This window comes from Pangasianodon hypophthalmus, chromosome 22 (genome assembly GCF_027358585.1).
Source record: "Pangasianodon hypophthalmus isolate fPanHyp1 chromosome 22, fPanHyp1.pri, whole genome shotgun sequence".
In the NCBI taxonomy this organism is placed as follows: Eukaryota; Metazoa; Chordata; class Actinopteri; order Siluriformes; family Pangasiidae; genus Pangasianodon; species Pangasianodon hypophthalmus.
In genome coordinates, this window is record NC_069731.1 from 14,014,241 (window position 1) to 14,158,419 (window position 144,179).

The 144,179-nt window shown below is 37.3% G+C and overlaps 3 protein-coding genes across 3 annotated transcripts; all 3 read right to left on the minus strand.

Moving 5' to 3' along the window:
* Positions 1 to 278: 278 nt before the first annotated feature.
* Positions 279 to 5,327, minus strand: timm21 (translocase of inner mitochondrial membrane 21). The gene is made up of 6 exons (XM_026937955.3): positions 4,752 to 5,327; positions 4,611 to 4,673; positions 4,423 to 4,520; positions 3,215 to 3,288; positions 1,823 to 1,928; positions 279 to 1,627 (listed from the first exon to the last, which is right to left on the minus strand). The coding sequence occupies exons 1-6, from the start codon at positions 5,047 to 5,049 to the stop codon at positions 1,535 to 1,537; spliced, it is 732 nt and encodes a 243-aa protein (XP_026793756.1). The 5' UTR covers positions 5,050 to 5,327; the 3' UTR covers positions 279 to 1,534.
* Positions 5,328 to 8,630: 3,303 nt separating this feature from the next.
* LOC113541105 (TOG array regulator of axonemal microtubules protein 1-like) lies at positions 8,631 to 10,562 on the minus strand. The gene is made up of 4 exons (XM_053228139.1): positions 10,147 to 10,562; positions 9,903 to 10,008; positions 9,309 to 9,544; positions 8,631 to 9,181 (listed from the first exon to the last, which is right to left on the minus strand). The coding sequence occupies exons 1-4, from the start codon at positions 10,488 to 10,490 to the stop codon at positions 8,962 to 8,964; spliced, it is 906 nt and encodes a 301-aa protein (XP_053084114.1). The 5' UTR covers positions 10,491 to 10,562; the 3' UTR covers positions 8,631 to 8,961.
* A 5,805-nt stretch (positions 10,563 to 16,367) lies between these two features.
* neto1l (neuropilin (NRP) and tolloid (TLL)-like 1, like) lies at positions 16,368 to 118,004 on the minus strand. The gene is made up of 11 exons (XM_026937887.3): positions 117,084 to 118,004; positions 116,561 to 116,614; positions 115,016 to 115,150; positions 113,855 to 114,103; positions 49,650 to 49,691; positions 49,420 to 49,547; positions 43,662 to 43,890; positions 33,371 to 33,484; positions 27,471 to 27,936; positions 26,528 to 26,602; positions 16,368 to 17,152 (listed from the first exon to the last, which is right to left on the minus strand). The coding sequence occupies exons 1-10, from the start codon at positions 117,109 to 117,111 to the stop codon at positions 26,542 to 26,544; spliced, it is 1,506 nt and encodes a 501-aa protein (XP_026793688.1). The 5' UTR covers positions 117,112 to 118,004; the 3' UTR covers positions 16,368 to 17,152; positions 26,528 to 26,541.
* Between the last annotated feature and the right edge of the window lie 26,175 nt (positions 118,005 to 144,179).

The window sequence follows — 144,179 nt, forward strand, 5'->3', positions numbered from 1 at the left end:
TTCAAAAACTCAAGCAGATATTGTGATGTACCAAAACCTATTAGACTGTACAGTTATCATACCAGGGATTTGTCATTTAGGAATCCTAGCTCCAAAATATCTGCTTTTCCCCCCACAGGAGTTTAAACATCTATTTGCAGACAGAAGATAAATCTACAAGAAGATGGAGATTTAAAAATATAGAAAATGTGTTAAACACATCTGGTAGAATGTGTAGAATTTAGATTTATTAAATGATATAAAAGATTTAAACAGACTTCACTGATACAACTCCAAAATGAATGTATCGATTTATAGCTTTATTGTTCATAACAGAGAAATCCAAAACATGTCCAGCCAAACTCCAGAACAAAACCGAAGACAGACCAAATCAAATTATTAAAACACACACACACACACACACACACAAATATCTAAAATGCTGGACAGAAGCAACAGCTCAACAAAGTAAATTCCAATGTTACCTGTCCCTAAACAGAGAATATAAACTGGCAGAATACCTGAGCACGGTGTCCGACCCCAAACTAAGAAAAGTCCTGACCATGTCCAGACTCAGTGATCACAACCTCGCCATAGAGACGGGCAGACACAGACAGACCTGGCTACCAAAAGAAGACAGGCTGTGCCCCCACTGCACACAAAATGAAGTGCACTTCATAGTGCACTGCACTTTTTAACAACATGCCCTAATTATTCACAAATTAAGGAAACATGTTTTCTCCACTTCACAACCCATGAAAAAGCCTTCAGTCTGATGCCAGACAAGAACAAACTCCCACACCTGCTAGGAGAAACCTCAGCGAGCTCAAACCTGGCTGCCAGCTTTGTGAAACCCAGTCACGACAAAAGTGTAAGCAGTGGAACAGGAGCATCAACCACACAATAACACCAACACTGTGAACATGCACAACATGCTCAGTTTGACATGTAACATTTGGGTAATAAAACAAATCATTGTCTATATTTTTTTCCCTTCTTATTGCTCTTACTTTATTGAACTTCTGTAAATGTGTATGACTGTAATTTAAGGTTACCAGTGCTTTGGCAGCATAAAGCCTTTTACCAGCCCAATAAAGCTACTTGAATCTTTGAATATTGAAATGATTGTGCAATACTGCCCCCTGCTGGATCACAGTTCCTGATTTTCAGAGGTTTAAGAAATATTTCCTATCAAAGTTCTGTTAACAGCAAGTCAGACTTCATAAAGACATATGCACACATTATTTTATTTCCAAAATGTCATAAGTGCTATACATTACCTTTTTTTGTTATCCAAAAGTGTGTTCTATATGTTTCCCAAAATTTCAGCTTCTTCCTTACATTTAATTGAATTGAATGAGCAATTGAATCAGCAAACCTCAAATCATCTGATCATGATCAGATCACTGAAGCACCATAAAGCTAAACCAGCTGAATTCTGCAATCTGAATGACAAACTATATGATTCTTTTAGCATTATTTAAAAAAACAAAATCTTTTAGCTGCTTTGGCAATGCTGCAAGTGAAGCACTTTCACAAATCCTGCAGAAAATTCTCATCTGTTGTCCTCGATGACGATGGTCCTCCTGGGATACGTGTCCACGTCCACAAATATGTAACGGAATTCGTATTTTCCGCTTTCAGGATTCTGGGAAATGAAGAAACACAGTACACAGTCTCAGAACAGCAGGGACAAAGACACGAGAGTGTGCTAGGTGCTGGTACTGTTTACCTACAAAGTGCCCTGATAAATGGCAAATGAGTGCTGCTTATCATCAGAAACTGAGTGTGTATACACAATGTGTGCGTGTGTGTGTGTGTGAGTGGTTAGAACATGTTGCACCTCTCGTGATTCTGAGTGCACGGTGCCACGCAGTCCAGGCTCTGAACCCTCAATGTAGAATTTCAGCCTCATGTGCTTTTGTCCGTCCTTCATATACTCAACATGACTAGAGAAAGATCACAGGCTTACATAACATTCATTTCTTCCATGTTACTGACTGGTTAGCTTTTTACTATTTTGTTATTAGCACAGCACTGTTGCATTCACAAATCTGAGGTGTTGATTAATTTCCTATACGGCAGCTCTGACAGTCGTTCCGGCTGTAATTCTAATCCACGGCGACTTGTAAGATGTACGCGTCATGTAAACTGATTAAAAATGTGTAATTGATATGATTTTAATGGTTTTAAATGTGTAATTGTTGATATGGTATTTTCTGTGAGGAGATATTTATTTAGCATTTTTGGAAGGAGTCTTCAGTGGCAGTGCTTTGTAATAGTCAGAACTTGTTTACTGGACGTTCCACAACATCAAATGTATCTATAAATGAATAAAAAGTACAGTGTGGTATTTTTAATTAATATAAAAACTCATCTTTGGCAAAGTGCTGTGTTATAAGAGGAATAAGACACTTTGGGACATGCTATTATTGGAAAATAATCATCTTTGTGTTGGGCTGCATCACCCTGCTATTGATTATGTAAGGAATAACACACAACAGACCGTATTGTTATATGAAAATAATGCATGCCTGGGGAGTGTAATGCAGCGTGATGTGCAAGCTGAGTGCATTATTTTCATATAAAAGGACGGTCTGTTGTGTGTTATTCTGCTTATACCACAGTGATTTGACAACGACTGCAATGTTTAATTTATTAATGAACGACACATCACACATTTTAACAGTTTATAGATAGATTTAATGTTGTGGAACATCCAAGAGACAAGTTGGTTCCTGTTCTCATTTATGTTATAGCTGTGGTAAAGTCCTATCTCTCTGTCTCTCTTTCTCTCTCTCATCTCTCACACACACACGCAAAGCACAGCCTGTCATTTTACCAAGAAGATGGAGAAAGCGGAAAGCATAACTGAGATGTTTTTTGTTTTGTTATTATATCCATGTATATGAGTTGTTACTGTAGAAACAATATTGTATTAAAACGAGTACATTAATATTAACCTATCGTTAATATTAACGAATATTGCCTAATCAGATTTGAGCATTCAGCTGTGCTGTGGTATAAGTTCCTTTAACAGCATGCTGTCAAGTGTTTTATTCTTTACATATGACATAGGTCAAGCTTTGTTTCTCTTTAAAAAGTTTTTTTTTTTTTTTTAATCCGGAAAATATTGATTACTTGAAAGAACTGAAATATTGGGGCTAGAAAATTAATCTTATACACATTTACACACAAATCATCAGACCTAACTATGAATACTAAGGACTTATACCTAACTTGCTGTCTCCGTCCGCGGCGTGTGGTCTCTCCGTAGCCTTTAATGGGCTCACCAAAGGCTCCAATTACCTGTAACCCACAGAGAGTGAAGGCTAAAATCATATTCCTGTGTCCTTTCACATATAATAAATATGCTGCTTCATTTTATGAGTCACTCTTATTCCATTTTTTTTCTTTCATATTCAACAACTGCCCTTTTTTTTTTTTGCACAATATTGCATTACTATCCAGACCAATGACTTTTTCATGGAACTCCTCATAAGAGGATCAAAAACAGTCATAAGTAAAAGAGCACTTCTTTTATCCATTATCCATTAGTATAGTATCCATTGCATTTTTATTCACAGTACCAAAAGTTCCAGCAAGATACCTGCTTAATATCAGCACCAACAGGATCACTACTTACACACCATACACACAAACAACACAATAAAATAAATACATACACTACATGGTACGGCTGCACAATATATTGAAATTATGGAAATATCGCAAATGTAAATATTGCAATATCGCAAGGGCTTGTGACAACGTAATGATTTTAATACTTCGAAAACTTACGAAAAGTTTTAGGGTGACGCAGATAGCAGAGAATGTTTCTATTCCTCAAAAGAATGTGAAACATATATGTTGGTTATGTCATTTTCAGTTTTTAAATATATGAATATAATTTAAATTGATTTTACACACTTATTATTATTAAATCATTATTGAACCGCATATCGCAATATTTTTCTTCAATATCGTGCAGCCCTACTATATGGCCAAAAGTATGTGGACACCTGACCATCACACCCATATGTGTGTCTTTCTCAAATTGTTGCCACAAAGTTAGAAGCACACAATTGTATAGGATGTCTTTGTATGCTGTAGCTTTGCAATGTCCCTGCAGTGGAACTAAGGGGCCCCTGTGCACAAAGCACAGTCCATGATGGTCCAAGGTTTGAGTGAAAGAACTCGAGTGTCCTGCACAGAGCCCTGACCTCAACCCCACTGAACACCTTTGGGATGAACGGGAACATCGACTGCACCCCAGACCTCCTGAAATAAAATCCAAAATCTAGTGGAATCTAGTGGAAAGCCTTCCCAGAAGAGTGGAGATTATTATAACAACTGACTAAATCTAGACTGGGATGTTCAACAAGCACATGTGAGTGTGATCTCAGGTGTCCACGTCCTTTCATCCACAGTGTACATGCCTACCTCTGGGTGGGACTTGCATTTGTTAAAAGCCTTGCCGTAGATTTTGCTTGGACTTGATGATGAAAACAGCTCTTGGAAGATGACATACAGGAGTCCTCCTGTGACAAACCAAAAAATTGGGGATTTATAAAACGCAAGCATTAAATAACCAGAAACTGAGGATGATTTTCATTGGCCATTAACTTCACCTGTAACTCCAAGTCCAACAAGCACCACGATCAGATATGTGAAGTCTCTGCCAGCCTGCTTCACTGTTACAAATTCCACCATTTTTCATTAAGGAGCTTGTTCAGTAATTATTGCAGTTTAGTATGTGGGAATTTTGGTACCTTTCTGTGCAGCAGAGATGCCTGAAGAAGGCTGACTGGTGGAGGCTGACAGCTCCTTCTCTCTGTGTTGATCCTGAGCTTTATTTCTGCACTCAGCTCCAGTATGAACATTTCTCATTTGACTTAAAACTCTATAATAGTGCACACAAGCCCCCTGAGCCCTGGCACATTTCTTTACCCGAGTCAAACCAGGGCTATGCAGATGCAAAGCTGACAGAGGACACGGGGCATTGACACGGTTTAATATCTGTGCACAGTATGAAGCTTTGCCAAATCGGAATAGGAGTGAATAAAGCATTATAACCGCTATTAATATCTAACGTTACACGGCAATTCTAGCTAGCTAAGTCCTTCAGCACAGCAGCTAAGTCCTCGGCTAATTAGTTAGCGTCGCTAGCCTGAAACTTTTGCTAAGCTGCAATTTTTTTTTGGCAAAAAGTAGAATAGAAAAAACACTTTTATTTCAGAATTCTGTTGATAGAGAAACTCTACATTCTCATTAAAACGCAAAATCTCGTCATATTAGTGTGAAAACACCGACAACGCCATTGGCACGACAGTTAGCTTTCAAAATAGCAGCATATTAAAATATGAAAACTGAGCTAAACTATGTAATAGTAGCATATTAAAATATGAAAACTGAGCTCTCTCTCTCTCTCTCTCTCTCTCTACATATATATATATATATATATTTTTTTTTTTTTTTTTTTTTTTTTTTTGCGTATTTTTATTTTGAAAAATATGCTCGGGACATTAGTGACCATTTTATTATTTTTATTGTTCTGTAATAATAATAATAATAATAATAATAATAATAATAATAATAAAAGTATTGAACTTTTTTTTAGTAACTAGAAAGCGTTTCCTGTGTCTCGCGGCTTCACAGCGCAGTGATTCGCAAGTGTTCATGGGAGTCGTAGTTTCTTTTTCTTCACGTTTTCTTCGGTTGTAAATGAACCTTGATATTACAAGGTTATTCATTGAATTACATCTATTACATCTAATTATGAACTTCATTTACATTTGTAGAGTTAGAAGAGTCCTTCTTCAAAATCTAAACTCTGTAATTAAGTTGATATTGCTGTATAATCTGCTGTATAAAGACACAAAATTAGCACCACTGCTAATCACATGGGGTTGTTTAACGCTTCCACCATTTAAGCAGATATTTCTGTCTCAGAGTTCATTCAGTATACGTGAAAAGGACAAAAATACATCAATAATCAATATATTTTTCTGTTTTTTTTTCTGTTAACTGGTTAAAGGTTTTGAAATGACGCTGGCGATTAAGTCACTGAAGAGTCGTTTATCTTAAGAACTGAACACAAATCCTCTGTTTCTCATTTTCATTGATTGTTCATTTTTACAGCGCATTTCATTATTCTGTGTTTTTCACTTTCTCACATTCTCACTCTTTCCTGTGTGTGGATAAAGATCATCTGAGGAGCCACCTAATTTCATATGTTAGCTCGTTGTCTCTGAATTTACAGGAGGTGATCTGGAGAGAGGCATCAGGCTGAAGGTCAGGGAGTATGGCTGATAAGATGAACATTCTCTCAGCTAAGCTCAATGTCAGGATCAGAGAACATTGAGGAATCCGTCAGTGCCAAACAAATCCTTAATAAAGCCACTCAGGTTGTGTGTGGTTATCCTAGTGAAGAGGTTACCTCTACACATTTCCACTGGTTTATACAGTGTGACAGATTTGGGTGCCAGGACAGCACAATCACCCACTTTGTCAATAGAGCTGGGTCGATTTGCTGCTAAAATCTTATACACAGTGATCAGTGGCTTGTTCTTGAAACAGATTGGAAGCTCAGGTCAGTGAAGCGCAGTTAAATGATGCTGATGCATGCTCAGCTCCCAACTCAAAGAGCTTTTCAGATGATTTTCCAAAGCACCAAAGGATTTTTGGACTTGGAGAGAAAAAGCAGGGTGCTGGTGCAGCAGCAGCAGCAGCAGTTGATGTTGATCAACCTCAAGAATAACTGAAGGGAGAAACCCCCCAGAACAAACAACAACAGAAAGAAGCTGCAGAACAAGCCTGGAAGAGAATCACAAAAGAAGAATGCAACAGTTTGGTGATGTTATTGCAAGCAAGGGATATGCAACCAATTATTAAGTGTTATTTTCTGTTATTATCTGTTCCTATACTTTTGCTCACCTAAAAATTGAGTGGTCTGCCGTCAAAGGTGTTCTAAGTTGTTTAACACATCTAGATGTAAATATGAAATGAATGCTGAAATTCTGATCTATCATCTCATGTTCATCTTTGATCTTCATGTCTTAGTGCCTGTGTATGAGCTGCTACTATAGAAACAACATATTAGCATGAGCGAATTAATATAAACTTATCATTCACATTACAGCCAGAACTAATGTCTGAGCTGTGCTGTTATACAAAAATAATGCACACCTTCTGACCAATCAGAATCGAAAATTCAACCGTTCTCTGGTATAAGATAAGATAAGACAAGATATCTACTAGAAATAAAATAAAAATAGAAATTTTCTTTAAAACTGTACATGTGTAAAATGTAGATCTAATAAAACAGATGTAAGTGTATAAATATAAGTGCAATATAAAAAGGAAAAGGGAAATATTCTTTTTAAAAACTGTACATGTATGAAATACTGACTGACTTAACAGTGAGCAGCTTTCAGGTTTTAGAGAAGCCTTCTGTGGAGGAAGGGGAGGAGATGTACAGTCAGGTGCCACTGAGAGAAAACCCCTAACAGCCTGATGGATGGATTTATAACTCGTAGAATTCTGTCTTCCTGTGCAGACTCTGCAGGTTTGCTTTCATTTGTTCCTAAAAATTAAACTTTTTGCTGTAATAAAAATGCTGTTTGGGGCCTTTTGGAGGATGTCAAATCAAATTCAATCTTATTTGTCACATGCATAAACATACACAGTACAACTTGCAGTGAAATGCTTTATACAACTGTTCTGACATAAAATAAGAAAATATAGAAAAATATTAAATATAAAGAAAAATATATACATAAAAAATATATGAAGGGATTTTTTAAAAAAGTGTATAAGACTATATAGATGGATATACGAATGGCAGCAGCAGTCTGACAGTACAGATATAAAGTGCGGATATGTGCAGTTTTGTGCAATATGTGCCGTTTGTGCGATGTAATGTGCAATAATGTGCAATGTGCAATAAATGCAATAATAAATTCTAAATTGCAATACTAAAATAAATTAGTAATGTTATGTAATGTAGATGTAAATGGAGGTTGGGTGTTTGAAGGAGATGTATGGATGGAGATGAATGATTCTTAGTCCTTGGTGTTGTACTGGTTGAAGGCCCGAATGGCCTGCGGGAAGAAGCTCCTCCTCAACCTCTCTATATTAGCCTTTAGGGAGCAGAAGCACTTCCCTGACCGCAACAGAGAGAAGAGTCCATTGTTCGGATGGTAAAGTAAAACGCCTCAGCTCCAGTCCTGGATGTCCTGAGTTTAATCGTTTCACACATTTATTTTCATGCCCTTATGAATGAAATCAGTTGTGTGAGATGAGGAACATCAGCAAACAGTGAGCAGTCAGTGCAGTGAGACACATCTGATTTCGCCCTGTCCTAAACGCTACAACTCATACACAATTAGCTATTTTATAAAACGTCCTGAATTTAATATAACATTTCAAGATCATGTAGTGTCATTACTGGTCACCAAATGACTATGTATGTTACCCAGAATGCATTGTGGGCACATGCCTGGGAAATGTCTGTCACATGTTTCTTGTTGTGTAACAAAATAAAACAGAACTCATAACTCAAATAATCTGTAACATATCACTACTTTACACGCATACTGTAATGTGGAATATTAATCACATCACACAGATTCACTCTGCTTTGTTAAGAAGCTCTTTTATTTCAGAATTATAAAATATTTTGCAAACTGCCTTTAACATATTTGATATTCCAAACTAGAGGGATCTGTTCCTATGTTTTTTTTTAATGTATATCAAAAAGAAGAGAAACAAACATAAGCTGACCTAATAATTCATACATATTGTTAGTGTCTTCAGTGAGGAATTTTTTACTTGCCCTTGCTGATGATTTCTTTGACTGTCCTTCTGTCTTTTTCCGGCACAAACTTGTCTACCATCTTAATCAAATGTTTGTCTGTGGCCAAAAACTGAAGTGTGTTCTAGGCAACTGACCTGCGAAGAAGATTTAAAAATGGCTGGATTTTAAAAAAGTGTGCTAAACAGCAAACCATATGGGAAGAGGCAGAAGAATTCAGCCACGTACCTCACTTCCTGTGCAGCGTCTAGAGCTAATTTGCTGATGTCAGACACGAAGCGCCCTGTGGCGTTCTTCTTGCCAGTCAGCAGGCATGAAGCACCAGCAACCTGAGTGAGTTCATCCAGATGCAGCACCATGTGCTTTCTCACGAGAGGGTCCGGATGGCTGAAGTGCAAACACAGAACCAAGAGCTGTTGAGTTGTTTCGTCATTTATATAAAACAAATAAATCTAATTATATTTTATAAACAATATTTTCTCATAACTCAAGGCTGAAAGAACAATTTCTTTACCTGAGTCCTCCCTTAAGTAAAGCGTTCATGACATGGACAGGTGAGCAGCTGTACACCATGGCACTGAGCGCCATGTCCACTTTCTCTCTGATAAACCCAATGGCCTCACTCACTCTGTACAGCAAGACAGTGGCCGTGCGCTCACACTCCTTGTCCATCTCTTTGCGAAGGTGGGCAAATAGGTGGGTCATCGTAATAATGGCAGCATGCGTCAATGTGGTGCGCCGGTTTTCCACCTGAAGTGGTGGACAGAAGAGCGAGAGAGCAGAGTCAGTGTTTGTCTTTACTCTGAGGAACAGCACAGAGGTTCTTTAATGATCACCAAATATTAGAGTTGCATTTTTCTGGACCTTTTTGTGGTTCTCAAAATCAGAACCTTTTTATGGACTAAGTAAATGCTACCACATTGAAGAGGTTCTTTAACAATTACAAAATATTACAAAATATAATTACAAATGTTAGCTTTACCTTTAACATTGTACCTCAAGAGTTTTTATGGAAATAAAGCTAAGTTAGTATGGACTCTCTTGTCTAGTGTGTGTGTGTGTGTGTGTGTGTGTGTGTGTGTGTGTGTGTGTATGATGTGTGTGCTACCTCTTTGAGCACAGCCAGGCAGACGTCATGTAAACTGGGCAGCAGAATGTCAGGGTGATGCTCAGCCAGAGCACGTACCACTTTCAGCCCCTCCATTTTTTTCTGCCTGCAATGAGTGATGCATTAGACTGAGATGAATCTGTCTGGGAGGCTGTTATTACAGTAAGACATGATAAATATTAGCACAGTCAAAAAGGTGAAGCCTTTATAAGAATAATATGAAAAATGTTGACTAAATACATACAAGTCCTGGAGCTTCAGCAGCTGAAACAACTCATCAAGTGCTTCTACAGGTCTGGCTAGGGGCTTCTCACTAATCAGGCCTAGGTCTTGGAGTTTGTCTGGCCTTGAAGCAGCCATGTTGTCTACAGGCTCGTAGCTGACTTCCTCTTCTTTTTTGTGGCTAACTACAGCCGGCTTTCTAGCAGCCACATTACTTGCAGGCTCGAGATGAAATGGTGGCATGATCTTGCAAGCTACAGGCTCCATTTTGGTAGCCATGTTGCCTAAAGCTGGGAGCTTCTTTTGCCTTGTTAGTTCTGTCATGCTAGCTCTCTTGTTTGTCTCCATCCTGTTAACTGAATACATAGAAAGACAGTCTTGCCACTGTTAGTTCATTTCCTTATTCAGCTTCTGCTTCATTCTTACACACTGAAGTAGCTGCTGATGTTAGGCATCTCTTTGGCCTGATTAGAGGTTAGTTTAGTTGTTTCTGCTAATAATGAGTGAAATTGGGGTTTGGGTAGAGGGAGGTGGTCCTGCACCATTTTTTCTGCACCATATATCCATAATTTGTGTTTTGATTCATCTTACATATTGGTTTATTTTTTCTATCCATGTTTAAGAAAACTAGTTGTGATCTATTTATGGTGCTTTAAGTATTTTAAGAGTCATTTACTTTTCACTCCTGCAGCTTACCTCTTGCAGTGTAGTTCCTAGAGGCACAATTGTTGTTATTGTAGTTTTCCTCGTCCCTCCTGTCCCGGCACCCATTTGGTCCACACAGCCAAAAGCTGCTGGATGGAAGAGGGGATTCGAGATCTTCCTTGATCTCAGACCAGCCACAGATGCGCCTCTTAATGGCCTCCTGGGTTTGTTCGTATGCAGTGGCCTTTTTTCTCAAGCTCTGGCAGCGGGATGCTAGGTGTTCCTGCCGCTCTCGCTCCATCTGCTCCAGCCGGGCATCATCAGAGACGATGGGTTTTGGAACACGGCTCTCCCACCAGTGATACTGGATGACACAAGAATGCTTTTATTTGTCAGTTTTCTATTCCTCTTTTTGGTAAGAAGGATTTACAGGCTAAGAATGAACTTTCTCTTGGAATACACTAATAGTTTCAAAGAACTTTAAAACAGAGTCGGACTTTAACTAACAGCAGTATATATTCAGTACAAAAATTAAATATTTGCTTTCCACAATTTTTCAAATACTTCACAGTTTTAAAAAAATCAAACATTTTAAATGTATTCTAAATACATTACTCTTATGTATGTATTTGAACAGAATATATTGCTGAATACATCTAGAAAGGTGAATTCAGCATTTTGCCATCAAGCCTTTTTCAGTTCTTCTTTTCTTCATATTTATTGTTCCACAAAACCATTAAACATTAACAAAACATTCATTCTTAAATATTTATCCCTCATTACAAATAAATGTCATGTATCTTAATAAATGAAACACCAGTGTGTTTTTGCGTTTCCTCGCACTCATCATCTCTCTTCTTGTGTCTGCAGCTTCCTCGTGCCAATATCCAAAATCCATTTAGTGTTTTAGAAAAAAATAAACACTTAACTCGTGTGGGATAAGCTTGTGTGATCTGTGTGAGAGGATATGTGTGTCTATGGAGCTAAACTATACATTAAGCATTATGACCTTACAGTAGAATGTTGATGATGTCATAATGTGCTGGGAGTTTTCATGCAGTTTATATCTGTATTCAATAGCTATATATATATATATATATATATATATATATATATATATATATATATATACAGTATATATATATATACACACACACACACATATATATATATATATATATATATATATATATATATATATATATATTATATATATATGTATATATATGTGTGTGTGTGTGTGTGTGTATATATATATATGTATATCAACATTCTACTATATATATATATATATATATATACAGTACTGTGCTAAAGTCTTAGGCACATGCAAAGAAATGCTGTAGAGCAAATATGCCTTCAAAAATAATGAAATGAAATGTTTCTATATTAAAAAAAATACTATAAAGAGCAGTAAACAGTAAAAGATGAAACAAAGTCAATATCTGGTGTGATGATCCTTCACTTTAAAAAAAAACAGTAGTCTCAGGTACAATTTGTGCAGTTTTATAAGGAAAAGTGCTACTGAGCATCTTGCAGAAGCAGCCACAGCTCTTCTGGAGACTTTGACTGTCACACTTGCTTCTTATTTTTGCAGCGAAACCCAGCAGCCTTCATTATGTTTTTTTGTGACTCTTATGTAATATGCTGCTTTCTTTACTGACATATAAACATTTTTCTGTAACATTTAATTTTTGCTGTAAAACTAATGTTTGGAAATCTAAAGTGTTCTTGTACTGAATCAATAATGTAGAAGTCACAAAATAAAAATTTATAACAAAGTTTGTACTAAAAAAATAAGACTTTTGCACAGTACATATATACATATACATATATATATTCAGCACAGTAGAGAGGTTGGGAAGGAACTTGTGGTAGTAGTTCACAAGCCCCAGATATGAGCAGAGTTGAAACACATCTGTGGCTGTGGTGCATTTAACACAGCTTTAGTTTTATCCTGTGACTTGTGGAGACCATCTTTGTCTATCACATGACCACAGTAAAAGATCTGGGTCTTGAAGAACCCACATTTTTCTTTATTGGCTCTCAGTCCATTTTCACGCAGTCGAGTCAGCACCTGTTGTAAGTTATGTAGGTGGTCTGTTTCATCCTTCCCTGTCACAATGATATCATCCAGGTAACACTGCACTCCAGGAATGTTCTGCAGCACTGGGTCCATTGCTCTCTGCCACAAGCCAGGGGCTGAGGCAATTCCAAAGACCAAATAGTTGTACTGGTAGAGCCCTTTATATGTGTTAATGGTCAAGAATTTCTTGGAGTGATCCTCCATCTCCATTTGGAGGTAGGCTTGAGCTAGATCAATTTTTGTGAAGCGTTCTCCACCGGATATATCCTCAATACGTGACAGAGGATACTGTACTGTATGGAGTACCGGATTGATGGTTACTTTAAAGTCCCCACAAATACACACATTTCCTGCCTTGCCTTTTTTCATCACTGGGACTATGTGCGTCACCCACTCACTCCACTCTGCCTTAGTTAAGATTCCTGTTTTGTCCAAATTATCCAACTCTGCCTCCACCTTGGGATGAATTGCATAAGGCACTGGGTGAGCCCTAAGGAAGCGTTTTCTAGAATTTGAGTTAGAGTCTTTGTGTGGCTTTGTTTGTGACTTGAGTGGGCACATTCAGGCTTTTTATGGCTTGCCAGTTCACAGTCCAATGGTATTTACCTCAGCCATTCATGTCCAAATAACGCAGGGCCTCCATTCTCCAGTGCGTACAGGTCCAACTGCTGCTGGTTCTCTTTGTAGTTTACAGTTACTGCCAGTTTACCTTTTGGAGACATTTTTTCCACCAGTATATGTCTTTAATATCACTCTTTTGCAGTGATATGTTTGAGAACAATCACTTGTAATCAGCTGTGGAGACAACTGATAAAGCAGATCCAGTGTCTAACTCCATTTTGAGAATCAAGTGACTCTACAAACTACCTCATTAATGCTGTACAGTTCGAGACAGGAGAGGTAGTCAGTATCTGTATCTGTATCTGTATCTGTACTTGTATTTCTTTCATTTTCAGTCACCTTATGCACATTGGTGGCTTTACGTTTCACTTTAGGGGTTCTGTCCTTGTGTGTCTTCCGCGTTTATGTTTTGCACACTCTCTCAATGTGCCCTTTGTTATGACACCTCCTGCACTCCTTGTCCTTGAACCAGCAGTCATTTCCATGATGAGACATTTTTCCTCAACGGTATCATTTCTGCCTTTTCTCTGGGTTCAGTGTCATTTTATTTGCTGCACATTCCATTGATTTTTGCTGCAATTCTAATGCATCTTTTGCTGCTGTCTCCATGGATACTGCAATGTTCTAGCGTCAATGCACATTCTAGTGTCAAGTCTTTTTCTCTCAGCAGTCTTTTTTGTGTGGTCTCGTTATGCATTCCACGTACAAGTCTATCTCTTATCTCTATCTCCAGTTCCAAACTGACAATGATCTGACAATCTGTGTAGCTCTGCTATGTATTTGGAAATACTTTCTCCTTTAGCTTGATTCTGTTTATGGAATCTGAACCTTTCTGCAATTACCAAGGGTTTGGGGTTCAAATGTGCATGTAAAATGTCCACATTTTGCTTGAACGTTTTATCTGCTGGTTTTTCAGGGTTTTACAGACTAAGAAGCAATCCGTATGTCTTTGTGCCCATCACACTCAGCATGACAGCCAATTTCTTACCATCTGCGATAGCATTAGCCTCACAGTACAGTTCCACTCTTTCGACATAAGTTCCCCAATTCTCAGCATTACTGTCAAATGCAGTGATAGTTCCAATTATCAAAATCTTTGTTCATTTCCAAGTCCATTTTTACAAATACAGAAAATGATACTTACAAAATGTTTCAAAAAATTAAAAATAAAAATTAGCATGAGTTTCATGAAAAAAAAATCCAAAAACATGCTGTTCCATATTTTGATGTCACTACTGCCAAAACACGGATTTTTAGTTCATAGAAACATAGAGCTTTATTTTAGCCACACCCCTCTATTTCGGACCAGGAAGTGAGACTACCTCTCTATCCTTCAAGGTCACATGGTGAAAAGTTAGCTCCCAATAACTTGAAGCAAGGAGAAAGAAATAAGAAATAAAGGAAGAAGAAAAGCTCAGAAAATGAAAGAAAAGGTCAGAAAATCATGTAGAAAAAGACAAAAACACAGGATATCGATGAAAAGGCAAATAGAGAGATAGACATTTGACAAATCTTCCACACCTCCTAGCATTTCTATTGAGGTTGATCAGACACCAAAGTGTAGACCTTCAGGACAAAGAAGAATGAGAAGCGCAAAAAGAAAGTTACAAAAATTAGAGCAGAAGGTCCAAGAAATGAAGGCTCTGGGTGTGAAGAGATTCCCCGTGCAGTTGATGATGCCACTGAAGACCTTGTTGGAAAGTGGTGTATTGTAACATATGACAATGAGCCATATCCTGGAATCATTGAAGATGTGGAAGAAGGTGATATGTACATCTTTTATTTCTCTCATACTTCACATATTTCTAATGCAAACATTCCATTTATTTAAACTGCATTAGATACTGTATACTATATATACACAGATTATTAGATTATTCCATTTTGATCAAATGTTTGTGTCTTTTATGTAAGGTTTCAATACCCATAATACCTGCCATGTCTCAGTCTCAGTTCTTTAATTTTACTCCTCATCATGTCTACAGGTGCCCTGGAGGTCATGCACTACACTGGGAAAAAATGCTTTTTTGGCCACGGATGGAGGACTAGATTTGGTTCACAGTGGACAAGGTCATGACCTTAATCTGTCCACCTGAAAAAGTCACACAGCGGCATGTCCAGCTCAGTCCAAAAGTGTTCATAGCAGTGTGTGGACAGCTAAACTGGACATAATGGACATAATCAGTTTCATTTTAATTAGTTTGTTTGTATACTGGTTGTGTTTTGTACAGGACTGGTGCTGTTCTGTAATGACCTGTTTTACCATTTCTGATCTGTTCATTCATATGTCTTATATGAAACACTTCTCTTGGTATTGGCACAAGAAGAGCTGAATTGTATTATATTTGTTATAATATAAATATACAGTATATGTATATTATATAATAAAATATATTATTTTGCATATGTCATGGTTTTTAAAGAAATTAAAACCTCCATTCTTATTTCTGTTGTATGAGTTTCTTTTTCATTAACGTGTGCGAGTTAAATAGGGTATAGGGTATGGCAATGCTTTTTCTTCATACAGTACATCTCTGGCAATCACAGCTTCCAGTATTTTATTGTGAAATACACAGAAAGTTATATTTAATGTACTCCATATTTAACGATAATACTAAAAGCAAACACAAGGGTTGGCTGTTAATTTTACAGCAAAAATCAGACCTTCAATTTATGATAGTTTTGAAGTTTTTTTATATTGTATGTTACTCTAAATAAACAACAGTAGCTAAATATTAAATATTAAATATTATATTATTAAAATATTATATTACAATAATAATGCACAACTTCTGACTAATTCGATTCAAAAATTCAATATAATATAATATAATATAATATAATATAATATAATATAATATAATATAATAACCAAGAGCAAAGCAGTGATCTGACAGTATTAATAACACTTTATTAAATATGATCTGTTCAAGATCTAATGTTTAAACAAGTTGAGACCCTTTAGCAAATTAACAGACTTCCCAGTGATGATTAATGAAGAAAACAATCCAATGTATGTGTCTTTGCCTCCATTTTATTGGTAGAAAAACAAAACATCGGATAGCGTTTTTTTTTCTATTGACATATGCATAGACAAGACTTGCTAATCTAATTTTTATAGATTGTTAATATTTTAGGGGCTTCACATTCTTCCTTCAGTTTTTGTTCATAAAGAGGTATTTAATGTTAAATGGTAAATTACTGGGCAGCTGTAACAAGATTAGAAAACCTATCACAGGAAAGTAGTCCACTTTAATTTGGGGAAAAAGGTCAAATTTTGCATCAACATTCAGCATAGTTTATATTCAAAAGTCGTTTTAGCGTTACAAGAGTTTCTTAAAGGTCAACTGAGAGAGGAAAAAAACAGCTTGTCAGATTATTCCACACATAGGAAACAATTGAGAATAGAATGACAAATCCTAACCAAAACCCCAGCAACACACCCACATTACAGTTTATCGTTTATGGTTGTAGAAATTCTGTCCTTAGTGTTCAGTCGGCATAGGAACAAAATCCACTGCACAAGCAACCCAACAAATGTTTAATCCGCCAGAGAAAATGCAGGTGTAACTGCTGTTAAGTTTGTCACTGAGCGCAACAGTGTTGTAGCAGGGTTTACAAGTTTCCTCCTTCAAGTTGTCACACCTGGGAAGATGCAGGGATGTGATGCATCTGCCTGGAGAAAAATGAAAATACTATTAAGATGAAAAAAAAATTGTACAAAATTCCAGCTGTAAATATACACTCACTGTTGCCTTTACTGGGAACCGCTGCTCATTCATGTGACTATCCAATCAGCCAATCATGTGGCCGCAGCAGCACAATGCATAAAATTTCATAGCACCTTCAGCTAATGTTCACTTCAAAACAAAAAAGTGATCTCAATGCCGCAGCCTGTGGCGTGGTTGTTGGTGCCAGACAGGCTGGTTTGAGTATTTCAGAAACTGCTGATCTCCCTGGCTTTTTAATCTTACACACAACAGTCTTTACAGTTTTGATCTCCCGGGCTTTTTAATCTTACACACAGCAGTCTTTACAGTTTACATAGAATGGTGCGAAAAACAAAAAACATCCAGTGAGCCACAGTTCTGCCTCGGAAGCCTTTTTGAAGACAGAGAGCTCAGACTAGAATGGTCAGATTGGTTTGAGCTGACAGGAAGGCTACAGTTACTCAAATAAGCACTCTTTATATACATGGTGAACAGAAAAGAATCTCAGAACACGCAATACATCGAACCCTGAGGTGGATGGACTAGAGCAGCAGAAGACCACATCAGGTTCCACTCCTGGGAGCCAAGAACAGGAATATGAGACTACAAAACTGGACAGTGGAAGATTGGAAAAATGCTGTCTGGTCTTTTTCCAGCCTTCACCTGCCACATGATTGGCTGGTTGGATAATTACTGGAATGAGCAAGTGCACAGGTACTAAACGGTGAGTGTATGTCAGATTGTCTTGTTGTCAGGAACCAATATTGTGCATTATGTTCACTGGATATCTAATCAGGTCCATCTACCAAACAACTGAACATTGTAGGTGTACAGATACAAGCTACCAGCTACAAGCTACACTGGCTATTAACTTCCACATTGACTACAATGTCCTGCTCGTGAAATTTAATGCTCTGAATGGTTTATTTCCAGTGTATTTTGTGAATCTCCTTAAACAGTATAGCCCACCCCGAACACGTTGCTCAATTGAGGCAGGCCTACTGTTAGATCCAAGAATCCCTCACAGAAAAGGTTTATTTCTTACATTGTCTCTAAACTCCAGAATAATGTTCCAGGGTACATTAGGAATGCTAGTTTAATAAGTGCTTTGAATCCAGATTAAAAATCTAAAGACCTGTTTTTGTAAATTTTATTTTGTTAAATTGACTTTTTATGATTAGCAGTTTCTTATAGATTGGTAGTCAACTCATTAATGATTGTACATTAATGTGCCTTACCATCTATTGTTCTTCTTCTTATTTGTAATGTTAAGTGTTTTTATCAGGTATATTTTTGCATGGTCCTCCCTCTCAAAATAAACATAATGTAAATAAATTCACAAACAATCCAGATAAGAGGAACATGTCATGGTGTGTTTTAAAGTGTACTGGTGAAAAATATCACGTTCAAGTTAAACTAGTGGCATTAGTTTTCATATGTATTGTTGAGTATTACTATTATGAACTTTTTTGCTAAGTTAGCTAGACAATTTTCTCTGCAAATATTGCCTAATTGTATTAGCTTGCTAAATGATTCTACTCATTATTAATCTGATACAGTATACTTATTATTAATAATAAATGGATAATAAAATATTGATTAAAATGTTACACAGTATAATCAACTCAATATGCATAAAACATAATGTACTGCTACGTAATATAACACATATACATATAAAACACAATATTTTGCTTAGTAATATTACATATTGGTTATAAACATTACGTACTGATTATAAATCACATTCGCAACTATGTCTATATGTGTTTGCAGTTTGTATTACTGTTACAACTACTACACAGTTGTTTTGTTTTTTTTCCCCCACAAGTATAATATATCTATAATTTTTTAACTGATATGATGCTGCTAATGCATTTCTCCACTTGTATGAAAATATTTTACTGTTGCAAATACTTTGGGGCAAATGGAACAACACACATGGACAGTTTTTCAAGGTTTATTAATTTTGTTGAAACATACAAATATTGATAATAAATTTCTTAGACAATTCAGCTACAAAGATTTGCACCCAAATGTTAATGTAGCAGGTTATTTTCATCAAAGCATCACTATATTAAAGATTTATCCTGCAAAATTATCCAGGTCTAATGAAATACTCTCAATGAATTAGGTTAGCTAGAGATATTTCTAAATTTTTATTAGATAGATAAGTTTTATGCAGTTTCCTTCCTGTCCAAAAGGTACACAATTTGCCTAAAATGTGGTGTATCCAAATTTTTAATGTCTGAACTTTGTCTCTTTAGTTTTGCACTTGTACTACAAGGCTATTATGGAATGCACATAGCCATTAGGTTTGCAAGCTGCATGTCTAAATCACCACACACTCACCTCAGACTGCTTTGCTGAGTCGTGGTTTCTGACACACTGCATGACATAGTGTTATATATAAAAATTCGACAGAAGAACTTAGCACAGCTAAAAACATCAAAGAATAAAAGCAGCGGCCATCTTGAAGCTGAATCACTTTCCACCTCAGCACCTACTAATCCTCTGCCTTCTGCTAAGATACAGAATTGCACTTTAAAATGATTAAGATAACATGGTTCCAGTGTGAGTTGATTATATAATTTTTCAAATAAAGACTATTATTTTTTTAAACTGATGTATATATTTTATAGTTTTGTATAAAATTCCTGCTTGAGGCTCTGGATCCATTTCACCCAATGACTGTATATATGAGTGGACAACATGGCACCATTTACTCCCGTTGTGGGGTTTTGAAGCCTTTTTTATTTCCATTTTGTGAAAATTGGAGCCAGAGTCTGCACAGTAGGGACCGTGGAGCCAGAGCCTCTCGTCTGCCCTTACTGGTGATGAACGCTACACTTGTTCATGCTGGTAGCACGCACTCAATATGATACATTGTAAAATGGTAAATTGTAGTTGTAAAATTTTTGCAAGTATATTGATTTTACCGTTGTCAGGAAAAGATTTTAGAGTTTGCTAGCTGACATTATCCATCATTTTAAACAAAGTAATGCAAATATAAGTAGCTAATGAAAATATAAGGTACTGAAGATATACTGCTAAACTGCAGTCAACACTTACACTCAGCACGACATTTTTTAAGGAAAAAAAATCACTGCTCTCAGAATTTTCACCCAGCTCTGACACCAGCAGAAAGTTATCCCAGGGGCGTAACCTGGCCTGGGCATTCAGGGCTGCAGCCCCGAAGAGTTTTTCTTTAGCCCCAAATAATTCTCCACTTGGAGCGGTTTGTCACTATATAACTGAACGTCAACGGACGTAAATGAAGTTGGCAGTGTTATAATTTTGTATCTCCAGTGAACGCAGTGTTGTATTTTATCTTCAGTGAACAGGTAAGACCAAGGCAAGACCAATCAGACAGGAAAAATACGTGGAAATACTCGTGTCTTATTGGCTGACAGGTCTCAATTCTGCCAAACGCTAGCTCACACAGTCAGTTAGTGTGAGGGAAAAATGGATATATGAAGATTTTTTTACCAGTAAAGGGGTTGAAACTGAAACATTAACATCCTCTCATGCTGAGCCAGGAAAACAAGATGTGTAAATGTCTGTGAGTTCCAAGTTACGTGAACATGATATGAGCAGAGCATAAGGATACAAACGAAGCTAAACCAATACAGTGATAGCTTAGTTGTGCCTCCCCTTGGCTAGCGACACCAAACTAGCCTAGTCTCGTGTTAGATAGGTAAAACGTTGTATATTTTATCGATCTGGTACTAGGTGTCTGATATGATGCTGGTTTGAGACATTCAAATGGTTGGATTGTTCATGTGCAGATTGTTCATGTGCCTCCCCTTGGCTAGCGACACCACAATAGCCTAGTCTCGTGTTAGATAGGTAAAAAGTTGTATATTTTATCGAGCTGGTACTAGGTGTCTGATATGATGCTGGTTTGAGACATTCGAATGGTTGGATTATTCATGTGGAGATTATATGATAAATCCAAACCCTTCCTTCCTTCTCCAATTTTCATATTTTTTTAAGCAATTAGCCCTCATATGCAAGAAAAAAATGCCTGGAAACAGTCTATTTAGAAGTACGTTTTTAAAAGTTTTTTGATGGAGAAGAATTTGGGCTCAGCCTCGGATGATTAACAGTCCAGCTAACGCCCCTGAGTTATCTATCTGAATAGTGAAGTGCGCACGTATGCTTCGCTCATTCTGTTGGTGGAATTCGTTTAAAAGGAGTGACTGGCTAACCTTACCGAGCTACTTCGAGTGTTAGCAAAAGTCTTACAGTCAATAAATTGCTATGAAATTTAGCTAGTGTTAGCTGCCTCGGTTTATGCCATCACTTCATTCTCTAATGTTCGATTGCTAGTTCTAATATCAATACAATGAGCTAGCTTAGACATCAAAAAGAGCAATATCCCAGAAAAACTGCCTGCTGAACTCTGTGCTGAGGGTCTGTTAGAACAGTTAACTGAAGAACAAGACAAGGCTTTGCTACAGAGCTGGCAAAGCTGTAAACACTGTAGAGAAACAAAGTTTTATAGATGTTAAATGAAGTTTGTTGGGATGTAATCTCAGTAAGAGCTTTAGGTCCATGTTGGAAAGTGTGTGCATGTTCATGAGGCCCAACAGTCACTTCTAGTCGGCCCTAAACTGTCAATCAACTCAACCATGCCCTTTTATTTATCATCAAATAACTCCTATAAAACCTGTTTATTGTAAAAATATATATATATAGATAGATATTGGGGGAGATATCAAGGTCATCTGAACTGTGAAATGACAGAACACCCTTCCTGACAATAGTTTGTTGAGAAGTAACTTAAAATGTAAGTTTAGGTCTTTTCACGTTCACTTACATAGGAATGGATGGGGTCAAAACTTATACTGCAGCCAGCCACTAGAGGGCCTCAGAGACATTTTGGCTCCACTTGTGAATCCCTCTTATGTCATCCACCCATATAAACAGTCAATGATCTCAACCCTGACCAGGATAAAGCGGTTACTGAAGAAGAAGTATGTATAAACTGTATTTCTGCACCACAATGCTGTCTTTTGACATGAGTGTGATGATTTTGGCATGCAGCTTGCATGATGCTGAATTCCAGGCTATAACCTCCTCTTACTTGTTGAACCTTGTAGCTCTAGTACAAAACTAAAGAACCAAATTTCGTACACTAAATGTCTAAGTTGATCAGATACATCTGTGTTTTGTGTACACTTAATTTTTGGCTGAACTGTTTCTTTAAAATTTTAGAATGCACATGTTAGCATAGAAATTAGTATCTGGATTATCAGCTATTAAATATAAAAATATATAACAAAAAACATTTTTAAAAGCATGCAACAGCATGAGAAAAGTTATTTTAACCAGAAGTTATCTATAACTGTGTTTTATGAATAGAAATGGAGATTGCATGTGTTGTAATTACTGCTCGTTTGCTTATAGATCAAAAAGTTGTCATTTCAATAGGGATACTTTTTTAAATTAATTGTGTGTTCTAAAAATCTGTAACAACGTTTTATTTTACAACTAAGTACTGTTAAAGAGTTTGCAGAGTGCAAACTGTGCTCTTTTGAAAATATCAAGAGGAGAAACTACAGTGTCTTCTTACAATACAATACAGGTAACTGATTAAGCATAAAATCCAGCATGTCTGCAGACAATGTTAGGTGAGGAAGGTAAGTATGGTTAATTCTGTTTCTCTATTGTAAAAAAAAGAAAAAAAAAAACATTGGTTTTGTGGCAAAATAATAAAGGAATACATTTGAATTATAACAGCGAAGTATCGCTCATGTTCATAATTTCATATTTTGCATGAACTAACATTTAAATTTCAAGGTTAATTAAAGAGATTTTTAAAAAAAATCATCTATAATAAAAGGAAAAGTTAATGAAGTCCTTCGTGCTTCATCGAGAGGCAGTTGCTTCTGTGTTTTGATGAACTTACAGTACGCTGCTGTAATACTCCACTCCTCATATTTTACTGAAGTACCGATCCAGGATCACACAATATATATATATATTTTGAAATGTATAACATAATGTGGGGTCTCTGCAACATAATATAGAACATGACCAAACACACACTCACACACATATTACAGCAAACAATTCATTGCATTATGCATAAGACATTAAATAATAGTGTACTAGCACAAACGCAAGATGAGAATTGATATGCCATTCATCAAGACTGATAAAAAAGAAATTAAATCAACTTATATCAAAGTGGCTTGAAGTATGCCCAAACACAGGGTTTTTTTAAACACTTAACGCTTCCACACAACCCACTTCACCAAAGGCGCATGTCTGTAGTGGACTAAAATTATTTTCAACTGTTCATTTCCTTGTATATTTTTATATGCATACTTTTGCACATATAAAATCTAAAACAAGACATATATTAGGATTTCTACAAAATTTGAATCGGCTTGAAGCAGAATCACATGCATCTTTTTCAGAGAAGGCAAAGCCTTCATTCATGAGACTCATTCATGATGAGACTTTCATGAAATTTTGAAAATTACAGCAGACAAAACTGTTGCTCTGACTACCTCAGTTTACTAAGGGCATTTGCAGGACGAATTCTAATTTGAGATTGGTTAAAATACCCTTCCACTCTTTCAAAAATGTGGTGTTTGAATAGTTAACTTTGCTTAAAATGGGTATTGTGACTATCCAGATGTTGAAATCTGGATCAGATGTGTTTCCACGTAACAAAAGTCCCATTTCTCTGTTTTAAACACAGACCTTTGCAGTAGTTCTGTAAAAATATAGCTGTACAAACGCATTATGTACAAATGTAGTTTGTCAGAAAATGGGTTGAATGGATTTGAAAACCATGTATCCTGTGATCAGAGTATCCAATCAAATACCAGAAAGCAATACTTCATCAAATACAGAAAGTAACAAAACAAAAACAAAGCAGTTGAACACTTGGCTAATTTACTGAGCTATCTTTAGCTACTTGTTAGACTTGGACAGCTAATTTCCTCCCTGCATGCATGCAAGTGGAGATTCCCTAGAGGTGAAATAGGATGACTATATAAACTGTTCATTCAGATTCCGCAATCAAATGAGTTGATTCAGACTAATATATCTGCATGTAAACAAAGCCAGTGTTGAGCTCTGCTTAAATCTGTGCTTGCCTCACTTATAAAGAAATTTGGATAAAATCATATGCCATATAAATAAATGAATAAATGAAAAATACAAATGGGAAGCCACTACACTTTACACTACACAAATTAGATTACTTCAATTCAAAGACTTTTGTGGGTTGTGATGGAAGAAAAATGTTAATAAACCCTGTGCTATAACATGCATATGTAAATCTACATAGAACAGTTCAGTGTAGGTGAACTCATATTATAACACACACTCATATTGAAAACCACACAAATTATCCACCGCAGTGAACATTCAAGGGAAATCTGACTTGAGCGTGTGATAGATTCAACCACATTCACTTCTTCAGCACAATTTGTCATGGAGCATTTTGGGAAATGAAGTTGTGATAAATAAGTGTGTGCTGATAATCAGTTATATATCACAATATCATGGAAAAAATTAATATATTTGCACTTATACTGTGTTGCATTTGAGAAGAGCCTGCTTGTGTAGGTAGCATTTCAGTAATGGTCACTGCGGAAATTTTAAATATGAGCCACATCATAAAATTCAAGAGCCTATCGTGTTACAGTATGCAAATTCAGCACATGCAACATTGGCTTACCAGAGAAAGGGGGAGGGGCATGTAAGGTTTGATGCACTTCTAATTTCCATAGTAATATAATATGATTTTTTGGTGTTAATTTTAGATTCTTTGTGGTTTTTTTTTGTCTAATAGAAACATTTGATTGGATTTGAAACAATATTGTGATCACATTGTAACGGGGTGGAAAATATCTTGTTACTGTATTTAAGGACTATTTTGGACAAGTTGTACTTTACTCAAGTACTACTGAAATTCAAAGCTTTGGAGTACGTTTGCTTATGTAAATTTACAAGAGAAAAACACTTTCTACTCTACATTTTTATTTTTACCTTCAAAAAATTGATTTTATTTGTATCTAAAGTACCAGTTGATTTTTATTAATGATTTTATTTCCTTAGTAAAAATTAAATATCTGCCTTTAAAGTTCACCATCAAATCTAAAGAAGTATGTTGAGTTAATTTTACATTTTAGTAAATTAGCTAGTTTAGATTTCTAACTTAGATTGCTATCCTAGCTTGTTACATTAGATAGGTATTTAAGTTTTGTAAATTAGTTAAATTGTTAATTGTTTGCTAGCTGGTTAGGTTTTGTTGCAAATTATCTTTTAAATTAGCTAGGTAGTCCAGTTTTGTCATGTTAGGACTAGAGCTTGGACTTGTTTGCACAACACCCACTACCTCAGCCTGATATTACACGGCATATATTACACAGCATGTATTACACAAATATCTGCACATATCTGCACCTTATTCAAAATACAGTTGTACTGATTCTGCCACCAATCTGTGTATCCCTTATATCACATTTTTAAAATTTTCCTTTTCTACCTGTATAGAATTAAATACAGGTTTATGTAAATTCTATTTTTTCACATGTCACGGACAGTCGAAAAAAGCATTTCACTGCACTGTGTATGGTTGTGTATGTGACCAATAAAATTCGAATTTGTTTTCATTGCTAATGTGCCTTAGCATTCATTCCAAAAGGGCTATTAAACATTAAAGAACCTGCAAGCCAAATTCTAGGTTTGTCTGAGTTAGCAGAATATTTTATTTATGACGGATATTTGATATGAGTCAGGCATGCTTGGGTATGATGAACTTGTAATTCAGCTCTTTTCATCAGTTACTTATTTTTTACCCTTGAATATTTGAGTATGTTTACATGTAGATACATTTTCACTTTCACTCAAGTAGATTCTTGCCTCCATACTCCTACTTTTAATTCAGAAAGTTTTTGACACATTAACCCCGCATTGTAACCTCTGATAAAATATTCTGCATTTATTTTTGCATGAAAATGTAATTTTGACACATTCCTACTGTAATGTATTGCTTAAGGAGGTAATTTTGTCCTAAGCTTCACCAGCATAAGAAAGTGCTTATGCTTTTGAATCTGTGGCTGAATCTTGCTCAGTCAATACAGCACTGAAACGGAAACTTCTACAGTCCATGCATATAAGCAAATCATCATACACAAGTGTAAACTTAAAGAAATAACAATGAAAATGAACAAAAAAAAAAAATCACAGAAATTCACTAGCAAGCAAGACGATGCAACATCCAAGTGGTAAAAACAAAAGTACTGACTCACAATGACTGCATAACATAATATATTAACAAAATGATCCATATCATGCTTTTTAGGGGCTCTTACCTCCTGATCGTCTCCTACACCCTAGTCGTGTTGTACTCTGATTCGTGTTTGCTTAGAGACCCAATGAGGCAGAACCTGCAATATCACCGCTGTCATATTTAATATCTTAATTCTCTTTTACATAGGGAGAAATGTGATCTATAATTCAGCTTAATGTTTCAGGAAAATCTCTTGTATGTGCATGATTTTATTGTTGATTTAAATAATAATGTATAATTTAACAGGTAGTGGTATGTGGTATACATTTAACATTAGTTAAATAGTATACATTAGTTAGTGGTATACATTTAAATTATTTCGTATTCATCTAAAATGCCGTAAACTTGATCACAGATTCAGAACAGGTTCAATACCCTTTTTTTAGTAAACTGACTGTTTGTATCAGCATTTTTCTTTGTTTCTTTCATGTTTTCCAGCCTATGAGAAATGTTTTTTTTTCCTCTAGATGGTGCTGCGACTTACACAATGAACTGATACATTATATGTTTTCATATTTGTCTAATTATAATGTGCTCATTTGTTACAATTTTATGAGGGATGTGCAACTATAGCAAATATGGTACTCTAACTCCTTATGTGGAGTTAACTGTTATTTTGGAATAACATTTAAAAACTTTACAGCTTATCAGAAACAAACAAGTAACAACGAGTAGAAAGGGGACCTAAAAAGTCAAAAAAAACTATTTTGTTTTATGAAAAAGTGAAAGTAGGACATGGGAAGAACTGCCAAGGACAAAATGGTGAATGGGAAGAACCAAGGCACAAATGGTGGGAGCTTCAAAGAAAACAGAACAGTATAAGAAGGAGAAAGAAAAAAAATTAACTGATGCAAAAAAAAAAGAGACTTCAAATGAAAGTCAGGGGAAGCAGGTCCCTTCAGCCTCCCTTACTGAAAAAAGTGATGAATGCTGGATAATTTGGTCAGAAATCTATGGATACTGACCGCTGCACTGCTTTGTCGTGTCTGGCCAGTCGGTGGCTGGTGGTTGGCACCTCCTCATCAAGCTCATCCTCCATCTCTGCTTCTTCTTGCGAGTAGCTGTGCTTCATGACCACGATGCTGCGCCGGTTATCGTGATGATGATGATGATAATGGTGGTGGTGATGATGCGGATCCATCACGGCTGCAGTTTTGGCACGGCCACAGTGGTGCTCGTGAACGCAGCGCTTCTGAAAGGTCGTCTCAACATCGTCTGTAAGTTCGGCAATGTCACCGAGGTCATAGCGCCGAGGCGTTTCCTGGAACACTTCCTGAAAGTCGTCACGCTGCACCACGTACTTCTTCCGTGGCTGCTTGATCTGCACCGTGACGGAGACGACGAGGAGGACGAGGACGATGCAGCACGTCACACCAATGATGCTGCTGTTAGTGTTGTTCAGGTTGTCCAGGATGTTCGCTTTTCTTTTCTCTGTTGAAACACAATCAGAAATAAACTTACAATATAATACTCATCCAGCTCAGTCTGAGAACAACACAGCATCAGTGTGAGGGTTCAGTCAAAGTCCTTATTACAGTAAATTTCCTATATACATTTTTTTTAATCGAAATTGAATCTGAAAAGAAACTTTTCACTTTACTTTTTTTTAATTTATAATTTTATAATAATGCCACCATTCTAATACATTATTGTTTCTATAGTAACAGCTCATTCACAGGGACTTGTAAGGTAGACAACACAAATGTGCTGTTATTTAATAAAGAAAAATGTATAATCATTGATATGGTGAAGTTTTCTGTTAAGAGGCGTTTATTTAACATTGTATAGATGAAATCTTCTGTGTTGGCGCTTTGTAACAGTCAATAAATTATTTGCCACATTAATCCCATGAAAAGAAAAAAGAGAGACTCATGAGGTAATGACTGTAACCTAAATGGACATAACAGAATCGAACCTGTTTTGTGGATGTAAATGTATGTATAAACTTTGTTAAAATAAAGTACAATGTATTGTTCTTTAATAAATTTCAAAATTTAACCATTGCCAAACAATAAAGCACATTGTGACATGCTGGTTTTGGAAAATAATCAACTCTGGGGTGGTATCAGTAACTCTGCTTTGCATTGGGTTGCATCACAGCACCCTATCATTGATTATTTCCCTATAACAGCATGCGCTTAAATTTGTGCATTTTGATATTATGTTTATCTGTTTTTTTGGTAACATGCATCAAAATTTGCAATTTGATGCAAAATTTAAATCTGTTACTACATTTTTCGAAGAAAAAAATAAATCTAGCACCCTTGAGTTTTTTGTTCCTCCTAGAGATTCTACGTAGAACCCTTCAAGAAGCTCCAAGTACAAACACTATAGGAAGTAGGAAGGGTTTAAAAATCCTTAATTATTTAAAAAAAAAAAAAACTTGAGGAACCTATTATTAATAGTATAATCTGGAGTGTTTAATATTTACTCAACAATCAGCATATTTGAGGCATGTAAATTCTCTCTAGATGGGAGCCAAAGCCAAACATCTGACATTTACCCTATCTAATATGTATGCTAAGTTAAATGCATTATAATATTACAGCTAATTTGTAAAGACGGTGAAGAGAGTATTCAATTAGGAAGAGCATGCTATAGCATCTAGATGTCTAGCTTAATCTAACCACTTGCTGAACAAACCTTCTCTATTCTCTACACACACACTGCCGCATGTTCCCCTTCCATCTCAGAACGCTTATAAATCACTGTTATTTTTATATGTGACCTGAATACAGTCATATACAGTTATAATGAGTAGCTGGAGGTGAGCATTTTCTCCATGGTACTTTTATAGGATGAGTATGCTCCAGAGAAGCCATATATAACTGCTATAATAAATGTGTAAGATGTGGCCCCGGGTTTAGGAGCGTGAGGAAGGACACAAATTCGCATGCTTGACGTGTTTATTAGCGCTGTTGAGATAGCAAGAGTCGCTACACCAGGCCTGGGTCGAAAGGGAAGCTAAGGAAAGGCATCCAGCTGCAGCCCTGGCTCGACCTTGGTGAAATTGGGCTGACTCTTTGTGTCTCAAATTGTACCTCAACTACCAATCTCAAATTTGTTGTCAACTCTATATAAATGCACTCACTCGATCTATACACACGCACTCAGACAATTCCCGGCAGACAATCATTCCAAGTTTTCTTCAATTCAACAGTTAATTTGAGCAACAATTAATTTGTCGCAAAATTCCCCGCTCCACACATGGCTTACATATATGTTTTTTATATACAAAATATATAATGAAAATTTCATAGCCAGAGAAAAGCCTACATATTTGAAGCGAATTAACGTATGTTTATCTTAGAATCTTACTTTAGTGTAAAGTAGCTTCTAAATTATTTAGTTTTGTGTTTTCCTGATGCGTTGACAATCATTTGATCTGCAGATGTCGCCAGCATGCCGTGTTTTGAGCATTTCCTAACAAGTTAATTGTTTGTCTCAGTTTTAAGCCCAGCCTTTCCTTTTCCTGTTTCCCTATGGACACATAAATTACACTTTGGATTGGTGTATGTGATTGTGCTTACCAACAAAAAAAAAAATATATATATATATATATATATACTTGTAACAGGTATTAGGCCAGAGTTATGTAAAATGTTCCGTTAAGACTTACGTTTATTAACGGCAAGTCTGTATCCACTGAGCGAAGTGATTGGAATTACTGTGGTTGGCATTACTGTTTCAAGAGATCAGCAAGATACAATGGAGCTAACCCATTCAGAGCTGTAAATATCTTGAGCAGGACTTTGTATTCAATGTGGAACTTAATATGCGGATTGAATAAGTCTGGAGGAATGTGCTCTGAATTTCTTTTCCTGGTAAGGATGCAGGCTGCTGCATACTGAATTAGCTGAAACATCAACATCGCATGAATGCAGAACTGTCAATAAATTTTGAGTACCACAAAAATGGACTGTGGAATCTTCTCATAAATTTGGCAAGCGCAATCCCAAATAAATGCACCATTAGCTTGGCAACAAGCAACGGAATCTTTCAGGCTAAATTCTCATTAGCTATCCTGAAAACATTGGGCTAATAACAGTAGTATGGCTATCAGACTCTAGAAGTCTGCCTTGTGAGATTAGAGGGGAATAGGAAGGGTGACCATATATGGAAAGTGGAGAAAAAGGAAGAAGTGCAACCAATCAACAGAAAGAATCGGAGGGTTAATGGGAGCAAGAAACAATGGCTGTGGAAGGACATGGAAGACAAAAAGCCAGATGGCATGCAGTGTATGGCTGGTATTTTAGAGTGACATAGTTACAAATGCATCCCTCTATGAATGTCATGAATGAAAGAAAGAGAAGCGCAGATGAGTGTGATCTCATTTTTTTCTTATTCCAGCAGTTTAATTACTGCTGTGACTTTCATGAAAGAGCTTGTGCACCACCTCTCCATGTGCGCGATATCTGTTCCCCTGTCATTCTCTTCTTCTTTTAGTTTTATTGGACTACGTCATTGTTGCTCCTTTAGGCTCTATGAAGTTCACATTAATGATTTCACCTAACTCATCAGCCTGTTTACATACGTTTCAGTGGGTGTGCCTGTGTGTGTTGGAGCAGTAGAAATATTCAAATGTGCCGAGCAGTGGGACTGAAAGACCAGGATTCTCATTTATCCACTGTGTGTATGCATATTTTTATCTGTAAACCATATATATTCTAGTTTCTACGAATAGAATGTGATTTGTCAAGTTATTCTTGTGTGTGAGGATGTACAGAAAAGTGTAATTGCAGGTATACTGATTGTGAGGAACTCTCATCACACTTATCGTCAATCATGTCAGTATAATTAACAATAATTGCTGACTTCAATGCAAAGAGGTGACACATGACATATAAAGTAAAATAATATAAAAATTACATAGTATAAAATAATATGTACTGCTGTGCTGAGAGTGATGAGTGGCTTATCAGTCAATTTTGTTCACCCAGTGCAATTTTATTTGATTTAAGCTGGCAACTTTATCCACTTTGGAGCGGCCAATGAAAACCTACAAAAGCATCCCTGTACATACTCAAATCCTTTATATGTTAGCCTTAGCCATGGCACATTTCAGTGAGAAATTGGAGGCAGGTCTGGCATTTCCCCACCAACTATGAGCCTAACACGAGTCTTAAATGCATTCGTATCGCGCATGTCCTATTACATTACATTTCCAAATGTGTCAGTAGTACAGACAAAAAAAATGAGAGGTTTTCACACTATGGCAGGTTTTCCAAATATAATTGAGGCACTGGATTGTGTAGATGTAGCCATAAAATCACCCTTGTAAGGGAATTTCTTTACCATTTATAGTGTTTTGGCTGGTTTCTTTATGTAAATGTGTGTTCTCAAGCACGAGCAGACTAATTTAGAATGTGTAAGATTTATCAAGCTGTACATATACACGCCTGATAATTGCCAATATTCTAGTGCATACTGGATGATTTTATCTACAGAATTAGAACATCCTATATGCATACTTATGCAACTCAGGACTGGGAAACATGGGTCTATATTGAGTTGCCCATATCTGTATTATCATCTATAAGTGATGATGACATTCGCAGCTTTTTTTGTTAAGTGGCTCATTGAATGTTCAGGAACATCCACACGACTCGGGGTTGCTGAATTTGATTTTAAAATAATAATTGACGCATTTCAATGCTTTTTTAAAGACCTGCACTAAAGAATACCATGTTGATACCAGAATAACCCTGTTTGAACCCTGTTTGAATTTTTTATTCACGCTGGACAAGAAACCAAATATCTCACATCGAGGTGCAATTGTTTGCTCTTGGTTATTGGTGCTTTTGTCTACCTTGATGATAAAGAAATTCTTACTTACTTCTGATACAAACTCTCCTTTAATGTATGAAGCAATACCAAGTTGCTTCATTCTAAGTGTTTGGTTTTATTACAGGTTAACAATTTGCTGTACATTAAATCAACAAACAATGGTCCTCAATTATCAATATTTTAGTAAAGTTGTGTGGAAATATTTGTTTGAGCCAAACAGAACAAAAAAAAAAAATTCCACCAGATTTACAAAAGTTTCAGAAACGCCGATTTTCTTCATATTCATGTGCATAAGATGATGAAGGACAATCACCCGTAAATGACCAGGTGCGTGCATGACACAGCTGATTTGCATTTGGTGACGCCCACAAAACTCCATAAAAGGCAAGTTATTTAGACTTGCATATATGCCAATAAAAGTTCATATTATTTAACAGCATAACAGCATCTGATAAGGTTAAACTCTAGAGAAAAATACAGAAAAGGTGAATTAGGTGTGAATTGAGTGAGATGAAAAGAAATTACAAGCAAACACAGAGGAAAAAGATCTACACTCTACTCTGGTGATCATGGACACCAAGCACGTCACACAGGCAAAGTGGTATTTTTAGTTTTTAAATTTTTTAGTTTTTATTTTTAAAGTGTTTCACTTCCTACAAGTGGTGCACAGTGTTAAAAGAAGACACTGTGGCAAATGGATTCGATTTATAAGCCTGCTTTCATCATCTGAAAAAAAAAATCATACCAGTCTTTAAACATCCTTTTCCTCATAAGCATGACAAGCCCAAAATCTTCCATCAGCTGAAGCGTTTGTTTACGGCTCTGCGCAGACAGACCGGCCCACCCTCCGTTTATACGGCACCATTTCTTTTGTCATTAGTAAATGTCGAGTTTTGTTTGTTTTTATTCATGAGACTGTGTTGGCTTGCTTGCTTTATCTTTCATATTCTTTAATTAATGGCAATAATAGAAAATGACTGGGTTTCCCACAATTCTTTTGATGGTATTGTATTCTTAGAGCCTGACCTTGTGACCTAGCATGAGGATGTGTTATTTACAGAACAAAGGTAAGACTCACCTTTGCAGTGATTTTCGTCCCATGGATACACACAGTTCTGGATCCCATTACACACCAGTGAGTTGTTGATGCACATGTTACTGTGGCAGAAGAACATGTCAGCCTCGCAGGGAGCTAGAAAAAACAAGAAAAGTGAATTTAATTTTTAATTTTCTTTTTTTTGCCCATGCCATCCTAGGATGGTGTGTGAACTTTCTGAATATCTAGCACTGCTTACATATTGTATTAGGTACAGATCATATTTGATCATATTTGTCAGGTTGAAAGGATTTTTGGTCTAGACATGACTCAGATTTGCGTCAGACTTTCTAATGAAGTTAATTACTTCATGCACCTTTGCTGGAACTGTATTATGTATAAATTGAATAGAAAGCCGTGTTTGTTTTGATGTGAAGTCACTTTTATTCATTGTGAGATTCCACATTCTGGGAGTCATTAACTCTGCTCAGGACACTGAATCTCATGAGTATAATCTAAAAGTGAGTGGTGTTTTATTCTGGGCAAATCTTGAAATAATTGGGTGAAATCTGTAATTATATATAAGGCCTCTCACATTTCAATATTGACTAGGTTCGTATAAATTGTGTAGTGTGGCCTAGGTATTAATTTGACCATCAAATATATACACCAACAGTGGGCTCAGATTACTGAAATGGTGCCTGGTTACTCATTTTACTCACATGCTGCATATTTATTCACTTATTCCATAAATGCCACTCTCCCTCTGTCAACTAGGAATTGGCTTATTGCACAAACACTTCTGTATTCTTCTCAGTACTGCCCTTATGTTTCTGGTTCTTTCACTACACTCACACTGACAGTATTTTGCACTCTGTGTCTGTAAGAGGTCCTGAAGATGAACATCAGTGACCTTCCCTAGATATGTAAGAACACTAGCAAAGCCCTTTCTAGCAAGATGAAGAAAGGCTTCAAACTGTATGGCCTTCAGCACTAAGCTCTGGCACCTCATAGTAAATATTAAGGCTTGAATCATGTTCTTTGCATCTGTTTAGCTCAAATTGGAAAGGTTGGAAAGATGTAGTGTTACATCAATATCCTAGAACCACTAGGAAATGAAATGTGTTGAATGCTGGATACTTTTTTTTGCACTGAGAGGTTGTAGTGTGTCAATAAGAATTAGTTTCACCTACATGCCTCTATAAAATTAGTTGCTTCTGGCTATAGGTGGACTTTTTTTTTATCCCACTCCTCTCACAATCCCATCTGATCCAACAATTATTATTTCTGTTGGGCCTGAGAGTAATATTTTCTGACTAACGTAGTTGATTCTAGTTACCAAAATATAAACAAATTTATTTGTAATTTAAACCACAGCAATACTGAGCACGGTTGATGGTGGCGTAGCCTGGTCCCTGGTGGCGTAGCCTGGTCCCTGGTGGCGTAGCCTGGTCCCTGGTGGCGTAGCCTGGTCCAAGGTCCCTGGTTCGTTCCTGAACTACTGTCTGTGCTGAATTTCTGTGTCTCGTCCAAGTTCTCTGGTTTCCTCCCACCTCCCGTAAACACGGCAGCGGGTGACTTGGCTATGATAAATTGCCTCTAGGTTTGAATGTGTGTGCATGGTGCACTGCAGTGGACTGGTGTCTTATCCAGGGTGTATTCCTGGCTTACATCCAGTGTTCCCAGGACAAGTTCCAGATACTGCAACCCTTACCCAGAAAGTGAGTGTGTGACAACCCTGACCAGGATAAAGCATTTACTGAAGATGAATGAATGCAATATAGAATGCGTCATGCAGTGCAACACAATCCTTGTCCAGTACACTCCCATTTTATCCATGAAGGTAAGAATGTAGAGTACAGTACATGATTTGAGACATGGCCAGATCCATCTTTTATGTGAAGAGAGTGTGATCTAAACAGATACGAATACAGATATGAATTGGAGGCTACAAATTTGCTTATATTTTGAGAAATAGACTCAATTAATTTTGTTAGACAATATCATGGACAAGCAAAAATAATCATTGTGAATGCAGAATTTAACAAATCCAGAACTGATTGAGGAGAATTCACAAATCATGCTGACAATGCTGACATTTCTGACATTTCCAGCTATGTTTTTAGGAGTATTGTTAACAGTTAATTAAAAAAAAGAAAACTTAGTAAACAGATACAGATAGTGGCATTGTGTTACACCTAGAATGTGTATAACATTCACTTCTGAACTAATTCCTCCAAATATTGACTCCAGTTCAATCTCTCATCTCTGCACATCAATAACAGACATAATTTAAAGGTGCATTAGGTAAGATTTGGAAAAAAGGTCTCTAGTGGTTAAATGGTGAAGCTGAATAAGATGTGAATGATTTTTTACACACTGAGCCCGCCCTGTTTTCCACCCATATACACAAAGCTCCGCCCCCAAAACTTATGGTGGTTCAACTAGAGTTAGCATGTTAATCAGAGTTACCATTAACAAGGACCGTCATGACATCACTTTCAAGAGTACTAGGACATTCAACTGCTTGAAAGCCTAGTAACAACTCTGTAAACTTGCAACTTTTCCTCATAATAGTTCACATAGGATGTGAAGGGGCTTTGGATGTAGTGTGCATAAAATGACTGACAACAGGCCAATCCAAATACAAACATACTGGACCAGAATGCAGGTTTCCAAACTGGGTTTTTTTCAGCTTCGTAATACACTTGTTCTGAGACAATGGCTTAAACAATTTTTTTTAGCATTTCTACATGATTTTCCACATTATTCATACTAGTAAGAAATGAAAAATATTGACAACTGCACCTTTAAAGACTCATGTTTGCCTGCACACTTCGAGTAGTCTTGCGGAATTTATTTTACAAGTTCTGAGCTGTGTTTCGATCACTTTTCCTCTGTGCAGTGTTTGACTGTGTACTGAACCTTGCCTGCTGTTGTTTACCTGTATGATTTGGATGTCCCCTTTGTTCCTGTTTGCCATGCAGTGATTATTCACCTTGGCCTGTTTGACGACCTTGATATTTGGATTGTGATTTAGATTCGCCTGCCTGCTTTGTAAATAAACTTCTGTACAGGAACATTCTTTTCAATGTGCCTGAGATGCTTTGAGCTTTGACCATGCTTAGATGCTTATACTGTACTGGTGCATAAGGGCTCTATCAACATCTTCTGATTAAGTCAAGGTTAGGTATAAATAAAACCAAGCGTCAGTCTCACACTGTGTGCTGGATGCTGAGATCTTCATGGTGTACCAAGGGTCAGTCTCACACTGTGTGCTGGATGCTGAGATCTTCATGGTGTACCAAGGGTCAGTCTCACACTGTGTGCTGGATGCTGAGATCTTCATGGTGTACCAAGGGTCAGTCTCACACTGTGTGCTGGATGCTGAGATCTTCATGGGGTAGCAAGGGTCAGTCTCACATTGTGTGCTGGATGCTGAGATCTTCATGGTGTACCAAGGGTCAGTCTCACACTGTGTGCTGGATGCTGAGATCTTCATGGTGTACCAAGGGTCAGTCTCACACTGTGTGCTGGATGCTGAGATCTTCATGGTGTACCAAGGGTCAGTCTCACACTGTGTGCTGGATGCTGAGATCTTCATGGTGTACCAAGGGTCAGTCTCGCATTGTGTGCTGGATGCTGAGATCTTCATGGTGTACCAAGGGTCAGTCTCACACTGTGTGCTGGATGCTGAGATCTTCATGGTGTACCAAGGGTCAGTCTCACACTGTGTGCTGGATGCTGAGATCTTCATGGTGTACCAAGGGTCAGTCTCACATTGTTTGCTGGATGCTGAGATCTTCATGGTGTACCATCATATTTGCTGAATAAAGAAACGTTCCCCTCCACAGTGCTGTTTATCTGTCTGTTCATTTCTAGAAGTAGATTTTATACATCAAAGTCTAAAAGGCCTTTCCGTATGCATCTCTTTTCCGTATCTGTTTTTAACCTGAACCGTTACTCTTGACTCTGCTTTAAGGTCACACTCTGTATCTGTCCGTCTGATTAATTGCTGAAAATTGAACCGTGATATTTCCTGACTTTGTCTTCCCTTTGAATCACTTTGTTTTGTGCTGCCCTTATTAAAGCTTCATGTTAACTGAATATCATGCCATTTTCTGTGAACTCCTCTTTCTATGATAAATATTCAAACAGGGCATATAAAATAATAAAGCATTTCTTAATAACGTATGAATAAAGACAGGAAATGATTTCAATTTTCAACATGTTTCCTCCAAGATTTATTTTGTAAGCTCCTGTCATTGACGTTGGTCTATTTTCACCTTGGTTTCCTACATTACCCACAATGTCATTTGACTACCTACTGATAGTGATGTCAGTGGGATTTAGATCTCTCTTCATCTATACCTAAAGAGACCAATGCGGCAGTGCTTTATTCCTTTAATCTGTCCGGCTCTCTCACCTCCTCATCTATAACTAGCTGAACCATGTCTCTGCCGTAACTCAGCACAACTGCATCATACATTCAGTGCAGTGCATTCTGGAATTTGGAGTCCAGTATACGTACATTAGATTTACTCATTAATGTATATGATATTGAACATTGCTGGAAAATGGAATGAGAAGAGAAACTCTTGCTGACAGTGAAATCGGACTTTTATCACTCATACCTGAAATTGTTGAACATTTTTTTCTCCTATGAAACTCCATTGTAAGTCTGTTAGCAATGTACCGATGTAAGCACTGAAGAAAACCACTAACTTCTCGTGGAAATAACAAAATTGCAGAAGTAGCAAAGGAATGGCTAAATATTTATATAGAAATGTCTTTTTTTCTAGTTCTATCTGACAAATTTACACAAGGCTATGATCCAGAGCTGATACAACTGACTACAGTGCATTAAAACAACCACAACCAAATCGGCATATAGTATATTCGGTGTTAAAATGTGTGTGTTTCTACAGTAGGGCACTAGGTAGGGTGTATAATAACTACAGTGAGGCCATGCCATACCACACTGTCTGGTGGAAACTTGCTATTAGTTATGCTTCCTGAATATTCTAGTGCTTTCCTGCTCTGCCACATGTGAATCATCTCATTGAGTCAATCAGCTCATTAACACGCCATTCATGAGGACAAAGACGCAGAATTAGCAAACTCTAATCTAACAATTTTACTCTAATGAAGTATATGTTAATGAGATGGTGAGCTGAATCAGGTGTGGCAGAGCAGGAAACACTCAGAAGTGTGCAGGCAGGAGAATTAACGCAGCAAGATACGGCAGTGTGAAATTACTGCATTAGACATGTGCATTTAGAGCACAGATTGAGTTTTGAAAAAGTACTATCTTAAAAGGATCTCAGGACTCCACTGCCGCAGTGAAGTATTGATGTTTTTACTCCCGAGGAGGATAATAATGACAGAGTAAATTAGGATGATTCATTGCTTTAGGTCCAACATGCTCATGGTTTTTAATCACTAGGTTCATCTCTTCACCAGGTGGCGCTGCAGCTCTGTGCTGAAAAGCTGCAGTCTCAAGAGTAACCTGTTTATAATCTCATAATAAAAATAGCATTTTGCTCCTTAATGTACATACATGAAATAATAATAATAATAATAATAATAATAATACTTGCTGTTGTTGGTTTTTTGTTAAATGAGATTTGAATTTTTTTCAGAAAGCAGCTACAACAGTTAACACAAAAGAAAAAAAGCAAGGTAAGGATGGATGATATGACAAAATATCATATCATGATTCTCAAAGCTATTTCTATTTCAATGATTTATTTGATATCTATAAAATTAATTTCTTATTTTTTATAAGTAACACTAACACTTACAGCTCATTTGCTTATAAAACTGCACAAATTGTACCTGAGACTACTATTTTTTTTTTAAAGTGAAGGATCATCACACTAAATATTGACTTTGTTTCATTTATTACTGTTTACTGAAACATTTCATTATTTTTGAAGGCATTTTTGCTCTACAGCATTTCTTTGCATGTGCCCAAGACTTTTGCACAGTATTGTATATTAAAAAAAACTTTAAAATCTGTGAAAATTTGAACATTTTACAGTTTTAAAGATCATAAATCATACATCAAATGAGTTGCTTGCAGTCAGTTTTACATTATATTTCTAAAAAAAAACAAAAAACAAACAAAAAAAAATGATATCAATGTCCACAGCATCTCAGAAAAACATATTTTGACACAATCTATCAGTTCTACAGTAATTCACAGGGACTTGTATGGCAGACACTCCACATAATCTAAGATTAATAAACACAGGCAATCGATTTTACTGTATCAAGACAGCTCAAAGGGTCTTTCTATTGCTCCCTGACATGTGAAAGATAGCTAAGCTGCTAGCTGAAGAGGGAAGTGACAGCAAGCGTGCCAGATATATATACAACAAATTTCAGAAATGAATGTAAATAATCAAACAGAACTTTATACTTATAGTTTATTTGCAATATTTAGAAAATTACTCCTACTGCAGGATCCAAGTGATTCTGACTGTTCTGGCCCTAATGATCGCCCAATCATTATAAGAAGAAGCTGTGCATCCATGAAGGAACAACATCCAACATCTGTAGCTGTACTCATATCAGGATGCTTTTATGCTCACAGTCTCACACCATGTTCAACCTGCATGTCCGCTGCTCCACATAAACAACACAAGTCAGCACAGGTGCATTGTGGCACCAAGGATCAGGGAACAGAGCAATGAGGGAGCAGAGCAGAGTGAACCCTACAGCCCCTAACATGAGCAACAGAGCACTGAACTGACAGCTCGAAACACAAACACCATACACACTGAAAACCTGACATGAGTCAGGTTCAGGAAGCCAGGCCAGGAAAATGATCAGCTCAAGCTCAGACCTGTCAGAACTATGAACTGTGCTTCCAGTGCCAACTGAATGCTGGTGCATTTTATTTAGGCAGTTGGGAACATAATCATACTTGAGTGTGGACCAAAACAACCATCTGAGCTAGAGAGGTGGTCTCAATGTGCTTCCAACATCAACTACAGAGAGAACAATCCAACTGCTGAAAGTAAAGATAACATGCTGTGTATTATGGATTGCAGGCAGCAAGAAGTCAGGACTAGTGTGCTGCGGCATTATGATGTACCCTGGAAATCTAGACTAAAGGAACAAAGCCTAAAAACAAATGGTGGATACTGATTTTAAACTATTTTAAACTATATTTTTAAACTATTTATTTTATGGAATGAATTAGTAATTTATTCAGCACTGGTTCCATGTTCTCCATGCTCAGTTTATTTCCATGGAGTCAATGCAATTTCCACAAAAAGGAGGTTTACAGCCTCTTTTGCTGTGTTTCTGACCATCAATTGAAAGACTATTTTTACATTTTTGGTTTGTTTAAATATGCACATTGTGAAACCGTATCAAACCAAAAATTCTAATTAATAATTAATACCAAAAATAATTAATAATTAATACCAGAGATATTAATTCCACACTAGGACAAAACTCTATTTTAGATATGAATCTGATTTATTTTCTCTTTGGCCTGAATGAATTTGTTTGTTTAGACATTCTATGACATAGAGGCAAAAGTATTTCAAGGCCTTTTCTCAACACAAAAAATGTATCATGATATTTGGCAAAAATTTGGCTATCAAAGTAGCAGCAAAAAATGTCATCATTTCTAGCGTAATTTATTTATATAAGAAGAATATTTATTTCACATTTATGGAAAGATTTGTAACTATCAAATGTAGTGTTGAAGTTGTCACGCATGGGGAAAGTTATCAGGGCAGAGGATGTGTTGTATTATTTATAAACCGTCATTTTTATTTTCTTTGGTTTGACAAACTATAATGGAAAAATATGACAAAATAAGCTTGACCTTGCCAAACTTCACCAGAAAACTTCACAACCCCAGACAGTTTCACTGACATTAAAAAATTAATATCAATGAAAACAGGAATAACAAGAGAAATGTCTGGTATTTGGGGTGATTCAATGATGGAACTTTTGACTATTCATGTCAAGAATAATGATGAATTGTACAGCCTGGGATTATTGAATGTGGTCATTCATGGGTGAATCAGAGGTAGAATCTGAGAAGGCACTGTCAGTAGACAGAAGCTGCTGGTGAGATCAAAGTCTTGAAACAATTTCCACTGATCCATTGATTTTTTAAAGCATCATTTCCTGTATAACAGGGCTTTCATGTCTGAAGAACATGTCTGAAGAACACCATCCCAACTGTGAAGCATGAGGGTGGCAGCATCATGTTGTGGGGGTGTTTTGCTGGAAAAGGGACTGGTGCAAATCAGAAAATAGGATTATCTAGAAATACTGAAGCAACACCTCAAGGCATCAGTTGGTAAGTTAAAACCTGGTTGTATCTGGGTCTTCTAGCAGGACAGTGATCCTAAGCATATCTTGTGTAAACTTTTGGCCTCAACTGTATATCATATTGCTATCAGCATGCATTCATTGGCTGAACTGGACCAATGTTGGGCGAATAAAAAACTATATTCATGTGGCTGGATGATCAAATTTTGTTTATTCTTCAGGAAAACAGACCAAATATGTGGAACAGATGGATATGGAGAAGGGTGGATGGAATAAAGAAAGAAAAGGGTGAGCATGAGGACAGATTTCTTCACTTCATCCACATTTAGGTGTGTGGTTCATAACAGGTCAGTTTAATATCGCAAGGGTTTGGGTTTAAGGGTGTGTGTGTGTGTGTGTGTGTGTATGTGTGTGTGTGTGTGTGTGAGTGTGTATATGTGTGTGTGTGTGTGTATTTGTGCGTATGACCTGGATGAACTGCGGCAGCAAATTGGATGAAGAGATCGAGAAAGGGAAAGAGAGAAAGGAAAACCAGGAAAGAAAGAAAGAATACATGATGGAGAATACATGATGTAGAGTAATTTAATCTCCCATTCATTAACTGAATCAGGGTCATAGTTTCTGAAGTTACTAAATACACCTGCTGCTCTTCCTCCTCCTCCTCCGCCTCCTCATCATCATCATCTGTTGCTGTTTGTTTTTGTGCTCGTCTGTACACTTTGGCAGAGTTATGAAGGTCATGGTTTAATACTATGTTGGCTCACCCAAATATTTCGAGTCAAGCCAATGAAATCCTGTCTGCCCTTTTAATGAAAGTAAAGCATTAAGGCATAAGAATCAATGCCACCTCACACTGCATCTGGTATAAAAGAGTAGGATTGTCCCTTCTGGCAGGGGGTCCATGCCCCTGAGAGAGGACTTTAAGTACCTTGGGAACTTACTCACATGTGACATAAAAAAAAAAAAGGGAGCTCAAGATCGACAAAAGAATTGGGTCAGTGACAGCAGTATTAAAGTGACTGTACTGGTCTGCGATGGTGAAAGAGGAGCTCAGTTTGCCAATGAAGGTTTTGTTTACCAGTCAATATATGTCCCATGGTCAGGAGCTGTGGGTAGTGACCAAAAGAATACGGATGTGAGTACAGGCAGCAGAAATGAGGTTCCACCACAGGGTTGCTGGGCTGACTCTCTGTGATAGGGTGAGGGGCTTGACAACCCAGGAGAGCATTTGAGTAGAACCACTGCTGCTCTGAATTGAGAGGAGACAGTTGAGATGTCTTACAAGGATGCCCTCTGGTCAGCTTCTTGTAGAGGTGTATCAGGCACAACTCACTGCCTGGAGGCAAGATCCAGGACCCGCTGGAAAGATTATATCTCCAGTTGGTGTGGGAACATCTGGGATTCACCCAGAAAAGAAAGAGCTGAAATATGTTCCTGGGAATAGAGAAGTCTAGGCTGACCTTCTCAGCTTGTTGCCACCTCGACCCCGACCACGGAAAGGAAGGAAAACGAACGAATGAATTTTTCAGCCGTGAGAAATCTGAATGTTTTCTCCCTTATTCCTACATCCCTACACCATTGTCTAGTATGGTAAATAAAAACACCACCAGTGGCCACAATTATGTATAACCTACAGATTTCAAAAGCTTCTAAGTAAGAGCTCTGCCTTGTGGTGATTCTTTATCCTGATAAATGTGTGTGGCTGATGTACAGGGTGGTTCCATGACATTTTTGTCATGGAACAGGCAAACAAAAAACACTGACGTTGATGTTGACCTTGCAGCACCACTATGGCCCACTGTTGGAAAACCACTGGTTTGCAGAATTAAAATACGTTCTTTATAACAGCAGCCATGATTACAGTCTCACACAAAACAGAACCATTATACTCGCTCATTACAACTCAGTTTCAGGCTTCAGCAGTTAAATGGTGTTAAATGATAGTGTATTTTTAATGGGAATATAAAAAAACAGATTCTAGGTTAAGTACTTGGATGGTGTGTGAGTCTGTGTGTGTGTGTGTGCATCTTACGCTCTTTAAACGTGGTGTAGAGGATCCGGAAGCGGCTGCGGCGGCTGTGCTCATCGGCCCACATACGCACAACACCCAGTGCGGTTCTCAATGTCACGTCACTAGCCACCGTGCTGCAAAATTTACACTTCAGATCTTCAACAGAGCCGCTGCCGTCATACACAGCCACAAAGTTTCGCTTGCACTCATTTGAGTTCTGCATCTCATAGTCCAGGAACCGCAGGTAGATCTGAACATACAGAAAGAGAGAGAGAGAGAGAGAGAGGTATATTTATAGATACACTTTAATTAATGTGTAATACATCTCTATCTGTTGCTGCTATTATAAATAGCTAGGCAGTTAGTTAAATACTTGCAATCTAGCCCACATCTGTCACAGCTTGATTTGCAATTTATGAAAAACTAGCCAAGACTGTCAGAACTTACAATAATAACTAATCTATTTTTAATCACTAAAATTTATTACAAACTATCACTAAGATCTAAGTTAGACTACTAGCATACAGGGTCTGTGAATAAAGTTTCCAACAATCAACCTAACGAATTGTCTCTCCATTGTTTTAGTTTCATCACTGCAAATATTAAGTTCATTGCTTTCCATGCTTCTTAAACAGCTAACAGATTCAACAAAAACCTGCTGTTAGACGAAGCCATAACATGATAACCCCCACCCAATCACACTTCTCTCTGCAGCAGTTAGAGTTCACTAAACGCACTGAGCTCAGCTCTCTATTTTTTTAAAATGAGAATTCTACTCTCGAGCATGACCAGCTAATGGAATATTTGAGCTCCTAGGGGGAAGTGTGTATTGCACAGAAGCAGACAGCCATAGACAGGTCAATGGTCCTACTGGTGAAATCTCTGAAGATTTAACTCTACTGCTGGTCCATTTTCATACTTATAAAAGGAGTAAAGCACTTCAGCTTTATATGAGCTAATTTTGGAACTTGTGAATTTGGATAGAACATTTCCGAGTCTGATTAATGAATCTGTCATATGACATTGAATTGAACAGTGATTTCGGCATAATGGAAAAGTGAAAAGTTAAATTCAAGTCAATTTGATTTGTATAAATCTTTTAACAATAGACATTGTCGCAAAGCAGGCTCCAAACTGATGATGAGGCTTTTGAGGCTTGATGGATAGATTCAGGATAAAGCATCAGCTTTGACATTTCTAGAACTAGGACAGTACAGTATCATTAACTGGAATCTTAAAAAGAAGAGAGTCCATCTGGCTTGCTGTGGCGTGAAACGCTTGCCAGGTTTCAGGTACTATGGTCAATATAGACTCTAAAGTAATGCCCTGTGTGTTCTAACCAATGGCTCCACTTCTCTAAGTCTAGTTTAATGGACAGCAATTCCATGTTCCCAATTTCATAATGTATTTTGTCTGTGAGGGCTTTGCTTTTTTTAAAGGAAATGATGAGGAGCATTTTGGCAGGAGAATAGCACTCACCCTCACTTTTAAGGCATCAACTATGAATCGACTATAAATGTCAGGCTGGGATTTTTATATTTTAGGATGAGTGCTGTTCTAAATGCTTTTGATGGAGGAGAATGTCATCTCATTTGTTTGTTCCAGATAGTATTTTCTTTCCTCCTGGAGAGTTTCTGCAACTAACTGGACTAAAGTTTCTAATAAATTGACAAATAAAAAAAATAAAATCTCTGAAGCCCTGAGCAACAGGCCAATTAGTGACTCCTTGGACCTTGGCATCATCCATGACAACCCCCTCCTTGCTTATAATGTACCCCAGAAATGCCACTTGAAGTACATGGCAGTCCCATTTTTTTCTACTTTGGTAAAAAAAAAAAAAGTTGTTTTCCATCCAAAGCCTGAACCTGAATTGGGGCTGTCAGAGGTTTTACTGGAATTTGGAGTGCCACCATATATGAATGTCAGGAGACAACATAGGGCATACTAACCGCACAAGCACATGGTTGTTCTCTGATATGATCTCCTCTTTGCTCAGCCTTGTTGAAAACAGGGTTCTTAGCACTTGTCTAGGCAAATAGATAGCTTGAAAAAGGTGTCCAGGGAAAGATTGCTATCTCTACAGGCCAGTTTTGTAAACATATCCTTCCTAAATTCTTCATGAAAAGCAGCAACGAAAGCAGATTTGTGCCATCTGCTTTTTGCAGCCAATGTGCTGCAGTGCTGCAGCTTTATTTCAGGGTGAGGAGACTTTCTCCTACTTCTTTGTCATCAGGTTACTGGCTATACACATTGCAAAGGACTTCAACAGAACTTTCATATGGCTGTGTGATGTCACCTCTGTTTGACCAGGCAGAAGTGACCCACTCTAATGGTTTATTGTGTGGAGGGAATGGGTTGTGCCATTTTGTCCTTATTAGATTTAAGGTTCCGTAATGAAAGGCACAGCAAGCACTGAATAAGGAAACCTTTGTGCTTTAAGGGAGCTCCGTCATACTTGTCAGATTGAGCAATGACCAATTGGTTGTGAGTTTCTGACACAGTACACAGCTTTTGGAGTTGGTTAATGAGAATTCCTTGCATGGAATGAAGAGCAGAAATTTGTCATGGGTGTTTGCCTTGGTGAGGGCTCCGGGGTTCAAGGAAACCTGCTGTATCCATATTAGAGGAGAAATCATTTGTCACGAACATCGAACAGATGGATACAGTAGCAGGATTAGCTTTTATTAAAACCACCAAAAGTAGACAAACCAAAAGGACTAGGCAACTATCAAAACAAGAGACAGGCAGAATGTCAGATAAATGGCAAATAAGCATAAACTAGGCCTGGCATTGTGGGTAATCAAGAAACAAAACCAATTAGACTAAACAGGGAATGTAACCGACTCAGAAACATCACAGGCAAATGCTGCAGTGAGACTCTGCAAAGCCAGAAAGCCCAAGTTCTTGAAAGGGAGTTTGTGTGATCTAGTACAGGTGTCTCTTTATAAGATTGTAACTGTAGATATTTTTCAGTTTGGTCGAAGTGTGATTTGCTGAGGATCATGGGAGTTGGAGTCTGTGGTGGCTGCACACATAAACATGACAACTAGAGGTGACAGTGGCAATGAAAAACCCCCTGAGATGACATGAGGAAGAAACCTCTTGAGAAGTGATCCTACCCTATCTGGGTGACACTGGATACTGGGATTATATTCACTACAGTATGCAGTCATATAGAAAATAGAAGGGCAAACAGTACTAAATGTATTGAAAGGATATAATTTGTAGTTGGAAATGCAGGTTTGGGCTTTGTTAAAATAAGTTATAACAAACAAATCTAGAGGTTCAGACAATTCTCAAAAAACATTAATGGGCAAAGGGTCAGATTATTGGCAAAGGGCAAGGCTAAACAGTAAAACTTTAAGACAATGTAGGATCAGTATTGGATAATCGGACAAATATAAGGCTCGCTAACATCACAGACTAGACAGCTGGAGCAAGATGCAATGTATGTATGAGCGTTTTAAGGATGACCACATGTGCATGATCAGAAGTTCGGAGTTTGGGGCTTTTGCGATATGGGTAATGTAGTTTATTTGGTTGCTTCTTGTTCTATGAGCAGACACAAAAACTGTAGTGACATTATTATTATTATTATTATTATTATTATTATTTTTATTATTATTATTATTATTAAGGGTGACGATCTTCAGTGTCAAAATGTTATACTCAAATTTACGTGGTGAAAAGATGAAACAGCATCAACACCAGCAGTGAAATTTTGCATATCATTAATTTCTTTTGCACATGCTGATCACATTTGATGACTGTGTGTCTGTGTGTGTGTGTGTGTGTGTGTGTGTGTGTGTGTGTGTGTGTGTGTGTGTGTGGACTGACATGCTCTGTATGATGCACACAGCTTAATGAAGAAGCTTCTTCATTAAAATGAAACTATTACAGATGCCACATCATTATGTATCTCTCTGTCCTCAACATGCTACATATACACACGCCATCAACACGACTAATGAGATGGAGATCCAACATTGCATCTCATCAACAATCTAAATGTGAAATAGTGTGGGTGCTGCAAAGAACAAATCATGGATATAATGGATCCATAATGAGAATTATGTAATGCCAAGATCAATTCCAAATTGCTGGAAAACAACATGTCTCATTTTAAATATGGCTAAACATGTCAGATTAATTGCTGTTGGTAAAAAGAGTGTTTATTAAATTGTTCATGGGATTCACTAACACAGCAGAAACACCTGCTTCATTTATTTCCATATTCATGCAGTGATGAATGAATCCCACTGGCACCTGAACCTGAAATGAATTAGTCATTTATAAAAATCTCATTATGTTTCACTGAAGTAAACGACTTGTACAACTGGAGAAGAAAAATCGATTTTAAATTGTATTATCCACATAAAACATTTAATAACACTTTATTTGAAGGCTTTCTAGTGTTGAGAACAAATCTTTGTATACCCCATGGATTCTGAATGGAAAAAGGGAAAATCTACCTCTATTTTTCATTTCATCAACAAAAAATACATTTGCAAATTGTTAGAAAATTAAATGTGTGCAACAACACATCAACCCAAAGCATGAAAATATTTTAATACCATAACATTTTGCCATGACTCTCGGTCTACAGACCTGATTCAAAGTCAATGGAGGCTGAAAATTACAACTGATCCGATCTAAAACAGAGGATAATGAAAAAGCTTGGTCACTATTTTTGTTACTTATGATATTGAAGGAGGATCTGTGCAACCTAACATACTAAAGCCACGATTTGCTATGATTAAAATAACAAGTATTAGTTTGCATATGCAGCTATATGACAAAGAACAATTGTGTAAATTGTGTTAGATGCAAAATAACAACATATATATTGCATGTGCTGTTTGTTCTTGACAGCTGTGGTGAGATCAGCTCAGATCAGCTCAGGACCTATCCTTTCTGTTTAGAGGTTTTGTTGTTATGTTTTTGCTTTGTTAATGTGTTTTTACACTTACTGGCAACCGTATCACATGGAAGAAGAATTATACTTTTGGACACGTATCCGTATTAATACAGACAAGGTATGATATTAGACTTGAGCGTCACCACCTTCATGTTTGCTTCATGGCCTTGTTTACTTGAGTGTACTCTAATTAGCCTTCTGAGCTACAGTTTTTTAATTAGCTTGCTTCTTCCCCACCACTGGTCTGGAATACATTAGCGGTGGACGTCTGTCGTTGAGGAAGCAACCTTTAGGGCCTTAGTGCTGCGTGTGTGTGTGTGTGTGTGTACACGTTTTCCATGCTGCTCACGTCTCTCCTGTGCTAATTTGCTGATGTTCCAGCTAGTTTAAAGGAGGATGAGAGATCTGTGTACAATATGAAGTACTGAAGCCATTCACATTTGAAAGACTTTGAAAGCTTCAAAGCAGAACAGTCCCTTTTCTCTCTTCTTTTCTTACGCCTTCAATCCCTCAATCAACCGCTAAATCAAACCATGATGTGATGCGTAGGTGCTTAACAGAAATTTGAGTGTTTGAAAATATGACACTGCTCTAAAGCAATAGATAAAATTAAAATGTTAGTCGTGAATAAGAATTTGATTAGTAATTCAAATTTTTATACAGACTTTTATAAAACTTTTATGCACAAATAATATTGGTGAACTAAGAAACACACTGAGGCATTGTGTAGGTATGTAGTTTGCATGAAGCTAACATGACGGCTACAAGCTTTCCTTAAATTTGGGATAAGATGAACATTGTTTTTATTTCATTCCTGGCTAAAGTAATGTTTTAGAGCTGCTGAAAAGAAACAGCGCTAACCTTAGAGCGAGGAGGAGCTCGGATGAACCACTTGCAGTCCACGGCCTCCGTCTGTAAAGCTTTACCATCTCTGATTATCTGTTGTGATTCAATGATGCCTTCGGGTCCACTCATCTCAAACTCACATGCTACAGCAAGAAAGAAAGAGAGAGGTTTGTTTTAGAAGAGTCAAAAGAATGAACTGTGTGAGCTGGAAGGCAGTGAGATGAGAATGAAAGATCGATACATACCGGGAAGAGGCTTGGGGACTCCCATGTCTTTAAAGTCAGGATCTAAAAGACAAGAAAACACAATATGCATCAATGACTTGTGTTCAACTGAATACTTGAAAATGTACTTGAGGTTACAGGTGCAAAATTTATTATATTTAAACTGAGTTTAAATATGACATTACAATTTAAATATTCATCATATTTAAACTGAGCTTCCCATTTATATGTATTAATTGTTGTTATAATACAGGGCTATTGAATTCTCTAATCTGATTGGCCAGAAGGTGTTTATTAATAACACAAGCTCTGACAGTAGTGCCAGCTGTAAGGCAAATCACATGTGTGATGCTCCACATAATCCACGTCTAACAATAAACAGATTGAAAAAAAAGAACAAAGAACAACATATAATCATTGATAAGGTAACGAGTTTTGTAAGAAGACTTTTATTTAACAACTACAGAAGGAGTCTCCAGTTTCTCCAGTACTTTGTAAGTCTTCACTTTATTATTTTCTTTCTTTCTTTGTTTTTCTAATTATTTATCTAATTATTTATTCCTTTATTTTCTTTTACCTTATAACTAATCTAACTAAGGAGCGGTCTTATTGTGATTCACATATTTGTACATTTGAAGGTATCCCTACTTATAATGTCCTGTCAAAAAAGTGTTTTTGATAAAACAGTGATAAATTTCAATAATATATGTTGCTTGTAAATTGGTTAAATAATTGTGATAAATGACCATGATTACAATACTGAGTAAACCGTAATTATCATGTTAGTCATGATTGTGCAGCTTGACTGAAGGCTGTCAAATTAAAGGCGACTGTTTATGTCCTTAGCTGATGCATTTTAGTACCATAATTTATCATCCTGAAAGATTCTGAATGGGAGCACAAAACAAAACATTAAGAACTTTTGCAGAACCTGAGAGGAATCAGAAAACTGAGTTAATTAATTACATTTAATTTACAAGCATTAACCACATCTTCTGGATTATAAGATGCAGCAAGTACAAAATGCAAAGTAACATGCTTATTTGTTGGCGTTTTTATGCTAGGCATTTTACTGCAATAACATCACACTGAAAAGCCCATAACCACACTGACCAATATTAACATTATCCTAGGGATGGACTTAGAGAGATATTTTCCAGGTTCAGAAGTGCCTACATTGATAACAAGAATATCCTAATAGGCAGAAAGAAACAAAAACAGAATTTTACCATAATTTTACCAGACTATTTTTTCCCCAGATGTGTACCAGGCAACAGTAAGATCACAGCAAAGCAAAAGTCTGGGGTCTCTTTGGTTGGAAAAAAAAAAAAGGGAGCTACTAATTATTAAAATAGTAGTCATACCAGACTTTTGCTTCGCTGTGATCATGAATTAAAATTGATTAAATTTGACCTAGATAAATTCAGTGCAAAGCAAAACTTATGCTACCATAGGCAAATGCTCTGCTTTTACAACCTGCATCCTTTCCCCTGACCACTGCTTTATCTGAAATAGCAGAAAAGTGTAGTCTTCTAGTATCTCCTGTATCGGCATAGCAAATAGTCACTGTGGCTGTGAGGTGAATTGCAATTGCAGTGAAAACACTGACAACCATTTTCTATGCCTGGTGAGTTGTCCTTTTTTAAGGAAATGGGGCAGAGCTGAGCAGTTCTGTTCCAACTGGGGGGTAAAGCTCATTTCCAGGCCAGAAAAATGGAAACAGAAGCCTAAAACAAAGAAATGAGCCAAATCTTGTCATATAGTGTAATTGCAAAGTTATATTTGAAATGATATCATTGTTACCGATTTAGACATGCATTTAAAAATAACTAGCTGTACCTTTAATATGAAGTAAACAATGGAGCTACGTCGAGAAACATATTGTCTGGAAAATATGGTATTTTTATTCAGTGAAGTTGTGTGAATTCTCTTTGATTCTTGCTTTATTTAGTGAAAAGCAGTGCATAAGAGACATAGCTAAGCAACATAAATTTGACCAAACATGATGATAAATGGAAACTGACCGCCACAATTTAGCATGATGCTATGTGAAAAATGGCAACTGTGTGGAATTTGGTTTTATTTGGTGTGTAACATGCAGTGAGTGAAGGCAGGACAGAAGTGTGTAAATGTATTGTGTGAGTTAATCCAAAAATCACAGTTAAAATCCATAGTGGGATTCAATACACAGGCAGACGCAACAAATTAGAGTGATCCATAATCGAAAGACAGAGAAAACAGGCAAGAGTCAAAAACAGGAAACAAGGTGAAGAAACAAAAACAGGTACAAGGTGTACTAGAAAATTACAGCTTAGAAAACCACAATAGCTTACAACAAGTCTTTGCAACAAAACAAAGAAGCAGGCAAGCGTACACAGACAAAACAATCAACGACAAACACAGAATAGGTGGACACAATCAGGTAACATACCAATAACAGGCATACACAGGAGTAGAACAGAAATAAAAGCACATGGCAATGTAAACAAAAAGCAATGAAAGCAGCTCAGAACTGCAGCCTGACATGATGAGACCCTGCAGCTGCACAATAGGACTGTCAGAATGAAAGTCAAATACTGAACAAATAATATCTGAATATTCATAGTACTATAATTACTACCTGAATATTCAGTGAATTTTCATTCACTATAATTAATTAGAGTTACTGTATTTTATAGTACATAGTCCTTGGTTTAAAAAAATCCATATTTAATGTTTTTAAGATCCCATACGATATTTTTGTGTACCTATCACAGGTCTGCTGAAGCACTCTTCCTAAAGGTTTTGGACAAATGACCCTAGTTGCTCGATGTAGGAAATGCGTCTGTCATTAGGGGTCAGTAGAGGTCTGTCACTAGGCAACTGCCAGAAATTTTCACACCACCATGTTTCCAGCTCGCCAGCACTGAAATTCTTTACTGAAGGCTAGAATTGACGATATTGATATCTTACAGAATACTACAGCAGAGGGTTTAACAATTTTATATTGTTCAATGTCTGTTTTTCTTTGCTGTTGTTTCTTTTAAGACATTTAAGAAAAGTCAAATCGTTGACATAAAAGATCAATGACAACAAAACATTACTGTGGGTTAATTAATAAAAATGAATCCGAAATACTAACGATGCTGTTGTCTCCTTGTGATATTTCTTTGTCTAAGAATACATTTTTTTTATCTCTTGTGGTTTATGCGATATGAGCACATAGTGTAGCACTGCTGTTAACATTCATTAATAATACACGATAACACCTCCTGCAATCATAATGTGCTATAAATGCATTTATAACATGGTATGTCATATGTAATATAAACTAATGCTCGTAAGTTGTTATAGTTACCTACAGTTGCATAATACTTTATAATGCATTTTACGAGCACATTATTTCATAATATCATGTTATATAATGCATTATAAGATCTGAATATTTTAGACACTAACATGTTGAACTATAACACAGACTATGACTATATACACCGATCAGCTATAACATTAAAAACCACCTGCCTAATATTGTGTAGATCCCCCTCGTGCTGCCAAAACAGCTCTGAACCATTGAGGCAAGGACTCCATGAGACCTCTGAAGGTGTGCTGTGGTATCTGGCAATAAGTTGTTAGCAGCAGGTCCTTTAAGTCCTGTAAGTTGTGAGGTGGGTCCTCCATGTATTGGACTTGTTTGTCCAGCGCATCTCACAGATGCCTGATCAGATTGAGATCTGGGGAATTTGGAGGCCATGTCAACACCTTGTCAAGTTCCTCAAACCATTCCTGAACAATTTGCAGTGTGGACGCTTGCATTATCCTGCTGAAAGAGGCCACTGCCATTAGGAAATACCATTGACATGAAGGGGTGTACTCGACCTGCAACAATGTTTAGGTACGTGGTAGGTGGGACGTGTAAAAGTAACATCCACGTGAATGCCAGGACTCAAGGTTTTCCAGCAGAACATTGCCCAGAGCATCAAACTGCCTCCCTGCTTGCCTTCTTCTTATAGTGCATCCTGGTGCCATCTCTTCCCCAGGTAAACAATGCACATGTACCCATCCAGATGATGTAAAAGAAAACGTGATTCGTCGGACCAGACCACCTTCTTCCATTGCTCCATGGTCCAGTTCTGATGCTCACATGCCCATTGTAGGTGCTTTCGGCGGTGGATGGGGTCAGCATGTGCACTCTGACTGGTCTGCGGCTTCGCAGCCCCATACACAGCAAGCTGCGATGCACTGTGTGTTCTGACACCTTTCTATCATAACAAGCATTAACTTTTTCAGCAATTTGTGCTACAGTAGCTCTCCTGTGGGATCGGACCAGACGGGCTAACGGGCTAGGCGGGCTAGCCATGTGCTCCCCATGCGCATCAGTGAGTCTTGGGCACCCATGACCCTGTCCACTGAACACCAGGAACATCCCACTGACCCAGTCGTTTAGGCATCACAATTTTGCTCTTGTCAAAGTCGCTCAGATCTTTACACTTGCCTATTTTTCCTGCTTCTATCATATTAACTTCGAGAACTGACTGTCAAGTGGTTCCATGCAACTTTGTTGAGTAGTTTCTACAAATATCAATTTAGTTGTACAAAAGACATTCAAGTAAAGCTGACAACATTCATTTTTAGTAGAAACAACACAGTTCATGTAGTTACATGAGTCTGTAAGTAATTTGAACAAGGGTGGATTGAGTGAAACTAACAACAGTGAAAGTTCATTTTTTGAGTGTTGACAGGTGCCATTGTAACGAGATAATCAATGTTATTCACTTCACCTGTCAGTGGTTTTACTGTTATGGCTGATTGGTGTATAGTATATAGACTATGCTATAGTACCTGTACTAACAACAGTATGTATATAATTCAATATAACAAACATTCTTTCATACTACCACTAAGTGTTTCTTAGGGTTATATGTGGGAATGTGTGTAAACAGATATCATAACCTGTTGTAACCTGATATCATGCAGTCATATATTGATGCCTTGTAGACTATAATACATAAGAACCTATGAGCATCTATGTACCGCATATATGTTTGTGCCAGGATGTCATGGTAGTGTCAAATGGCGCAGAAATACATTACCCATCAGCCCCAGCATATCACAGGACCATGTCACATGCCTAAGTAACCACTCTCACCTGATTCTCGTTATGCCTTGTTCCAGTTTTTCAGTGTCTCATTGTCAAGCTTTTGTTGTTGTTTGTTGTCGTGTGTGCCACAGTATCGCTTATAGTCTGTACGCGTCTTGCTTAATATTCATAGTTCATGTTGATGGTTCTTGTTTTTACTGTTTTGTTTTTTTTGTTTGTACTTTCCACAATAAAAAACCTGCCCTTGCATCTGTCTATCCCTGCTGCCTGACAGATAGCTTGATCAATCCATGGATGCAGCAGGTGTTTTTGTTTTTTCCCATCAGGGACTCCTGGACAGGAACTGCCTGATGTTGGAACTACAGGTGCGGAGGGTATGGATCAGTGCCATGCTGGAATGGCTCGAGGCCATGCGCTTTCTGAGAAAATGAAAATGAGGAGGGGGCTCCCGACCAGGCTGTGACTGAACCAGAGGATGTCTGGCTTCGCTGTGGACATCGCTCCTCCTACCTGCTTCACGGTGGTCATCGTGCCACTCTTGGACTCTGCCTTGGACATAGCGCCACCCATTAGCTATGCCGAGGATGTCACTCTGCCTCGCTGTTCGGCGGAGGATGTCATGTCTCCTGCCTGTTCTGTTAAGGGTATCGCTCCCTATGGACCTTGTCAGCCTAAGGGCCCCCATCAGCAGAGAGACTTTTCACCTGGTAGTCCAGGACCCCTCCACCTGTTTGTTTTGCTTGTACTTTTCACAATAAATTACCTGCATTCATGCATCCCTGCTGCCTGACGCAGGCATTATGAATGAAGTGTTTAAGGTAATTCATTAAAGTTCCCAGCCAGGGAACCAACCCCAAGACAGTTCACTCCCAGTGCCAGTCCCAAGCCCGGATAAAATTGGGGAGGGTTGCGTCAGGAAAGGTATCTGGCATAAAAACTTTGCCAAATCAAGAACAACAAAGTAATTCATTAAAGTAATAAAAGTTTATAATTGAAATGAATTCCATTTTCAAATAAATATGTCAGCAGATGAGGCTGTTATGGTGGGAATATGTTTGGATTTTCATGGCAGGTTTCTGCTGCCTACACACACACACAGAGTAATAGATTGATTTGGGGGGAAAAATAGCTTGTCCCCTCTGTGCAGTCATGTGAACCCCTGGGTGTCCCTGTGCGTAGTGACGGAAGGACATTTATTACTGTAACATAATCTATTTCCATTTGACAGCCACAGCCTGGAACTGAACACCTAACTGGAAGCACCAGTGAAAACACACTGGGAAAAAAAAGTGTTTCCACTACTCTAAGGTGTGAAAGTTGTGGTGTGGATAAAAAAGGTGTGACAATAAGTTAGATAGAACATATAGAACAATAGAACACATGTTTTTGTGTTTTTTTATATAAAATATTACATAAAATGTTTTTATGTAATATTTTAAGTGCTGTGGCAAGACATTTCATGGGTACGCATCCATGTAAAGTCACTGGGGTATTGCTTAGCCTAACTTGAAGAATCAAAAGCTAAAATAGCAGGCTAATAGACTTTGCAAACATAATCTAGTTGTATTACTATGTTAATTGTTTAAGCTATTTATATGACAAAGTTGGCCTTTCCATCACTTTGGTAGATGTCACTTTTGCGGCTCATCTCTGTATTTCTTTGCGAATTCCCATCTGGCCTTTTGATTCTTACTGCTGATGAATGGCTTGCATCTTGTGGTATGGTCTCTATATTTCTGGTCTTGAAGTGTTTTTTTGAACGGTGGATTGTGATACCTTCACCCCTGCCTTGTGGAGGTTGTTGGTGATGTCACTGACTACTGTTTTTAGGTTTTTCTTCACAGCTCTCACAATGTTTCTGTTGTCTGCTTCTGTTCTTTTCCTTGCCAACCTGTTCAATATGTGGTTGTTAGTACAGCTCTGGTTTCTTTCTTTTTCAGGACATTCCAAATTATTGTATTGGCTATGCCAATCGATTGTCCCTCTTTTCTCAGCTTCAAAATAGCTTGCTTTTCTTCAGTTTACAGCAAAAACAAAAGAATTGGCCTTGCTATTCCAATACTTTTCAATATACTGTATGTAAAAAAAGATGTTCACTGCAACTGGACAATTATCACCTAGTAATTTATGTTTTTAAGTTGTCTAGTTTTGTGAACCTGTGCCCACTCTAGTCTCAATTTCCTGTTCTTGGCTGACAGGAGTGCATCCTGATGTGGTCTTCTGCTTTTGTAACCCATCCACTTCAAGGTTGTGCATTTAGAGATGCTTTTCTACTCACCACGGTTGTAAAGAGTGTTTACTTAATTTATTGTGGCCTTCCTGTCAGCTCAAACCAGTCTGGCTATTCTCCTCTAGCCTCTCTCAACAAGCTACCCAAAAATTGCTGCTCATTGGGTGTTTTTTGTTTTTCGCACCATTCTGTGTAAATTCTAGAGTCTGTTGTATAAATGACTGGAGAGCTGATTCCCCAATCAGCCACTAACATGGCAGCAGTGCAATGCAAAAAAAATCATACATACAGCTGAAGATGGGATGTTTTTTCTAGTCTTCAACTGTCCAGTTTCAGTTGCTGCAGGGATGTGTGTTGGATCGGAAAAAAGAAACTGACCTAATATACTCTGTAGCACAATAGCATAGTATAGCACACACTGTTACACACCCATGTTAAGCTCATGAAGAATGTGTTAATAAGCTGATATATTAAATCAGGTGTGTTGGTGCAGAAAACACTAAAATATGCAGTACAGGACAAGAAAAGGAACACAACTGTAAATTTAGAAACATGAACCAGTTTCCAAAACCCACAGCATGAACACCTCACTTCACTCTGCTCACGACTACACTAGAAATGCAGAATGGGACATGACCCGGCACAGCCTAACCAGCTCTGCAGTGGAAATAATGAAATAATGAAAAACATTATATTACAAGGCAAGAAGAGTGAGAGAGATGAAAAAAAAGAAAGAGAGAAATTTGCCGTATCAAATGAAGTTCATGGGCTCTATGAAGATGAAACGTGTGATCAAAGGAGGGAAGGAGAGCGAAAATGGAACGAGGACTTGGGCATTGACATTCACAACCAGACCTCACACTTGCACTCCATCCCTCTTAAATATGAACTTAGATTCTCAGTTACTGTTGTAAACAGACTGTGGGAACAGGGAAAGAAAGAAAATCCCAGTTTCTCCTTGATAGATAATAAAACACAGGGATGGCTGATGATCCATATAAACAGATTTAAAAAATAGGCATTTGTTGATATGTGAAGTTTTCTTTTGTGAGAAGATGTATATTTAGCATTTTTTGGAAGTAGTCTCCAGTATCAGAGCTGTGTCAGAAGTAAAGCTGTTCCTTTACGTTTTCCACTGCAAGAAAGTCTTCAGGACAAAGGGATTTCCAGCTTCTTAGTAACATGACAAACTGCATTTTTTTGTCTTATTAACTTCAAGACAGAGAAAAAAAAAAGAGAGACTCATGAGGGAATGAGTGAATGAATGACATATTGCTGTGGTTCCATTGATTATTTTCCTATAACAGCATGCCACATCATGTTTCATTCCTTGTACTACATATAAAATATAGAGTATATCATAACAATAGACAAAACCTAGTGTATCCAGACATACATTGTCCTTTTTTGACCAAACCCCAGTAATCTGGTTTGGAAAAGCCCTGTTTAACTAAAACTGCTGGTGTCTACATGACTGTATAAAATGATCTCTGCCAATAGTTCTGAATATTGGAATTTTCATTTGTATCATTGGCAAAACTGTCACACCGGTTCTAATATGGACCTGTTGCCCATCCAAAGATTTCTTGAATGTGAAGTGAATTCTCAAAGAGCACTGTAAGAAAATGTGAATGGTTGTGTGTTATCATCAGGTTAAGTTCTGTTAAAATGAAAATAATAATGTGTTCACAACGGGCATCAACACTGAATGAAAGATTATGTTGTATTGATTAAAAATTAGCATTTTAAAAACATGACCTCTAGGGTAGAACATAACTGCCTTGCACACCCTATGTAGTAGGATATACTGTATGTAGCACATGCCATTTAACATTCAGCCACAGGAAAAAAAAAACAAAAAAACAAATGTAACATGGTAAAATCAATGTTAGAAGTGGAAAAATAAGTGACATTACTTGGCTTTTTGTCGTTAGCTACTGGTAAATGATTAAAACGAATTAAGATGACAAAATCATAAAAAAAAATTGTAAACTGTGCATATATGCCAAAATTTTAAAATATACATAATTTTTGGTTTCAATTGCCATCAGAAGAGCTGTGATCTTTAAAGCTGTCAAGTATGTCTAAATCTCATTCTGAGGCGATGTTTCAAATGTGTCACACCTGGTGGTTAAGCTTCCATTTTCCTCCATGAACCCCGTAAAAAATAATCAACATACACCTCAATACCTCAAGTCCTCAAGCAAGAGATTATCACCAGGCTCCATGGCGAAGTGAGTATAAACTGCCTTTTGAATATTGGGATCATAAATCCTTTCCACCTTCAAGCCTAACTGGAAGAGGAAATGTGATTGCTGATATGCTCCATACCAGGTGGGGGCAGTAGTTTCTATATTTTCTATCTTTTCGTGTGAAATAGGTAATATTGCTACCTCACATCTCCAGGGTCCCTGGTTCAATCCTAAGATCGGGTTACTGTCTATTTGGAGTTTTGCATGTCCATGTTGTTTTTCTCCAATTCTCTGGTTTCCTCCCACCTCCCAAAACATGCCAGTAGGAGGACTGGCTACACTAAATTGCTCCCAGCATCCAGTGTTCCAGGGATAGGCTCTGGATCTGCCGTGATCCTGACCAGGATAAAGGGGTTATAGAAGATGAATGACTAAATGAATGAATGTAAATGCTCATAACGTGAACACATTTTTAAAATAAACTGTGGCTCGCATGAGCAGAAGTTGGAAAATGAGAGATACTGTATATGTGACTCTTGACAGCATTTGTTTCTCTTCTCCTGCACTGATTTGCCCGGCTGACCAGTCAATCAGAGAGCTCTCCTCTGACTCTGATTCGAAATGCTCAATCAGCCGACTGGGTGCTGATAAGGGCTGACCCAAAACTACAGGCGACTATCGGCTTGGGGTGTTACTGTGCCACTCTGGGGTCCCAACCTGATTTCATCATATGCAGCTCTCAGTTTCTTTTTTTTTTTTTAGAGAAAAGACAAGAAAGGATGATTGGTTGGAGGGGGTGTTACAGTATCTGATTGGGATCTGTGTCTAGGTTCCCCTCCTCACCTCGGTCTCATGGATGCCTTCAGCATTTGCACACTTTGCAATGCGTGATCAGGAATGATTGTCAGTCAAAACAGAGCCACCTGTCAGACCTGAAATTACAATATGTCAACATGAACAGTAGCTGAGTCAACAAGGTACATGCATACTAGATGTGGCATGAGACTCTGCCCCCATCCTTCATTCTTTACAGCATCCCTCACATCATCTCCACTCCCTTCCCACCACATATCTCTATACTCCCTATGCATGTTGCTTGTAGGAATATCGACCATTTTGGAAGGCCTTCCATATTTTACTCTCAGCAATAATCAAAATGGCAGGAAGTCAATGGACCTGTGACCTTCAGGTCAAGTGAGCTTGGCTACTGCACTGATTTATAATGTGGCATTTGGCATCATTTACTCCACGAAGGTATTTCCCATGGGGCTTTTTTTCATTTAGTAAATGTTCGTGTTTCTTTACACATCTGTCAGGATGGCTCCATATTTACTCAACAACATGAAACTCTGCTCTTTGCTTTATAGCACATTTTCTGATGCAATTTGACCTATGACCTATTTGATGCCTTTGGAAATTGCCTATGACATGAAATGTCACTGATCTGATGTGCATTTTATGGGCCTGTTTTTTTCCAACAATAGGTATCCATTCCCTGTTATCATACCCTGTTACCATATACAGCTTTTCCATTCAGACATATACAAACCAACATGGGCTACATTCCAAACTACATTATCAACAGATGTTCATCCTGTTAAAAGAATCATGTTAAAAGAATATAGGACCTGTGGTGTAAGTTAGCTGGCTAAGCATTTATATGGCATATTAACTGTAAGAAATGGCATGGGAAAAAAAAACAGCACAGCCCAGTCATGTTCAGCATACGAAATGCACGAGAAAACTCATTTTTTCTTGATAGTCAGGATTTTTTTTTTACGTTTAATTATTTATAGTTTTTAATTTTTTTCATACCTTTTTATATACAAAAACTTGTATAACTGCATGTGGATGAGAAGCCTCAGCCAATATCTACAATATCATTAGGCTTTGATTTTTAGACCTCCATTTTGCGCTGACATTAAAATTAATGACTATAATTCTATTATTGGGTGAAACAGCTTTGGGGTAAACAGACACGCCGTAAAGGAAGATTGACTTTTTGTTACAAAGAAATCAGCCTTTGAATATAAATGCCTTTTTAATCACATAAGCAATTCCTCAGCTTTATATGCATGAATATTTCTCAGCTTTCATGAAGCACATAGTCTCGCAGCACTGCACATGCTATCTTTGTAATGCCAGTTGCTCTCAGCATACGTAATTATAATACTTTTATTTATGTACCATCATTTCAAACTTTATTTTTCTCACAGATAAAATGTGGGATGTAAAATGGCAGTAACAATGTTAATTAACTCCTCTTTTGGTTGTTATCAATGAAATAACTGTGGTAATGCTAATGCTGCCTATAACCTTGTCAAGACAGCATGAATGTTACTAATGAGTTCAATTTACTAAAAACTGAGAATATTAGCTAACAGCATGAATGTTGCTAGTTAGCTTGCTTTACTAAAAACTGAGGAGATGTGTTAGCTAACAGCATGAATGTTGCTAGTTAGCTTAATTTAGCAAACACTGAGGGGGTGTGTTATCTAACAGCATGAATGTTGCTAGTTAGCTTACTTTAGCAAAGTCACAGTCCAGCAATGTTGTTGATACATAAATTGCATTAATTAAATCTTTAAATGTGCAATTAAATTAAATGTGTATACTGGCCAAGCAAGGTCTCATATGCACACTTCTTGTTAACATTCTGAACATTAGCTCTGCTTGTTAATGTATGAATTATTGCTATTTTATGCTATATAAGTGACTTGGTCTATCTATTTTCATAGCTATCATTTATTTATTTATCCATAATAACACAAGACTGTTTTAGTACTGTGATCAAACAATCTAAAGAAACGGTAAATTCACTGCTTCATTTAGAAACACTGATTAATGTTACTTTGTCCAGTAATCTTTGAGCTCATTTTGCAATTATGGTTTTGGTGTTGGGTTTTAAAATAGTATTTTATATATATAGTACTTTAGCATTTAGAAAGGGCAGATTTTGTGTTTGGCAGCGTATATTCAGCCGACAGATGGCAATGTTAAAGGAAATGTTATTATACCATTAAACAGTCTTGCTATATTAAAGCCTTTGAACAAACTAATGGTCAGAAAGCATGCAAATAAATCTCCAGATATGAAATTGGAACTCCTGTCTGTTGGACATTCTCTCAAACCAATCATATACACTCACTGGCCACTTTAATAGGAACACCTGTATATCTGTTCAGCCAATCTTATGGCAGCAATGTAATGCATTAAATCATGCAGAGACACAGACTTAACGAAACTGGACAGTTGAAGATTGGGAAAAAAATCACCTGGTCTTTTTCCAATCTTCAACTGTCCAGTTTTTAATGAACCTATGCCCACTGTAGCCTCAGATTTCTGTTTTTGGCTGACAAGAGTAGCATCTGACAAGAGTTGAGTTCTGCTGTTGTGGTCCATCTGCTTCAGGTTTTGACATATTGTGCATTCTGAGATGCTTTTCTGCTCACCACAGTTGTATAGAGTGATTATTTGATGTACTGTTGCAATTCTAGGCCTGCAGATCTAGTTGCCTTCCACATCATTCTGTGTACACTCTGTAGACTGTTGTGTGTGAAAACATCAGGAGAGCAGCAAATTCTGAAATACTCATCGATCCATCCATCCCTCCATTCTCTGTACTGCTTATCCAACAAAGAGTCGTGGGGGAGCCTGGAGCCTATCCCACGGAACTCGGGGGAACAAGGCAGGGGACACCCTGTTTGGGGTGCCAACCCATCGCAGGGCACAATCGTGCACACATTCACACACCCATTCACGCACTATGGACAATTTGGAAATGCCAATCAGCCTACAACTCATGTCTTTGGACAGGGGGAGGAAACTGGAGTACCCAAAGGAAACCCCCGAAGCTGGGGGAGAACATTCAAGCTCTGTGCATATTCGAATCCCCTAACCTGGAGGTGCGAGGCAAAAGTGCTAACCATTAAGCCACTGTGCCCTCCCGAAGTACTCAAACCAGCCAATCTGGTACCAGCAACCATGCCACAGTCAAAGTCACTGAGATGATATTTTCCCACCATTCTGATGTTTGATGTGAATATTAACTGAAGCTTTCGACCTGTATATAATTTATGCATTACACTGCTACCACATGATTGGCTGATTGGATAATTGCATAAATGAGCAGGTGTATAGTCTTCCTAATGAAGTGGTCAATGGGTGTATCTTCAAATACAGTGGACAAACCCTGACTAATTTCTGAAGTAACTAGGTGGAAATAGGGGTTCTCTGCACTCTCTGACACTGTGTTTAGTAGTTTGTTGGTGTATTCGCACACCTCAGAAAAACAGAATTGCAAAAAATCACTTCATATTCATCAACTGGCTTTATCAGTCCTAAGTAATAACTAAAAGCAGTGAATCAGAAAATAGGCTGTGCTATCTGATTTAGAGACTCTTCATGCTATGAAATGGGGAAAAAAAGGCAAAAGCAATCTCCAAAACATTTTAATTACCTAATGGTAATATCCCCATAGAGTGCCATCCCTCTTCACTAATATGCAGAAGTGGTGTAATGAAAACGATCTCCTGTAATATTGATCCTTGGCCTGACTGACAGGCAGGAGGAGAATGGGGCTGATTAAGAGTTGTATCTAAATTTAGGCACCTTCTTATGAACAGCTGCCTGAGTGAGATGTAAAGGCTGTCGATGCTAACTGATATTTGTACATTTCCAGCTGGTCTCAGGGGAAATATTACCCAAGGCCAGATGTCCAGCAACTCTCTTGCTGAAATATATTAGCCATATCAGACCATCAGTCCAAACCATAGCTATAAGTTTTAATTCATTTCAAAATCATTTGAATATTATATTTTTAAAACCATATCCGCTGCCATCATTTAGTGTTAAAACTGGTAATATATGTGGTGTATCATGGGTAATACAAACCAAAATAACAGCACTCGACTACAGAATAATGACTCTGGAGACGCTCTAGTAAAGGCAGAAATTACATGTAATTTCAAATGTTTTCCACTGAACCTATAATCTTTTTCCACAGCTGTGTGTGTACCTGTGAGTGACACGTTGAAGGAGTGATAAAGCGTTAGCGCTTAACAGTAGCAGACTGAAGGGAGGGTTTGTAATCCCAATCCAGCTGGATCTGGCACTGATTTATTGAAGTAATTCATTAGTTTGATCAACCAATTTAGCACTGAAATCATGTGCAAGCGAGTGAAAAGAAAACAATTCCTGTGGGAAACATAGTGCATGTCGTTAGCACTCTGCTCTGTGTTGCTTCATAGGGCTCAAAGAATGAGCCAAACACTAAAACTATTTTATTAAATTGTTTATCAAAAATTAATATCTTTCCCTTAGGTGATTGTTATTATTCAGTAAAACTGAGACAATATTTAAAAAATTACATTTTTAGCTGTGAGAAAAATGTAGCTTTAACAAGACAAACATAGCTAGCATAGATAACTGGCATTCTAAAGGTTAGTTAACTAGCTAGTGTTTCCATCCAAAAACTGGTGTACGACAGATTGGTCAGTTATGACTAACCTTTAATATGCTTATCAACACTAGCTCTAGCTTATCATGTAGACAAAGTTATTTAACTAGCTTAGCTAAAACTGAGAACTGTAGCATTTAGCCTCCGTTTTTCTTTTCATGCTGTCATCTGTTTGCTGAAGTAATGTATTTGTTTATCTTTCCTTCAAACTTGTATTGAAGGCTGTACTGTCGGCTTCTACTTGAAAATCTTCCTTATCCCATAAACCGATTGGTGGTGGATGAGTAATATTATTTGACAATTGTATTAGTGTTTGCTAACTGACTCATCATTCATAACTCATCCACATGCAGTTATGAATAAAAACTCAGTTGGATCCAGATTTAAGCTGCACAGCGATTCCATCCTGCAGCAATTCAAGCTGACAAGTGTGTGTGTGTGTTTGTGTGTGTTTGATGGCACTTTTGAGTATGTGTGCATGAGAGTGAGATTGGCCTGTATGCTGAGAGGGTCAGTGTAATTTCAGGAGGCAGAGAAAGATGCGTTTCTGCTGTCCTCTTTCGTAAGTAAATACTGCACGCTTCAGGAGCTTGAAGACGGGCTTTAAGACACAATACACAAACACTTAGACAATCCCATTTACTGCAGCAATGACAGACGGTTCTGCATAATACAATTCTACACAGTTTTTCCTAACAGAATCTAAATAGTGTGATTAAACATAATGTCTTTTGGCCTGATCTGATCTGAATGCAGAGGCCAGGGATTCATAGCAAATATTTGCATTTAAGGCTTTTACATTTATGACATTTATTTCTTTGTGATGTAAACATATGAAAATTTCACACCTGGCATTATATGTCTGTTCACAGGTAACTTACAGATGAAAAAGAGCTCAGCTCAAGCATGGAGTTGAGGAGTTGAGGGTTAAAGGAGCAATATGACAAAAAAAAAAAAACTTGTGGTGTTTGACATTTGTTTCTTAATTTTTTTAGCCTGGATCTACAAGGCCAATGTAGCAAGCCCAAAATCTTTTCATGAACATTGCCAATGTGATTTAGAATATTGTATGAATTACTGTCCTTTTGCCAATCACAAAATAATGTATGCGTTTAGTCTCTCAAAAATTAGATGATATGGGTTGCATCATTTCATCTCCAATAAATATCATCTTCATAGGGATCTTGTTATCCACAGGCTGGTTAAATTGAATTTTCGAGCCTACGTATACTCAATTTTATTGACTACATTTAGCCTTTAAAGATGTCAAAACATGTCTTGGCTGATTAACTTCAACTGGAGTAAAGAGAACAATGTTTATACTTTTCAGCAAAATTTCCTGTAAAAGACTTGCTCAAGGTATTATCAAATCTTTTTTTATTATATCTAAAAAATTCCTTTATTTTTAGTTATATTTTCAATTTACATACTACAGTTTTCTTCCTGTTAAATTATAACCAACTCCAACACTGAAATCCAGGGAAAAGATAATAGTCTCCACTATTCTTCCACTGAAAAAAAAAAACATCGCACATCGGTTAAACGTGAATGAATTGCATAGCATTAATAATTTGTTTTTGTTCAGCTAACATGGTTTGATCATGTATATTCAAAGGTGTGGAATAAAATCAAACAGTGCACACTCACCTGAGCTTAGAATTGAACCCAGGACCCTGGTGTTGTTACACACTGACGTTACTCACTGCACAGATTTTATAACACCCAATACAGTGGTCCAGTAGTGGATCACACTACTACTACTACCATGTGAATTGATCACACTTACTCTTAATTCAATTCTCATATTTCAAACTAGTAGTTTTTAACCGTGCACCTTTCTTACATATATAGCACCTTTCTCACATTCAGGCCTCCTTGAGGGTGATATGAATATGAATGTAAAAGAAATGAAATAATCTAATGAAATAATCAGTTTATTCAGAAAATATGCAGGCATGAGTGTATGAATGAATGCATTAACATTGCATTGACTGAAAAATCTTTTCATTTTCCTAAGCCTGCAGATGTCTGAAAGCTAAGCTAAATGCCAAACGGATGTTTTTGAATCAGGATGTTTTTTAATAAAGGATGATTAATTAAATGCTTGGTGCAAGGGGATTTAAACTGCTTTGGAACAGCAAGATGTTGACAGAGAGGAGATCGAAGTTTTTCCCATTATGTAAGCCTGTGCTTGTTCATCATAGTCCAGCTGGTGAGTGTGTGGAGTTAAAAGCACATGCTTATCTAATCCTTTCACTGACAAGCTGAGGATTTCCTGAAAAAATAAACTCATAATTGCTTGTCTCTTGTAATGACAATAACAGAAACCAAGAATGAAAGGAACAGTTGAGCAAAAAAAATGAAATGTACACATTGTCCCTTTACTTAGAATTCACACTGCAAGCACCACATCAAGATCTCAGTCAATCCTCACCAGCTGTGTCTCAGCTGCATTTTCATATGAGCTACAGGTATGGAGCCTGGGAGCTGACAAAAGTATTTGAATATAAATTTCACATTGTCATATGAACTAAAATTACCTACATAGATGCACTGGGCATATTCCAAGCATAGGCATATTCTATGTAATATAATATAATATGATATGATATGATATAATATAATATAATATAATATAATATAATATAATATAATATAAGAACAAGATGAGTCTACCAATATCAATGTCATGAAGCGCCTGATACAACAGACTGGACGTAAAGCACCCAAAAACCAAAAGAACAGGAAGAATATTCATTGCTAAGTCTTGTTTGTTCTCAAGCCTTCATTACTAAGCCTATTTTGTGCATAGCAATCCGCCAGTCATAACAGAACAGTCATAAACTCTTGTTAAAATGGAATGGAATGAGGACAATCAGCCAAGATATGTCTAAGGTCTAGAGTTTTGCTAAAGAGGTTACTGTAGCTAACAAGTAAGGAAAGCATATAGCCATTAGGTTAACGTTCTAAATGATCACACACTCACCACAAAAACAATTAGTTGAATTGTTCTCTTTCTGAAACAGACTCAAGCATGACACTGCTGTCTATAAAATGGACAAAGGGACATTGTAGATGTAAAAACAACAGCAGCAGCAGCGTGAAGTTGAAATCACTTTCTTTCTCACCACACAGGAAGTGTGGCCCAAAGTGAGATATATAATAATTTTGTTCCAGTTAGATATGTATATTTAATGTTTTTAATACAGCGTCATTTACTACATTCATTAAACAATTGATATACATTGTACGTATGGTGTTACTGAGTCATTATAGTTTTTAAGCCTTTTAGCTGCATTATCCTTATGGCTCCACTGCAAAACAAACACCAAACAAGTCTAGGCTGATCTACTGCATTCATAATAATGTGGAACACTCTGTACATTTTTTATCTTTGGCCAAGCTATTCCGTTAATGGAATATGAAAATCTAGACTGGTTGACTTGAATCTAAAATCATGCTTTCCCCCCCCTCTCCCGCAACTCCTAATATGTCATACAAAAAAGCTGTGGCCTCTTCTGTAAAGCACTTTAGCTTGAGATTGGTTGAGGATGGGATTTCTCTCTCTCTCTCACTCACTCACACACACACACACACACACACACACTCTGATGAGAACTTTTCCACTTCTCCATCAACAGAGACAGTTTTTGGGCCAAAAACCAAATAAGTGGATTTTTATAGCTCCATTAAAGTGATGACACCAGTCCCTCAGCTGAGATCAGGCCAAAAGGGAAATATGACTAAAAAAATAAGTGACATTCATAAAATAGCTGGTACAGCACATTTTCAGACCTGTCAGGCACACAAATCTATACAGATATCAAACATACAGAAATATAGAAATGTTTGGTTTAGGATGACTGGTAGCCATAAAGGATCGGTTAATTGTCATGGTTAATTATTATACAGTATTTACATTAATTCTTTTGGCAAGTGTTTTTATTTAACAACTGTGAATGTGTGTGTGAATGGTGCCCTGTGATGGATCAGAGGTGCCCAGTGTTCCTGCGATGGACTCGGATCCACCGTGACCCTGACCAGGATAAAGCAGTTGTTAAAAGTGAGTGACTTACAAGTCACTGTAAGTTGTTAAATATAGACAAATTTGGGGTGAGACAGATTAAGTGCAAAACTAAAAAAGCAAATGTTGGACACCAAACTGTATCTTTTTGTGGTTATTTTGCTAATCTGTAGGCCACCAGAAGTCAATATGTTCAATTTGGTTCAGCCCAGTTAGCATCAAGTGAAGAGATTTGCTATGGCTAACTGGTTTAAATTAAAATACAGATATTTAACCCTGTATCCTCTTTGGTCACCTTTCATCTACTTCCATTGCAATGAAGATGTCTGAGCGAGGCAAGCACAACTCTATCAGTCTAAACCTGCCTAATCTAAATGCCATAGAGTAAATGATTACTGATAGAGCGACTGTGTGACAGAGCAGAATAAAGCACCAGACTCCATGTTAGAAGACTTGAAGCATCGTTATCCACTCACTGAATCCCTAATCAGACTTTTTAGGCACGTCTAATTTATCTGGTCAGGTTGACTGATGTGTTTTGCAGAATGCTGTAGCAGAGTCAGTCACAAATTGTTCATGTCAGGACTATTTAGTATAGTGGACAGAATGAATACTATCATGAAACGCCATATGCTGTGCAGCAGATGCCTGATTTGCATTGTAATATTGACAGGCATTAGACTCTTTACATGATAACTAAAGGGTGTGTTTCCACAATGATCTCTATATACAGTAGGAACAACATTCGTATAGATGAAAAAATGTTGTTTGATTTCTGGCTTGACAGCTGTGTTTTTGTTTGAAGTGTGTGATTTCACTTCCTGTATCAGCTGGCTTAATGTTTGTATTTGTGATATAGAAATAAGATGACAGTATTGGGCTAAAACAAAAAAATTATACACACAAATTGTTATATTGGAGGAAAAGGGAGCTGTAGCTATTTACCCGTCTTGAACTTTTGCACATTTTGTAGTATTACAACCTGGAACTGAAATGGACTTAATTGGAATTATAATTCATGAATTTAAGCAAAATAGTCCATAAATTGACGTAATACATTTTGCAAAATTATTTGTGATTGCGGATTCACTCTCATTGCTGTAAAACCCCTAAATTAGTTCTGGTGTAACCAGTTGCTATTAGATGTCACATAATTAGTTGAAAGGAGATGACCTGTGGGCAATTACAGTGTTATGCTGCCCAATATAAATACACCTTTTTGTAGAGAACATACCTAAACAAACAGCATCATGAAGACCAATGAGATAGCAAAAGACGTCCAGGACAAATTCTGGAAAAGTTCCCATGGAGCACCATTAAATCCATTACTAAAACCATAACTCTGCCTACAGGCCATCCCCCAAAATCAGTGACCAGGTAAGGAGGGTATTACGAAAAGGTGGTCAACGGTATCGCTCAACATAATGCTACCACCACCATGCTTTGAACATCCTGCAGAGCACCAATAATAAAATGAACAAAATATAGTACAAGCGTGACTCTGACTAGACAAGGCTGTCCACAAAAAGTCAGTGACTGGGTAACAATTAGTCAGAGAAACAACCAAAAGGGAACCAGAAGGAATGTGGGAGATTTAAATGTCATGTATCTTCATGTAAGTACGTACTACCTACTATAAAAGGCCAACCAGCACCTGGCTGAAGGGGCACACAGCTGGCCCACACTGAGGAGGGTGTGCCAAAGAGCAATAAAAAGGACTTGTGTCCCCAAATAATGGAGAGCAGTAGTTAAGTGAATACCTCTAACATTTTCTCTGTATCTTTCTACTTTACAGAGAACTCGAGAGAGGCCGAGGCACCACACTGTCACCCTACTTGAACTTAAAACCTTCTCTCTGGTCTGCTGAGTGATGACGTTCAGCCCTGTGGGCTTCAGTTCCCACACCACATATATCACCACATATAAAAGTTTACATAGAACTAGGCTAAAGACTTTCAAACTCAATATTCACACCTCCTTCTTCATGATGACAACTATTTTCTGAAGGGCACCAGTCCCTTTTCCAGCAAAACACCCCCACAACATGATGCTGCCACCCCCATGCTTCACATTTGGGATTGTGTTCTTAAAAGCCTCACCCTTTTTTTGTCCATACATAGCTCTGATCGTTATGGCCAAACGTAATTTTTTTGTTTCATCTATCCAGAGAACATTCCTCCAAAAGCCTGGTGATCATCTGCAAACTTCATTCTGGCTTTTTTTTTTTTTTTTTCTTAGAATACGGGCTTCGTCCTTGCAAGACAGCTTTTTAGACAATGTACCTACATTACCTATGGCAATGTAGGTCTGTCTTAATGGTGGATATTTAGTACTGTACATACTTTGGTACCTGATGCTTCCAGCTCCTTCACCAGTTCCTTTTTTGTTTTCCAGGGGTTCAGTTAAACTTTTCTGACCAAAGTTTATTTGTACCACTTTCCTGAACAATACAGTTGGTGTGGTCCCAAGATTTTTATAGTTACATACTATTGTTTATACATATGCTCATGGTACTTTCAGTTGTTTGTTTCAGTTGTATCATTACTATACTATTACATTTTCTGTTTAAAAAGACAGTCAACTTGGTGTACTTAAAGATTTGACCCACTGGAATTCTGATCAATTAAATTAAAGCTGAAATAAATCTCTCTAATGGATCATTTTAAAATGACCTCTGATGTGAACAAAGTAAATGCCCTATTTGACTTGCCAAAGCTGAGATTGAATATCTTTAACCTATGTGGATGTAAACTTTTTTACACAGTATAGACATATACCATTTCTAATGTCTCTCTTTATTATGTCCTGAACTATGTGCTATAATGTGTAATATGTTTGGAATTTAATATATAATATCATGTTTATACTGTATAGCTCTCATTATAGAGGACAGAAGAGCTCAGGTTGTAGCAAAATAAATGTGTGCAAACATGTTTAAACTTCTCACTTTAACAGCCTGAGAGTGTTTGTACGCCTGAGCACACCGTCTGTCAAAACACACCAAGAGCGTTTTAGTCAAAAAAAAAAAAAAGCACTTTATCCAGAACACAGTGCTGGAGTTCATATTGCAAATACATCCGCTTGAGAACACAATTACACGCTACAGTTACACGCCTCTGAGCCAAACGTCAGCTCGTGTTTCCCTCTGAACACCGTGTCACCCCAGACAAGCCGATGTAATGGAGTGTGAGGACGTGCGGCCGTGTTAGCATTAAATAATGAAACATCGGAGGGGATTAAAGAGCTGCATTAGCCAGTCTTGTAAAACTTAATTTGAAAGTTATACACACACATACACAAACAAATCATTTATGTCAGCTAATTCTTATGCTTATATATATATGGTTATATAAGCTTTAATAAAAAGTTTTAATAACTTACATTTATAAGTTATATATGATTTAATACGCCATTATTAAATCCTAAAGCACTTATAATTTACATAGTTATTGGTTATATAAGTTTGAATACAATATACTTGTAATATGCACTTTAATAAGCAGTTGTACAAATTTCTTGTGTTACTGAAAACCCACAAAATGAAGACTTTGCTGTGGCGGAAACCTTAAAGAAAAAAGAAAACTTCGCCATATCAGTATTTTTCTTTGTTAAAATAACAAAATTTTTAATTGTTTTTAATTAGTTTTTAATTGTTTTATTATTAATCTAACATGATGTGGATGCATCTGCAATACCAGTCTCGATAACATATTAGACTGAATGTATTACTGTGAACCTGTGATTTGAATTACATTTGGCTCTACTGTTAGATCTGCTCTTATAGAAAATTAATCAACACCTTCTGACCAATCAAAATTAAGAAGTGGTGTTAGCACTCATACTCTATATATTTTCTAAATGTATTTGTAAAAGTATTTATAGAGAGAGGAAGGTTTGTGAAGTAAACCAAAAAGGAATATGAGAGAACAGATTGCCAGATATTGAGATAAATCTTTCAACAATAATCTGGTGATACAAAAATTACAAACCAGAAAAGAATCTATGTCACAAATTCTGGCATGTGTGGCAATAATTAGAGAACGCAGGAGATTATATACCTAAAATAAAAAAATCACAGACATTACATAATTAAAAAAAGGACCATAAAAACATTCTCTGATTTTAACTGCCTGAATATCTCTCACTTCAATCTAACCCGTCTCTCTAATTATTTGGACTTATTTTTAGAAAAATACATGGAAGGCAGACAGCACGTACTGCTGATAGAAGCACTTTCCATACCGCTTGAAGAATTGAATTCCAAAGACTAACGGATTCTCATAAAACAAACTGGGTCTCTCAAGATTAAGACAAACAACGTCTCTTTCTCTTGTTGGTATGGATCATCTCTGTAGTTGTATTTTTGCAAATCTGTATTGGCTACTAAAGTCTGTTTAAATGCTGTTAGAGCTAAAAAAGACAAATTTGCTTGTCCTGGGCTAGTGATTTGTACTCCCAGTAAAGAAAAGGTTCAATTGGCCTGCACCAAACTACATATGTGCTGAAGCTACCTTAATTAACGTTTATGTTACGTCTTCAGGAGTAGCTGTCTGGTGTTAGGTAGCTAGCCAAGTTTGCTAATAAGATAACTAACATTGCACCAACATTTGGCTAACTATAAATACAGGTTTGCCTGCAAGCTAGATTATTTTAGGCATATTACTGTAATGACGTCATATAATAAACTTTACAATTGGCTTATTTAATTTAGCTTAGGCACTATATAGGTGTATCATGCCATTTGGTTTACCCATTTAGCTTATTAAGTGATGAGGTCACATGGTCACCACCCAGATATCGAATCAAGAAACCTGATCAAAATTAATGAAATAATAATAAAGCATAAAAAAAACATTTCACAATTCACAATGCAATTAAAGGGAGCCCAAGTCCAAGAAAGCAAAATTAGCTGTGGTCTGTGGGTGGGAGGGATGACATATTCTCTCCCCTGTCAATCACAGCAACACTAGCCAATCGTGGGCATCTGTGAGCTCCTGTATGTGGAAGAGGGTGGATAGTGCTTTCCTCTCAGTGTGTTATACTGTCCTCTGACACAGCATGTTCAGCAGATTGAAAGGATGTGGTTGGCTGGCTTTAACGATCTTGGACAAAGCACCTTCACCTTCCCTGGCTGGTGGCTGTAATATGATAATGTAATATGTAATATGTAATGTAATATGTAATATTTATGTAAATTAATCTCAACTATCTCAACTAAATATCTAATTCAAAATTGCTCACTGCATCACAGGTTTCACTTTCAAATTCATTCTAATAAACGTGTTCTTCTTTTACTTCCCTTTAAATTTGACTTCCCCTTAATCAGCATTCACCAGCTCCCAGACCAGCATCATCTTTTGGTCAGTCCGTAGCCTCATATTTTCTTTGCTTTATTCGCACTTTCTGTCTTTCAGAGAACTCCATGTACTGTCCCTAACAAATAATTGAAGAGACAGGCCTTTCTTCATAGTGAAATCCTCTACAGCAGTCCTGTGAGGACAACTCTGCTGAACGCTCCTCACTATGCCAAGACCTGTGAAACATCTACTTGAACCAATGAACTGATCGAATAGACTGAGAACTACAGAGAGAAGAAGTGAGGCTGAGAATGAGAGAGAGAAACAAGGAGAGGGATAGCGAGAGGTAGATAGAGATAGAAATAATTTAAAAGGCTGAAAACCCCATACATCAGTCCCTGCAACGAAAGTGCTTCTGGAAAACTCCTCACTGCAAATTCCTATCTCGGTGAAAAAGAGAGAGAGAAAGTGTGAGAGAGAGACAGAGATGGAGCTGGAGAGAGAGAAGAAAAGACAGAATAAGATAAAGGGAGGGAAATGACTCTGAAAAGTACACATCTAGCTTCACAGGTAAACAACAAGCAGCAGCACCTTCTAGAAAATATACTCACAAATGCACACCAACCCACCTCACCCCCTTACTCTTACTCTTACTGTCATCATTAATCTGGTTTTTATTGTTGATATTATTACTGTTATTGTTGTCACTGGTATTATTGATACTTTTGTTTTTTATTTATTTATTCATTTACATGGTTTGTATTATTATTGTCGCTAGCACTGTTATTGTCATTATTGCCATTGATGCTGTTATTATTCTTGTTTTTTTTAAATCACTGTTATTGTTCTTTATCGCTGTAATTACTATTGTTATAATTGTCACCTTGCCACTTTTTTCTGTTATGATTGTTGTGGATTTAAGCAGGGGGAATACAGAAGGATATATACTACTCACTAAAACAACTGCTCAAAGCATGTGTTCTTGTTTTTAATATTTTTGATTTTAATATTTGGATTTCTTTTGCTTGTTGAATGAATAAGGCATAAAACATGACAGGGGGTGCTGTTATAGGAAAATATTCAACAGCAGAGTGGTGAAGTTAAATGCCGTTACTATCCCAAAGTAAATTATTTTTCTATTCCAGCAACCTATAAGTGTGAGTCCTCTTATAACACAACTGGTACTTTTTTAAAAACAAAATCTTTTTACAGTAATGTTTAATGTTGTGGAAATCCTGCAAAACAAGGAAGTTCCTGTTAGATGCTTTTGTTATAGCAGTTATAAGCAATCGTTCCCTGACCAAACTCTCTTTTTCTCTCTCTTTAAGTTAATAAGTCATAAATGTGACTTGTCTGAATGTGACTCTCTGTAACATTTCAAAGTAGTAGTACACAAAATCCATTTTATATGTATATGGGAACCACTGGTCTAAATGCTGGATGCAGCTTTATTGCAATAATACATACTCTACTTTCCTTTGCGGAGGTTGATAGACTGCACTATCCTGATTCTGCAGTATACTTGTGAATAGTTCTGATAAAAGGGAGTAACAGTGCAAAGTGTAATATGATTTATATTCTATGTGTAGTATAGTGCAAATAAAAATAAGCAACCGTATTATTAATATTTAATTTTAAGCTTCAATCATAGGATGGACTGGGTGCCCTGAGTGGTGTGCACTGCCAAAATTGAAATGAAATCAATGAAATCTACACCAGTGAATATTATTATTATTACTGAACTGTTGTTATTATGAACGTTATTATCACCGTCATTTTCTTTTTTTTCATGATGCTCTGGTAATATACAATTGGCAGACTAATAAAGCTATTTGGCAGTGAACTGAAATCGAATCGTGTCTGTGTGTGTGTGTGTGTGTGTGTGTGTGTGTGTGTGAGAGAGAGAGAGAGAGAGAGCGAGAGAGACAGAGAGGGAGATAGTTAACCCAATGCCATCTCAGGACCACACACCATTAATGAAGACTCTCTCTCTTTCTCTCTCTCTCTCACACACACACATACACACACACACACACTCCCTCCCTCTCTCTCATGAATGATAGACAGCACAGTTATATAATTGCTGGTTTCATTAAAACTTATAGAGCCAATTATAACTTCCCAAAGGCCTTAATTCGTCTTCATTAGCAAAGATGGAGGCTACAGTAATATGTAGCTGGTTGTCATATACTTATCATTCCTTAAGGCTGTTCAAGGATTTGTAGTGAATCTTTCACAGTGCGCTTTTAATAACTCATTAAACTTTATTTTATTTTATGCTAGATGATGTGAAGTATGAAGTAAATCAAGAAAGGCTAGGGGAAGCTGCAATCAGCTGTAAGTTTAAGCTCCAGCTTTGTTGATCCAAGGACACCTGTCAATCGGCTGCCACTTGAATAATTGTAGTTAGATGTTGGGATACTAGGAGTTACTATATTTAATGAGACAGTATGGCCAATATTGTCTTCTTTTTCCTATTATTTCATTGGAGCTGGCATCCTTTATACCCTCATTCAGTATCATTTAAAGCACTGATTCAATTCAAACCAGTGTGTGAGTCATGAACAGAATCAGACGCTGTTGAAAGCATTTGAGTCACGTTTCCTCAACCACTAAATCACTTCCGTTCTCAAACCCCTAACAGATCAATCCGTCTTTTGGATATATAAAGGCCTCTACTACAGCCGTGTGGAGTGTGAGTCAAACGCTCTGTGAGCAGTGCTTAGCAGAGGAAGAATAACACGCGATCACACACATACACACACTCACACACAACGACCTCTAAAGTCCAGTGGTGGTGAAGCAAAACTCAATCAAATATAATAAGAGCAAGAAAGAAAAGCAAAGTCACTCTCTCTTCCCGGGCTCCAAGGCAAAACTCTGACAAAGACGACTGTGATACCATCTATATGCGCAATCAAATATACTAGAAGTTAATATAAAAAATTTGGTTCTGGTGGTTGACTGAAAATTAATTTTCATTATAAAAAATATTTTGATACAACTGTTGAAACCACTAACTCATTTAATGTAACATTGAGTACATTTTACAGTGAAGCTGATTGTGGACTGATAGAGTATCTTAGCTAATACGTCAAAGGTATTGAAATGTGAATTTTCTGCACTTCAAATTTAGCTACAGTTTACATATTGTGACAGTGTTTTACCTAGCTAGCTAGCCATGTTTCTGACTTGCGAGCAGGGCTGTTGGAGCAACTGGGGGGTCTGGCATTTGATCCGGGATTTTCAAACTACTGGGGTGGTGACCCAGCACTTCAGGCAATAACAGTCAGGTCTGACTTGGTGGAAAAACCAATTAAAACTTCCAGTTCAGCTGGGGAGTGGGACATTTCTCCTAAAGGGGATCTCCTATGAGCAATAAGGGGCTACCTGTGCATTTCAATATTTTAAGTGACATGCACATATTCTGTATTCTGAATGGAACATTCCTCAAATGACATTCTTCAAATACAGTAAGTAAAGCTTGATGGAAAAATGTTTAGCAAAACAAACAATTACGACAGTGACAAACACCGTAGTATTGTATATGGAAGCTCATTCATTTACTATTGGTGGTCATGGGTTTTAGTGCATTTAAAATACGCTGTCTCTTTAAATATTTTGAGTAATGTAAATTAATATGTCCTATAATTTCCCATAGAAGTGAAATGTAACCAAGTTAACCCTAGTATTGTATAAGGAAGCAAACACTGAGACATTGTGGGTTCTTTATCGTTTAATAAAATTAATTTAAAGAATATTTGCTTGATGTATATTCTACTTGCAGTATTTGTTGCGGCACATGATATCTAGCTTATTAATAGCTCAAACTTTACTAAATATCATTAAAAGCATCAAATTTTGCCCCATCAATTTTGGAGTAGTTGTGCCACCCCTGCCTGTGACAGTTTACAAGAACAGTTTGACTGTGAGATACAACTGATTTTATATTTCTATCAATATATTTATATTAATAATATTTTGATATTATTTCTTTTGTCTTTCATAACAAGACCTTATTATTATTGTTTTAATAAATAAATAAACCTAATCAACAATTTTAATGTCTTTTAACAATTTAAAAAATGTCTTTTAATTGCTTGATTTAGCTTATTGTTGTTTTATCTATTTTGTTAATGTTACAGAGTAGTGCTGTTTAAGATCATCTTACATTAGGTAGTAAATCTTGGTTTAACATTTGCTATTGTAATATTTAGATGTTAGCTGGCTTTTGAAATAATAAGACAAATCTCAAATCTCAGACCCACTGCCAGGGCTACATACTGTGCATTTTATTGACTAACACCGGTATTAATTCTTCTAATTCCTCTAATTCTTCATGTTTTACTTAATGAACAAATTTTTAAAAAACATCATGAAACAAACAACAGTGAGGAGAAACTGTTCATGATTAAACATTAATCAAGAACATTGTGCAAAGACATGTGCTTCTCAATTTGTTGTCACTCATGAAAAGGCACACTTCTAATCAAAGCATGAAGTCAGCAGTCCTTGAACAAATGTTGTTCAAACTGTTATTAAGAAGCTTTTATGGATTTTATCATTTGTAATTGAGTCTATTATGGTCACTGCTGTTTCTGCATCCATACCTCACAACTACAGTTTTGGTCATTTCAAGAGACTGAATACTCAACAGAGAGACTCTGGTGTTTTCTAGGGGGTTTGATCTATTCCTGGTGTAGACCATCCACCTCAAGGATTGATGTGTTGTGCATTCTGAGATGTTTTTCTGCCCAGCACGGTTGAAAAGAGTGGTTATTTCTGTTATTGTAGCCTTCCTGTCATTCCAAACCAGTCTGGCCACTCTACTCTGACCTCTGTCATCAACAAGGCATTTCTGCCCACAGAACTGCCAATCACTGGAGGTTTTTTTTTTTTTTTGTGTAAACTCTAGCGATTGTTGTGTGTGAAAATCCCAGGAGATCAGCAGTTTCTGAAATACTCAAACCAACCCGTCTGGCACCAACATTGAACAACCAAGGCCATGGTTAAAATCACTGAGGTCACCTTTTTTCCCATTCAGGTATTCAGGTAATTTAGTGTAACCGAAGCTTTTGACCTGTATCTGCATGATGTTACACTGTACATTGTGCTGCTGCCATGTGATTGGTTGATTGGATAATTGCACAAATAAGCAGGTATACAGGTATTCCTTATAAAACGGTTCGTGAGTAAGTTACTGAAGAATCTAAAGGTTGTTGACAACATATAAAATGAACACAGTTTTTGGTGATGGCCTTTGGTCCTGTTTTAACTGTACTACTCTGCAACATCTGCAACTGCCTACACTATGAATATGAATAAAATGTCTTATTTTCCATTAAGCCACAGTGCTAGTCATAAAATACTAGCCGTAACTCTCTTACTTTATATATTTTATGCTACGCACTTCTTGTTTAATCATGTCTCTGCTTCCAGAGGAGCTTTGAAGGTAAAGTATTAAGGACCTGGTACACACGTCAGTGATAAATCTGAAGTGCTAAGCCTTGGCAGAAATAGAAATGACACATATAATGGCAGTTCAGTAGCAGGATGATGAATAATCCTTTTGTCCTGGGGCTCCTCTGCTTCCGCTCATTCATAATCACTCAGTAAATTAAAGCGATCATAGAGGTTCCTTATGCAAACTCCCTAATTAACTTTGCAGTGCATATTTAATAATGATTATCACCCAAAAGACTTGTTCTAGCGAGTTTCCTCATTTCATATAGATAAGCACATGGCAGGCTTCATCAGGGAGTCTCAGTGTGGGCGTCTGCTTTAACATTAAACAGTGCAGTTTCTCGAGGAAATGCCATCACTGATTATGAATAAAGGAGGGTTTTTAAAAGACTTTTTTGAATGAATAATCCAGAAAAAGGCTCTGCTTGTCCATATCATGTCTCAGGACTAATCCCCAATGACTCACTTCTGAACATAAAGTGCACTCTGTGGGGTACTTCATACAATATTTAATGCTGGAATTTGGTTGGAACTGTTTTTTTTATTATTATGAAGGTGGAATGTTAACACAGACAACTTTGATATTCGATTTATTGTAGTCTCAGATTCCTGTTCTTGGCAGACAGTGGAACCCAATGTGATCATCTGCTGTTGTAGTCTATCTGCCTCAGGGTTCGATGTATTCTGAGATGCCTTTCTGCTCACCATGGTTGTAAAGATTGGTTATTTGAGTTACTGTAGTATTCCTGTCAGTTTGAACCAATCAGGCCATTCTCCTTTGACCTCTCTCATCAGCAAAGCCATTTCTGCCTTCAGAACTGCTGCTCACCTGGATGTTTTTTTGTTTTTCGCACCACTCTCTGTGCCCTACCATAACTAATGATGAAATTCGATTCAAGGTGGAATGTTAAAATACTTAACTCTGGTATATAATTTGCTGTAGTCTTGTATTCCTGTTCTACAATGGTAGTCTACCATTTTGTCTACACTATATTTTTGTCCTCTAATAGGTACTGTGATTTACACAGCAAAGCCAAAGCTATTTGTATGTTGTAAACTGTAACAGTTTGTAATTTGTAAATTGTACTTTGCCCAATTTTATGATCTCCAGCAAGAAGACAGATAGGATGTACTTTTAGTAAAACTGTGTTTTTCTTCCTACACTCACATGCTATTTGTACTGTGTGTAACTGTGTGTATTGTGTGGTTCTGTATTGTCTTATTTGTAGCTCCGTCATCATGACGGATGCTTCCTTCCACTTTGTACGAGTATGTGAATGGGATGATAATAAAATGCACTTTCACTCTAAACCCAGCCTTTCCCTAATCTCTGTCCCCTTATCTCTGGAGATCACAGTCTTTCTCTCTCTTATGCTAATCAAAGAGGAAAAATGGCAAAAACCCAATTATCTTCCTGACCTTAAATAATATCCAGGTATAACCTGCAGTTACTCATATCAACTGACACTGATCATAAATAATCCCCAATTTCTGTGCCCAGCACTGTAATTCACTTTAAATATATATCTATCTAAATCTATACAGAAACTGTCATCTTGATAAGATATGGTGAAAATACAAAAAAAAAAAAAAGAATGAGAAAGTCATTTGAGGTGTACAATTTGAAAGCAACCAACCAAGGGTATTTTTTGTACTTTTTCTTGTATATGCTGCATGCAATTGGTCCAACATCTCCTTATTGTGGTCACATGATCAAAAGCATTACTGCTGCCTAAAGCATTAATGAAAGCTGAGTTTTATTGCTTGTAATGAACCGACACTAATCATCAAAATGTTTACAAGCACTTTGGCTCAGATAGAGACTCATGGTTGCATTAGAAGCTCTTTACCATCTGTATGTGTGTGTAGGTATGAGTGCTTATGTGTGATATATTAATTTTTAACTGATATATAAATATATATGTCATATGTCATTCCTGACAATACATAACCATGGCAATAAGCATAAATAACAGTTAAAGCAATGTAAATATTTACAATTCACTAATGAAATATACAAATTATATATTCAGCACAAGACACGTTTCGTTTCTCACCTTTGAGACTTTGAAGCTGGAGGAGGTGAACCCGGTTGATACGTAAGGAATAAAACACGATAGTGTGTGCTGTTTTAATGATTATTCAGGACATTTCACCTCCCTGCCACCACAGATCATGCAGACTGGATACTATTGTGACCAGTAACACTTAATTCCCGGCTACTTCTTGACTTCTGTGTATAAAAACTGTTCATGGACATTCACTCATTGCGAAGTCTTGCCATTCCCTGTGTTTGAGTAAGTTCTGAGCCTTGTTTAGGATGAGTGTCATATCGTGTTTAGAATGTGTCTTCACCTTTGCATGCCTTAATGTTTCGAATATTTGGATTGTGTTATTGCTATGTTTGATGCGATTTGTATAAAACCTCATGTAAGTGGATCCTCTGCCTCTGAAACCTTCTTGTTGTTTATGCAGTATTGCACAAGCAAGAGTGTGGTTATACTGAATATCGGCACTGAGTAGGCACAAGGCCCCAGGTAATCACAGCCGTTCTGATATTCAGTATAAAAGCACGATTCCGGGTGCAATATTGCTTTTATACAACAGTTTACAAAAAAGAAATTAATGTACAGTTGTGGTCATAAGTTTACCTATGCCTTGCAGAATCAGTAAAATGTAAATAATAAAAAAAAATAAGAGGGATCATAAAAAAATAAGAGCCAGAGGGATGTAGACTTTGAACAGGATGATTGATGTAAATTGTTATTATTTTGTTTAAAGACCTTTTTTTTTCATTTAGTACTGCCCTTCAGAAGGTACATTCAGAAGGTCATAAGGTACAAGATATTTACGTGTTTCCCAGAAGACAAAATAATAACAATTTACATCAATCATCCTGGGTGAAATTTTACACCCCCCTGGCTCTTAATCAGTAAACGTTTGCACCTTTTGTAATAGTTGAGTCCCTCAGTTGTCCTTAGTGTGAAAAGATGGATTTCCAACTCATATATCCACTTTTAGAAAGGGTCAAATATGCAGAAGATGCTGGCAAACCAAAGAATGTGCAGAACCTGGAGTATTTTTCTGAAGAACAGTGGGCAGTTTAACTGCTCAGGACAAACAAGGGACTCATGAACAACTATCATTAGACATAAAAACCGTCATTGATCATCCAGGGAACAACACAAGAACCAAGCGTATGTAAACTTTTGAACTGGTTCATTTGTGTAAATTCAGTTACTATTTTATTATTTTATTATCTCGTGGACTATATGTAAACATCTGTTATGTGAAATAGCTTATTCAGGGCAGTACTAAATAAAAAACAAAATGCAATTTTTATGATCCCTCTTTTTTTTTATGATCCCTCATCCAATAAAATGAGTTGACCAGAAACAACTGCTGTATAATGGAAAATAAATAATAATATGGTACTGTGACTCGGTCCAGCAGATATCCTTAAGTATTTTGTTCCTCTTATACCACAAAACTTTTCCAACAGTTACGAATTTTAATTATTTAAAAAAAAAAGGCAAATTGTGTTTTTGATCCATTTAATGTTACATTCAATATTGTAGAACGTCCATGAAACAAGTTACTTTCATCACATATGTCATAGCATTCCCTCACTTTTTCCCTAGAGAAAGCTTAACTATATCAATGACTATATATTTCTCTTTGTCAAATAATGGCACATTTTTAAATCTGTTTAAATCTGTGTAAGTTATTGCTATGGAAACAATAACGTATTAGAGAATTACTCTCAGATCTGCTGTAGAAAATTAATCAACACCTTCTGACCAATCAGAATTCAGAATTCAACAGTGCTGTGGTATAATTAAAATTAGTAGATGTAACTGTTTTTAAAATGAAATTCATTCCATAGGTTTCTAACATCCTGAGAATATAGATGAGATCTTTTCCCTTAAATTTTCTTATTTCATTCCTGCCCTAAATATATCGTCAGAGAAAGGATATAGTACGCATACACGCTTCACTGCATGCTCATTTATATTCCAGTGTGCTCTTTCAACTTGAGTCTAATCTGTCTGGCATGGCGGCCACCGTGTTTCTCAGCATACGGTGAGCATATGCTGCCTGAAACCTCACACCAGGGTTGAACTGGTGTGTGTGTGTGTGTGTGTGTGTGTGTGTATGTGTGTTTGTGTGCATCCACATCTCTTAACAGATGTTAGGAATTTTAGATCTTAGCTCCATTTCTGACCTCATCTTACCCATCACGATATCTTCATATGAGATTTTGTACTTGCAATCAAGAGATCATGTATCTCTCTGTATGTGTCTGTGTTTGTTGGACACCCTATTATAGATTTAGTTCCCACTTTGCTGTCATAAAAACCTGCATTCTTCTGGAAAGGCTTTCAACTAGATTTTGCAACATGGCTGTGGTGATTTTTGCTCATGCAGCCACAAGAGCATTAGTGAGGTCAGGCACTGATGTCAGATGAAAAAGTCTGGGGTGCAGTCAGGGTTCCAGTTCATCCTAAAAAGTGTTCAGTGTGGTTGAGGTTAGGGCTCTGTGCAGGCCGCTCGAGTTCTTCCAGTCCAGCCTTGCCAAACCGTGTTTTTAATGACCTTTAATGACCTTTCTTTGTGCATAGGGGTATTGTCATGCTGGAACAGGTTTGGGTCTCTTAGTTCCAGTGAAGGGAAATCATAATGCTACAGCATACAAAGACATTTCATACAATTGTGTGCTTCCATCTTTGTGGCAACAGTTTGGAGAAGGTCCACATATAGATGTCAAGGTCAAGTTGTCCACATACATTTGGCCATATAGTGTATAAGGACACCTGTATCCATATTAATTATAGTTTTCTAACGAACTCAGTTCATTTGAGACTCCTATCAGCCATGTCCAGTTCACCACACTGAAATAACATTTTACTTAGCAATAAAGTTAATTCAATACTAATAATTAAGGCATGAAAGAATGCTGTTTGTTGTACAATTAAAGGTTTCTAGTAACTTTGAACGACTTGCATATTAATCTATATAATTAACATGTAATCCTCAGTATTGTCCAAAATTTATGATGTAATGAAACTGATGTGTTGATGTGTTGAGTTGATGTGTTTAGTTTAAACTTCTTTATTGACATACTGGTCTATTTTCAATTTGATTAACAGTTTAGAACATTATGCGTAATGTTGTACAACAACCTTCTGATAGTGGCGCCAGTGGGATTTAGCCCTTGCTTTATCTCTGCCCAAAGACAGTGATGAAGCAATGCTTTAATTATTTAGTCTGCCCAGCTCTCTTACCTCCTCATCTGATCAAACAGATCATCTTCCAAAGCTTTCATGCTAATACCATCATCTACACCATCATTTGCCATTTCCCTACTAGCTAGGTCTCTCCTATCAGTTGCTAGCTACCAGCTAGGCAGAGTGAGGACTAACATGTGCTTCCTTCAAAACACATTTGCAGCATATTCCAAATGTAAATTAATAGTATAAATGTATCATGTTACAATGGATTTAGCTGTTATGCAAGAAGTATTATAATCATGTATTAAAGTCCATAATAGACAGATTCATACTTTAGCATGTGTAAGAGTTGACTAAGGCTGATAATGCAGTCACTGTGATTTTTACACCCAGTCAGTCTCTCACACACATTAGTTACTCAGCACATAACAATGATTCATTCCTGTGAATGTAAAAGGAGCATGTGTTAAATATTAATTAGTATTAAGGCACTAAGACATGTTTCTGGCTTGCGGCAGCGTTTTGTGTGAGTTTTAGAGACTATTAACAGTGTTATGATTCTCTCCCTATGAGACACATATAATGACACATCATTAGAGGTCTTTTTTTCGTAAAGAGTCATGACACTAAATAAACTTGCATTTCAACAAACTCCTATTCAGCCACCTCAAATGGCCTTCATCTGCACCCTGGACTACATCCTGACAACAGCCCTGATTCTAGTAAGTGCTCTTAGAGTCACACATTTTCAGTATTCAGTAAACAAAAGTGCAACCCAAATAATTTGTGCTTTTTCATTAGTGTTTGTTACATTATTCACAAGGTGGAAATTGGCATCATCAGCATTTTCAGTTTACAAATTAGGACAGCATACATAACACCAGAGTGATGGCCAACCCCACCCGACTCCTACCTCCATCTACCTCACAGTATATGATGTTCTGGACAGTACTGTTTTCTAGAGTATCAATACCATGTAGGCTAAGCCCTGAAGATCAGTGCTACAATACATATGCAAGGACATCAGGGTAAAGTAGTGCAGTATTAGCAGCATAGAATGGTACCATAATCAGATCAGTACTGTGGATCGAGCAGCAGATCAGTACTGTGGATCGAGCAGCTTTGTAAGCTTTAAAGTACTTACAGGTGTCCAGTCCAGCCGTGGGAGTGTTAAGAGGATGTTTTGAATTGACAGCGAGAAAGAGCCCACTCCCATCGGGATAGAAATGTGTCATCATAGGATAAAGGTGATTAATCATAAGAACTTTGTATTGATTTGCAATGATTCTTCACTCTAAGGGAACAAGTGGACCCAAACCAACCAGCAAAAATAAATGCTCCTCACAGCAGAACATGGCCACCAGTGTTCTGTTTTTGTCACACAATTTATCACGTCTGTATTTTGCATTAATTTATGTTACATCCCTTTATCCTTTTATCCTGCACCTGCCTGACTGTTATCACTTCCTGTATCTGTTTATCTCTACCGATTGCAGTTCACCAGCACAGCAGGATGGTGTGACCTTCTTGAGCTACCTGACTAAGTGATAATTACTGAAGGACAGAAACAGATGTAGTGGAGGAGGTGTGTATGTTTGTGTGTGTATGTGTGTGTGTGTGAGAGAGAGAGAGAGAGAAAATCATGGCTAGAAAGACAGAGAAACAAATAGAGAGAAATAAATGGGCAAAAAAAAAGAAAAGAAACGGTAAGGAAAAAATAGTAGAACCAGATTTGAAGCCCAGACACACAAACAGTTGTATTTGTTTGGCCATATAGGTAGGGTTCATACTTGACTTTTTTGTGCTGATGAAAAAAAAAAAACGGTTCAAGCAGCGCTGTTAGCACTAATTTCTGCCTTGAATATCTGAGTATAGAGCCTAACAGGGTTTAGAACTATTTAGAATATTAGATTGATTTCTCAGCATTTAGCTCAACAGAGGAAGAAGTGTTTGTGGAAATGCTTGTACATCACATCCTCTTAAATGTCGCATCTCCCTGATCTGTGACCTGATTGGTCACAAAAAAGAGCCGAGTGACTTTCAGTGGAGGTTTTCAGCTGAGCAAAACTGCTCATTCTAATAATCGTAAGCCTCAGGAGATTGAGCATGTTGTGGCACTTTGTGCTACTCCCATGGAAATTTCTATTGCAGTGCTTGGCACCAAATGACTCATCCCTCAACGTTCTGTTGGCCGAGCCGCACAAACAACATGATAATATGATGAAGCAAAGCTGACTTTTTGGACGTGCTCTAGATGAAGTAAAAGATGAAAGAGGACCTAATCTCATTGTGGTTTGTTTACTTATTTTGGAGGTAGAAAGCCTAGATTTCCTTTTTATTTGGATAGTACAATATAGGTACCCTACAAGCCATTTACAGACTGTCATGAACCACAACTGATTCTCAATATTTCATAAAATGTATGAATATGAATTTAGGTCCATATGAGCTGAATACAAAATTAAATTCAAATTTAGATACAATACGATAGGACTAGAGGCCATGTGGCCATCTACCAAACAAGATCTAAAAACTGGACTACTGAAATGAAGTAAAAGTTAAAAAAGGACAAGCTGATGAGCGTGCTACAGAAAATCTATTAAATATCAGGAACAACTACTGCTGAATTAATTGACAGGCTTGTTGACGACAGTCACCTGATAGGATGTTGATGGTCTATATATGGTTTGTTGACTGTCTGTATATTATCTTTACTGGATTATCCAAATAAAGTATTGCCTGGAAATTACAAATATTACTTTTTTTGGTGCTAATTATATCTTTAACTCATTTTACCAGTGGCCAAAAAATGGAATTTCCACCTGTTTTGGGGGTGTGCGTGTTTGGCATTGAATTTAGTTGTTATGTCACACTCCACAATAGTGGTTAATGGCTCATATGGAAGTAGACACTCAGAGCTTTTAAAATGTGCAGTTTTTCATCTGTATTTCCTTTTTACCTAGCCTACTAGGTTTAAAAGTTGCAATTTTATTATGGCAGTTGTGTCTAGTGTTTTACTATCAAAAAGCTTTAGTTGTGCTGTCCATTTTATCTCTGTTCCGATGTTACTGAGGAGAGGTGTGAATTGTTTGCCCGGCAGGAGGCTCACACCCTCCCCTTTCCAATCGCCCTGATCACCAGCAGCTAAACACAGAGTTATGATACTCTACACACAGAAACCCAACAGTGTCTTGACTAATCTTATAACAGACTTGCGGTGATAAAATAATTAATTTGTTTATACTGATTGAAAATGTATGATAAGTTATGTGTTATATGAAAATGTATGATTTTGCCAGTGTACTGCTAAAGGGTTAACCTGGTATCACATTCTTCTTCAGGGCATAGTTTTGTACTATAACATGGCTGCACTTCTGTGAGTGAGGGATAATTTGCATATCTGTATTTATGTTATTTTGTGGTATTTATGTTACTTTAATGTTTGTGTTGATAATTCAATTAAATTTAGTGTATTCATTTAGTGCTTTACATTAGTGTAGCTTGCATTACATGTATATTTGTGCATCTGCATTGTTGTTGCCTTGAATTTATTTATTTTTTTGTTATTTTATGTTCACTCTTTTCAACTTATTCTCATTCGTCACCCCTGACCATTTCCCCATTTGAGTTCACTTTAGATTTTTTGGCAAAAATTTAACCCTATTTTTATTGATTTATTTTTCTTCCTAGTTCCTCTAGCCCATTTATACCAGCCAGCCCTGCTTATTCTGCTACTTTATCTGTACTTTGACTTCGACATGATTCAGGGATACGGATGGTACGACAATCTTGATTTCTGCTAAACCATGTTGTTGGTTTGAAAGTTTGAAAGCAACCTGCTGTTGCTCAGAAACATTTTATGCTATGCACTTCTTATTTCATCATGTCTCTACTTTCAGAGGAGCTTTGAAGGTAAAGTTTTACAGACCTGGTACAAATGTAACGGCAGTCAGTGATAAATCTAAAGTGCTAAACCGTGATAGAAATAGAAATGACACACATCTAATGGCAGTTCGGTAGCAGGATGATGAATAAACTTTTCGTCCTGGTGCTCCTCTGCTTCTCCTCATTCCTAATCACATACTAAATTAAAGTGCTCATCTTCTATACAAGAGTAAGTAGTCCTGGCATTGGAATTTGGAGGTCTTCAGACTTGAGAGATGAGGCATAGAGGGTCAAATGATAACAAAAGTGATTCTGCTTTTCTAAGATGGCTGCCCTCATACTGTTACAGTGTTCAGCGACATAGTAAAGTTTTGTTAATTTTAACAACTAAGACAAATTGTGTCCATATACATGTGTTATAAAGAGAACATTTGTATTAGTAATGAAACCAGAACGGTTTCAGGATCCCATATTTATTCAACCTTTAAAATATGGTTACATTGACTACTGCTGCATAATGTTCTTTATGCTCATTATGTTATCTTAAGTAATGCTGTATTCAAATACAGGCATTTCTGAAGTTTACATGGAGAAAGTTCCTCATATTCAGAGACCAGCTGTGCATCTACTACACACCAAGGTTGTCTACTTGTTCTTAAGTAGAAGCATCTGTGACTCAAGGCAAGCTGAGTGCATAATAGGTGTGCAGCCAGCACTATCGATCTATCACTATATCTATCCATTGAATGATTGATTAGATGGGCTACAACAGCAGAAGACCACATCAGGTTGGTCAGCCTGTGCCCACTGTAACCTGTTCTTGGTAGACAGGAATGTCACCCGATGTGGTCTTCTGATGCGTAGCCTATCCTCCTCAAGGTTCAGTGTGTTGTATGTTCTGAGATGCTTTTCTGCTCACCACAGTTGTAAAGAGTAGTTATTTGAGTTACTGTAGTCTTCTTGTCAGTGTGAACCAGTCTGGCAAGTCTACTTTGAGCTGCTCTGAACTCTCTCATCAACAAGGTGTTTCTGTCCTCAGAACTGCCACTCACTGGATGTTTTTTGTTTTTCCACACCATTCTGTGCTGGAAAATTCCAGAAAATCTGCAGCTTCTGAGATACTCAAACAGCCCATGCCACAGTCAAAGTCACTGAGATCACATTTGTTACTCATTCTGACGTTTGACATTGACATTGGCTGATTGCCTGGTAAAAACAAACCAAAAAAAGGCCTTTTTTTTACTCACTCACTCACTCACTCACTCACTCTCTCTCTCTCTACACACACACACACACACACACACACACATATATATATATATATATATATATATATATATATATATATATATATATCACTATTAGAAATTATAATATCCAGGCATTTCTATTTAGGGAGACATCATGACTGATAGCTGTGCATAAACACATTATAACCCACAATACGATTATCTCATAAGCAGCAGGCTAATTCCACAAATCTGATCTACTCACTACGACACCACTCCCACTGCGCTGTCATGGGATGAAACAGATAAAATGGGCAGGTGACTGAAAAATGAATTTAGACAGGAAAGCAGTTAAGAAAGAAGCAGGCCTCAGAGGGAGTGAATGTGAGTGTTGTTCTGCATTAGAGGATTACACTAACATGTAAGGTGAGCGTCTAATTCCAATATCACTTGTCACATCCACCCAAGCTTACTGATTATATGAAATGGATCCGGACTCCTAAGTGACTGACTTATCTGGCACATTACACCAAATGAGACACCAAATAACTTCAGAAATGAATCACAAGTTGAAAGAACCCACTTGGTCAATCTTGTCCTTTGATAACCTGATGACCTGATGCATTTACCGCTTAAAGCCAAAAGAGCTAGCTAAAGAGATTTTTTGATATGCAAGAAAAACGTAAATCCCCATCAGCATCTTGTTAATACGAGATATGTTTCTTGTCATTAAGAGAAAACAACTCATTATTATGAAGAAACATCTCTGCCTTATGTGAAAAGCATCTCTGCATTTTGAGGAAACATTTTATTACAAGAAAGTCTTGCTTTATTAAAATAAATATCTTGTAATTTGGATAAAATCTGCCATTTGTGACCTATGAACTTTGTAAACTACAGTACATTATATAACCACATGTGTGGCTATGTAACGTGCCGAAGCGCATTTCTGCCACACAAGAAAAAAATAATTCTCCATCCATAATAACGAGATGCTTTTTTCACAATACTTAGATGTTTTTCATAATAAAAAGATGCTTTTCTTGTTATAATGAGATGCTGATGTGGCAGAAATGCACTGAAGATGTTCACATGCTCACAGCAATGTATTATAGCTCACATGGATTTTTTTCCCCTTTGCATCTATAGTAGATTTGTTTACTTAGCTACACTCAGTAGATCAGACGTTATAGCTATACAGTCACAAGCCATACAGCCACAACCACTAATCAAATTACATTTATTGAGATTAATAGCCAACTTCACAGTGATGCGTGTGCCTGTGATCACAGTCACAATTTAAATTAATTAGCTTAATGTTACAACCCTATCAAGGTCTCTATGAAGGGTAAAAACTGTGCTGCATGCTGCAAGGGTCATTTAGCCAAAAGGATTATGATTTTTTTTTTTTTTAATGAAACTCTTCAGTAGACATACATTAGGTCAGTGGTTCTCAAGGTGGGTCCCCATTTATTAAACATTCTACTGACTTTTTACTTATGAATCTATAAATATTATAGCAAAGAAATAGTATCCTATCAGCACCATTCATTCTGAAAGCCTTAATATACAGTATACTGTATATAGTCATTTATCCTAACACATATTGCTGAGTCTCATGTTTCACTCTGTGAATATTCAGGTGGAGACAAACTTCAGGGTCCTGAACCACTATCACATACACTCACTCCAATATTTCTTCTCTCTTTCCATTTTTTTCTGAAAAGTGATGCATTTTTCAGGCACTAAAAGGTAATAAAAGGAGGAATGGAGACTGCAATGTGGCTGGTGTGATTAATCGAGCTTGGCAATGAGAAAAGGAACTGCAGTGAGAACCATATTGTGGAGGAGGCTAGGTGTGTGTGTGTGTGTGTGTGTGTCTGGGAATGCATTTAGCTCCTTCTGTAAACCAGATTTCTCCATGATTGATTCCCTTTTGTCTACTTGGATTAAGATCCTTGAATTAATTTAGGAGAATTAAACCAAGTCCTATATAAATAAAGTTTGGTTCATTAGGAGTTTGTGCAGGCAGAAGTTGGTATTATGCTATTATGCTCATTTGCAGATCAGAAAACAAAAATGTGTAGATATAGTGTAGTTATATCTGCAAATTCAACCTGAAATCCACCTGTAATTCACCAAAGAGATGTTATATAATATATCACACCAAGCCACTGCTATAATGAGACTTTTTCATTTTGGACTTGCTGCTCTATGAAGGGCATCCAACTAATGGTTCATTCATTCATTTTCAGTAAGCGCTTTATCCTTTTCAGGGTCAAGGCGGACCCGGAACCTATCCTGAGAATGCTAGGCATGAGATGGAAATAGACCAGTGATGGCAAAATGCACATACTCATTCACAATGATGGCCATTTTAGAGCAGCCAGTCCACCTACTGGCATGTGGGAGAAAACCAGAGAACCCGGAGGAAACCCACAGGAAGAACATGCAACACTCACATGCAATACTCAACACAGACAGTAACCTGAGCTCAGGTTCGAGCCACGGACCCTGGAGCAGTGAGGTCGGAACATTACATCCGCCATCACCAGTTAAACAAACATCAATTAATATTTTACTTTTATACTTTCTTAAATTACTAATGATGTATTAATTCTGATGTTTATTGTTTCTTAATGTTAACTAATGCAGTAAATATTGTTCGTTAAGGGAACCTTAATGCAAAGCGTTATCAAGTAATGATTAGCCCATTAGTCATCCAACTATTAGTTATCCACATGCAAGGCTATGATAGATGATATGATATGATAGAGTTCTGTGCATACTGTCTGTAGTACATGTTCTTTTGAGTTTCCTTGACGACCGTTGAATGAATTGTAATAGAAACTCTGGAATATTAGTGTTTTGGTACTGTTTTGTTACTGTGCTGATGTTCAGTGCCACCATGCCACTCCTTCTACTAATGGAGTATGATAACAATACTGTGTCAAATTTCAACAAATTTCAATTTCAAGTTTCAACATGAACAGATTTTACACACAAAATTTTATGAATACTGGAAATCAGGGTGGTGTATACAAAGGATTTCCACTGAAATGAATTTAATTTCACGCATGAAATTTTGATGCAGTGTATAAAAATGAACCCTGATGTAGAAGGTTGATGGCTGTGTACAATCAGCAGCATTCTGTGTGTGTTGTGAGTGATCTCAAGATATTAATGCACAGTCTGGGATTATTGAGGGTTAAACTGCAGGTTGTTTGAGCGCGTAATGAAATATCGCCAGAGAACATAGCTGAGAGGGAGCTCACTAAAACACACACACCATTACATACACAATTACACAGATGCTTTCAGACACATGCTCACAAATACATTACTACTACACACTTGAAATCAACATTCACACAAACCGGTGCACAAATACACACTGCCAATACAGACTATTAACACTTCGAAGATCTCTGACACAAACACACACTGCTGACACAGACTAACACACAAGCTTCTCATTTATGCAAACACACAACGCTTGCACAAGCACAAAGACATAAAAATGCACACTGTCTAAGGTGCATGACACTAACACACACACACATACACACGCACACACACACACTGCTTACAATCTCAAGAGAGGGAGACACAGAGAAAGAGATAATGACAGAGAGACAGAGAAAGAGAGAGATAAAGAGAGAGAGAGCGAGAGAGGGAGAGATGAATGCAGTGTGGGTTTAAAGAAGACATTTGCATGTGCTGGGATGGTGACATTCTTCTGCAGAGCTGGAGAGAGACAGCAGGAGATGAAGAAGAAAAGTGTGTCGCAACTCAACATGATAAGAATTCATAAGAATGCGAGTGAGTGAAATGATTTAGTATCTGATGTGATTGAAGTTGTAGTTAAAGCTACAAGCTCCAACCAGCCTCTTACCCTAAGCTGAACCACTCAGAGCGTCACACACACATCGGAGCGTGAACATTCTTATGAACTTGAAATTGTAAAACCATGTTGTTTCATATCATTCAGTTATTCTCTGGGACTCCAGGCTACAGATGATAAATTGAACCTCAGAGACTCAACTCATTCTCAGTGCACTGATAAAAAACTGTGCCTCGGCTGGATAAGCTACACAGGAACCCAGTCACGGCTTTTTATTATGGATGATCAAATATTTTTCATCTATTTAGAACTTTAAATATGAGTTAGCTCGGCAAATCCTTGCAAATTATTGATTTTGGTTCACCTTTTAACATGATAGACTATGGGTTCTGAACCCTTTATTTGCCAATCACTCTATTTAAGGGGTTTAAATTCTCTAAATGCTTTTATGAATCACTGTGTGTAACTGCAGGCACTCTGCACTCACCATGCCTAATGAGTGGACTGGGCTTGTGCGTCACACTGCAGCTTATTATGTAGCAGATCAGGCAACCCCATGTGGTTAATACAATTTCAACACAGGGTGTGTTCTCAGTCCCCTTCTATTCTCGCTCTTCACATGTGATTGTACAGACAAGTCTACTTGGTAGCAAGGTAATGGTAGGGTACCTAGCATAAAATGCCAGGATAGCAACATTTAACTGAAAGTCAGAAAGACAAAGGTTCTTGTGGATGTTGGGAAGAAGCAAATAAGAGTACAAATCCTGTTTGAAGTTTGATAAAAGGCATGTTGGAATCTGCAAACATGGGAAAAGGTTCTCTGATGAGACCAAAATCATTTTTTTTTTAGTTTTTGTACAAAGTGCTACATTTGATTGAAACCCAGCACTGCTAATCACCCCCACAATAAAACATGGTGGTGGTAGTATCATGCTGAGTGTTACCAATGACTTCTTAGTTGTTTCTCTGACTAATACACTATTTGGACGATCACTGACTTTTGGTGGATGGCCTTCTTGTGCTTGTGCCATATTCGTTCTGTGTTTTAATGGATTGAGAAGGTTGGCACATCATTCATCTGTCTATTCATGTACATTGTAATCCACGGGAAACTTGTGCAGAAAGTTAGCCATGTCAGTTAAGAGTTAATAGTTTAGTTAATAGTGCTAAGATTTCCAAAGACTTGACATAGTCCTTCTGCCCTGACATTCTGAAAAAGAAGTCACAACAATAGCTTTATTGCTTTAGATTGATTAGATTTACCTGCCTCCCTACAAGCTCATAAACTTTTATAAAAGCACCACAGAGAGTACTGTGAAAGAAGCCATCCGTATTTGATTTGGGAACTAGATCAGTCATGACTGCAAGGTCCTGAAAAATGTTTGACTAAATGTACTCTTGGTGAAGCTCCCCTGGATTTGCAGGATATTTATTTTAGACGGCGTGCAGACAAGGCAAAGAAAATGATCTAAAATCTCAGTCACCTACACCACAGCCTGTCCTCCTGCTACGCTCAGGCAAATGCTACCACAGCATGAGAACAGACGCAAAGCTATTCAGGAGAAGTCATTTCCCACAAGCAATTGAAATTCTTTATGAGCTCTGCTGTTTTTCTCTTATAGGGACGTGTACTCACCAGACCTTATGGGACTTTTCACCTCACCTCACCCGCATAAAGTACAATGTACTGCCCTGAATGGGTGGATTCTGTGTACTGCACTATGTGTTTTGTGTATGTTATTGTATAATATCTATTTTGTGTATTGATTATATATAGTTTACTGTATATACCTTCTGTTATGTCAACTGTACAATGGAAATCATTTGTAATTAAGATGAAAAGGGCTTGCATTTGCATATAATGTTAATTCCACATACAGACCAAATATTAGTGGTAGTGCTACACTATGCAATCATATTGCAGCACTAACAAATTAGGTAAAAACTTTCTTAATTAATTTTACAGCCCCCAATACATGGTTAGACCAAATCCTAAAAGCCTTCCTATTCATTATATATGCTCACCACTGAGAGTATAAAAATGTCATTGTAGCCCCTTGGCTGCACACTACAAGCAATGTTTTGAAAATTAAATAGTATATGAACAGTAGAATTCTGACTGTCTAGGCTCTAACTGCATTAGGCCTCATGTTTCTCATGATGGAAGAAAATGATATGTTTTAATCATATAATATTATTTCATGGTCATCCACAAAAAAAAAAAAACAAACAAAACATATAGCTATAGAAAAGTGCTGCATCAAAATTACTCAAAAAATAAAATAAAATTTCATTATTGCTTGGCTGTAGATCAGAATTAAAATTGAACAGTAAAGTTTTTGTCTCTACACGCTATGGTTGTCTCTTGTTACATGTGTTTGTTGTAATATCTCCCTCAACTCAGAAAACTGTAATGCAGCATTTTACTACAATAATTATACAATGTATTAATCCTTTTGAATCTGATTTGAAAATTGTTGGCTCTCCCACTAACCTCTGTCTATCTCTCTCTCTTTCTCTCTCAGACACACACACACACACACACACACACACACCTCAGTTTGATTTGGGGATAATTGATGCAACACAACAGCAGAGAGAGGAAAATGTCAAAAAGTCAGGAGTGTGTACCTAATAATAACACACAGGTCTGAGTGGTAATCAACTGGTTGTTCTGTGTGTTTTGAACCGGACTCTCTTCTTCAGCTGGAGCAGACGTGCTGTCAAAACTAGCACAGCTCACTAAGCTTAACGCCAGCCTAGCCAGACTCTCTGTTGTGTGTTAATATGTTGTGAAACACACAAAACACAGCATAACACAATATATTAGAAGTGAAAACAGCAAGCCCTTACATATTTACATATAACAAAGCAGAATCTTTTATTTTCTTCCATGCATGTGATTGCTGTTTACAGCAGTGCATATTTCTTCTGAGCAATTAGCTCAGTGTCGGGGGGATTTTCTTTTTACCAGGAGTACACTTGATCTCAGTGACAAAGCACTGTATTTGAAGTGCCTTCATTAGTGATTCACATGCTGAATTATCTTCACACTTGGCAAAGAATCATATAGGCTTCCTATATGTCATGCTAATTAGCCTGCTAGCCAACAAGTAAATGTAAAGTTCCATTAGCACTCCTGTACCAATTATAATGGCTCTGTTATATTTTGGGAATATAATGAGTATTTATACATTAATAAACACATTTATCTGCTATTGTGGCACATAGTTAATGTGGTAATTGTGCCATATCACTGACACAGTTACGTCTAAACTGATGTTGGCTTAATCTCTAAGGGCTACGGGTTGTCTATAGAAAGTAATGTAATGACTCTTCAATTATCAGGATGCAGTATTAAAACACGGCACTTTTCTAATGCTCTTCAGTGCTCCATTTTTGAGTCCAGGTCAATTGTGACTGCCTTCTTTATAGCAATAATAATGCAAAAAGGATGGAATAATGCTTTTTGGAATAGGTCCAGCAGAGAGGAACACTCTGTGTTCTTTTCCACCTTGTCTGCACCAACTTGAGCCAAATGTCTCGCTATGATCGCATTACTTTATGGTGCCAGAAGCCACAACTTTACTAAATTAAATTGATGCCTAACGGAATAACGCTGCACAAGAGACAATGGCAACTGGAAACTGATTACTGATAAACCATCCTTTACCTTTATATAATGTATGATGAGCTAGTTAGCTAGGAAAATAAATGACAAAATGTTAGCAAGTCCCCTATAAGATTTCCATAGGATGTAAATAATATTATTCAAGTCTGGCTAGCATTTTTATTTTTTCTCTATATGTTGAGAGGTGACTGTGTGCATCCGAGTAATATTGCAGTATTGCAAGAATGAGGTTATACTAAATATCGCCATGGCTGTGATTCGGCCGCAGCTAATCATAGCTGTGCTAATATTCAGTAAAACCGCACGACTTCAAGTGCAATATTGCTTTTATACAACAGTTCTATAAACAAGAAATTAATATCGAGTAAGTGACATTTTGGACACAATATGGCCAAATGTTCTGTTTATTTTTGCTCTGCTAGTGGACATAAATCCCAAGGAAGCCACACTCACTCCACACATAGCTCCACGTGAGATCCCAAAAAAGCAGTTAAGTGCCGACATGACAGTGCATGCACGCCCCGACGTGACGCCTTCACGCAAAGACGCGGGGGCATGTGATGCAAACAAACATGGCAGCGCCCATGTGGGAGCGGATACACTGGAGAATCGGAGCAAACAATCGCTATTAAGACACTATTGTTTTCTGGTAAGACAGATTGGGATGCATTCAAAGCACAGTTTGAACTGTTAGCTGCCTTGTGTGCTTAGATGATCTCCTAGTCCATGGCGCATCCTTCGAGGCAGCTCTTGGAGCCCTGCGGCGGGTGCTGGAGAGGGTGGCGGCAGCCAGCCTGAAGCTGCATCCTGATAAGCGCCACTTTACGAGATGTGAGGTGGGGTTCCTGGGCCACAAACTAGTGGGTGAAGGCATAGGCACCCTAGAGGACAAAATTTGCACCATCAGAGACTGGCCAACCCCCACTTACCGGAGACAACTGAAGAGTTTTCTGGGGTTAGCCTCTTATTATATGAGGTTTGTAAAAGGTTTCTCTTGTAAAAGGTTTCTCTCGCCTCCAGCAAAAAGACTGTGCCTTCGAATGATCTGAGGAGTGCCAGAAGGCATTTATCACCCTTCAGAAGGCATTGATTGAGGCCCCTGTCCTTGTTCCCCTGACACCGCCCTGCCTTTTATCCTAGACACGGACACTAGCAACGTCGGTATGGGGCCAGTCCTGTCACAGGAGGTGCCAGATGGAGAGAAAGTTGTGGCTTACTTCAGCAGGGTGTTCAACAGAGTGAGCGGCGCTATTGTGTCACTAGGCATGAGCTCCTTGTGGTTGTGATGGCTGTGAGACACTTCAGATACTATCTGTGTGGTGCATCATTCACAGTAAGGACAGACCATGCTGCACTTCAGTGGTTGATGTCCTTCAAAGAGCCTGAAGGTCAAGTGGCAAGATGGCTGGAAGAACTCCAGTCATATGACTTCACGGTGGGCCATAGAGCTGGGTCCCGCCATCTCGATGCCCATGCGCCGCTGAGGGCTGCCACCACTGTGAGAGGCGAGAGACTCGAGAGAAGGATCTGGCTCAGGAGGACATTATAGCGCAGCCTACCTGTGGAATGCCGAGGGTGGTTGACTCGTCAGAATGGAAGCTGCAGCAGAAACGGGACAGATATCTGCAGCCCATGTTGTTTTGGCTAGAGGCATAGCAGAGACTCAACACGGGGGACATTGCAGGGTGCTCCACAGTCATTAAAGGACTGTAAAGTTTGACACACCATGATTGAGCAATGGACTGCTCCAACAAGCATGGAAGGAGCCTGCTACCGGCAAGGAGAGATGGCAGGTGGTAGTGCCCAAAGTATTAAGAGAAAGGGTTCTAATGGTTTGCCATGTAAGTACAGGGTCAGGACACTTTGACGTGTCCAAGACACTCCGCCGCCTTCGTCAGGGTTTCTAGTGGGGCCAGCACAGAAGGCACGTGGAGGATTTCTGCCTATAAAGACCCTCTTGACCAATCTCATGCAAAGCTTCAGCAGCAGGCCATAGGAGCCCCAATGGAAAGGGCAGCAAATGGGAAAGAGAGAGACGACTGCTTTGTGCTCGCTGCTATGGGCTATTTTACAAAATGGCCCGAAGTCTACGCAATGCCAGATCAGGAGGCAGAGACAGTGGCAGATGCACTAATGGAGGGGATGTTCAGCAGTTTCGGTACAGCGAAGACCATCCATAGTGACCAGGAAAAGAATTTTGAATCCAGACTGTTTACAGCCTTGTGCAAACAGCTTGACATGCAGAAAACACGCACAACACCATTACACCCACAAAGCGATGGCCTAATAAAGTGTTTTAACAGGACGTTGGCCCAACAAGTAGCCATCCTTACAGCTGACCATCAACAAAACTGGGACATTCACCTTCCCTTTATCCTTATGGCCTATAGGTCAGCAGTGCAGGACAAGAGCTGAGACGAGAGCTCCTGACCCCTCCAGACCCCCCAGACATGCCAGCTGTGCCACCTGGAGTGGAGTATGCCAAAAAGCTACAGGATCAAATGGAAACAACCCATGCTTTCGCTAAGTACCAGCTGGCAAAAGCCGGCATGAGGGAAAAGAGGAATTACAACATCAAAAGCATAGGAAGACACTTTCAGGCCTGTGAGTTTGTTTGGGTATACAGCCCAAAGAGGAAAAGAGGACACTGCCCAAAGCTAGACTGCCACTGGGTGGGGCCCTGCAAGGTCCTGGAAAGGATAGGGGAGGTGGTATACAGAGTACAGATGCTGCCTAAAGGAAGGAAGGTAGCCCTACACAGAGACAGGTTAGCTCCATGGAGAGATAACTCCACCCCCTCTTTTCACCAGAAACAGTCCACCCCCTTGTCACGCAAAACAACACAGACTTTGACTCCCTGCCCTCCCTGTCTCTCTGTGTGTAATGTCTCTGTGTGTAATGTCATTACGCTTTGTAATGTTCAGGATGTTCTGTATTGTTTGGTTTAGAGAGTAATGTTTCTGGTTCGTAACCACTGTATGTTGGGGAGTGGGGTTATGTGGGAGGAAGGGAGTTCTTTTTTTTTGTCTTTTCTCTTGGTGTGGGGGAAGCATGGGTTGAGGCACAGGGAAAAAGAGAGTGACACTTTTCTTCTTGTAAGGCGTGTGTTATGGCCAAAACAGTAACCCTGCTAGTTTTAAGCTAAGCTGTAAGTTCTTCAATAAAGACCCAGAGTGATCTAGAACACGACTGGTACTACATTTCTAGCGAACGCTGCAATATATTACATTATGATACTGGGATAACCTCCTTAATTTTACCATGGTTTACAATCTAGCTATGTATTAATATAATACATTGTTATAAACATTGTGCTGCACAATGTAGACTACAATAGCCATGTATTGCTATTCTACATGAACCTCTTTGGTACATTCTCTTGGTGAGAATTCTTTTGGTGTGAAAGCGTTAAATGGCACTCTGTAAAGATCTCTAGCATTCAGCAGTGTAGCAGTGTTCTCTCTCAAATGGCATTTCAGAAACCTAAAAAGGCCACCTAAACCTTTTGTTTCTAGCCTGCATTGGCAGTGTTGCAGTATGATAACTTGCGCCAAAAAAAAAAGCCCTGTGCTAAAAGGTTTGTGCCAAAATGTGTCTAGCTCACTTGTGCACTTTATTTTTTGGCACTTCTGACACAAAATCCTGGTTGTAGTTGTGCACTGCATCTCAGTGACATTCCCTAATGTATGCACAGTACTCACACTAAAAGTAGCTAGTGTACTACACACACAGCTTGCACAGTTTGCTTTTCTGTCCTCTTTATGACCAGATTCAAAATTTGTTGCAAATCATATTTTAAATTATACAAATAAGATACAACTAAAGTTGTAAAAAATACACAACTTGGCTACCAATGTGGTGCAACAGAAAAGCGCTCGCCTTTTGTCAGGAGATCGCAAATTCAAATCTAGATGATGCCACAGCCATCCGTGGCCGGAAGCCAAGAGGACAAAATTAGCTGTGCTCTCTGGGTGGGAGGGATGGCATACTCTCTTCCCTGTCAGTCACTCAGTCACAGCAACACTAGCCATTCTTTGGCCTCTGTGAGCTCCTGTATGTGGAAGAGAGCAGAGAGTGCTTTCCTCCAATGAGAAAATGAGCAGCAGTTTGAAAAGATTCATTTGCCTGGCTTTATGTGTGTTGAAAGAAGCGAAAAAAAAAAAAAATGAACAATCCATGATGCTTTTGATGGAATGAAATCTAGCATCTCAGTCTTAAACTCAGTCTACCTTCTTCATCTTCCAAAACTATTCGTCTCAGCTGACTTTGAGACTTTATCTATTCCCGGAGAATTTATAGAAGCTCGCAAAACCAAAATAGTCCCCTTCGATCTCCTCCCCAATCACACTGGAATGAGATGAAGCTTCATTCCTTCAATTTTCAATTTTCCATCAGCAGCCTCAATAACATGGAGTGGTGTGAAGCCCCAGAGGAGTCATAAGGCCATAAACCATCTCTGTCTCCAACAGCAATATCACTGATTTACCTCCAACACTATTCCCTATTCCCAATTTGCAAATTATGAGATTAAAAGGCTTCATTCCATCAACGAGTCAGATTATGGGGAAGGGGATTATTTTTAGCTTTTCCTGATCCTCTTGATCTGAGTGCTGGGGATTACCTTTATGGATGATCATAATCTTTTGCACTTTGCATGAGGTGCTTAAGAACATGAATGCAGCTGTGAGTAGTATAGTGAGCAGCTGAAGTGGACAATAGTGTACTTCCTTCACTGGGCAACGTACTTAACGGAATTAAAAAATGCACTTGTAAGAATAGTTTTAAGCATGGATATTTTTCACTCTCATTTAAGTGTATTTGTAAAGACTAAAATAATTTTTACTTGTTCATGTTGGCCATGTTCTTCCCTGCTACATTTTTTTTCAACATATATTTTGTCACTAGAAATTTTAAGTTTACCTGGTTATTCATTGCCCATACCCTCATACTGTATATCTAGGCAGTGGACAACAAAATAAACAGTGAGGTCCATGAGTTACACTTATTTCAGTTCAATTTTAACAACAGACATTGTCACACAGCAGCTTTACAGAAATCCAGATCTAGATTTATAGTACTGGGCCAAAGTCACATGCAAAGAAATGCTGTAGAGCAAAGATGCCTTCAAAAATGTTTCTACCTTAAACAATTTTATAAAGAGCATTAACAGTAATAAAGGAAGCAAAGTCAATATTTGGTGTGATGACCCTTTGCTTTAAAAAAAACGTAGTCTCAGGTACAATTTGTGCAGTTTTATAAGGAAATGAGCTGTAAGTTTTACTGAGCATCTTGCAGAACCAGCCACAGTTCTTCTGGAGACTTTGACTGTTGCACTTGCTTCTTATTTTTGCAGCAAAACCCAGCGGCCTTCATTTAATTCCACATTTAATTTTGTGCTGGAAAGCTAATGTTTGGAAATCTAAAATGTTTTTGTATTGACGTAATACTTTACTTTACAGTAATAATAATGTAGAAGTGATAAAATAAAAATCTATAACAAAGTTTGTACTAAAAAAATAGGGCGCCAAAGACTTTTGCACAGTACTGTACATAGATCCCCAACGAGCAAGCCAGAAGCAACACTGACAAGGTAAAACCCTCAGAGACAATGACAATACAAAGAGAAAACCGTGAAAAGAAATAGAACCAAAAGGGAACCTCCTCTTCTGAGTAACACCACATAGTGAGATTATAAATCATTACAGTATTTAGGTGTAGACGAGTAAAGCCAAACGGTACTAAGTGTGTTGAAAGGATGTTCAGTGTAAACATACTGTGAATCCGAGACTGTCTTTATGCTTACAGCAGCCATTCTTCATTTAGGTTAAGAGCAGCTGAGATGGATGAATTTATGGTGGGAACCAGTGATTTAGCTGTTGCAGGGTAGTGCTGGCTGCATACTAAAACAGTCAAGACTGTAAAAATCAATAGCAAGTGGTGAATGCTATGGATTAAACTGTCTGTATGCTGCAATATGTACTATATGTTAACACATATCATTTAAATCATTTTTGTGTCCTTTTTTTTTTACCCTTTTGGTTTTGATATCATCATCATCAGCACCATCACCCCCAATGCTTACCCCTAACACAGTATTGTAACACAAAACACTTGAGTCACCTAGCACAGTGTTTAAGATGTTAGCCTTCTAACCAGATGGTCGTAAGCTCAAATCCCAGGACTGCTGACCTGCTACTGCTGGGCCCTCGAGCAAGGCCCTCATATGTATAAAGGAAATTAATATAAGTTGCGCAGGAAAGGGTGTCTGCTAAATGTTTAAAAACAAACAAAAAAAAGTCTTGGGGTAAACATTGCAGGCCAAGTATACTCCTTAATGGCAATGGTATTACCTAATGACAGTGGCCTCTTTCAGCAGGATAATGTGCCCTGCCACACTGCAAAAATTGTTCAGGAATGGTTTGAGGAACATCACAGAGAGTTCAAGGGGTTGATGTGGCCTTCAAATTCCCCAGATCTCAATCCGATCTTTTGGATGTGCTGGATGAACAAGTCTGATCCATGGAGGCCCCCTCCTCGCAACTTACAGGACTTAAAGGATCTGCTGCTAACGTCTTGGTGCCAGATACCACAGCACACCTTGAGAGGTCTTATGGAGTCCATGCCTTGATGGGTCAGAGCTGTTTTGGCGGCACAAGGTAGGCCTACACAATATTAGGCAGGTGGTTTGAATGTAATGGCTGATCAGTGTATGAGATAATAATAAAGAAGGTGAAGGACAAATCAAGTTGGATCTGAGTCTGTTATTTTCTGATATATGGAAGACAGCTGTCTTACTTACTTAGTATTTTGAACCTTCTAACTAACGTTCATGGAGCTTTCTAACTTTATTTCTTTATTTCTTTCACTTTCTTAGCAATGACTTTATTTCTTTCACTTTCTTAGCAATGACTTCTTTTCTAGTGCTTGCTGCAGAGAAACTGTTACAGTATTCTGCTTTGTTATTTTTGATGTTGTTGTTTACCACCAACTGGTTTGTTTACCACTGAGGAGAGTCTTCCAATAGCCACTGAGGCGAGTAATGGAGAACGAAGTGAGCAGCTCTCCATTTTATTAAGGCAGCCAGATCTTGTCTACTTGCATCACTTTATCTCTGTGAGAGGAACAGGAGGAGTAATAAAGTCGGGATGTTCTCTTTCTCATCTGACACAACCATCACTCTCTGAATCCAGTATCAACTGCAACATTTTTGTGATTAATGGCACACGCAAAAACAAAATATTGGTACCTTGTATATTTTTGGTCTCTTTTGTGACCAGTGGTGCAGGGAGCACAGAGGGGTCTCAGCAGTTTAACGCATACATGTTTTTGGACCAAAATAGGTTAGAAAATATGGCCACAGATTTTTTATTATTAATTTAAGATCATGCAAACAGCAACTAACACAAACGTGAAAAAATTGGCTTGCACCCAACCAAAATAGCAACATGGCAGAATTAACCAGCAAATTACACATTGGCACAAAAAATTGCACCATAATTTTACATTATTTAGCACATATCCATTATTTAACTGAGTGACAAATCTCTGTGTGAAATAGAAATCTATCTGAATATCCTGTTAGCGTTAATAATTGCCATGTATTAATGACTAACACACAATGTCAAATCACTCAATAGGTTCTTCAGTGTATTATATGATATTGACCCCACTGCTTTAAGTCACTGCTTTGATGTATAAAACATAATCTGACAAAATGGATTAGAGGTATGTTACTGTTGCAATGAAGACGTGATAGTCCGTGATAGTGCACTCAGACTGCTGGTTGAGATCGTGTCTCGATGCTTATGTATTTTCCTCCTGTACTGCAGGTCACGATGACATTTTGTTTCCAAGCACGTACAGTTTGCTCAGTCTGAGGGACACACAGTCTCCAGGTCCAGCTTACCAGGGGAAAAAAGCAGCATCACTGGTCTTTATAATGAATATCTATGGCATTGGATTTCCATAATTAGTGAGATGAAAGTCTACGACTTCAGTTGGTGTTCCTCAGCAAACAGAGCACACAGCACATCTGCTGCTCTCCAGCCTGCAATAACACATGCTAACACAGATGGGAGAGCAGATGAAGGAAAATCAGGACCAGAAGAGAATGATGTACTGAATCATGGCTTTTGCAATGCTGCGCTGAAGATACTTAGCGGCACTCCTACAGGAGGAATGATGTCCACCTCTTCCTAGCTAACGAAAGTAATAAGTAGCCCAAAACTGGAATGAAGAGGACCTGAGGGCTCAGTTTGGAAATATATGCTATATCCTGGGTGTCTGCTAAAGGATTTTTAGCCTGATTTGGATTTTTAGCCTGATTCAGTTATGCTAACCCCCATAGTTGAATAATGCATAGTCCTGCCCAAAGCAAGGAAAGGCAGTAAAAAATAAACAGTAAAAAAAACAACATAAGACAGTCCATTTTCAATACAGTCCTGTTACAAATATGCTTGTCTCATGTTCTTCGTGTCAGTGCATCATTCAAGCGGGAGAATCGAGTCGAGATGACAGCACCTGCCAAAAGATTACTAATGTGCAATGGGGGAAGAAGCGGGGCTTCTAGGCATGTCAGCTAATATCATAGAGTTCAAAACACCTACGCAAATGTCAGTCATTACAGATTCATACACTGATTGGCTCATATGCCGTTTTTACTATAGGGAAAAAAGGAAGATTGCTCTTTTTTGAGTAATACCTCATCCTAGTGTACGATGTCAAAATGCAGATATTAAAGTGATGTTAATGTAAAATTTGTTAAGGTTAGCAGCTCTGTTGATTTCTCCTTGGTTTGCCTTTTAAGAGAAATTTCCTAAAACAGAAGAGAACCTCCAGGTGAGGTTTGGATGTGGGCCAGATAATGCCGCAGTGTGAGAGAATCAGTGAGTTGATCTTAAAGGGGCTATAGTGTGAAAATGTGCTGTTTTTCAGAAAATGTTCTGTTTTTCAGGGCAATTTCACACGTATTATTCTATTTGTTGGTGGTGTCAAACCTGAGCGAAATGGATATTTTTGATTTGTCTGCAATTCAGTTTGGTTTCAGACTGCACATACGGTAATTAAAGAGTAAAAAACTGATTAGTGTGAAACATTTTGCATACCATATTCAGTATTTGTTTTCTTTTTCTTGTTTTGGTCCAGATATCCTTAATCATCTTTCTACAGAACTTTTCTCTACCCTTGAGCCTTGCAGGTCACATTAGCAGCTTGCATCTGCAACTAAATAAAAATGTTACTGGCACACAGTACACAGTATGTTTGGTTCACTTCCTTTTATTGGGTGGATTTAGGGTCAAATCGCTTTCTGAGTGCAGTCTAACCATGGTAGATTTTGCTTCTGAAGCAGAATGAGACCATCTCGTACAGTCTCGGATCAGCTGTTCTGGTCTGCAGCTGAGTACATTTGCTGAGTTCCTACCTGCCCAAGCAAACCCCTGCAAACCTGGAAGAAAAGTAAAATATGATGGGTTCTTCAGTTCAGTGGGGACAAGAACCCTTATTTTTACATACTGTAAGTCAGGCAAAAGATTAATTTGCATAATCACTGTGATTGGCTCATGGCGGCTAATCAACATACAGCACAAAACTCAAGTGAAGTTTTCTTGTGCTCGAATGCTAACTAGCAAATTCAGAATCAACTCAACAGGATAAGTGAAAAGAGACTGCAATCCTACTGCAGAAAATACTCTTCTACTCACAGCACAGCCCATTTCTCTCAGGACAGCATTGAAAATGCAGGTTAATATGACTACACGAAGCTGATTTTTATCTCAGGCTTTCGTGACATTGAAATAACTAATTTACCTGAGTACATTAAAGCTACCTGGCTGACTCCTGAGTCCTACAGATACTATTAAAATGTACAGGGTGTCCCAAAAGTCTCCATACATAGGGGACTATATATACCAGCACCACGTCGGTTGTGCCTTCATCAGTGGATGTTCGTGGACGTCCACTTCTCGGTTGGTCCGCAACACTTCCAGTCTTTTTGAATTTGTTAATAAGTTTGGCAACAGTGTCGTGTGTGATGTGCTTTCCAAGTTTCCTGTTAAAGTCCATCGTGACCTTGCGACAGCTTCCCGATCCAGCCATGAGAATGATTTCAATACATTCTTCTTTTGTCAAAGGCATTCTTAAAGGCTATCTGAATAATAGCCTATAAAAATATATAATATAAACTAACTGTGGTCTTTTTGTGTTAATTTCCCCTGTGTATGGAGACTTTTGGGACACCCTGTAGTAAAAAAAAAAAAAAAAAAAACTTGCCACCATCACAGTTGAGCCTTCTGTACATCTTCTTCAGTACATTCTGCGTCAGACAGACCAAGCATAATTCTAAGATTACACAAGTCAACTGATAAATATTAATAAACATTGTGGGTTGGTGTTATGAATATAATGTTAATGACTAAAGAGTTGCGGGGATGAGTAAAAATGAGTTAAGAGTTGAAGAGGTAGAGAAAAGCACGGTGCACCATTCATTCATTCATATTCAGTAATCACTTTATCCTGGTCACCACACACACACACACACACACACACACACACACGCACATAATCACAACTAGGGGCAATTTAGTGTAGCCAATCCACTTACACTATATGGCCCAAAGTATTTGGACACCTGACAATCACACCCATACGTGCTCGCTGAACATCCCATTCCAGATTTAGTCCCCTCTTTGCTGTTATAATAACCTACACTTTCCTGGGAAGGTTTTCCACTAGATTTTAAAGCATGGTTGTGGAGATTTGTCCATTCAGTCTTGTCACAAGATTCTTAGTGAGGTCAGGCACTGATGTTGGGCGAGGAGGCCTGGAACACTCGAGTTCTCCCACAAATTCATTTCATATAAAAGTGTACAAAATAATAATAATGTCTATAACCTTACGTGGTTTATACTTATCTTTAACTCATATTCAACAATTCAAACAAGTCATATTTTGTTTGAATTACATATTACATTATTTTACATAGTTTGGTCATATTTGACCAACTCATAGTTAATTCAAATTCATTTCTAAATTTATATATAAGCCATTAATATTATAAGTGACTCACATTCAACCAATTCACATTCAAAAACTATTTATATTCAGATAACTCATTCAAAAAATATATATAAATAAATAAATAAACATTGTTTCATATCCAAACCATGTATAGTAGAAAGAGAGACCTATTCAAACAGCTCATTCAAAAATGATTCAATTCAAGCAACTCATATCCAAAAAAGGGTTCATATTTAAACAACTCCTAGTTAAACATTGATTCAAACCCAAACTATTTATTTTAGGAGACTCTTCATATTCAAACAGCTCATTCAAAAATGATTCGTATTCAAACAACTCATACTCAAAAGCTTTTGTCATAGAAATGACTCATATTAATAGTGACAGATTAGTCACTTGTACTCATCTCTAATTGAAGTCAATTATAAAGGTCAGTAATGAAGGTCATTTGTGCAGTGTGACTGAATTGCCAGCCTAATCTGTCATCTCAGTCACAAATTCATCCCTCTATACTCGAGCTTGAGGACAAAACCTTCAGAATCCATATCACTCTTCCACCACAAGAGATATGCAATATTAATAAACAAGCCATGAGCTGTGAAAAAAAATCACAAGTCATGAGTTGATATTAAATCTTCATAACGACAGCCAAGTTCTTTACAATTTTACAATTTTATCTTGATAATGCATTTCATAAATGAGGACACAGGCAGTGTTCCTTTACATAATGTCAACAACCCATACCCTTAGAAGACAGCCATCTTTACCATTTCTTCCAAATAGGGGTAACAAATTCTGGAGCACAAATTCTGCTTACCTGAGAATTCAACCTCTGTTGAATTTTGCAATATAAGTGATTATGGCACATAACTATTTGTCATGTTCATAGAAAAATACTGAATTTAATTTATTTAACAATTAATTAATTGTTTACTGACTGAGATAGTAAAACTATATTTCTCCTGGCAAAATGTGGCATATGTAAAGCAGCCTGGGGAAACCCATTGGATGTTGCTGCTGCTGAATTCTGGCAAATAATTATTTCTGCCTATAATACACTTTTTGCTTTTATTAGCTTTTGATACTTGCCTGGGCTTTTTGCAGGGATCACATTAAGTAAATACATGTAAGTAGTCAGTTTAACAAATGAACATAATCTGTCTGCTTAAAGGCGTTAGCTTCTAGCTTGCGAGATATGTGTACTTTCCTCACATAGTGGATTTTATGCTTTAATCACCTTATTGGTTATGTGTCATAGTGAACTGAATATAAGCCTAATAGAGTCTGACTATAAACCATCTAAGTACTAGCTGTCAAATTTACTAGTGATGCACATGTGCTGTTGCTTACACTGTATACAGGCCACACTGACAATGGGCCTCATTTATCCATCTCGACATGAACAGATTTATTCGTAAATCATTTGTATGATCAGCATATACACAAGAAATTCGGTATTCATGAAAATCCTGTAATTTGGGGAAAAAACTGTTCATATCCTACTAGTGCTCCTGAATGTGTGTAAATTTACGCACAAGAAATCTAACTAATATAAACCTTGATTGATTGGCTTCACATATAAATCGTGATTACTGCACTTTTATATATTTAACTATTACAAATTTAACTTTTGTGAAACAAAGATGTTTCATAGTAATGATATTAATTAAAGAAATATAAAATATGAAAAAAAGAAACAAAGCAACATAACATAAACCTATAAATCAACATAAATCTATAAATTAAGACAAATAAGACCAGTCATTCTATTAATAAGGCCTCTGTATAAAAGGAGTGCTCAGGAGATGTATAAGTCTGGACTGTTTACCACAGCATCTTCTTTTAACGCTTTATTAGAGCTGTGACTAAGTGACCAATCCAGTCCCAAGCTGCAATGTGTCGTGTACTTCCTAGTGTGCTGTGGACCATTATCTAATTCACCTTTTCTGTAAAGCTGTTAAATAATATATATTTTTTATTGGCGTAGATGTGAGTCAAAATAACCTTCACTTCTACCTCTGAGAAAGTCTGTATTTTTTCGCTCATAATTTCAGCTGTGTGAGCTTTGCCTGTTATGGAATTTTGTGGGTGTCACCAAATACAAATCAGCTGTGCCATGCACATGCTTGGTAATCTACAGTGGATTGGCATTCGTCAATATACATACACGAGAACGAAGAAAATCTGTGTTTCTGAAACTTTTATAAATCCAGTGGGAATTTTAAAGTTCGGTTTGGATTACACAAACATTTACACACAACTTTAATAAAAGATTGATAAATGAGGCCCAGGGTTTGGACTTCACTTTTGGGGCTAGCCACACTTTAAATGCTTGTGATTGAGATACATATTTCAGTTCAGAAAATCCTGCAGTTTTCAGAACTATGTGTAGTAGAAAATTTCACTATGTGAAGTGTTTTCCTACATACATTGCCTGAACACTTTAATGGGAACACCAGCCAACCAGCCAATCATGTGGCAGCAGCAAATTATGTAAATGAAGATGAAGATACAGGTCAAGAGCTTCAGTCAATGTTCACATCAAACCTCAGAATGGGGAGAAAACATGATCTCAGTGACTTTTGGTGCCAGACAGAATGGTTTGAGTATTCCAGAAACTGCTGATCTCCTGGAATTTCATGTATAACAGCCTTTATACACAATTTGGTGCAAAAAACAAAACAATACAAAAATTTAGTGAGTGGCAGTTATGCGGGTTATTAAACTCCTTGTTGATAAGTGAGGTCAGAAGAGACTTGCTAGACAGGAAGAAGGCTACAGTAACTCAAATAACCACTCTTTACAACCATGGTGAGCAGAAAAGCATCTCAGAAGGCAGAACCTTGAGAGCAGATAGCATGAACAATGCTAAACTGAAGATTATAGGCTTCTTCTCCTAGTTATCTACATTAGCGTCATTAATTCCATTTTCTCTGAACTATTCTTTAAAAGCTCAATTTAATTTCAGTGATCCATGAATGTGATTAATGCTATGATTTTTTTTCAATTATTTGTTCTCATATTTCTGCCATGTTTCTGGCATGTGTTTAACTACACTGGTAAAGAAATAAAACACACTGTTAAGGTGATGCTGGTTTGTCCATACAGTAATTTAAATCAGGTCTGTCTCCAATATATCGACTGAGCTGCCTCCAGAGAATCCTGGTGTGTTGTAAAGAATCAGTAACTGAGCTGTAAAACTGAGCCTGTGTTTTAAAGACATTAACATCAAGGAGTTATGGGAATCCATCAATTATAGCTATCAAACTGCAGCAGCAGAAGTAAATGATGAATTCACTAGCTATTATTGATTCATATCTGTGATTCAATACTTTTCAATCTTTTTATGTGTAAGAGAATGAAACTATGCAAGATTTAATTCATCACATTAAGCAAGATATGAATTGATAGTGTTTCATAGAAGATAACTACTCACACACACCTGATTTAAGTTGAACTTATGCTACTGACTGGTGAACAAGAGATTCATAAATGAATCATGAGCATCATGAATCAGCATGTCTGATTGTCAGCTACTGAAAAATGTGACATTCATGCAGCTTCAAATTTGACCAGTGATAGAGAATCCAAAGAGAGGTAAGGAGGGCATTTTTATATTTTATATTTATATTTTATATTTTTATTTTGTCCATGTTGTACGTTTTTTATTCATAGTTTCCAAGCAAGTATGTTTAACAACCATAATTACAAAACAACCCCCAACCCCCACTACCCCTTTCTTCTTGCCTTTCACAAAACAAAAGGTTTCATTTGGTATGCAGCTATGTACTTATGCTATGTACTTAAACATGGTCACATGATGTACCGCAATGCTGCTATTATAGCATGCTACTCATTTTCAATCCCACCGCCTGCTGCACTACACACAACCAGGTGGTGCAATCTGGTTGACAGTAGAATACTTTTTACTAGGTGGATTAATTATCGTGGTGCATGGATGACAGTCTTTTCAGAATCAGGAACAAGTAAGTATGCGCAATCACTGATGAACCTGTCACAAAGCTGTCATATAACTCTAGCAAATATTTTTTGCATGCGATATGATAACAGAACACTGTATTTACATAGCTTAAACATTGGCCAACGACTTGTCAAGAGCGTGAACAAAATGTTCTAGAAACTAGAAATTAGTGGAGGACAATGCTCATAAATTCATTCATTTCTCTTAGTCTGTATTAACACACTTAGCTAGGCATATTCTGTTACATATGTTAGCTACCATTTTTTAGCCAGTTATTTTTCCAGGCACCCAAATGATGAGACTGGACAGCACACTGGAACTTTTCCTTGCCCATTAGGCTAGCTAATATATTTAAGATTTGTGTCCCCCTGAGGATGATGGAAATTGAAGGAGTTAAATGGTGTTTAGACTAGGGATATGGATCTCTCCTGCTGAAACAATATAATGCACATCTCAATAGAATATTAACATTATAATAGAAGTTGCAAAATGATGATTCATTATTATACAATATGATGGATCACGCCTCCTTCGCTGAAATTCACAGGCAAAACCTCTTTCACTGAGACCGACCGACAAAAGGCCACATCTCTTTCACCGAGACTGACCAATACAGAGGCCACACCTCCTTCACTGAGATTGACCAATACGGAGGCCAAACCTCCTTCACTGAGACTGACCAATACAGAGGCCACACCTCCTTCACTGAGATTGACCAATACAGAGGCCACACCTCCTTCACTGAGACTGACCAATACAGATGCCACACCTCCTTCACTGAGATTGACCAATACAGAGGCCACACCTCCTTCACTGAGACTGACCAATACAGATGCCACACCTCCTTCACTGAGATTGACCAATACAGAGGCCACACCTCCTTCACTGAGACTGACCAATACAGATGCCACACCTCCTTCACTGAGATTGACCAATACAGAGGCCACACCTCCTTCACTGAGACTGAACAACACAGAGGCCACACCTCCTTCACTGAGACTGAACAACAGAGGCCACACCTCCTTCACTGAGACTGACCAATACAGAGGCCACATTGCCTTCACTGAGACTAACACAGAAGCCACACCCCGTTCACTGAAACTGACCAACATGGAGGCCACACCTCCTTCACTTACTGAGACTGACCAAAACAGAGGCCACACCTTCTTTACTGAGACTGAATAACACAGGAGCCACACCCCCTTCACTGAGACTGACACAGAGGCCACACCCCCTTCACTGAGACTGACCAATACAGAGGTTGGCCCTTCACTGAGACTGACGAATGCAGAGGTCATACCTCCTTCACTGAGACTAACAAGCCACACCTCCTTAACTGGGTATATAGGTATGGACATACATAGGTATGGTCGACACACTTTCTTTACTGTAACTTAAAGGCAGAAAGGCCACACCTCCTTTCCTGGGGCTGACTAGCACATAGACCACACTTCCTCCAATCAAACTGACATGCACAGCTACCACGTCTCCTTCAATTACATGATTCAGCTAATTTTAGTATACATATTAAAAAAAATAATTTAATTAGGCTTGTTAGTCAAATTACTCAAAAGAATCTTTCAAAAAGAACAAACTCATCATGAATTGTCCATCACTGAAATTCAGTCGCTGGAGAAAAAAGTCATAAACATCGTAAACCTTACCTGTGGTGAAGTTGTAGTTTGCTGAAAATCCGATGGCTTCTAGTTCACCATCCGCTACGAATTTTATCCAGAGGTATCGGCCGCTTGACCTGATGTACTGCGGGCTCTGCTGGCCACAGTAGCGTCCGATTATTGGAGAAAAGCCAAAAGGTCCGTCACGCACTTCGATGTGGTCAAATTTACATTCCCATGAAGGCTCTATTGAGTACTTCTCGTCAAAGAAGAGATCAATGCACTGTCTCGGGGGAGCTGGAACAGCAAAAGCAAACACACAGCGTAAACGTAAGGTGGACGCGCATTCAAGTTGTCAGATCATTTCATTTCGAATCAATACTGAGAAAGGAAAGAGGCACTTTTTAATTACATATATTTAATGAATGTGTAATCCTATGTGCACTGTACAGGTCCCAGTTCTTCAGCATCAGCAATAATGTGGTTAAAATTAAGCATTATGAAAAATGCAGCAACTTACTGGGTAAATAATTCAGAAATAAAAAAAAAAAGAGAAGAACAGAAGGAAAAGATCATCAAGCAAATATCATATTCCTCCAAAATAGGATGCTATCTAATCTATAATCTGATCCTGTAATAATAATATTTCAAATCTTATTATTTCCTAGGAAAGATTATCCTGTTTAGCCTGATTAGCATATATGAAATTAGTTCTCACGATAATTGCTTCGCAGCTCAACAGGCATATTAGTGGATTATATTGAGACAACCAGACACAAACAGAATAAATGATATGCCCAAAGATGAAATAGTCTCATTTTAGTTTCTAAGCAGTGATAACAAATCCACCTGAATGTGCCATGATTACTGAAGTGGCTCTTTTTTAATGGAGAGCAGGTCTTGGATTGATTTCCATGGCGAGGAAAGTTGATACTAAAATTATTTTTTCAAGCATGAAAACTTGACGTGCTCTGCTCTTTTTTTCTAATTAGCATGAAAAGACCATTATTAAAAAAACAGTGTATGAAAGCTCACTGGTCATTAGGTCATCAGTGAGAAGAACAGATTAAGCATATCATTTAAATGCTACAGTTGTATTGCTGTAGAATGTAATGAGATGACCTTGGTCAATGCAACGTAACGTTGCTAAGTGAGCAACAGAGGACTAATAAAGAAATTTTTTTGTGAAGGTGGTGCTGTCTTGCAAACCTTCAATGACGTAAATGCACTCTCGCTCTGGTGGGTATTTGTTGGGGTAATTGGGGGATGTGAAGAGTCCTCCCTCTGGTTTTTTCACCCACGTTCCACACTGTCCTGCTGGTTGAACCCCTGAGTTGTTTTTCACTGGAACAAAGCAGCAAAAGGACATCAGATATCAGACAACAGAGAATGACTAAATATTGCTTCTGTCATTTGAAGTATCATACTGATCCATGATCAAACATCTGTATGGAAAATAGATTTAAAGCAAGAAATGATTTGATTAATTTGTTTCGATACAATGAAATTTAGAGCTATTTCTACGTAGTACATTGTGATCTAGTATTGTGCAAGCAGTTCAAATTCACACACCACTTTCTCTATAACTGACAGAGAACACGACTCTTTCACTATAACTGACAGAGAACACGACTCTTTCACTATAACTGACAGAGAACATGACTCTTTCACTATAACTGACAGAGAACATGACTCTTTCTCTATAATTGAAAGACACAGAGGCCACACCTCCTTCACTATAACTGACAGGTACGGAGGCCACGCCTCCTTCAGTATAACGGACAGATACAGACGCCACTCCTCAATCACTATAACTGACAGGCACTGATGCCATGCCTCCTTCACTATAACTGATAGGCACAGATGCCACGCCTCCTTCACTATAACTGACAGGCACGGAGGCCACACCTCTTATCACTATAATTGAGAAGCACAGAGGCCACACCTCCTTCACTATAACTGACAGGCACGGAGGCCACACCTCTTTCACCATAATTGAGAAGCACAGAGGCCACACCTCCTTCACTATAACTGACAGGCACGGAGGCCACACCTCTTTCACTATAATTGAGAAGCACAGAGGCCACACCTCCTTCACTATAACTGACAGGCACAGAGGCCACGCCTCCTTCACTATAACTGACAGGCACGGAGGCCACACCTCCTTCACTATAACTGACAGGCACAGAGGCCACGTCTCCTTCACTATAACTGACAGGCACGGAGGCCACGCCTCCTTCACTATAACTGACAGGCACAGAGGCCACGCCTCCTTCATTATAACTGACAGGCACAGAGGCCAAGCCTCCTTCACTATAACTGACAGGCACAGCACAGCACAGAGGGAGGAAAAGCATGAAGTAACTCATTTGATAACATTTCTAAACAGTGAACTGTAAAGACTGTGTGTATCAGACTTCATTCATACAGAGACACCTGAAACCATCCGTCACCAAACAGTTTAATGAAACTGAGTGTTGATATTGTAAACACTGAAAATCCTACTATTTGCATGATGATACAACAGTATTGGTATGATGGTAAAAATTCTACACCAGTATAGATAATAACGGCATAAAATAATGATTCCCAGCAGTGTCACGGCTTTCAAAATCTCACACAAGCTTTTGAAACTAACTTTTAAAAGCAACGAAAATGAAAGAAAACTAATGAAGGCTAAGAGTGAGTGTTTTAATAAGTTCATTTAAAAAACAAATCAAGCAATGTTTTTTCCCCCCAAAAAGTCAGCATTACCTGCTTCTTTTTTTGTCGCAACAGACAAGCCAACCATGAGGAGACCTGCAACAACTGCAGAGAATTCAGAAAAGAATCAATCAATCAATCAGTCAATCAATCAATCAATCGATTAATCAATCAGTACTTGTTATAATACATCTACTTAAAAGTATTAATCTATGGTTAAGAGTATATTAATTTTTTTCCATAGTGGCCCTGTTTTGAAAGAAAGTACACTCTTTAACTGATTTATTATCAGTACAAAAACTGTAATGAGAATAAATAATAAACAATACCAATAACACTTATAATGTAAATGCAGTTTGTAATTTCCATGCAATTTCCATGCAATCTCCAATGTTCCATTCAGCTGTAAGGTTAATAGTGGATAATGCATGCACCTTAAGGTTGATCAGGTATGCATGAAGTATTAAGTTCTACAAGTTTTAAACAGGAATCTAAAACAGACTTGGAGAGCAAAGTCACATCATCCTTTAATAAATGTATTATAGATGATGTGCCTTAATATTTCAGGACTCACCGTGAAGGAAACTGCGCCCATGAACCATGTCTGCTCCTTTCACCACTGCCTTCGATCTCCAATACTTCCATTTAGATAGGAATAATTAGAAAAGAAACGAAGGATATTTCCAAAAAAAAAAAAACAAAGCAATCAGTGGTGCGGAGTCTCGCGCACACCAGCCCCTGGGTGATCGCGCGCTTATTTCAGAAGTACAGCAAGAAATCCAGCCAGAGAAATAAAAGAACTGTTCAATGAGCAGTGTATTAAAACACACACACACACACACACACATTCACCACTTTGTTAGAGAGGAGTGTTTCATGCTGCATGCGCGCATTCGGCTTCCCTGCATTGCTCCACCTTTAGCGCTTTTGAAGCAAGTCGAGGGAGGTTTTGCAAAGAAAACAACATTTCAACAAAAGCCTCCATCCTCATAAGAAACAACAGCAACAACAACAACAACGCACGTATCCATCCATCGATCTCTCCATGCATCTGTGCATCTGCAGCTCAGGGTATCCAATCCTCCAGTTCATCACTTCTTCTTCTTCTTTTTCTTCTTCCTTATCTTGCTTTCACTTGTTCGCAACATGCAACTTCATCCACGTGCAGTTTTTTTTTTTTTTTGCTTTTTTTTTAAGATTGATGTATATTTTAATTTCTCTTCATCCTTGGTGAGCACTGAGCACCGCCGAGTTCATTCCTAATGCTGTGCTTTAGTTTTCTGACTTCTTCCATAGCACAGCTTTATGCTGCACTGGCTGTTAAAACGCACGTGCATCATATCATCTCTTTCCCCTCAAATGCATTTGTAATCCAAATCTGTGCCAAAATTAAAAAAAAAAAAAAAAATCTGTTATACTGCAGGATCCATCCAGCACAACAGCTCAGACACACACACATGCGACTGAATGAAGAAGCAAGGAGAAATTCTCTCTCTCTCTCTCTCTCTCTCTCTCTCTCTGGGAGGAAGTGGTAGGATGGAGAGAATGAGATGGATGGATGGGAGGAGGAGACGCATCAGAATCAGCATCATCTGGCCAGGAGCATCTGCAGCATGAGAGGAAGTCCATTCATTCAAGTGCAAATAAAGTCAGCTAGCTCCCTGAGGAGTTCCCAGTGCTGAGGAATTGACTTCCTCACTGAATTATTATTATTTCCATGCCAGGTAATGAGTTATGATACCTTTACACGGTACGCTTTTTTAGCTTACATGATTTTGCTTTCACGGGCAAAAAAATTGCATGTTGTAAAAGGCATCTTTGGTCATTAGTTGAAATCAGTGGTCTTAGAACTCATATAATATGACGTTCTCGTCAGTGGAGATTTAGTGCCATTGTGACCAAAGACAGCTGATGAGTTCTGGCAGGGTCACAGATTTTTAATAAAAATCTCAGAGTGTGAGATTTGAAGTCATCAAAATCGCAGTTTTACACTGTACGATTTCCACAGTCTTTTAAGATTATGACTAGTCACATTGTAAGAGATGATCCCAATCAAATCTTCGATAACAGACCGTTCTCCCTGCGAGATTATACAATGAAGAGCCTCTAACGATAGACCTGTGATTAAAGAAAATTTCTACATTTTGTTACTTCATCAACCGGTGTGATCTGGGCTTGTGCAGAAAATGTTGTCACATAAACAGAAACATTTTTCAGAGTAATTTCTTGATGTTTTTTTCCCTCTCCATTAGCATGTTTTGTTTTACGGTTCGTCATTGCCGCTACTGTATTTGTAGGTGTCTTTCAAATTTTCGTCCTATACCATCTTCCTATTGGAGCTGACACTGGAGACTCCTTCCATTAATGTTAAATATATGTCTCCTCACAGAAATCTTTACCATATCAACAATTACATATGCTTTTATTCCGTTTATTTGGTGCATCCACTATACCGTGAATGGGTTGTTACTATAGAAATGGTAATCTGCGATTTGAATTACACTCAACCCTATTGTCAGAGCTGCTGTCATAGAACATGAATCACTACCTTCTAACCAATCAGAATTGAGAATTCAGCAGTACTGTGGCATAATTATGGTAGGTATCGTAACATGATTTATGTGACTGTTTAAAAGGCTAACAAGTAGTGGAAGTTTATGACCACGCATGCTGAAATCATAACATGCGCCTTGACCTACGTCATGTCATTGAGTTCAGTTTCAAAGGCATTTTGAACCCTTAACAAACTGACAGTGTGTGGGCGAGTGTGTGGTATTTTCAGGCTTGCTGCTTTCATGCTGCTAATTGGTGGTCATGAAAATTGCTTGTTTCAGCATCAGAGCTCCAGTGCTTCACCATTATATGACCGCTTATCCTAAAGAGGGTTGCGGGGAAGCCTGGAGCCCTATCCCAGGCAACTCAGAGCACAAGGTCGCACACATTGCAGGGCACAATCTCACACACATTCACACACTATGGACAATTTGGAACTGCCAGTCAGCCTACAACACATGTTTTTGGACTGGGGAGAAAACCAGAGTACCTGGTAGAAGCCCCCGAAGCACAGAGGGAGCTTGCAAGCTCCACGTGCACAGGGCAGAGGCGGGATTCAAACCCCCAACCCTAGAGACGTGAGGCAAACATACTAACCGCTAAGGCACCATGCCCCCATTACACGAATATGGATTCTAAATTTGGAGCCAAAATATAAATTTTCAGTACCTATGACATGGAAAATTTCTGTAAATTTGATTCTCTGCCAAATACGGTGCAGTACAAAGTTTACGCCCATCATCCAAAAAAGTTCCTAGAAGTGTTTAGTCACAGCTCTACTCGATGACACGGCTGATCAAAGTGATTCAGTGGTGTGAGGTGATGTCTGCGTAGTTAAATAAGCCTTGGCAAGCAGAGGACACCTTCTATGTTGCAGTATTCCCATTCAGCATGTCTTGGTTGAACCTGAGGCCACTGCATGCATGCTAATAAATGCATTTGTATGCTTGCATCGATCTGCATAAAATATGACACTGCTCAAGTACAAGGGCTTTTGATCAACAGCCAGCTCGTGGACTGTAAATGACTTTAGTGCTGGTAAATCTGATGCTGATTCAAGATTAGTTTTTTCTTAAAGCGGTTAAGGGATGTATCCCAAATGGTAGTGTTTGATATTAGGGTTGTTATTAGAATTAATTAAAGCTAGTAATCCTCATCGAGAAGTTATTTTCTTTGAGTGATTCCAGTTATTGATTTACTGCCTTCGTTCTTTGACTGTGGCACATGCCCAACGATTTCCAAATGTTATCAATGTTACTTAAGTCTTAATTAGTTTTACCTAATTATTATATTACACCAGGTCTTTCTGGTCCAATTCCCTGCACATTTTAGTGTTTTTACTGGGTCCATGTATGTTGTGTTCATTCATTTTTTATTTTTAAAGGAAAATAGGAAAACAAGGAAACAGTTTAATGAGTTCAACATCAACCTTCCATTATTTACCTATTTATTTTTTGTTTAACTTACAAATTTGACTTAAGTGGGTCCCTGGAGGACTAGTGGTTAAGCCTCGGCATTCTCATTGCCACAGCCCCGGGTCAGTTCCCAGCCAAGGAACCAACCACATCACAAGACAAGGCACTTCCAGTGCCTGGATAAAATTGGGGAGGGTTGCGTCAGGAAGATAAGCATAAAAACCATGCCAAATCAAATACATGGCCCAGTGATCCGCTGTGGTGACCCCTAACAAGAGCAGCCAAAAGAAGAACAAGTGGAATTTGACTTAAGTGGAAATTCTACTATTTAAATACCAATGATCTAAGATTTTTTTTTGTGTGTGTAATTATTGTAATTTTTTTCTTGCCATACACTAAAATAAGAAATTAGTTTATTTTTTCCATAAAAGTACTGCATAGTTTCTACTAGTCTCACCACACAAAGTCTTCTGTGAACTGAGTCGAACTGGAAGTACATGTATGATATTCTCCAATGTGTACTTTGAAATCTTATAGTGTTTTCATAAAAGATATGATAAAATGGGATCAACATATGCACAAATAAATTGATTTTGATATCCTTAAATTGCAGCACCTGAAAAATCCTGATGATTTTTCAGCCACTGTGTCATCCTTCTTTCCTGTAATATTTATTTATTTATTTATTTATTTATTTATTTATTTATTTATTTATTTATTTATTTATTTAAAGCATGTCATGATCTGTGTTAGCAGTATATCAAGAGCAATCTTAATCTACCCAGTAATTGCTGATACACATCCGGATCATTCAAGATTGAATTTGAAACAAAAAAATTAATAAATAAACACATTAGATAGACCTTACTGCTCTAACACACTCAAATTGACTCATGAAGGGCCTGTTAATAACCTGATTAGCTAGATTAAGTCTATTAGAGTAAAAACAAAAACAACCAGTACCAATGTTTGGAGCCAATCTAAGACCTGCTTTTCAGTGCTGTTTTTAATAAGCCCTCAACTACTGTCATGAATTAGAAGTACACATCACCTTTGCCACGCAAGTGTGCACAAAGGGAGGAATGTCCGCCTGGCAGGGAACACTTTGTACAATAACACTCTTGGTCTCAGCAGTAAAAACATAGCTGAAGTGATTTGTACAATTTGTTTCCTTTGAACTCTGTACAGAAACATAATTTCTCACTAATTCTCTAGGAAAATAAAGCTGTTACTGTCATGTACAGATGGAAGAGACTAAGAAATAAAAAAAAAACTGTTTAAATGAGAAAAATTAAATGTTACATGAAAGGATTTTTGGCATACCTGTCTTGATCCTTAAAGGAAATCTCCACCCAGAAACACATTAAATTCATTTTGAAATATTTGTGATTCAGGTGCTAATATGTTGGCTGGAGCTGTATTTTTGTTATTTCTATCAGAAGTTAGAGGTTGTGTGTAGTGAAAAAAACTAAATGACATGAAACTTAAGGGATAACAATCATGCTGTAAAAAAAAAAAAAGATGTAGAAAAAGTTGGGTTGCCAGTAAAGTACTGTAAATTTGACAGGAAGCAACTCATATTTACAGTAAATAAACAAAACATATTTACAGTAAAATCCTGTAATGTCTTACCCGGTATAAAATAACACATAATCCAGTACATTTGCTCATTTGGCTGATGCAGGATACAACTGATCAGAATGTTAAGGGTCTTGCTCAAGGACCCAACCATGGCAGTTTTACAGTGCTGGGATTTGAACACATGACCTCTGATCTGAAACTCAAATCTTTATCCACTAGCTTGCATTGATCCAACCACTTCATCCACTGAATTAACTCCACTAAAAGATTGTATTGAATCAATGCAAGCTCATTACACTAGCTGTAGTGACTCAGTGTTTTGAGTTACAGATCAGAAGATTGTGTGTTCAAATCCCATCACTATGTGTTAGCATTAGGTGTTATTTTTATACTATGTAAGACATTATAGTACTTTACTGGAAATGTGTTACAGTTGTTTACTGTAAATTTTACAGTACTTTACTGCCACCCCAGGTTGCCAGGTTACAGTAAAATCTACAGTATTTCTTTACAATGCAGGTTTAGCTGTTAGCTCCTAAAAACAACAGTTTCAACAAGAGCTTCTTTTCTCGTTCACCAACTTTTTCTGTGATGTTCAACATCATATTAATGAGAACTCCAGGGTAGAAATAGTGGAGACAGCAAAAACATTGGACTCAAAGATCCAGAATGCAGTGCAATTGAGTTACATCACAGACTCGGCTTGGCTAGTTAGAGATCTATGAGATGAGAAGCACGATGGTATTAATGGTGGCATTAGCACAACAGATGAACCTTTGGAAGCTGATCTGTTTGAGCAGAATGTAGAGATGAAGCAATTTTTTGACAGCTGTGCATTCGAGCTACAATGGGAGGGGGTCAAGGACACCTCCATGTTCGCCTTTTGTTAGCAACAAGCTAGCTAGCTAGCTACCTGTGAGGAATGATGTATACTTACCTCTTCAAAACCACAAACTGTATAATTACTCTTATAGATTTAACAAGCTAATGTGTCTGTATATTGATTGCTCAAAAGCACATAGTTCATAATTCATTTAAAGTGCTGCTTTGTTTTCTGTTGATGCTGTAAGCAGCCATGTTGATTTGATATCACTTGCTGAACTCGGAGGAACTCGGTGTTGAGGAAACCATCCCGAGTTCCCGAGTAGGAATTTTGCGTTGAGGGGCGTTTTTGTTTTTAGGTCAGTAATTACGAGTTACAACCAAAGTGAAAATAGACCAACAGATCCATGAGAGAAGGTTAGCGTAATAAGAATAAGAACTCAGAATTTCATTAAAAAAATCTCGGATGCCAAATATCAAAAGATTATATGTTAATTATAAAGATTAATATGCAGGTCTTTCAGGGTAGATTTTTCCTTTAAGTCTGCTTCACTCCAGCTTAAGATAAAATAATGAAACAAACTTTAAAATCTCAGTGGGATTCAACCAAAGTTAAAATTAATAAGAGTATGCTGTCAAGGGCATTTCAAAAATAAGGATGCAGGAAGATTATCATGTATAAAAGCAGACCAAAATTATTGATTAAGATTACGTTGATCACACTATGAGAACAATGAGCAGAGATGGTTATGGTTTTAAATAAACACTAATTTTGTTTTATTCAGAGCATTCAGAATAAAGCTTGTCAGTCTTTCTGGCTTTTAACACAGCGAGATGGGGTAAGAAGGATTGAAATTCAAATGCATCTGCACACACGCTAATCCTATTAGTGGCCTTTCTTCATATCTCTGGATGTTACACCATCTCTCAGTGGCTTGATGTATGAGAGTCATGTGACCAAATAAATCAGAATTCAGCTCACTGATTGGTGGGTGAAGAGATGAATAGTGGCAACATGGCAATTATGCAAACGAGGACTTATCTAGCATACTGTATATATCTCCACAACACACGCACACACACACACACACACACGCACACACAGAGATCCACTTCAGCAGCAGCAACAGCAGCATGACCATGAAGTGAACCAATATATCTCAGAAACAAAGATTCATACTTGGCTCAGAAAAAAAGATGCCTTGTTTAATTAAGGCAAAATTTCTGGAGCATAACGGAGATAAGAAGCATATTCATTCTGCTTCTCTGGATTTATAATTAAAAGCGTTTTGAGAATACGGCATACCCTATTATAAATTCAACATATATATAACAAATAAAACGACTCTAACATTTAACTTTTACCACCTGTGTGCTAATATACTAAAATCTTAAATCTTTAAAATCTCTACTACATTAATGTATACAGTATATTAGTACAGTTTACAAAAATTACCCACAGCTTCTTTGGTGCAAAAGAGAAATGCTTACAATAGATAATTATATCATGATTACTATGATATATTACTATTAAACATTAACATGTACATGTACCAGAGTAAAACCATGATAATGTCATGGCCAGCACTATAACAACCATAGTTAACATAATTACAATAGGGTACCACTGTAACACTATAGCAGTATCATACCTAACTACAGTCCCCTCCGAAAGTATTGGAACAGCCAATTCTTTTCTTTTTGCTATACACCGAAGATATTTGGGTTTGATATCAAAAGATGAATATGAGATGGTAGATCAGAATTTCAGCTTTCATTTCCTGATATTTATATCCAGATACATTAATCAACTTTTGAACATGGCACCTTTGGTGGCAGTTATATTAATTTTCTATAACAGCAGTTCTGACAGTAGTTCTAGCTGCAAGGTTTACATTAATGTGCTTGTTCTAATGTGTTATCATTTCAACAGTATAGTCACATTTTACATAGAGTTGTATTGCTGACTTTAATAGATAAAAAAAGTGTGTGTAATTGTTGATATGGTGAAGTTTTCTTTAAAGACACATTTATTTAATATTTATGGAAGGAGCCTCCAGTGTCAGCGCTTTATACCAGTAAGTAATAAAGCTGTTCCTTCATGTTTTCCAACATGAAAAAGTCTTCAGGATGGAGGGCTTTGCAGTATTTCAGTAACATGACATGCTGCATTTTTTTTTTTTTTTTGTCGTATCAACTTCAAGAGAAAAAAGAGAGGCTGGTGGGGGAATGACTGTTTGCACACATTCTACAAGATGAAACGCAACTAGAAACAGATAAGGTGGCAATTTGCTGTGGTATAAGATGAATAAAGCACTTCAGGACTTACTTTTATAAGAAAATAATTAACTTTTTTGGTGGTAACAGTTGCTTCTCTACATGTCAGGCAGCATCACACCAAATCATTGATTATTTCCTTATAACAGCAAACCCTATTATGCTTTACTCCATATTTAATATAATCATTTACTTAATACTTAACATACACATTAATCATAGTTCCTATACCACAAATATAGCTGCACTGAATGATAGAGTTCTGCAGGATTTATATTTTCTGATATGCTTGTTCAGACACAGTATTATTCTTACAATTATTACTATTACTTTGTATGAACTGTATCTTTACACTAGATACTGTATAGAGATTTGTTAACATCTGATCTATATCTATGCCATATGACCTTATTCTGTACAGTGGATATACTACTACTGCTAATGAATGTATGATCTACAATATATCTAGTTCTCTAGTGGCCTCAAACGAATCATTAAAAATTCAAACGGCCCAATTAAATTCAATAGACCTGGTATAATAGGCCTACTGAATGAAATAATGCATTAATTTTAATAATACCTCAGAATAGTACTACTACAAGACTGCTTACATCTCCTAATATAAATATATAAATCAACTATAAAGTGAACAAACAGAAAAGCTCACACTCCTGGCCTAGCATGACACATATTAACCTCACTGTACACTTTGTTCATTAAAACAGCTCTGACTGTTTGCCATTCAACAAGGTTATACTTCATTAAATAACACCTACAGGAGAACAGGCCACTCTTAGCACAGGCAAATATTTGCAGTTTTCCTGTTGTGTGTACTTGCCAGTGTGCTAGTCTGCTCTAAATCATAAATACTGTTCCCCTGGCTAAAATCAGCCACGTGGTTATGTATGTTTCTTACACAAAACAGGTTAAAAAAACTGGTTAACATATCATTAAAGCTAACTTAATTGTATTAGAGTGATCTTAAATACATTAGCAAGGCTTACATTAGCATGGCTAAGTTTACATGCACATCGATATTTATATTGGGCAGTGGCAGCTCGGTGGTTAAGACGTTGAACAACTGCTCGAAAGGTCATGAGTTCAATCCCCAGCACTGCCAAGCTACCACTGCTGGGTCCTTGAGCAAGGCCCTTAACCCTCAACTGCTCAGTTGTATAAATGAGGTCAGTGTAAGTCACTCTGGATAAGGATGTCTGCCAAATGCTGTAGCTGTAATATCAATATTCTGGTATTAATCAGAATTTGGCAATATTCTAATTAGTTCTGAGTCATGTAAGCGCTGCAGTCTGATTGCCTGATTTGGATTAAGACAATATTCTGATTCCCTGAATTCCTATTCCCGCCCCTGGAATATGCCTGTTTTAATCAGACATTTGTAACATGTAAACACCTTATTCAGAAAATCCACTGAAAGTTGATATATGCACATGCTCAGTCCCCAAGGAATTGTGGGTGCTAACAGATCCTTAGCTGTAGGCCAGGTATTTAGGAATGGCAACTCAGGCATACTTACAACAACCATGTATACAGGAATATTCCGATGCCTGGACGCATATAAACATTGCATTGGAATATGGCTGCAACCCGAATACAGACCTTAAAGGGAATTTGATGTGCATGGAAATATAGCCATTGAGAGGCTTTTATCAGAGAATGTTAGCACACATTTACACTTTGTTTGCTGACTATCAAAGAAAGACATTGGAGTAGCTAAATATAAATCACTGGCTTGTTAGTTATCTACTGTCAATCAATAAAATATCTAATTTAAAATTGATAGCTTTCACAAATGGTCATTTTTTTAACCCTGTTTGGTCTTTTTTGTATTCACTGCATTCTGTCTCTATCTCTTTGATTCATATTGTTTAGCAGATTATTTTTCCACCTTGGAGTTTTTTTTTATATAGCAAAGATCACACTGGAAACACACAGCATTGGCTCTGGCCTTCATGTTTCATTCTACACATCATCTGTCTCTCATCTAACCACAGCAGCTAGAGTCAATTATCACATCTGCAGGGCTGGCTTCTCTTTTATTGCTGTCTGGATGAGCGAGTCCGTATCCTCTGCTTCCAGTGCACTGCAAATTATCTTGTGTACATAGTGGCACTTATCAGCAAGTACAAACGTGTCCTCATGGAGTCAGACTGATAAAATTTAAATAGAGCCAGAGACTGGAAAAGAGTGAACAAGCGAAAGAAGGATGAAATAAGAAGAGCTGAAAATATAGCTGAAATATAAGTTTGAAAAAAATGATTAGAGGCAGTGTTATAAAATGCTATTGTGGTAAAAGAAAAGGACATAACTTTGCACTATTTAATAGCTAGCTAATATCATACACACTAGGAATGTGAATGAATATGAATACATTATTCAGATTGAACAGCAGATGCATTTTAAATAAATACAAACGTAGATGCAAATAATAGGATAGTAGGTACAGTATTCTTTTTTTTTTCGTAAGAAAGCTTGCCAGGAAGTTTCATCTGCCTAATTCTGGTTAAACTCCGAATACAGATAAAGAGATGAATAGTTTGAGCATTAAACAGATAGAGATACAGATAATAGCATTGTGTTGCATCACTAGAAGCCAGAGCAAATCTATCTATTAGTTGCCTCTTACTCTAGTTAGAAATATTAATCGATTGATTACAGCTGTCTGTTTAAAACAATCAAACCTTATGTAGATTATAGAGTAAGTGACTTGTTTTAAATTGTCATGAGTAGCAACACTTTTTTCATAATCCGATCCCTGCATATGCAATAATATTGTGGGCTTAACAAATTTCTCATTGGCAAAGTCATTGCCATTTCTAGAACGTTCATCAAGGTACTTTCTTCTAAGTAAACCCGATGAACTATCAAGATATCCATCTGCAATTTAGTATATACACCAATATTCTAAAACATCATATTCTAGATTGTCTACTAAAATAATAAACAATAAATTGTTAAATTCAGTAAACAAGTCGTTTTCGTTTTCCATATATGGATTGAAGGCATGATAAATGGATTGGTCCTGGACCTCTTCTAAACATATTGGATATTCTGTCAACTGATCCATAATAATGTTTATATTGATCATCACTGAGATGAAGTTTTATTATAGTGGGGATTTTTTTAAAAAGAAATGTTACAGTTTTGATGTAAAGTCTAAAGAGAAGGTTTGTGGGCATTGGGAGAGCACTTTGCTAAGTAGTGAACACTACAGGAGGGTTAATTGGCTCTGTAATTCATCATTTGACCTCATTAGCATGTTGGAGGGGGAATGAAGATTTATCAGTGTGGGTCACACTCCAGGCCTTGTCACCTCACTGGGGGACAGAAACGACCATTTGCCCGTGTAACCACAGGGAGCTGAAGCTTTACGAACACGTTCAGGGAGAGAGAGAGTCACTATTCTACCTGTCTGTGCTATACTTACCTTCATAGTCACATTGTTCCTGATGATTCATTTACCTTATTGTATTATATTTTTATTTATCTTGTCTGTGTTTTTACTCATCCTGTCACTCCATTATAAGCCTGTCTACTTACATTAATATACAATTACATATAACATTAAAGATAATGAATATAATTATTAAATATAGATTATACAATGGAATTGTATATTCACTTTACTTTTGTTTGTGTAAAGCTGCTTTGAAACAATGACCTTTGTAAAAAAGCGCTATACAAATAAAAATGAATTGAATTGAATTGGATTGAATTAATACATGGTGAGACTGTGACACCTGATGTGTTTCTGGTTCACACCTTTATGTTTCATTATTTTATTGATAACTAACATTATATTGTTTTATTGTTAGTCTATTGTTAGGCTATAGAATTATGAGAAACTGAGTCAAGCACACAACCTTCCATTTAGACAAAATTGTTTTTAGTATTTTCCCAGTTTTAGTAAAAATAATAATGGATTATCTTCATCAAAAACAGATTGAGTTAATTTATACAGTAATTATTATTAATTTAATATTAATAGTAAGTCCAGAGGCGGCCAGTCCGAGCCTGTGTCTAAGTTTGAGACCATGCTGAAAATCTGGGATTTTTTTATTTTCAATTTTAACCTGGAAATAAATGGGGCATTTTAGAATTTTAAAAAAAGTTCACTGTCAATATTCTGCACTATTTGTAAGTCACTATATATGTACATTTAAGCAAATATATGATATTGAGCATGCAAAAGGTCAAAAGGTCATATTTTCCTTAAGTCTTTTTCCTTTCATTTTTTTCTTTTCTTTCTTTTTTTTTTTTTTTTTACATAAGCTTGTGGAGTCTGTGCCAGCTGGAGTGCACACTGTCATTACAACAAAAGGGGGACCCACCGAATACTAAGAACTTCTGAAATTCATATAAATATTTTGAAGATTCCACTTTTCACTAAAGTTAATACTGATAATATATTTCGTCATTACAATTTTTGTGTTAAATTATATTTTGTGTTAAAAAGCATTTTCCACTGGACTCCACGGTATAAGAACAGATGTAATATATATATATGTATGTATATACAATGCAATACAATACAATACTGTTTCCTCAATTCCTAACCTGAAAAAAAGTGTCATCGTAATAGATATAAAAGGAAAATCCCAATTAATCCCAATGAAGCCTTATTTAGTGAATGATTAGTAAGATATTTTGTTTCGGAAAGCAGAATAAGATTTCACTTGCTTCACTTCCTTTAATAAAATGACATATGGGCCCATATATTCTTAATGAGCTGATGTATGTGAGAGCTGAATAATTCACTCAGACATGATCTTCTCCTCTTTGAGGCTAATTAATAATCACAACTCGCTATTACACTGAATATGATTTTTTAATTGTCAGTTGTGTCAATGTATCTACTGTAAAATCAACAATAACAAATCTAATTACTCTCCTTCAGCCAGAACTACTACTACTACTACTATAATAATAATAATAATAATAATAATAATAATAATAATAAAAATGTCTAGATTTTATATAGCACCTTTCTCATACCCAAAGGCACTTTACGATTACAACTCTGCAAAAAAAAAGAAGGAAAAAAAAGAAAATAAGAAGACAAAAACAGTAATAAACAAAACACAGATTAGCAAAATCGTTTAAAAGCTGTCATTGGGATTGAACCACAGTGGCATATTTGGGCGCCGATGCAGTCTCTGATGGTCAGCACTACCATGGCTCACACACTCCAACAAATTACCACAAAGCACCACCTCTGTGATCACAAGAATAGGCACGTCATGGAAAGGACTGTCGAGCAGCCCAGAGGCCTCCCGGAATGAATGCAGCAAACAGCTAAAACTGAGAGTCTAACGAGCATGTGGAGAAAATCTCCTTGGCTTCGACGAAAAGTGATCAGGTGCTGCACTTAATCCACTACATGGTGGCTCAGTGGTTAAAGCTTTGGGCTGCCGAACAGAAGGCACTCAGCACTGCCAAGCTACCGCTGTTGGGTCCTTGAGCAAGACCTGTAACCCTCATGCGACTGCTCAGTTTTAAGTTGGATAAAAGAATAAGCCAAATGAGCAAATGTAAATGTACTAATTCGGAGACACATTTAAAGATCAAGGCCAGAGAAACTCTGCCACTCCCTGAGGACAGTAAAATAACAAAATGGACACAAAAACATGACATATAAAAAAACTGGCAACAAAAACACACTCAAGTGTACTCTTACCCTTCGTTTTGATTGCCTGGTAGGCATCCGTAATTTTCTTATACAAGGGCATTTTTAACATTTTTAATAAAGGCTCTTGTGTCAGAAAAGTGTAAACAGTGTGGAGGGCATTTATGTGGCTGCTGTGCTCTTTGATTACTAAATGGTTTTAATGAAAAGCCTGCAGTGTACAGAACAAGCTTCATGTAAAATTGTGCAATTAAACTCTATTTCGTTTATTTCTTGTGGTCAATTGCAGCTTCTAGAACAATCAAAAATTTATCAAAAAAAAAAAACTTATGTATTTGCCATAGCCAAGGTTGCCAGATTTGTACTAGAAAAAAACAAAGAAACAAACAAAAAAAAAACCAGCATTAAACCACAAATAGTTCTTTTGCCAAGGTCTTAAAAGCTCTTGTATTATTACACATTTTACCATAAATAAAAATTTCTAAGAGAATGAATAAAAAACATTTTCCCCAGAATTTTGAGATGAAACACCTGGCAACGCTGCCTATATAGCTCCAAGCAAGATACGCAGTGCTAATTTACTCTTGGTTTTTGAAGGTGGACCAAATCACACACGAAAGTTCTGTACATCGAAAAGAATATGAAAATTATGAAAAAATGCACATTATGCGCAAGATTTTTCATGCAGAATGTGGCCTAATTATGTCCGAAAACATCTGTCCCTAAGTGTATAATGTATTAGCTTTATAAACCTCTTGTGTACTAGTAGAGTTAATTCCAATAAGCATTTCAAACACTTTCTTAGACACAAGGCTCCTTTTCAGTTTTCAAAAAAAACGATAACAGGACGTTGATAAACTGCCCTAGTGAAGTAGTCGTATATCAAAGTAAAGTGCTTAATACATAACAGTGTTATTTAAAGGACAGATAAAGGGAATAAGAGCACACAGCTTTCATCAACTTCACTTTCCATCTGATAAAGATATCAGACTGGTAGCTTTTGAAGTTTTTAATGAGAAGGCTGGAGTTTTGGTGTCAGAATTTGTCACTTGAAAATGAAAGCTTCATGCCGAGTTAATGCGTCCTGCCGAGTCTTTGTTGGTTGGTGTATTTGCAGCTTTGCCTGGTATCAGCTGGTTCAGCTGATGACCTGATAATGGATTTCAGCCAGAAAATAAGCACAGACACCACAGACGCTGCACATATCATCAGTATCAGCTCGCCTGGGAATAAACAGTCCCAATTTTCATGCCCTTGGGGGCACTGAGTTTCTAACTGGCATGTTTTTTTTAATCATAAACACGCAACTTGTTATCCCCTTCTCAGTCTGATTCCAACAGTTTATGATTTAAAGGAATAAATAAGCCTCATCTGAAGGTAATTTCATGCCAGGAGGTCATCATCCAAATTACTCCAGTGTTCACACAAAAGATGTGCGCACTCCCTTTGCCTTTTCATTTCACTAACGCTGATCTTCTATTATAAACATAAATGCAACATTTTTCACAGTTGCAAGACTTTTTTATTATGTTAAAGTAAATGAAATTAAAATATGGGTTTTTTTGCATTACTAGAATTAGTATTCCACACGTTAAAGCTACATTTACTTATGTAAATATGGAAAGTTGGAAGTTGCATCATCAACATAAGTATGTTTAGGAGTCAAATTTGTATTACAGAGGTAGTATACATGACGATGGAGGTAAAAAGAAGGGTTAAGGTTGGTTATTCCTGTTTCTCACCATAGTTCTGAATATCACAGTCAGTGTGCAAAAATGTTATTTGACACTGAATAACATTCTGAGCACTAATTGCACTATAATACCCATAGAAATAAATACTGCATATACTGTATAAAGAGCTGTGCTGTGTGTGTTGTGGTAAACATCCAGGAATAAGCATTTGGAACTGAAACATATTTCAGATGGAGTTCAAACCCGAAATCCAGCTATGCCACTGTTTTAAAAATAGCGAAACAATAAGTTTAAGTAGTTAGAAGTGAATAGCTTGTCTCTTACATAGGTGTATTATGTATGAAGATGTAACACTATATATAGCTAATGAACACAGGAGCTGGTTAGAGAGAGGTTTATTAAAAATGTATTTTATTTGTTTGTGTTTGTGACTATCTATTTTAAATCTGTAAAGCACAAAACCTTGTACAAGTATTTTCATGCCTAACACATGTTATTCAAGACTATTTAAAAAATCACATTTGAACTGTGTAAGAAATCAGTGACTGAACCTGAATATCCTTATTTATTTTTGTTATGGCTCCACATCTTTTGATCTTTTTCTTAAAAAAGTACCTCAGGTTACAGCTTCATACTGTGGTCATAAAGACTAAGACCTGATATTGATGCTCCTCGGTGAGTTAGGTGCTTCCGTAACTACTATCAGTCAATAATGTGCTATAGGTGGAGAATGATTTAATTTGGTTTTCCTGATAAATATAATTTGACAAAAAATTTGTATCAGACTTTGCTAACTGCTGAAATAGAAACAGCATGACATTCTGGTCACAGTGGGAGGCAAAACAGCTGCTTTTATTGCTGTACAATAAGGAACAGGTCGATAGAAAGTAATGGATTTTGTGAATTAGGTGGTGCCCGAGTCTCTCGATGAATGAGGCTCATCATGTGAGTCTGGACCAACCACTGGGCCTTTTTAAATAACAGCAAGATGAAGCAACTGCAAATGAACAAGGACATGGATTTCTATTCATGACTCTGACTGAAAAATAGAATGTCAGCATGCATTTATATTGAATAGAAAGCTACGGATAGCTTTTTTGTCTCTTTTGATATTTTGTTGAAAACCTGGCTGAACATTACTGCAAACAGCAGTTGTTCTTTTTCTTTTGGACAGTACACACTATATACTTGAATGTTAATATTATTATTATTATTATTATTACTACTACGCAATACTGGTGGAAATTGTAATGGTAATATATTTAATCTATTAGCACTTGAAAACTGAAATGTGAAAATGTGAAAACTCGATATGAAAGCAAAAACAAAAGATAAAAAAAAACTGCATGTTTATGAATGTGCTATTTTACAGGAAGTTTTAGGACATGGCTTTTACAATACATATTTGGACATTAATTTAGTCAGTTATTGTTATTTTAGTATATAGGAGTCGAAATTAAATAATGAATGTCAACTCAAAGTGCAGGCTTTCTGCTTTAATTTGAGGTTATTTACATTGAAATTGGATGAACTGTGTGGGAATTAAAACATTTTTTTAAACATGTGGTCCTTCCATTTTTTAAGAAACCAAAAGTAATTGGACAAACTAAAATAATCATAAATTAAACTGTCATTTTTAATATTTGGTTGCAAATCCTTTGCAGTCAGCAACTGTCTGACATCTGGAACCCATAGACATCACCAGGTGCTGGGTTTCTCACCTGGTCATGCTCTGCCAGGCTTTACTGCAGATGTCTTCAGCTCCTGCTTGCTCTTGGGACATTTTGCCTTCAGTTTTACCTTCAGTAAGTGAAATCCTTGCTCAATTAGATTCAGGTCAGGTGAGTGACTTGGCTGTTGCCTATATTGGCCAATATTCCACTTTTTTACTTTAAAAAAAGCCTTGGGTTGGTTTCAAAGTATGCTTTGGGTCACTATCCATCTGAACTGTAAGGTGCCGTCCAATGAGTTTGAAGGTTTTGGTTGAATCTGAGCAGATAATAAATCCCTATTCACCTCAGAGTTCATTCTGCTGCTTTTATCAGCAGTCACATCATCAAAAAATACAAGAGAATCAGTGCCACTAGCAGCCATACATGCCCACGCCGTAAGATGAGGTGCTATGCTTCAGATCCTGAGAAGTTCCTTCCCTTGTCCATACTCTTCTCCTGCCATCATTCTGATACAAGTTTCTCTTATCTGTCCATATGATGTTGTTCCAGAACTGTACAGGCTTTTATAAGATGCTTTCAATCAACACCTTCAGACCAACCAGAATGTAGAATTTAGCTGCACTGGGGTACAATTTATTTAATGAAATGATATCCCTTGCTGTATCTACTGTCTGGCTCACATTTAGTAGCCTCATGACACTGCGTGGCTGAATACTGTAACCTGGCAACAAGATGCATAACTACATAACGTCTGCAGTGAACCATATGCTGAAAGTGAAATTGAGTTAAGTCTAATAATAAGAGTAAAGCTAAAACAGAATAGCACTCAATGTGCTGTGTGTCCTTTGGTTGTTGTGGTCTTCAAATTTGGAACTCATTAAACACTGATATTTTTTAGGTCTTGTCAATTAGCAGCTTTGAATGTCTAAATATAAATGTATTAAATCAATTGTATACTTAATTGTTTTGTTTTTCTTATTTACTGAATTATTTAATTTTATACTTTCTGTGTGCTTCATGCAATGTACTTTGAGCTGAGTTTTAAATAGAGGAAAAGTGTGATACGAATAAGTTGATTTCAGTAAAGCTGTAGTTTACCAGCCAATAAACCTGTAGTTTAGTCAGTTTTGGAGCTAATCAGGGACTAAAGCATTTCCTTAAATGTTGTTAAAGTTCCAGGGAATGCAGTGTGAAATAAGAAATAAAGCCATATGAATATGTCTTATTTAGGGGTAAAAAAATGTGAAAAAACAATTTAGTCACCAACTAAACAGATCTCTGCCTAAGACCCCTAACTTGCTATGCCATTCAAGCAGAAATAAACATCACAGCTCACTACAGGCGGGATTATTCAATCCATATAACATATACCAACACATTTAATTACAGAGTTAGCACAATAGGCTACACAGACACTGATTTGCAGAGCATATGTAGTTACCGCATTTGGCTGTAAGCAACTTACAGAATTAAAAGGACATTACATTTATACTTGCTGAAGGGCCCAACAAGGGTAGCTTGATAGTAATGGGATTTGAACTTACAACCTTCTAACCAGGAGGCCAGTGCCTTAAACACCAAGCTACCACTGCCCTTGAGCTATGCGAAGCTTTGGTAATGGCAACAACTGTCAGCTTTGTTTTTAGGGAAGCACTTACACAAATTTTATCCAAGACTAGAAATGGAAAGTGGAGAAATTTGAACAAAGACATTGACAAGTCACCATTATCCATCCTTCCTACTGCATGTTATGGTCTACAAATCCGCCACTGACCTACATAAAATGATAAATCAGGCTAGGGTGTTGGCATCAGGTTCCTTTTTGTCACTACACTGACTGTAGCACTCCAACATAATCAGGGCCACAAAGAAGAGAAAAAAGGGAGGGGTGGGTGGGGGCTCTGGAACAGAAATTTGACAGAAATTAAATGCATAAGAACAGTAAGAGCAGATTGAGGAGAATGGTGATTAAGGCAAAGAAGGTTTTTGGATTTTTACATGAACTATTAGATGCCACCTTTATAACAACAAGCTATTTCGAAAGGTTGCACAAAATAAGCACTTTCTCAGAGAAACCCACAAATTAAAGGTATCATATGGTCACAGCACCGTAAATAAAATATCACAAATATTACATATATTATACTTATTACAAATAAATATGGTCATACCTACCGTAATATTCATGATTTCCATTACGTAACAGGTTTTTTTTTTAGACCAAAACTTGGTTAAGAATTAGCCTTGGGTGGATTTTTTCAACAAGATAATAAGCCATATATTCATTTATAGGAAAATGGTTGATTTGGTTGTGGTTGACTCTGCCAATCGTACATCTAAATAAACAGATAAACCTTATAAAATTATACAGCAGATTGAATTATCCCACATACTTTATGTTCACCGACCTTGAAGAGGCTTTGTGCTGTTTTTTGGTCCATGGTAAATTAACTGTAGAGGTGCAGATAAGGTGCAGGCTATACAGCTTCCCCATATGTTTAATCACAAAATATCAGTTATGAGATTTTTTTTTCCTATTTTTTCATTCTGGAGTTGGTTGTAGACTAAATAAATAGTCTTAAATGTGTTTTCTTTTCACAAGATTGCTTTTTTCATCTTTTGCGTTTTCTTACCCCAACCAGCTCATAGTGTGGATACAAACACGCTTTGTTGTCCTGACATTCAGGAAATGCCTGTAAATGTCTCCTTTAAACACACACACTGCATTCATCTCTCTCTCTCTCTCTCTCTCTCTCTCTCTCTATCTGTCTCTCTTCCTCTCTTGGAGTCAGTCCATAATGGTCTGCGAGTAGTGAGCTGCATTATTATGCTTGCTCTCAGACTACCATGAAAAAACATCTTTGTTTTGAGTCTGCGTGTTTGATTTATTCTCTAACGCAAAATCTTTTCTGCTGCTTCTCATTTTGGAAAAGATCTGCACTTAGAGGAAATGATTTAGATAAATTTAGATTACTGTGTTTTTGTGTTAGTGATGGTACACAAATTTATATGAATCGACCAATGAGATTAGATCTATCTGTGCTGCTGAATGAATTCCTTTCCAGTTGACACTCTGATTTAAATTCCATTTCCATTCAGAGTGCCGGTGTGTCTCAAGCCCTGAAAGCTTTCTGTGTTCCAATAAACTTGATGATTTATCATCAAATCTTGCATAGTTTCAGAGGCAGATGTGTATTGACTCCTGTATTGGAAAGCAGTTCAGCCCTCGGTTGCTCATTGTTGTGTGAGAATTTCTAAAAACATCCGAAAAATCCCGGAATGATGGACTTTCTGGAAGTATTCCTTGATCATTTAGTCGGTCTAGGTCACTGAAGTAAATAAACAATAAAGTCAATTAATATCTGGCAGGCTAAATAAGCAGGCTGTTTCTTTAATGATTTATTAAATTTCACATGATCGTTTGACCAATGCGTGACATCTGGGTCCGGAGGAACAGATGTCTGCTGGACACTCACTCATCCTCCATTAATTCATAGCCATCTGGTGTTTTATCATAAAGGAGACCTGCGGCTATTTTATTACAGATGTCAAAATGAAAAGCAGACGAAAAAAGAAAAATCAGCATGGGAATTTGCTTTAAATGACACAATGCTAAATTAGCGGCAATGCATAATGCCACATAAATAAAATATATCCATAAAGAATGAAGTGTTGTCCGAAAATGTTACTGATTTATTTTTAAACAAATACAAAGAATCAACGCAAAGGTGATACAGATTTATTTAGCTCAACACACTGCAGGTACACTGCAGGTACATACAAGTCAAGATAAACTCATTCTTCAGTCAGGTACAAAGTAGCAGTAATATACTGCACTATAGCCCAACAATTGCACTTAAAAGAAGATTGGTGTCCATAGTAACTGTTCATGAGGGAGATGACCCTCATGAAAAAAAAAAAAACCTGTTCTTGTGCCTAGTTGTTTTGTTGTAGCGCCTATCAGAGTTGAAAGTGGTCATGGGTAGGGTGTGTTGGGTCTGTGATTATTTTTTTCTGCCTCTTCCAGTGTACAAGTCCTGGAAAGTGGGCAGAGGTGCATTAATGATCCTCTCAGCAATCCTCCCAGTCCTTGGAAGCCTTCTTTTGTCTGATTTGGTGGTTGAATCAAACCAGACAGTTATTGAAGTACACAGAACAGACTCAATGACGCCTGAGTAGAATTGTATCAGCAGCTCCTGTGGCAGGTGGAACTTCATCATTTCCTCAGGAAGTACATCCTGTGCTGGGCTTTTTTCACAATGGAGTCAATGTAGGTCTCCCACATTTCAGGTCCTGTGAGATTGTAGAGCCCAGGAACCTGAATGACTCCACGGCTGACACTGTGCTGTTCGTTATGGTGAGTCAGGGAAGTGTTGGGGCGCTCTTTCTGAAGTCCACTGTCATCTCTACTGTTTTGAGCATGTTCAGCTCCAGGTTGTTTTGACTGCACCAGACAGCCACTTGTTCAACCTCACCTCTGTAAGCAGACTTGTCACCTGAAAACTTCAGGAGTTGAACAGAAGGGTCTGTAGCAATACAGTCATTTTATACAGGGATAAGAACAGTGGGAACAGCACACATGCTTGTGGGGCACCGGTGTTGATTGTGCAGGTGTAGGATGTGAATTTCCCCAGCCTCACCTTCTGCTGTCTGTCTGGCAGGAAGCAGTAATTTATGAAGTAGTAAACAGTTACTTGGTTACAGGTCTGTGGTTTGCTTAGTATTGTAATTAATTTATTATACTTTGGTTGATCTATGCAGTGTAAATAATGTATAAAAACAGAACAACATTTACAACATTACAACAGAAAAAAATTCTTGGGCTTTGATTCTTGACTAATGTAGTATTTGTTTGCTTAGCAAACTGATAGGCAGTTTATTTTCATATTAGGTTTAGGGGTTAAATGTAACCATTGTGATTACATTGGTGGTGAGATCGCCATCTCTTTCCCTTTAAGTAGTTTAGGAAATTTTCTTAGAAACAAAACAACAGAAAATGTAGGATTATTATAACAAAGAGCAGATAAAAATAGTGTTTATTATTCCTTAGCATTAATTAGCTGGTTATGAAAGCTGCTTGCTTTCCCAATCCTTCCCTCCTCATCATCACAATCACCAGCAAATGAACACACTGCTGCATTTGACAGCACAGCAATCGATGTGCAACACAGAGGAAAATGAATCGGCCCACTGCGAAACTTCCTGATCACCATTTCTTCCCTGCTGTCTATACAGTGACAGAATTTATGTTGTGCAGTTTTAATTCATCCTTGCTTTTAGGAAGAACTATACCGCTAAAAGTATATCAGCAAGTAAAACATCTGGAGTATGGGCAAATATATTTAATATCTCTTTGTATGAGGTTATTATAAATCAAATATAATGCATTTAAATGCTTTCAAGCTTTGAACTGTCATATTTTATTAGCAGATAATTTCACCTCTTTCTAGAAATAAATGCCTAAAATAAAATAAAAAAAACCCAAAAAATGGCAATAGACATGATTATGTTAAACTTAATTAAATAAATTTAAATAATTAAAAATGTCTAACAATAAGTTTACTACTCAAATGTGGTGTATTGTAATCTTAATATTAGGAAAGACTAGATAAATTTGACTATAGTTGGTGATAGTTTCATTTGCAAGATTTTTTGTTTTTGAGTGCATGGGAAACTAAGCATCATCCTTCAATACTTCAACAGAAAATACTTCCTGCTAGTGTGTAACATTCTGATTGACTACATTTAGTGTAAAAATGAATTGTGTACATTTTATTTTTTGACAAAGTACTCTTTAAAATGTAAATTAGGATTCAGCATGGAGCAGCTCCTCGGTGTGAGGATGTAATTCTGTGATCATCTTGGCATTTCAAATGTCACATGGGAAAGGGTGGAAGATTATAATTACACTCTCTACCTGAACTTGTTTTTCATCCTCCACTCAATTTACAGCCTTTTGTTTTTACTGACCATAACACTGTGTCTAGTGTGGGTGATTTAGTTGCATTTGATGTGGATGAAGTCGTGATTAAAGCTTTGAGAGGATCAATTATTTTTAACTTTACTTCACTTCAGAGCAGTGAGAATTTTATATAGGAGAAGTTTTACTAATCCATAAAAATGAATTGTAGGCTCCAAAGAAATGTAAACTATTGTCAATATGTTAATAAGTTTATTTTGAATCAATAATAAGTGCTTTGAATGAATGATTAGTTATCATGCTGCTAAAAGTTTATGTTTGTATTAAATAAATATTACATGATAGTTTTCTTGCTGGAATTTCTACATATTTCAAGATTGCCAGTTCTCCTAAATTGGACTCTCTCTCTCTACCTATCTCTCTCTCTCTCTATCTCTCTGTTTTAGTTCTGTGTTTGCTGCCATACGCCTCCCTGAGTGGGAAATGGGAGATAAATGCAAGGCCAGCAGAGTCCTTGACTGCAGATCTGTAACTCTGTCAGCTTTCTGCACAGGATGAATGACCCTCTCTCTCTACATCTGTTTTGCCTGCAAACAGCAAGGTGGAAATGTTCTTGGGGGATGACAAATGGGGCAGAGAGTCTCAGCAATGTCAAACGGAGACATCTCACACCTACTGCTGCGCCACTATTCTCTTCTTGTGTATAGACTACCATATGGGCACAGCATATGAGGAGAACAATGTGATGCTTTGCAGGGTTTGTGTTGAGCTGGCTGTTTTTAAATTGACTCCTGCAACACGAAATCTCTTCGTAGTTATGCACTGTCAGTCAATAAATGCACGAGAGCTACTGATCTGAGTTTCTACTGTTGATACTGAGTCTCTATTGAGGACTAGCATTGCACCAAGATTAACACAATGATTATTTCTTTTGTTGATTCTCAGCTTTGTTTTTTTTTTTTTTTGGTTGGTTACAGATTACCACCTTTATCATCTTGACTTCTTGAGAATACCCGAAGTGCTCAAATGACTGTAAGGTAATGAGCGGCTCCATTTCTGTTAATAGATGAGTTGGGAGTGGCTGAGAAATCATGCACAGAAACAAATTGGTTGCACATTTTTATTTTATACCCTTACTGATAATTAGAAAAATGAATATATCATTCATTCATCTTAAGTAACCACTTTATCTCAGTCAGGGTCATGGTAAATCTGAAGTCTGTCCCAGGAACACTTGGTGCGAGATGGGAATACACCCTGGATGGGACACCAGTCCACTGCAGGGCACCATGCACACACCTAGGGGCAATTTAGAGTAGCCAATACACGTACTGTCTGGTTTTTGGGAGGTGGGAGGAAACTGAAGGACCCAGAGGAAATCCATGAGGACATGGAGAGAACATGGAGAGAAGCTTTACACAGACAGTAAACCACAGTGAACCAGGGACCCTGAAGCTATGAGACAACATTCCACCCCAAAATTAACATAATAAAATAAATAAATAAATATGCTCATCCAATTCATGACAAATTTTCAATTGTTAATGGCTTACTTTATGGCTATGATTGTGCTTAATGGTATTTTTAACCTTTTATACCCATTATCCTACTTGTATGGATGAAAACTGTCACCATTTTCTCTCACCAACTCACCAAGAAAACATGAGATTTGAGAACAATATATATATATATATATATATATATATATATATATATATATATATATATATATATATATATATATATATAAATAATTGTTATTCTTCAGGTGCCAATAATTTTGCCAGATATAATTTTCACAGGAAAAGGTTACTATTTTATGAACTTGACTTTTTACAAGAAAAGCTAACTAGTTTCTCCAACTCTTTACGTGGAGTGTAATGTTAATTATATTCAGAACTTTTTGCCCTTTTTCTTGAAAGGTGCCATTCTGAAAATCACTGAACATGCATACATAATGCTGTAGTTTCTTCCTGTGGCTAAGTAATCTATCAGCATTCAGCCGTTCACCCGAAAAACCCCTGTATAATTGGATTAAATGTGCATTTACAGCACGGTGCTTGTAATTGCCCCATAATGCAAATTTAAGAGCAGTGGGGTTTTAATTGTATTGTAATGGCAACTCCATGGAGGCTCAGATTTAACGCTTCTCTTTGAACTAGTTGAACCCGTCTTAAGGGAGTAACACAGCTCTGTGTGTTTGGAAGCATGTGTTTACTGGTTTTTCAATGTAGGAACATTTTATGCATCTTAAAAAGCTATCTTTTGTGATAATGAATAATAATAATAATAATGCTAAAAGGAAATGAAGATTTCTGCTTGGGCCTGATTTGATGAGAATTATAGGTTTAAGGAGATTTACACAATGGAGATAATGAAAGCTGATTATTTCATCTAACACAAAACACAACAACCTTAAGCACCAAAATCCTGAGAATTGTTTTGCTCTACAGAATATATCTTGAAAGGAGAGGGATTAAGCATAATTCCATTACTTTTCATGCTCAGCAGGGCTGAAACAACTGAAAAGTGCTCAAAACACTTTATACACCTGTGAATCAATAAGGTACTCATTTTATAAATAATATTTCAAAGAGAAGTTTACCAGTGGGAGCAAAAACAGGTGGTAGCCTCTAAGGGCCAAATGTGGTTTTCAGAAACATCTAAAAACATCTGAAAATGACTGTCAATATTTGCAGATTATAAAATAATATGTGATCCAGCACAGTCTATTATTTTGCATTTCTTTTTTTATATTGTGTGCCAGCAGTTTTTTTTTTGAGTTGTTGATTTAATAAAATAATGCCAATGTTTTTGTTAATTTGATATATTCTTCTGTGAAGAACATGTTCCCATGGTTTGAAGGATAAGCTGACCAAGCATTCGTCTGCTCAACTTTGAATATGGCCCTAAGAGACCAAAACAATTGGCTATACTGATGCAACATTTCCACATTTAGACAGGCCAGCTTGTATACATCCAGTACTTGTGTTTAAAATGTAAAGAAAACCAACATAAAATACTGCAAGACACATTTTTTGCATTTTTTTTAAACCATGAAACCAAAGAGATTTACATTTTTGCACTGCATATACTACTACCCCTTTAAAAAACTCAGTGAATAGTGTATGAACCAGATGTTGAGATATTTTTTTTTTTTTAAATCTGCATATATCCTCAATAAAGTGTTTGATATTGACTCAGACCTTTGGACTGTAATTGACTCACAAACCAGAGGGAAGTCTCAAGGCACTGAGGCAGTAGTATTAAAATTAAATTAGCTTAATTAATGAACCTGTGCATATTAAATGGGCACAATGCACCAAACCAACAAGCACAGCATGCTGCTAATGTTCACAATTCAGCTTGCAGGAGTTTGTGCTGTTTACTGACCATGCATTGCACAGATGACTGCCTAATGCAGCATTTAGTGAAACTATTCCCACCCAGTGTGCTTTTCCACTACAATTTGCTGCTAAAAAAAGAAAACCAAATAAACATTTTGGTCCCAAAACAGTCCTAGATGTTTGTTAGGAATAGAGAAAAAGGCAATGCATTAAACAAATGAATGGTTTTAGATACTATTAGCTTTTAGTTTCTCCATCCCTGAGATTTCTCAACCTTAAAACCACACTCTTATTTATAAGAGCGTCAATTCAATTTGCATCTATTTATTTAAGTGAGGAATCCTTGCTGAGACTAGCATAGAGAGGCCCTGCATATCAACAAGGTAATTAAAAACTAATAATAAATTAAAACTGACAGCAGAACTTCATTACATGGAAATGATAATAAGTAATACAATCAAGTAAGATGAAGTAATGCATGTGTAAATTGTAATAAACAGATCTCAAATAAAAAAGAAGTGAAGCTTACAGCCATTCATAAATGTATACACTCTCAGAAAAAAAGTAAGAAACTGTACCTTTCCTTGTCTCTGAGTTGGTAAAATAAAAATAAAAAATTACTTAAGGTACATTAATCAGGGGTAATCATTTTTTAAGGAATAAAGTTGTAAGGGTCCATACCAATTTGCCAGGAAATTAATGTAAAATCTTAGGCACATGCAAAGAAATGCTGTAGAGCAAAGA

What these genes read in the sequence shown, in the direction of transcription:
- timm21 (XM_026937955.3), bottom strand. Translation starts at nt 5,049, where the DNA reads ATGCTTTATTCACTCCTATTCCGATTTGGCAAAGCTTCATACTGTGCA. An exon ending in AATGCAAGTCCCACCCAGAG is followed by an intron (nt 3,289 to 4,422) that starts GTAGGCATGTAC and finishes TGTGGGTTACAG; the next exon opens with GTAATTGGAGCCTTTGGTGA. An exon ending in TGCACTCAGAATCACGAGAG is followed by an intron (nt 1,628 to 1,822) that starts GTGCAACATGTT and finishes TTCATTTCCCAG; the next exon opens with AATCCTGAAAGCGGAAAATA.
- LOC113541105 (XM_053228139.1), bottom strand. Translation starts at nt 10,490, where the DNA reads ATGTATTCAGTTAACAGGATGGAGACAAACAAGAGAGCTAGCATGACA. An exon ending in GCCTGGCTGTGCTCAAAGAG is followed by an intron (nt 9,545 to 9,902) that starts GTAGCACACACA and finishes CCACCACTTCAG; the next exon opens with GTGGAAAACCGGCGCACCAC. An exon ending in TTACTTAAGGGAGGACTCAG is followed by an intron (nt 9,182 to 9,308) that starts GTAAAGAAATTG and finishes TTTGCACTTCAG; the next exon opens with CCATCCGGACCCTCTCGTGA.
- neto1l (XM_026937887.3), bottom strand. Translation starts at nt 117,111, where the DNA reads ATGGTTCATGGGCGCAGTTTCCTTCACG. An exon ending in TGGGCGCAGTTTCCTTCACG is followed by an intron (nt 116,615 to 117,083) that starts GTGAGTCCTGAA and finishes AATTCTCTGCAG; the next exon opens with TTGTTGCAGGTCTCCTCATG. An exon ending in GGACGAAAATCACTGCAAAG is followed by an intron (nt 27,937 to 33,370) that starts GTGAGTCTTACC and finishes GTGTTTCAACAG; the next exon opens with AGAAAAGAAAAGCGAACATC.